The 125,443-nt window shown below is 43.2% G+C and overlaps 4 protein-coding genes across 5 annotated transcripts in view; 2 read left to right on the forward strand and 2 right to left on the reverse strand.

Moving 5' to 3' along the window:
* The first annotated feature begins 65,583 nt into the window (after window positions 1–65,583).
* Window positions 65,584–99,979, forward strand: LOC124034437 (G1/S-specific cyclin-D2-like). Its single transcript, XM_046347654.1, has 5 exons — window positions 65,584–65,988; window positions 67,341–67,556; window positions 71,398–71,557; window positions 84,782–84,930; window positions 95,346–99,979. Exons 1-5 carry the CDS (start codon window positions 65,794–65,796, stop codon window positions 95,520–95,522), a joined length of 897 nt encoding a protein of 298 aa, XP_046203610.1. The 5' UTR covers window positions 65,584–65,793; the 3' UTR covers window positions 95,523–99,979.
* Window positions 99,980–104,354: 4,375 nt separating this feature from the next.
* Window positions 104,355–107,573, forward strand: tigara (TP53 induced glycolysis regulatory phosphatase a). 2 transcript variants are annotated; one of them, XM_046306906.1, is made up of 6 exons: window positions 104,355–104,773; window positions 105,160–105,197; window positions 105,571–105,692; window positions 105,860–105,937; window positions 106,114–106,224; window positions 106,795–107,573. In XM_046306906.1, the coding sequence occupies exons 3-6, from the start codon at window positions 105,606–105,608 to the stop codon at window positions 107,161–107,163; spliced, it is 645 nt and encodes a 214-aa protein (XP_046162862.1). In that variant the 5' UTR covers window positions 104,355–104,773; window positions 105,160–105,197; window positions 105,571–105,605; the 3' UTR covers window positions 107,164–107,573. The 2 variants fall into 2 exon arrangements, with proteins under 2 accessions (XP_046162862.1, XP_046162778.1); XM_046306822.1 differs by having other exon boundaries at window positions 104,355–104,484.
* Window positions 107,574–112,645: 5,072 nt separating this feature from the next.
* Window positions 112,646–119,762, reverse strand: LOC124000544 (fibroblast growth factor 23-like). The gene is made up of 3 exons (XM_046307039.1): window positions 119,425–119,762; window positions 114,975–115,078; window positions 112,646–114,813 (listed from the first exon to the last, which is right to left on the reverse strand). The coding sequence occupies exons 1-3, from the start codon at window positions 119,630–119,632 to the stop codon at window positions 114,436–114,438; spliced, it is 690 nt and encodes a 229-aa protein (XP_046162995.1). The 5' UTR covers window positions 119,633–119,762; the 3' UTR covers window positions 112,646–114,435.
* Window positions 119,763–123,063: 3,301 nt separating this feature from the next.
* Window positions 123,064–125,443, reverse strand: part of LOC124034441 (fibroblast growth factor 6-like) — a 7,156-nt gene continuing 4,776 nt past the window's right edge. The window contains exon 3 of the mRNA XM_046347668.1: window positions 123,064–124,098. Within this exon, the coding sequence (XP_046203624.1) occupies window positions 123,922–124,098 (177 nt within the window). The 3' untranslated portion in view covers window positions 123,064–123,921. The remainder of the gene's footprint in view (window positions 124,099–125,443) is intronic.

Below are 125,443 nucleotides of genomic sequence, written 5' to 3' on the forward strand. Positions count from 1 at the left end.
ACCCAACAATTCAATAATCAATAGCAATGTAATACTAGAAAAAAACTCACAAGAAATATGAAGAACACAATAAGTAAGTAAGCACACTATACACAAGAAATATACCAGATATGGATGTGCAGGGATACTGGAGTGATGGATGTAGATATGTAATAGGAAGTAAGGGGAGTAGGCAACAGGATATAAGATAAACAGAGTAGTAGTAGCTTGTATGTGAGTGGGTGTGCGGGTTTGTAGAGTCAGTATAAATGTATGTGCATATTATGTGTGAGTGAACAAATGATGGAGTGTGTGTTGGAGTGACAGTGTGTGTGAGTGTGTAGGGCCCTATGAGTGTGTAGAGCCCTATGAGTGTGTAGGGCCCTATGAGTGTGCAGGGCCCTATGAGTGTGTAGGGCCCTATGAGTGTGTAGGGCCCTATGAGTGTGTAGGGCCCTATGAGTGTGCAGGGCCCTATGAGTGTGCAGGGCCCTATGAGTGTGTAGGGCCCTATGAGTGTGTAGGGCCCTATGAGTGTGTAGGGCCCTATGAGTGTGTAGAGCCCTATGAGTGTGCAGGGCCCTATGAGTGTGCAGGGCCCTATGAGTGTGCAGGGCCCTATGAGTGTGCAGGGCCCTATGAGTGTGCAGGGCCATATGAGTGTGTAGGGCCCTATGAGTGTGCAGGGCCCTATGAGTGTGCAGGGCCCTATGAGTGTGCAGGGCCCTATGAGTGTGTAGGGCCCTATGAGTGTGCAGGGCCCTATGAGCGTGTAGAGCCCTATGAGCGTGTAGGGCCCTATGAGTGTGTAGGGCCCTATGAGTGTGTAGGGCCCTATGAGTGTGCAGGGCCCTATGAGTGTGCAGGGCCCTATGAGTGTGTAGGGCCCTATGAGTGTGTAGGGCCCTATGAGTGTGCAGGGCCCTATGAGTGTGCAGGGCCCTATGAGTGTGTAGTGCCCTATGAGTGTGTAGGGCCCTATGAGTGTGTAGGGCCCTATGAGTGTGCAGGGCCCTATGAGTGTGCAGGGCCCTATGAGTGTGTAGGGCCCTATGAGTGTGTAGGGCCCTATGAGTGTGTAGGGCCCTATGAGTGTGCAGGGCCCTATGAGTGTGCAGGGCCCTATGAGTGTGTAGGGCCCTATGAGTGTGTAGGGCCCTATGAGTGTGCAGGGCCCTATGAGTGTGCAGGGCCCTATGAGTGTGTAGGGCCCTATGAGTGTGTAGGGCCCTATGAGTGTGCAGGGCCCTATGAGTGTGCAGGGCCCTATGAGTGTGTAGGGCCCTATGAGTGTGCAGGGCCCTATGAGTGTGCAGGGCCCTATGAGTGTGTAGGGCCCTATGAGTGTGTAGGGCCCTATGAGTGTGTAGGGCCCTATGAGTGTGTAGGGCCCTATGAGTGTGTAGAGCCCTATGAGTGTGCAGGGCCCTATGAGTGTGCAGGGCCCTATGAGTGTGCAAATCTTGAAATTAACGGTAAATAAAGATACAAGGTCAACTCAGTCCGTGTATCTATTTTGTGAACTATTTATCAGTCGTATTGCTTGGGGATCCTTTTGGTGTCAGACTTGATGCACTGGTACCTCTTGCCGTGCAGAGAAAATAGTCTATAGTTTGGGTGGTTGAGTTCTTTTCACACTACCTGATAGAGAGGTCCTGGATGGCAGGGAGCTCGGCCCCATTGATGTACTGGGCTGTCCGCACAACCCTCTGTAGCACCATACAATCAAGGGTGGTGCTATTGCCATACCAAGCAGTTATGCAGCCAGTCAATATGCTCTCAATGGTACAGCTGTAGAACCTTTTCAGGATTTGAGGGCCCATTGCCAAACTTTTTCAACCTCTTGTTACTGACCTCCTGTAGGCTGACTCATCATCGCCGGTGATCAGGCCTACCACCGTCGTGTCATCAGCGTACTTGATAATGGTGTTGGAGTCGTGCGTGGCCACACAGTCGTGGATGAACAGGGAGTACAGGAGGGGACTAAGCACACATTGTTAAGGGTCAGCATGGTGAAGGTGTTGTTGCCTACCCTCACCACCTGGGGTTGGCTGTCAGGAAGTCCAGGATCCAGTTGCAGAGGGAGGTGTTTAGAACCAGAGTCCTAAGCTTGGTGACGAGCTTGGAAGGGATAATGGTGTTGAATGCTGAGCTGTACTCAATGAACAGCATTTTCAATTACAGTTGAAGTAGGAAGTTTACATACACCAAATACATTTAAACTCAGTTTTTCCCAATTCCTGACATTTAATCCGAGTAACAATTCCATGTTTTAGGTCAGTTAGAATCACCACTTTATTTTAAGACTGTGAAACGTCAGAATAATATTAGAGAGTGATTTATTTCAGCTTTTATTTCTTTCATCACATTCCCAGTGGGTCGGAAGTTTACATATACTAATTGAGTGTTTGGTAGCATTGCCTTTAAATTGTTTAACCTGGGTCAAACGTTTTGGGTAGCCTTCCACAAGCTTCCCACAATAAGTTGGGGGAATTTTGGCCCATTCCTCCTGACAGAGCTGGTGTAACTGAGTCAGGTTTGTAGGCCTCCTTGCTCGCACACACTTTTTCAGTTTTGCCCACACATTTTTTATAGGATTGAGGTCAGGGCTTTGAGATGGCCACTTCAATACCTTAACTTTGTTGTCCTTAAGCCATTTTGCCACAACTTTGGAAGTATGCTTGGGGTCATTGTCCATTTGGAAGACCCATTTGCGGCCAAGCTTTAACTTCCTGACTGATGTCTTGAGATGTTGCTTCAATATTTCCACATAATTTTCCTACCTCTTGATGCCATTTATTTTGTGAAGTGCACCAGTCCCTCCTGCAGCAAAGACCCCAACAACATGATGCTGCCACCCACGTGCTTCACGGTTGGGATGGTGTTCTTTGGCTTGCAAGCCTCTCCCTTTTTCCTAATAATAACGATGGTCATTATGGCCAAACAGTTCTATATTTGTTTCATCAGACCAGAGGACATTTCCCCAAAAGTACGATCTTTGTCCCCATGTGCAGTTGCAAACCGTAGTCGGGCTTTTTTATGGCAGTTTTGGAGCAGTGGCTTCTTCCTTGCTGAGCGGCCTTTCAGGTTATGTCGATATAGGACTCGTTTTACTGTGGATATAGATACTTTTCTACCTGTTATCTCCAGCATCTTCACAGGGTCCTTTTCTGTTGTTCTGGGATTGATTTGGACTTTTCGCACCAAAGTACGTTCATCTCTAGGAGACAGAACGCGTCTCCTTCCTGAGCGGTATGACGGGCTGAGTAGTCCCATGGTGTTTATACTTACGTACTATTGTTTGTACAGATGAACGTGGTTCATCTGTACAAACATCTGTACAGGCGTTTGGAAATTGCTCCCAAGGATGAACCAGACTTGTGAAGGTCTGCAATTTTTTGTAGACCTTTAATACAGTGAATTATAAGTGAAATAATCTGTCTGTAAACCATTGTTGGAAAAATGACTTGTGTCATGCACAAAGTAGATGTCCTAACCGACTTGGCAAAACTATAGTTTGTTAAGACAATTGCGGAGTGGTTGAAAAATTAGTTTTAATGACTCCAACCTAAGTGTATGTAAACTTCTGACTTCAACTGTAGTTATTATTCCTCTTATCTAGGTGGGTGAGGGCAATGGGGAGAGCAATTGAGGTTGCGTTGTCTATGGATCTGTTAGGGTGGTATGCAAATTGAAGTAGTTCTATGGTGGATGGGATGGTGGAGTTAATGTGTGCTAAAACCAGCCTCTCAAAGCACTTCATGATTACAGAAGTCAGTGCTACAGGGCGGTTGTCATTGTGGCATGATGCCTTAGAGTTCTTAGGAACAGGAATGATTGTGGCTGTCTTAAACATCTGGGGATTACAGACTGGGACAACGGGAGGTTTAAAATTACCGTGAATATGCCTGCCAGCTGTTCTGCACATGCTCTGAGAACGCATCCTGGAATACCGTCGGGGGCCGCGGCCTTGCCGGTGTTGACCTGATTAAAGATCCTTCTCACGTCGGCCTCGGAGAGCGAGATCACCCAGTCCTCTGGGTCGGTGACGGCCATCACACCCAGCTCAATGTAGTTGTTATCAAAGAGTCCATAAAATGCATTGAGTTCATCTGATAGACGGTATTGTTGGGCAGATCATGGTTGGGTCTTCCTTTTGCTCATTTGATGAAACTGCCGCGGTCATAGTGAGTCTTCTTGTACTTATTCCTGTATTCGGCCTTAGCATTAGGGTTGTCTACGATAGCTCTGTGTGCGGTAGCCCTGCTCTTTAGTTTAGCGCCAACTTCTGTGTTAATCCAGGGCTTTTGTTTGGGGAAGCAGCGAACCCTCACTGTGGCTATAATGCCGCTGATGCATTTTCTAATGAAGCCGGTAACGGAGGTGGTTAGCTCATCGGATGTTATCGGTGGAGTCTCAAAACATATTCCAATCAGCGCTAGCAAAGCAGTCTTGTAGCATACCCTCTGATTCTGGTGACCATTTCTCACCCGAGTGAATCGTGGGTACTTCTTGTTTTAGCTTCTGCTTGTAAACAGGAAGCAGGAGTATGGAGTCATGATCTGATTTGCTGAATGGTGGAAGAGGGAGGGCCTTGCCCTTGTATGCTTGCTTGTGGGTAGACTATCGCCCCTAATGGCGTTGGAGATGTGTTGATGGAAGTTGGGCATCAAGTGTCTTAGTGACGACAAATTAAAATTGCCGGCAACCAGAAAGGCAACCTCTGGGTGCAGGGTTTCCCGCTTGTTTATAGCCTTGTACAGTTCGTTAAGTGCCAGCTTGTTATTTTTATTGTCCTGAGGTGGAATGTATACAGCAGTCACGATAACAGCTGAAAACTCCCTCGGGAGGTAGAAGCAGTAGCAGACTGCCCACCGGGAGCACCAGGAGAATTCCCAGTGGGCTGGTCAACCTGTGGGCTGGTGGGCCGCCTGCCTTATACATTTTTTACTACTAAAAAAGTTGGCAGAAGGTTGAGTGACACGGGACAAACCCCCTCTTTCTACCCAGGCAAGCACCATGGTCTTGTAGCGGATGCGAGCTTCAACTGGCTTCCAGTTGAAGCTCGCATCCACTACAAGACCATGGTGCTTGCCTACGGAGCTGTGAGGGGAACGGCACCTCAGTACCTCCAGGCTCTGATCAGGCCCTACACCCAAACAAGGGCACTGCGTTCATCCACCTCTGGCCTGCTCGCCTCCCTACCACTGAGGAAGTACAGTTCCCGCTCAGCCCAGTCAAAACTGTTCGCAGCTCTGGCCCCCCAATGGTGGAACAAACTCCCTCACGACGCCAGGACAGCGGAGTCAATCACCACCTTCCGGAGACACCTGAAACCCCACCTCTTTAAGGAATACCTAGGATAGGATAAAGTAGTCCTTCTCACCCCCCTTAAAAGATTTAGATGCACTATTGTAAAGTGGCTGCTCCACTGGATGTCATAAGGTGAACGCACCAATTTGTAAGTCGCTCTGGATAAGAGCGTCTGCTAAATGACTTAAATGTAAATGTAAATGTTGGTCTATTCCAAACGAACGTCTATTCAACCCTTCGCCCCACCCCCTTTGTCTCACTCGCACACACATTGACACTGACAGCTCGAAAACTAGCTACAATAGAAAATAGAAAAGCAGAGTAAAAAATTGTAAGAGTGGGGCTGAAAAGTTAAGAGACAAAATAGTCAAAAGTCTTTCCCTCAAATGCAAGTAAATGTAAAAAACTAAATTACTTATTCGGTAGTAGTAGTACCAGTGCCACCGACGCTAACATTGAAGTGCTAAACCAGTGGAATTGAGCATTGATGTTGATGACAGGCCCAGTCCAGTCCAGTTTCAGTAGAAGTGAGGATCTATGGGGTTGATGACAGGCCCAGTCCAGTCCAGTTTCAGTAGAAGCGAGGATCTTTGGGGTTGATGACAGGCCCAGTCCAGTTTCAGTAGAAGTGAGGATCTTTGGGGTTGATGACAGGCCCAGTCCAGTTTCAGTAGAAGTGAGGATCTTTGGGGTTGATGACAGGCCCAGTCCAGTTTCAGTTGAAGTGAGGATCTTTGGGGTTGATGACAGGCCCAGTCCAGTTTCAGTAGAAGTGAGGATCTTTGGGGTTGATGACAAACCCAGTCCAGTTTCAGTAGAAGAGAGAACAACTTTTGGTTATTTCAAGAGACCGAAGTCAGATGACCTAAAAAATAAAAATAAATTAAAAGAGGGCTTCTACCCTATGCAGAAATAACAAAAAAAACTGTGGTACAGGGGGGTTTCTGTTTTAAAGACGGCACCAATCGGAAATGGCTGTCATACAATAAAGAAAGCCTTGTGTAATACTGTTCAATTTGTATGGTATTTGCAAAGCCTACTGACAGCAGTACTTTTATGAGTGGAATGACGGATTGGAAACATGTTCACCAAAGGGGAGAAGAGCATGAGAAGAGCAACATGCACAGAAGTAGTGCTGAGGCATACCTTTTAAGGTCCTCAAGTGTCTGCCCACACAGAGCAGGTACGCAGGAGAAGGCAGGTGTTTGCCCACACAGAGCAGGTACGCAGGAGAAGGCAGGTGTCTGCCCACACAGAGCAGGTATGCAGGAGAAGGCAGGTGTCTGCCCACACAGAGCAGGTACGCAGTAGAAGGCAGGTGTCTGCCCACACAGAGCAGGTACGCAGGGGAAGGCAGGTGCTGGAACGTGTCATAGAGTGAAAGTCATTGACAAGAGGGGGCTCAGTTACAGGGGGATGCAGTCTGAGGATGGGTATACATTAGAGGACACCAGTATCCATCACGGTCATTTCTTGGAGATAATAATATTGTGGCAAAGGTTCTCTAATCACACTCCTCTCAAAAAATTATGTCAACACCGTCATTCACACAATTCAGAGCATTATCCAAGAGACCATGTCAAATGAAATTGAGCAAGCTGGAATGTTCTCTGTCTAGATTGACACAACTCAGGACATTACTTCTCAAGACCAGTGCTCTGTCATTGTGAGACATGTGACAGACGTACAAGAGAGGCTTGTGACTGTGAAGTGTGAGGCATCCACTGGACAGTACTTTGTCCAGTTGTTGACAGATGTCGTGGATCAACTAAAATTAGACATGAGCAAGTGCATTGGCAATGCTACGGATGGATCCAATATGCAGGGCAAATATAAGGGCTTCTCTACTCTGTTATCCTCAAAGTCTCCCAATCAAGTACATGTATGGTGCTATGCACATGTCCTTAATCTGGTTTGTCTGACAACAACTGAAGTTGTCTTAGAAAGTGGGTCACTGTTTGCTCTCCTTAACAACATTGCTGTGTTACTCCGTGAATCCTACCAAAGGATGAATGTGGGAGAAGAAGAGCCAGGACATTTCCAATTGGAGAAACACACTGGTGGGCTAAGGATAGTGCTTTGAAGAAGGTATTTGGATCCTTTGGAAAACCAGACCAGGATCTCTATGTTGAAGTGCTCCTCACACAAGAGGATTTACAGAGGCTCTTCTCTGTTATGAGACGATACTGACAGTTCAAATATTTCTTCGGATATTTGAGAACCCGTCACCCCTGTCCAAATACCTGCAGACAAGTGGGATGGACATCCTGTCTGCCCATCGAATGGTTGTGGCTACACAGGAAACACTTAATGGCATGTCAAGAGACTGACACCATTAAGGCAACTACAGAAACATTTGTTTAGTTTGCAAATAAGAAGATCAAAGAACAGGATGACACAGAGCTGGAGGAGGTGGAAGCCACTCTGCCACAGAAAAGGGCAAGAAAGAAGAAAATCATGTTTGGAAAGACTGCTCAAGATGAAGCTTTGAAAGAGGCAGAGAGTAGAGTGCCTATAAAGTTCAAGTCTACAATCAAATTATGTATACATTCACAGATAGAAATCGCCTGTGGATACTGTCTCATGGCACTCTATATGCTGACCTTGCCCTTCTGGACCCTAGAAACTTCTCCCAAATAACATCCAAGGGTCTTCCAGAGACAGCCCTTCAAGAGCTCAGTAAATGTTTGCTTTGATTTGATAGCGGAGCAACTGTTGACAATTTGCAGTGTGAGCTGAAGAGCCTCGCTGTACAGTGGAAAAGACTGAAAAGTTCAGGATTGGAGGAATACATGACCAGAACAGTGAAGGATGGCTCTGATAGAGATAAAGATGAGGTGGAAATTAAGAATAAATGCTGATCATCCTACAGAGAATGTCCACTGTGTTGTTATCAGATGCTGAGACAGTACAACCTGCTGACTGATGCATACCATATCCTTGGCCTTAGATACAAGTTCCTACTCACCCTCTCAGTTACCCAGGTACCGTAGCTTGTGAGCCAAGTTTCTCTACTTTAAAGTATATCAAGAGCAGACTCAGGAGCACTCTCTCACAGAACACCTAGAGGCCTTGCTGATGCTGATGGCCACCGAGAAGGACATCCTAATGGCCCTGGATACTGACATGGTTACCGAGGAGGACATCCTAATGGCCCTGGATACTGACATGGTTACCGAGGAGGACATCCTAATGGCCCTGGATACTGACATGGTTACCGAGGAGGACATCTTAATGGCCCCGGATACTGACATGGTTACCGAGAAGGACATCCTAATGGCCCTGGATACTGACATGGTTACCGAGGAGGACATCCTAATGGCCCTGGATACTGACATGGTTACCGAGGAGGACATCATAATTCCCCTGGATACTGACGGTTACCGAGGAGGACATCATAATGGCCCTGGATACTGACATGGTTACCGAGAAGGACATCATAATGGCCCTGGATACTGACGGTTACCGAGGAGGACATCCTAATGGCCCTGGATACTGACATGGTTACCGAGAAGGACATCATAATGGCCCTGGATACTGACATGGTGATTGATAGAGTTGTTGAGAAAATTGCTCCTCCAATAAGGTAGTTGCGACCTATTTGATATAATATGCTTACTTACCATTATTTTACTCCTACATTTATAATGTCTCTTTTTCCTGTCTGTAATATTTCTGTCCAGTACTTTGACAGATTGAAGCCATCCAGCTGACCCTGATCAGCAGTTAGACAGTTCTATGTCTCAGTGAGTATTGTGGATATTATAGCAACTCTTTTTCACTCCAGGCTTCATGTGATGTGAGGTAGTTCAATCATGACAAATTCAGTGTGTGTTGTGTAAAAGTAATATAACAATGTGCAGCGTTTGTGTGTTCTGCAGCCTTTTTAAAGTAGTACTGCAATAGTGATCAATGGTTGTGATGCAGCTAATCAAATCAAATTTTATTTGTCACATACACATGGTTAGCAGATGTTAATGCGAGTGTAGCGAAAGTGGCATAGTTAAAGTGGCTAGTGATATATGTATTACATAAGGATGCAGTAGATGATATAGAGTACAGTATATACGTATACATATGAGATGAATAATGTAGGGTATGTAAACATTATATGAGGTAGCATTGTTTAAAGTGGCTAGTGATATATTTTACATAATTTCCCATCAATTCCCATTATTAAAGTGGCTGGAGTTGAGTCAGTGTGTTGGCAGCAGCCACTCAATGTTAGTGGTGGCTGTTTAACAGTCTGATGGCCTTGAGATAGAAGCTGTTTTTCAGTCTTTCGGTCCCAACTTTGATGCACCTGTACTGACCTCGCCTTCTGGATGATAGCGGGGTGAACAGGCAGTGGCTCGGGTGGTTGTTGTCCTTGATGATCTTTATGGCCTTCCTGTAACATCAGGTGCTGTAGGTGTCCTGGACGGCAGGTAGTTTGCCCCCGGTGATGCGTTGTGCAGACCTCACTACCCTCTGGAGAGCCTTACGGTTGTGAACGGAGCAGTTGCCGTACCAGGCGGTGATACAGCCCGCCGGGATGCTCTCGATTGTGCATCTGTAGAAGTCTGTGAGTGCTTTTGGTGACAAGCCTAATTTCTTCAGCCTCCTGAGGTTGAAGAGGCGCTGCTGCGCCTTCTTCACGATGCTGTCTGTGTGAGTGGACCAATTCAGTTTGTCTGTGATGTGTATGCCGAGGAACTTAAAACTTACTACCCTCTCCACTACTGTTCCATCGATGTGGATAGGGGGGTGTTCCCTCTGCTGTTTCCTGAAGTCCACAATCATCTCCTTAGTTTTGTTGACGTTGAGTGTGAGGTTATTTTCCTGACACCAGACTCTGAGGGCCCTCACCTCCTCCCTGTAGGCCGTCTCGTCGTTGTTGGTAATCAAGCCTACCACTGTTGTGTCGTCCGCAAACTTGATGATTGAGTTGGAGGCGTGCATGGCCACGCAGTCGTGGGTGAACAGGGAGTACAGGAGAGGGTTCAGAACGCACCCTTGTGGGGCCCCAGTGTTGAGGATCAGCGGGGTGGAGATGTTGTTGCCTACCCTCACCACCTGGGGGCGGCCCGTCAGGAAGTCCAGTACCCAGTTGCACAGGGCGGGGTCGAGACCCAGGGTCTCGAGCTTGATGGCGAGCTTGGATAGTACTATGGTGTTGAATGCCGAGCTGTAGTCGATAAACAGCATTCTCACATAGGTATTCCTCTTGTCCAGATGGGTTAGGGCAGTGTGCAGTGTGGTTGAGATTGCATCGTCTGTGGACCTATTTGGGCGGTAAGCAAATTGGAGTGGGTCTAGGGTGTCAGGTAGGGTGGTGGTGATATGGTCCTTGACTAGTCTCTCAAAGCACTTCACTTGGGAACAGGAACAATGGTGGCCCTCTTGAAGCATGTGGGAACAGCAGACTGGTATAGGGATTGATTGAATATGTCCATAAATACACCGGCCAGCTGGTCTGCGCATGCTCTGAGGGCGCGGCTGGGGATGCCGTCTGGGCCTGCAGCCTTTGCGAGGGTTAACACGTTTAAATGTTTTACTCACCTCGGCTGCAGTGAAGGAGAGTCCGCATGTTTTCGTTGCAGGCCGTGTCAGTGGCACTGTATTGTCCTCAAAGCGGGCAAAAAAGTTATTTAGTCTGCCTAGGAGCAAGACATCCTGGTCCGTGACTGGGCTGGTTTTCTTCTTGTAGTCCATGATTGACTGTAGACCCTGCCACATACCTCTTGTGTCTGAGCCGTTGAATTGAGATTCTACTTTGTCTCTATACTGACGCTTAGCTTGTTTGATTGCCTTGCGGAGGGAATAGCTGCACTGTTTGTATTCGGTCATGTTACCAGTCACCTTGCCCTGATTAAAAGCAGTGGTTTGCGCTTTCAGTTTCACACGAATGCTGCCATCAATCCACGGTTTCTGGTTAGGGAATGTTTTAATCATTGCTATGGGAACGACATCTTCAACGCACGTTCTAATAAACTCGCACACCGAATCAGCGTATTCGTCAATGTTGTTATCTGACGCAATACGAAACATATCCCAGTCCATGTGATGGAAGCAGTCTTGGAGTGTGGAATCATCTTGGTTGGACCAGCGTTGGACAGACCTCAGTTTGGGAGCTTCTTGTTTTAGTTTCTGTCTGTAGGCAGGGATCAGCAAAATGGAGTCGTGGTCAGCTTTTCCGAAAGGAGGGTGGGCAGGGCCTTATACGCGTCGCGGAAGTTAGAATAACAATGATCCAAGGTTTTTCCAGCCCTGGTTACGCAATCGATATGCTGATACAATTTAGGGAGTCTTGTTTTCAGATTAGCCTTGTTAAAATCCCCAGCTACAATGAATGCAGCCTCAGGATGTATGGATTCCAGTTTGCAAAGAGTCAAATAAAGTTCGTTCAGAGCCATCGATGTGTCTGCTTGGGGGGGAATATATACGGCTGTGATTATAATCGAAGAGAATTATCTTGGTAGATAATGCGGTCGACATTTGATTGTGAGGAATTCTAAATCAGGTGAACAGAAGGATTTGAGTTCCTGTATGTTTCTGTGATCACACCACGTCTCATTAGCCATAAGGCATACGCCCCCGCCCCTCTTCTTACCAGAAAGATGATTGTTTCTGTCGGCGCGATGCGTGGAGAAACCCGCTGGCTGCACCGCCTCCGATAGCGTCTCTCCAGTGAGCCATGTTTCCATGAAGCAAAGAACGTTACAGTCTCTGATGTCCCTCTGGAATGCTACCCTTGCTCGTTTTTCATCATTCTTGTTGTCAAGAGACTGGACATTGGCGAGAAGAATGCTAGGGAGTGGTGCACGATGTGCCCGTCTCCGGAGTCTGACCAGAAGACCACCTCGTTTCCCTTTTTTACGGAGTCGTTTTTTTGGGTCGCTGGCTGGGATCCATTCCGTTGTCCTGGTTGAAAGGCAGAACACAGGATCCGCTTCGCGAAAATCATATTCTTGGTCGTACTGATGGTGAGTTGATGCTGATCTTATCAGTTAGTAGTTCTTCTTGACTGTATGTAATGAAACCTAAGATGACCTGGGGTACTAATGTAAGAAATAACATGTAAGAAAACAAAAAATTAGCATTGTTTCCTAGGAATGCGAAGCGAGGCGGCCATCTCTGTCGTCACCGGAAGTACACTAGCTGGTTGTATTAGGGGCTGGCCGTGTGTGTGTGTGTGTGCATTAGCAGGGAGGCTGTTGTGGAGTTTACAGGCCGGTTCTAGTGGCCCGGTCTGGATCAAAGTTCATGGCCGTTTTTTACTCCCAGTCTGTCCCTGGGTAGAAGGGTTGGCATTTGAACATCAGGTATTCCTAGACAGGTGAACAGTGGGTCAACACTTTCACCGTGCTTGAATTATCACACAAGTTGTCAAACCCCTCCCTCCTTCCCTTGATTTCCTCAACATCGATCTCGATTAGAACTGCATTCCACTTCTGTTCCAGAGACTTAACTTAATTTTTTGTTTCCTTATTCAATTCTCACAAAGTGTGATAAAGGAATACTATTTGGATCAATATTATTCACCTGATCCAAATCGGTGCTTTCAGCCTTAAAGAGATTGAACGGGATCTTAAGCACTTGCAAATTAGTAACATATTGTACAAATTGGAATGCATAGCATCTCGAAAAAGATGACGCTGTACACAATTGTGCACAATTTTCGGTGATTGGCAATTTTCAGGGAAATTTTATTTTGGCTTGTGAGTGCTACTTTTAAAACTACTGGCTGAAATGATACAACACTTTTATAATGCATCTTTAAATTGAAATGGCTTATTCTAAAAAATAGGCAATGGAATGCAACTTCAGAATGTATAAAATTTGATTTGCGACATCAAGATTGTTTCTGTGATCTAATGATATCATGAAATAGTAGTTAGTTATGATCTATAGATTATAAGGAAGCCTTGACACACCAAAACATTCTGCAATATCATGCTACTTTGCGTTCTCCCTGGAATCTGTCCTTAGTGTTCCGTCCATATGAATCAACAATGGCGTATTGGTCTCAAGGTGGGATTTGTTGAAAGAGAGAGAAAGCTTTGGTGCCCCCATATGGAACAGTGCAGGGGGCCCCTCTTCTCAGTGATGTAACCTTGAGACCCCCACAGGTTAAACACCCATCATCCACACACACGTAGACACATGCATGCACAAACACACAAACTGTCTTTCTCTTGCAAATGATGTCTGTCCCACTTGTACTGACTGCTGACGTGTGGTGGATCTGACCGCCCTGCTTGCTGCACGGCTGCATGCCACTGTGGATGTCCACAGCCTTTGTTGCTTGGCGCACCACTGTCCGACTGAGAATGAGTTCCTCTACTATTTAGGGAAGAGGATGTGATCTCATTCATTAAAAATTCAACCTATGTTGCTTGCTGCTCATGACTTAATTCAGGCTTCTCTTTTGTGCAGAGAACCCTCCTCTCTCTTCTCCCACTTCCTTACTCCCTGTCTCTCTCCAACTCTCTCTTCCTCCCTCGCTGCCTCTTTTTCTTGTTCCTGTCTGCAGTGGCCCCTTGCTGGTATTGAAGAGAGTAAGCTGCAGGGGCCCCTTGCTGGTATTGAAGAGAGTAAGCTGCAGTTATTATGTGACCTTCACTCTCCCAGCTATGTACTGTAACAATGTAACAGGCTAGTAGGGGCTCAAGTGTCTCTGACTAATGACCCTAATAATTGCATTGGACAGCATGCAGTTCATCATTCATTAAACTTGGTAAACCAAGTTGTTTACAGTCACGCAAACTTACTAAACCAACTAATTTCTTGGATCGATTATCTTTTATTGTTTTTAATTGGTTGTTTCTTATACAAGATGTGGAGTCCTCATATGCAAAGAACATAAATTGTGCATTGTGTGATTAGTACTTTTTGCATTGAACATTTTGCTAATGCTTTTTATTCAGTATTAGCGTAGTAATGCTATGCTACAAGGCTAGGGTGCATTAGCTACCTAGCTAAACAATTAACCATAATCCCAACTCTAATGCCATGTTCAAAACAACTGAGAACTAGGAAATCTCTGACTTCCGAGCTTTCAAAAGAACTGGGAACTCGGAAAAAAAAGAACAATGAGCTCCGACTGGGAGAAATCGATTTCAACGGTCATCCAACTCGGAATTCCAACTCGGGAACTCTGGCCTCTTTCTAGAGCGCCGACTTTCCGACCTGAAGATCACTGACGTCATGATTTGACCTCGTATTTTTCAGAGTTCCCAGTCGTTTTGAATGGGGGCAATTCTACCATGCATGAATCTGCAGGAAGCAATAGCTAACCAACTAGGTTTAATGTTTGCTAGCTAGTTAACATTAGGCTATAACTAGCAATGCAAATTGCTTTCTGAGATACAAATAATATTACTACCAAGATCATACACGCAATGTTAGCTAGTTAGCTATTTGTACACTTTAACTTGCAATGAAAATGACTTTTGGACAAAATTAGAAACATATAATATCTCTCTCTCTTATTTACATAAGAGTCTACCTTAGATGAACATAGATTAACTCTTCTCCCTCTGTCATGGAGGCCTTAGTTTTTAATTTTACCCCCTTTTTCTCCCCAATTTCGTGATATCCAATTGGTAGTTAAGATCTTGTCTCATCGCTGCAAATCCCTAACGGGCTCAGGAGAGGCGAGGGACCTTTTGATTAAAAATACATGATTAAAAACCTAGAAATTCCTCTCCTGCAAAGTAGTGACGTGCGACATATGCCTCGTTTCACAAATGGGACTGGTCTGATCTCTAGTACAGAAGACTGCTGACAGAACAAGTGCCCAACACTCAGTAGTCTTTGTTTCATGGTTAACTGTTATTTTCTACAGACTTAACCAACGTGCTGTGTCTGTCTGACTCTCTTCTATCTGCCTCCAGTGACCCCACACTCTGGTCTGTCCAGTGATGACCAGCCATGCCAACCCTTCATACACTGCCTCACTTGTCACCAATTGTCAGGGCAGCTGTCTGCGAGTGGCAAATGATTGTGGCACATCATAACTCAAGACCACAAAGAGAGGGATAGCACTGCTGGGATGAGGTACGCCAGCTTGTGTTTCCTGGCTTAGGGGCAAAGAGGCTCTGTCAGTCAGCTTGGGTCACAGATATATGGTGTAGCAGATGCACCAGACAGAGACATCTGGGGCCCAACACCTCCAGTGGCGGGGACCGACTCCAACTTCCAGCTCTCCCCCCAGACCAGCCGTGCATTCCCCCCACCTCACCCCCTAGTGGGGGTGTAGTAGTCTGCTGCCTGGAGGATCCCCCTGTGGGTGAGAGTTTACAAGACAGGGAAGAAGGGTGCAGGTTACCATTAAAGAATGGAGGAGGAAACTGATCAGGAGGATGTTGTAAAGATAAAGAAACCAAAAGATGAAAGGGAACGGGAGGATTGGATGTGGGGTTAATTCAGGGTTGTATATGTACAGTATACTGTCTATGGAGTTAGTAATAGTGAATGATATGGGAATCACTGTCTCAGGACTGGTAAAATATGACAACTATGTTATTGTTTGCATATATCAAAGTGTAGATTGATTCAAAGATTTTACTGAGTTACAGTTCATATAAGGTAATCAGTCAACTGAAATAAATTCATGAGGCCCTAATCTATGGATTTCACGACTGTGAACACTGATATGAATCTGTTGGTCACAGATACATTAATAACCAGTCAGTATCTGGTGTGACCACCATTTGCCTCGTGCAATGCGACACATCTCACTCACATAGAGTTGATCAGGCTGTTGTGGCCTGTGGAATGTGGCCTATGGAATGATACATTCTCTAAAATGACGTTGCAGGTGGCTTAGGGTAGAGAAATGAACATTAAATTATCTGCCAACAACTCTGGTAGATATTCCTGCAGTCAGCATGCCAATTGCATAATCCATCAAAACTTGAGACATCTGTGTCATTGTGTTTTGTGACAAAACTGCACATTTTAGAGTTGCCTTTTATTGCCCACAGCACAAGGTGCACCTGTGTAGTGATTATGCTGTTTAATAATCTTCTTGATATGCCACACATGCCAGGTGGATGGATTATCTTGGCAAAGGAGAACTGCTTTAGCCTGTCTGTCTATGGGTAACAGGGTTGCTGTGTTATGCATTACATTTAAGTCATTTAGCAGACGCTCTTATCCAGAGCGACTTACAAATTGTAAATGTAAATGTTAAATGTTACATTGTAAATGTAAATGTAAATGTTATGCTTGACCCGCTTAGTTTTACACCACAAAACACCTGAAAATGGCCAAAAAGTATAGAACCAGCTCACCTGATTTAACACTATGATTTGATTATTAGATGTTCAATGTTTCTTTTGAAATACATAATTAAAAAAGAATAGTTTCACCATATTAAAAAGAGAGTTCAGTTCTCATAACAGGGTTAACCTTAAAATGAGGGACAGACGTTTTATGTGATTAGATTAATCAACAATCGCATGAAATAAATAATCATCTTCAGACTTGACTTTGTCAAAGCAACAAAATAACTTTACAATGATCGTGAAAACTTGGAGACATTTTGGGGAAGAGTGGGGTCAAATATTCCTAGAGTGCACAGAGGGATATGTCAAAATCCTGAATTTTGGCACTTTAGCAAGCAAGTCTTTATTCATATAAACAAATCAGATTTATTGAATTTTTCATGCGGTCTGTATTAAAGGGCACTTCACTTAATACAGTCTTTTAAAATTCAATATTGGTGCACAATTTCTACGTAAAATATCAAAGGGATGCAAAAGGTAGTCATTTGGTGGAATGCCCATTCTACCTATTAGCTCTCTGTTTTGGGTTATTCTCTAAAACATGCATGCTGCACCCAGAGAGCTGACTATCTTATTCTTTCATCTTTGCTTAAATTGTATGTGAAAACATTACCTGCATGCTGCATTAAGTGTAAGTACCCACCGTAAAGGTGACTGTATATACAGTTGAAGTCGGAAGTTTACATACACTAAGTTGACTGTGCCTTTAAAAGTTCTTATGCATCAAATCCCGTTAGTGGGATCGATTTGACAACATCCGGTGAAATGGCAGAGCACCAAATTAAAAAATATATATATTAGAAATATTTAGGTTTCATACATTCACAAGTGCAATACACCAAATTAAAGTTTAACTTCTTGTTAATCTAGCCACCGTGTCAGATTTCAAAAAGGATTTATGGTGAAAGCAAACCATGTGATTATCTGAGGACAGCACCCCATCAAACATGACAATCATATTTCAACCCGCCAGGCGCGACACAAAACTCCGTAATAATGATATAATTCATGCCTTACCTTTGAAGAGCTTCTTCTGTTGGCACTCCAATATGTCCCATAAACATCACAAATTGTCCTTTTGTTCGAATAATTCTGTCCCCAAAATGTACATATATTTGGCGCGTTTGATTCAGAAAAAAACAGTTCCATCTCACCCAGCATGACTACAAAATATCTAATAAGTTACCTGTAAACTTTATCCAAACATGTCAAACAACTTTCCTAATCCAACGTTAAGTATTTTCAAACGAAAATAACCGATACATTTTAACACAGGATAAAATTAAAGTGGAGCGAGCTTCAGGTCCCGCACCCCAAACAAAAGAGCACACTTGGCTATACACCCAGAAAAGAAATGGCTACTTCTTCATTTCTCAAAAGAAAAACATCAACCAATTTCTAAAGACTGTTGACATCTAGTGGAAGCTATAGGAACTGTAAGCATATTTCTATTAACACGGGCTTGCCATAGGAATCCAATGGAAAACAGATTGACCTAAAAAAAAAATCCCTGGATGGATTGTGCTCGGGGTTTCACCTGCCAAATCAGTTCTGTTATACTTACAGACATTATTCAAACAGTTTTAGAAACTTCAGGGTGTTTTCTATACTAATAATATGCATATCCTAGCTTCTGGGCCTGAGTAGCAGGCAGTTTACTTTGGGCACGCTTTTCATCCGGACATGAAAATACCTCCCCCTATCCCAGAGAGGTTAAACAGCTTGGATAAGTCCAGAAAATTATGTCCTGGCTTTAGAAGCTTTGGATAGGCTAATTGACATAATGTGAGTAAATTGGAGGTGTACCTGTGGATGTATTTCAAGGCCTACCTTCAAACTCAGTGCCTGTTTGCTTGACATAATGGGATAATCAAAAAAATCAGCCAAGACCTCAGAAGAAAAATAGTAGACCTCCACAAGTCTGGTTCCTCCTTGGGAGCAATTTCCAAATTCCTGAAGGTTCCACGTTCATCTGTACAAACAATAGTACGCAAGTATAAATACCATGGAACCACGCAGCCGGCATACTGCTCAGGAAAGTGACACATTCTGTCTCCTAGAGATGAACATACTTTGGTGCGAAAAGTGCAAATCAATCCCAGAACAACAGCAAAGGACCTTGTGAAGACTAAGCGAAGGATCCAGGGACTAAACACCTCCCTCTGCAACAGGATCCTGGACTTCCTGATGGGCCACCCCCAGGTGGTGAGGGTAGGTAGCAACACATCTGCCACGCTGATCCACAACACTGGAGCCCCTCAGGGGTGCGAGCTCAGTCCCTTCCTGTACTCCCTGTTTACCCACGACTGCATGGCCAGGCACGACTCCAACACCATCATCAAGTTTGCAGACGACACAACACTGGTAGGCCTGATCACCGACAACGACGAGACAGCCTATAGGGAGGAGGCCAGAGACCTGGCTGGGTGGTGTCAGAATAACAACCTATCCCTCAACGTAACCAAGACTAAGGAGATGATTGTGGACTACAGGAAAAGGAGGACCGAGCACGCCCCCATTCTCATCGACAGGACTGTAGTGGAGCAGGTTGAGAGCTTCAAGTTCCTTGGTGTCCACATCACCAACAAACTAACATGGTCCAAACACACCAAGACAGTCATGAATAAAGCCTATTCCCCCTCAGGAAACTAAAAAGATTTGGCATGGGTCCTCAGATCCTCAGAAGGTTCTACAGCTGCAACATCGAGGGCATCCTGACTGGTTGCATCAATGCCTGGTACGGCAATTGCTCGGCCTCCGACCGCAAGGCACTAGAACGGGTAGTGCGTACTGCCCAGTACATCACTGGGGCAAAGCTGCTTGCCATCCAGGACCTCTACACCAGGCGGTGTTAGAGGAAGGCCCTAAAAATTGTCAAAGACCCGAGGGAGCCACCCCAGTCATAGACTGTTCTCTCTACTACCGCATGGCAAGCGGTACCAGAGTGCCAAGTCTAGGACAAAAAGGCTTCTCCTGAACAGGTAATAAAATGGCTACCCGGACTATTTGAATTCTGTGCCACCCCTTCCCCAACCCCTCTTTTACGCTGGTGCTATTCTGAGTTTATCATATATGCATAGTTAACCATATCTACATGTACATACTACCTCAATCAGCCCGACAAACCGCTGCCTGTATATAGCCTCGCTACTGTTATAGCCTCGCTACTGTATATAGCCTCGCTACTGTTATAGCCTCGCTACTGTATATAGCCTCGCTACTGTTGTTTTTCACTGTCTTTTTTACTGTTGTTTTTATTTCTTTACTTCCCTATTCTTCACCGAATACCTTTTTTGCACTGTTGGTTAGAGCCTGCTGTTCCCACATGCTTCAAGAGGGCCACCATTGTTCCTGTTCCCAAGAAAGCTAAGGTAACTGAGCTAAACGACTACCGCCCCGTAGCACTCACTTCCGTCATCATGAAGTGCTTTGAGAGACTAGTCAAGGACCATATCACCTCCACCCTACCTGACACCCTAGACCCACTCCAATTTGCTTACCGCCCAAATAGGTCCACAGACGATGCAATCTCAACCACACTGCACACTGCCCTAACCCACCTGGACAAGAGGAATACCTATGTGAGAATGCTGTTCATCGACTACAGCTCGGCATTCAACACCATAGTACCCTCCAAGCTCGTCATCAAGCTCGAGACCCTGGGTCTCGACCCCGCCCTGTGCAACTGGGTACTGGACTTCCTGACGGGCCGCCCCCAGGTGGTGAGGGTAGGCAACAACATCTCCTCCCCGCTGATCCTCAACACGGGGCCCCACAAGGGTGCGTTCTGAGCCCTCTCCTGTACTCCCTGTTCACCCACGACTGCGTGGCCACGCACGCCTCCAACTCAATCATCAAGTTTGCGGACGACACAACAGTGGTAGGCTTGATTACCAACAACGACGAGACGGCCTACAGGGAGGAGGTGAGGGCCCTTGGAGTGTGGTGTCAGGTAAATAACCTCACACTCAACGTCAACAAAACTAAGGAGATGATTGTGGACTTCAGGAAACAGCAGAGGGAACACCCCTATCCACATCGATGGAACAGTAGTGGAGAGGGTAGCTAGTTTTAAGTTCCTCGGCATACACATCACAGACAAACTGAATTGGTCCACTCACACTGACAGCGTCGTGAAGAAGGCGCAGCAGCGCCTATTCAACCTCAGGAGGCTGAAGAAATTCGGCTTGTCACCAAAAGCACTCACAAACTTCTACAGATGCACAATCCAGAGCATCCTGGCGGGCTGTATCACCGCCTGGTACGGCAACTGCTCCGCCCTCAACCGTAAGGCTCTCCAGAGGGTAGTGAGGACTGCACAACGCATCACCGGGGGCAAACTACCTGCCCTCCAGGACACCTACACCACCCGTTGTTACAGGAAGGCCATAAAGATCATCAAGGACATCAACCACCCGAACCACTGCCTGTTCACCCCGCTATCATCCAGAAGGCGAGGTCAGTACAGGTGCATCAAAGCTGGGACCGAGAGACTGAAAAACAGCTTCTATCTCAAGGCCATCAGACTGTTAAATAGCCACCACTAACATTGAGTGGCTGCTGCCAACACACTGTCATTGACACTGACCCAACTCCAGCCATTTTAATAATGGGAATTGATGGGAAATGATGTAAATATATCACTAGCCACTTTAAACAATGCTACCTTATATAATGTTACTTACCCTACATTATTCATCTCATATACATATGTATATACTGTACTCTACAACATCGACTGCATCCTTATGTAACACATGTATCACTAGCCACTTTAACTATGCCACTTTGTTTACTTTGTCTACATACTCATCTCATATGTATATACTGTACTCGATACCATCTACTGTATGCTGCTCTGTACCATCACTCATTCATATATCCTTATGTACATGTTCCTTATCCCCTTACACTGTGTATAAGACAGTAGTTTTGGAATTGTTAGTTAGATTACTTGTTGGTTATCACTGCATTGTCGGAACTAGAAGCACAAGCATTTCGCTACACTCGCATTAACATCTGCTAACCATGTGTATGTGACAAATAAAATTTGATTTGATTTGATTTGATTTGATTTAGTAAGCATTTCACTGTAAAGTTCACACCTGTTGTATTCGGCGCACGTGACAAATAAACTTTGATTTGATTTGGAGCATACCTGTCACCATTGTTACGTGCACCTGCGCATCATCAGACTCACCTAGACTCCATCACTTCCCTGATTACCTTCAAATCAAATCAAATGTATTTATATAGCCCTTCGTACATCACCTGATATCTCAAAGTGCTGTACAGAAACCCAGCCTAAAACCCCAAACAGCAAGCAATGCAGGTGTAGAAGCACGGTGGCTAGGAAAAACTCCCTAGAAAGGCCAAAACCTAGGAAGAAACCTAGAGAGGAACCAGGCTATGTGGGGTGGCCAGTCCTCTTCTGGCTGTGCCGGGTGGAGATTATAACAGAACATGGCCAAGATGTTCAAATGTTCATAAATTACCAGCATGGTCCAATAATAATAAGGCAGAACAGTTGAAACTGGAGCAGCAGCACAGTCAGGTGGACTGGGGACAGCAAGGAGTCATCATGTCAGGTAGTCCTGGGGCACGGTCCTAGGGCTCAGGTCCTCCGAGAGAGAGACAGAAAGAGAGAATTAGAGAGAGCATATGTGGGGTGGCCAGTCCTCTTCTGGCTGTGCCGGGTGGAGATTATAACAGAACATGGCCAAGATGTTCAAATGTTCATAAATGACCAGCATGGTCGAATAATAGTAAGGCAGAACAGTTGAAACTGGAGCAGCAGCATGGCCAGGTGGACTGGGGACAGCAAGGAGTCATCATGTCAGGTAGTCCTGGGGCATGGTCCTAGGGCTCAGGTCCTCAGAGAGAGAGAAATAAAGAAGGAGAGAATTAGAGAACGCACACTTAGATTCACACAGGACACCGAATAGGACAGGAGAAGTACTCCAGATATAACAAACTGACCCTATCCCCCCCACACAAACTACTGCAGCATAAATACTGGAGGCTGAGACAGGAGGGGTCAGGAGACACTGTGGCCCCATCCGAGGACACCCCCGGACAGGGCCAAACAGGAAGGATATAACCCCACCCACTTTGCCAAAGCACAGCCCCCACACCACTAGAGGGATATCTTCAACCACCAATTTACCATCCTGAGACAAGGCTGAGTATAGCCCACAAAGATCTCCGCCACGGCACAACCCAAGGGGGGGGGGGTCAACCCAGACAGGATGACCACAACAGTGAATCAACCCACTCAGGTGACGCACCATCTCCAGGGACGGCATGAGAGAGCCCCAGTAAGCCAGTGACTCAGCCCCTGTGATAGGGTTAGAGGCAGAGAATCCCAGTGGAAAGAGGGATTATATGTCACTCCTTTTGGTTCCTTCCCCAGGCGTCATTGTTTATGTTCCTGTGTCAGTTCTGTACATTGTTCATGTTTCTTATTTTTGTATTATGTTTATTTATTAAAACACTCACTCCCTGAACTGGCTTCCCGACTCTCAGCGCACATCGTTACACTGGTAGAGTGCCCTCAATGGCATTTCATTGGATATTCATCGTCCTATGAAGGAATGTGTCTCCCAATCAGTTTTATCTAGTATTTTGTCTTCGGGTCATCCAGTCCCCCACTTCCAAAACAAAGCCTACATATGACTTGAATCCCATGTTGCTGAAATAAGGGTCTGAGCTGAACATTATGGGCTGATAACAGGCTCCAGACTGTGACTCTCTTTCCCCCCAACCCCTTCTCAGCCCTACATTCTGATTGGTTGAGAGCAGTTCCAGCACTTTCATGCTGGAACTGCCGATATCGTTACCTTGTATCCAGACAGCGGATGTCGTTACCTTGTATCCAGACAGCGGATGTCGTTACCTTGTATCCAGACAGCGGATATCGTTACCTTGTATCCAGACCGCAGATATCGTTACCTTGTATCCAGACAGCGGATATCGTTACCTTGTATCCAGACCGCAGATATCGTTACCTTGTATCCAGACAGCGGATATCGTTACCTTGTATCCAGACCGCAGATATCGTTACCTTGTATCCAGACAGCGGATGTCGTTACCTTGTATCCAGACAGCGGATGTCGTTACCTTGTATCCAGACTCCTGTGCTCCCTCCCCCTTTTCCCATTTCATCAATTGATTTTGGGTTGTTAGGAGCTGGCGGTGTGCGGCTCGATTGTGTCCATATGAGTATGGTGCTGAGAGGTCATCTGAAACAATTAAACAATTTTCAGTAAGCTTATTATCTGGCCAAACAACCGAAAATACCCAATTTCCTACTCTGCTGTTCATAAAAGTGAGAAATGGTGAAAATCTGGAAAAACTTTTTTATAATTGTTAGCTATTGACATGTTGAACACAAGACCTTAGCTCGGTCTCTCCGTCTTTCTGCCTCTCTCATTTTCTTTCCAAAGTAAAGAATGCAGGGAGGAAAAGTAGTGTGTGGGATAGCTTTAGGCCATATTCCACCAAGTTCACTTTCTTCTCCTTGATGTGGCCCTGAATGCGAATTCAATACACAAATATTTGCCAGGTAGTTTGTCTCTCTTTAGGATTCACTCTACCTGAACTGAGATGCCACTTAGAGCCACACTTAGACAGCCCACTGGACAAGGTTCCCTTTCATCCCATTCTGGGACCCAGACCTGCACTTCCCCGGCAGTTAGGGTTGTCTGGAAACTTGGCTTGACGGACATACTGCCTCTGAGTGACTGTGAAAGGCTACATCCGGTTAGCCTGACTAACCGGTGTCTGTATATAGCCTTGCTACTCTTATTTTCAAATGTCTTTTTACTGTTGTTCTATTTCTTTACTTACCTACAAACACACACATATACACATACTTTTTTTTTCTCCGCACTATTGGTTAGAGCCTGTAAGTAAGCATTTCACTGTAAAGTCTACACCTGTTGAATTCGGTGCACGTGACAAATAAACTTTGATTTGATTTGATCCCAAACGGCATCTTACTCCGTTTCCGTTTATAGTGCACTACTTTTGAGCAGGGTCCACAAGGCTCTGTTCAAAAGTAGTGCACTATATAGGGAATGGGGTGCCTTTTTGGATGCATCCTAAGTATTCTCTTGCTGGGGAAATGCCTGCATGATAGATGCAGGGGCTGGAACAACAGCTGAGCTGAGACAGGACTTGGCACAGTGTCCAGGACTGTTTCAGTTTTCGCATATCTGGGCTCTTTGTTATTTTTTTACAATATTATCCAAACTCCTCCACTCAGCATTTAAAATAGCAAGTTTTCCCTGGTCCTTTTTCTTTTCCCTTTTTTGTATTTATTTCCACTCCTGTCTTTCTGGCAGGGCAGACTGCAAGATCATAACTGTAACTCAATCTCCTCTGGTGGGGAGGGCGGGTAGCCACGGGGGCTATTGCAGACCATGCGTGGGCGAGTGGGTGGGCGGGGGGTGGCGTCTGGAAGGCAGAAAAAGGGGTGTTCAAAGTACACCTCTCAGCCAATGAGCTTCTCTGTTCACCTAAAAACAATGAGACTCCCTTTCAGAGGATTTCCTTTGTTTATCTACTTGAGTATACATTTCTCTTCTTGTGTTTTGAAAGTGAAGGTGAGTAGGGTGGCAGGTAGCCTAGCGGTTGGAGCGTTGGAGGAGTAACCGGAAGGTCAGGTCACTGGTTCAAATACCTGAGTCGACAATGTGAAAAATCTGTCCATGTGCCCTTGAGCAAGCCACGTAACCCTAATTTGTTCCAGGGGCACTGTACTACTATGGCTGACCTTGTAAACAACACATTTCACTGCACCTATGTGACAATAAAACATGTATTTTTTTTATTAGAGACAACTGCTGCATCCTTCATGGAACAGTTGTCCCTTGTTACATCACTCTGGAAATATGAAAATAGCTGGACAATTGACTGAACTCAGACCACGCACACAAAAACAACTATACATACCAGAAAACAACACATTATTTGACTGCACTCCACACCAGAATATATTTTTACTGAAACGCTCGCTTCACTTAAATTAGCTGATCTAAAATGGCCACCTATTCTTCTCTTAAAAGGGACCTAAACCCCATCTCCCCAGACCGTCTTTCATCCTGCTTTCTGACCCTCCCATATGTGCCGCAAATCTCTCCCTTGTGTCTCTGAAATGTCAGTGTGGAGGAGCGAGCATGTACTTGTCCGCTATGGATTTCCCATGGAATGCACATTTTCGGTTTAGCCTGTGTTGCGTGTTGTGATAGGCAGTGATTATGGAGTATTTATTTGTTCTACTGGGTGTGGGAACAGAGCCTATTGGTACACTACCATTGTGACTGAGGCTGCTTTCTGGTTCAGCTCAGCAGGGGTGATTCTCGGCTGGGGGAAGTAGTGCCTCACACTGTTCTCACTAGACTTGAAAATTACATCTCCAATTAACAAATATAGGAACTAGATCAAGCTTAAGGTGTATTGTAATTAATAAGAGGAAACAATGCATAAAAAGGGAAAACCTATTTGGCACACAAGAGGGAACATCCCTAACAAACCGGACACAGACAGAACCACCTTGTTTGTATAGATGGGTTGTGCGCCAATAGGATACTTGGAGGAGATGAAATAGGATACAGTAATAAAAGAAAATAATGAATACAAATTTCAGTTAAGTTCGCCTATCGGATAGGATTAATGCATAGAAATAGAATCAATGGAATTGACAGATCATTATATTTATATGCATTTAACCTCTTGCGACAAGCAATCCCGTATCCGGGATCCTATTTATAGCCTCAAGCTCATTACCATAACGCAACGTTAACTATTCATGAAAATCGCAAATTAAATAAAATAAATATATTTGCTCTCAAGCTTAGCCTTTTGTTAACAACACTGTCATCTCAGATTTTCAAAATATGCTTTTGAACCATAGCTAAACAAGCATTTGTGTAAGAGTATTGATAGCTAGCATAGCATTAAGCCTAGCATTCAGCATGCAACATTTTCACAAAAACAAGAAAAGCATTCAAATAAAATAATTTACCTTTGAAGAACTTCAGATGTTTTCAATAAGGAGACTCTCAGTTAGATAGCAAATGTTCAGTTTTTCCCAAAATATTATTTGTGTAGGACAAATCACTCCGTTTTGTTCATCACGTTTGGGTAAGAAAAAAACCCGAAAATTAAGTCATTACAACGCAAACTTTTTTCAAAATTAACTCCATAATATCGACAGAAACATGGCCAACGTCGTTTAGAATCAATCCTCAAGGTGTTTTTCACATATCTATCGATGATAAATCATTCGTGGCAGTTGACTTTCTCCTCTGAAGAAAATGGAACCGCGCATGGAGCTGGAGATTACGCAATAATTTTGACGGAGGACACCGGGCGGACACCTGGTAAATGTAGTCTCTTATGGTCAATCTTCCAATGATATGCCTACAAATACGTCACAATGCTGCAGACACCTTGGGGAAACGACAGAAAGTGCAGAACACAGTGCATTCAAAATCTGGACCATTTCCTGTATGAAATTTCATCTTGGTTTCGCCTGTAGCATTAGTTCTGGGGCACTCACAGATAATATCTTTGCAGTTTTGGAAACGTCAAAGTTTTTTCTTTCCAAAGCTGTCAATTACATGCATAGTTGAGCATCTTTTCGTGACAAAATATCTTGTTTAAAACGGGAATGTTTTTTATCCAAAAATTAAAAGAGCGCCCCCTATCTCGAAGAAGTTAATCCTATCCGATAGGCGAAATCTAGATAGATTACTTTTGTAAAACTGGGACCAGTTAATCACAACCCCAATACTTGAATGAATATATTAGAATTGTGTGTGAACGCTTTAATACAAATCAACAACATGCATATTAATACATAGCAACATGCATATTTTGTATGTGTGTTTTGCAGCCAGAGAGAGAGGTCCAGCAAGAGTGTCCAAGGTTTTAAAAATCCTATCATCCTTTGGAATGAATGGTGGACGTTTGGTGGTGGAGGGGGAGAGAAGAAGAGAGGGAGAGGGAGGGAGCCTCATCTGCAAGACAATATCCCCGACGTGAGCCATTCCCAGACACAGGAAATGCTTGGCCTCACACCCTGAGAAACGTCCACAGCAGCCCATTTGTGTTCAAGGTGTAATTGGGAGTAATTATGAACTAGCAGAAAGGAGGGCCTGTACATGCCTTACTTTCCCCTGCCTTCCTGGCTTCATGCTCCCCTCACCTTGCCTGCCTGGCTGGTGGCTCCCTGGAGCCAAGATATTTACAGAAAATATACTGCCTCTAAACATGAAGCAGGGGAAACTTAGTTTTTAACCCTTAGGTTGATATGGCTTCTGAAAATATTGGCTAACATTAAATCTGAAAATTTTGTTTGTTTGTTTAGTATCGTAAAGGTTGGTATGTTTGTTGGTGTGTTGTCTTGACTGCTTACTTGATGTACTTGTTTGGAGTTCCCCACGGCACTCCTATGCCACAAATGCTTAGCCGTGCTATAGTAAACCCATGGTCGGCTGTTTACGTGAACCCCATGGCAGCAAGCTGGCTAATTAATTTCACTAATCGATTACGTACATGTAACCACATTATCTGTGAGATGCTTTTGATTGGACATGTGAAAGGAGTTTAAGAAAATACTGTTTGACCCAGAGTGGATGCTCCTTCAGTCACCTCTTGCCCTGACCTGAGTCTTCAATCCCTCCTTTGTGCTGGTCCACGGTGGACCAGAGAAGCTCTGATTCACTGAAGACAACCTCAGGTGGCATGACAGAGTGAGCACCAAAATTCATTACCTTCCACTATATCATCTCCTGGAAATGTGCTATTCCTGTATGGAGAACAAAGACATAAAACACGGCTTGACATGAATTGACCAACCAGCTGCTTCCTTTCACCACCCTGTGCTAGGAATGCACTTTTTCCTCTGGATAGTTCATTCTCACAACCCGCATTGTATGGCTGCTTAGGGAAAGTCAAGGCTGTTAGCCATTAATGTGAAGTGGGATAGTGGGGGATGGAGGAGGGAGGTGGGAGGTAAGTTGGGTGTGGAGAAAGGGGAGAGGAGAACCGGGAGAGGGAGAGGAGAAGGGGGTGGAATAAGGGGAGATGGGATCTTGAAGCAGTGAGAGAAGGGAAAGGGGAGAGAGAGTGGATCTTGACGAGGTGGCAGGAAGGAGGAGAAGAGATAGGCGTGAGGAGGAGGGAGGGAATCTTGAAGAGGGGAGAGGGAAATGGCAACAGAAGAGGGGTAGTGATCAATCAGGAGATCTAGGGTTCTGACCTCTGACCTGCTGGGAGAGAGCAGGATGCCACCATGGTGAACCTGTGAGGGCCTAGGCATTTAAGATCCTGGGACACAGCCTTTCTCCATGATGAATGGGATGCTAGCATGTACACAAATTGCCCTGTAAAAATGACACAGGCACAGCATATAACCAAGCAGCACAGAGTGAGCCTGCTAAGAACAGAGAGAGAGTGGGAGAGGGGGGCAGAGAGAGCAAGAGATACAGCAGGGGATTAGGGAGGGAAAAGGGATGGGTGGAGGGAGGGAGGAAGGAAGGAAGGGAGAGATGGATTTACAACCTAGAGAGAGCGATGCTGGTGTTTTCTCCCCACTCTGCTGACCCCGGAGCCCCTGTGAGGGCAGGATTCCAGAGGCCCCTCAGCAGCAGGCAGCTCAGCCCCAACAGACAGACAGACAGACAGACAAGCACCCAGAAGGGCCTTTTAGTCATCCCCCCCCCTCCTCTCCTTCTGTCTCTCTGAGCTCAGAGCAGCTCCAAGCCCTGGGGACTGTTTACACGTAGGACTCTTTGCTCTTTACATAGGCTAAAAATAGATGTTTAGTTCACAGGCTGATTCATCCAGAATGCCAGCATCCCTTTTTATAGCCATGGCATGACACAGTATGGTAGATCTCTCCTCTTTGCTTTTTTCCCTTCCCCCCAAAACAACCCGTCACTCTGTCTTTGAGGAAACATATGTATTAGATTAGTCTGGTGGACGGCACGGGTCACACTCCTGTCAGTACTTGAAATACGATTATACATGAGTTAACATGATTACAGTGGCCCCTGTGATTGAAAGGTGAATGCAGGTCTGTGATGTGGCCCTGCTCCCTTGTTCCGCTGCTGGAATTCCACAGGTAAAGGATCATTAATGGAAGCCTCTTCAGTAGATGGAGACAGGCGGTGGACTGGGCGGCCATGACGGGGCAGGAGCAGGGCAGGAGGATCTAGGTGGAGCCAGAGCACCCACCTCACCTCTTCCTCAGTGTTATAATGGGACGCTGCAAAGAACCAGTTAGGGGAGAGTGGGGTATGTTGAACCATTTTTTACATAAACCATCATTCCGTCAAGGGAAATATAGTATTCTTTCTAACAAAGATATCTACATATATTTCAGGATGTTGTGTATCCCTGGAAATAATCAAAATTCAATTCATGTAAACATTACAGTTTTGAAAACACAAAACCTGTCCAAAGAAAAGTGGTCTCTTGGCACAATTTACGGTATGGTATGGTATGGTATATATTAAGCAGCCTACAAATATCTGTACAGAATGAAATATTACCACTACCTTTGTAATACCATGTCGATCTTTATTTCCCCAAAACAATTCAGCACAATCACAATCACGTTTAGCTTTTTAATCATTTTAAGCAACTTTTAACAAAGGCTTAACGCCTAACAAACACTTTGTAGTTTTTAAAACACTTTTAACATAGGCCAGACACTGTAGTTACCTCATATCCCAGAGATAATGCCTTGCATTATGCCTGGGAAGAAAACACTTCAATTTGTTCAACTTGCCATTGGCTAAACTACCCCTAGGCAAACATTTGTACTACACTGCTCAAAAAAAGGGAACACTAAAATAACACATCCTAGATCTGAATGAATTAAATATTCTTATTAAATACTTTTTTCTTTACATAGTTGAATGTGCTGACAACAAAATCACACAACAATTATCAATGGAAATCAAATTTATCAACCCATGGAGGTCTGGATTTGGAGTCACACTCAAAATTAAAGTGGAAAACCACACTACAGGCTGATCCAACTTTGATGTAATGTCCTTAAAACAAGTCAAAATTAGGTTCAGTAGTGTGTGTGGCCTCCACGTGCCTGTATGACCTCCCTACAACGCCTGGGCATGCTCCTGATGAGGTGGCGGATGGTCTCCTGAGGGATCTCCTCCCAGACCTGGACTAAAGCATCCGCCAACTCCTGGACAGACTGTGGTGCAGCGTGGCGTTGGTGGATGGAGCGAGACATGATGTCCCAGATGTGCTCAATTGGATTCAGTTCTGGGGAACGGGCGGGCCAGTCCATAGCATCAATGCCTTCCTCTTGCAGGAACTGCTGACACACTCCAGCCACATGAGGTCTAGCATTGTCTTGCATTAGGAGGAACCCAGGGCCAACCACACCAGCATATGGTCTCACAAGGGGTCTGAGGATCTCATCTCGGTACCTAATGGCAGTCAGGCTACCTCTGGCGAGCACATGGAGGGCTGTGCGGCCCCCCGAATAAATGCCACCCCACATGACTGACCCACCGCCAAACCGGTCAAGCTGGAGGATGTTGCAGGCAGCAGAACATTCTCCACAGCGTCTCCAGACTGTCACGTCTGTCACGTGCTCAGTGTGAACCTGCTTTCATCTGTGAAGAGCACAGGGCACCAGTGGCGAATTTGCCAATCTTGGTGTTCTCTACATGGTGTTGGGCTGTAAGCACAAACCCTACCTGTGTACGTCGGGCCCTCATACCACCCTCATGGAGTCTGTTTCTGACCATTTGAGCAGACACATGCACATTTGTGGTCTGCTGGAGGTCATTTTGCAGGGCTCTGGCAGTGCTCCTCCTGCTCTAGCGGTCCTGCTGCTGGGTTGTTGCCCTCCGACGGCCTCCTCCACGTCTCCTGATGTACTGGCCTATCTCCTGGTAGCTTCTCCATGCTCTGGACACTACGCTGACAGACACAGCAAACTTCTTGCCACAGCTCGCATTGATGTGCTATCCTGGATGAGCTGCACTGCCTGAGCCACTTGTGTGGGTTGTAGACTCCGTCTCATGCTACCACTAGAGTGAAAGCACCACCAGCATTCAAAAGTGACCAAAACATCAGCCAGGAAGCATAGGAACTGAGAAGTGGTCTGTGGTTATCACCTGCAGAACCACTCCTTTATTGGGGGTGTCTTGCTAATTGCCTATAATTTCCACCTGTTGTCTATTCCATTTGCACAACAGCATGTGAAATTTATTGTCAATCAGTGTTGCTTCCTAAGTGGACAGTTTGATTTCACAGAAGTGTGATTGACTTGGAGTTACATTGTGTTCCCTTTATTTTTTGAGCAGTGTATATTATCCCACAAAGCTACAAGGACTTTTATGATAGGTTTATTGAGATTACAACTGATGTATAGAACAATCTTTAAATTATCTACTTTAGTTTAGAAGCAAGCATCATGAAACTTCTAACACAATATATTCGTTTTTTGAACCTAACTTGCTTACCACTTTTTTTCATGTGGTTTCTTCCTTCAAATACAAGAGGTAGACCTTATAGTGAAATGCTTACTTACAAGCCCTTAACCAACAATGCTTTAAGAAGTTTTAAGAAAAATAAGTGTTAAGTAAAAAATGGAAAATAAAACGAACAAATAATTAAACGGCAGCCGTAAAATAACAATAGCGAGGCTATATACAGGGGGTACCGGTACAGAGTCAATGTGCGGGGACACCGGTTAGTTGAGGTAATTGAGGTAATATGTGCTGTTAAGAAGCCTTTTGTCCTAGACTTGGCGCTCCGGTACCGCTCGCCGTGCGGTGGCAGAGAGAACAGTCTATGACTAGGGTGGCCGGAGTCTTTGACAATGTTTAGGGATGGCAGGAAAATTGGCCCCAGTGATGTACTGGGCCGTATGCACTACCCTCTGTAGTGCCTTGCGGTCGGAGGCCGAGCAGTTGCCATACCAGGCAGTGATGCAACCAGTCAGGATGCTCTCGATGGTGCAGCTGTAGACCTTTTTGAGGATCTCAGTACCCATGCAAAATCTTTTCAGCCTCCTGAGGGGGAATAGATTTTGTCGTACCCTCTTCACAACTGTCTTGGTGTGTTTGGACCATGTTTGTTGGTGATGTGGACACCACGGAACTTGAAGCTCTCATCCTGCTCCACTACAGCCCTGTCGATGAGAATGCGGGCGTGCTCGGTCCTCCTTTTTCTGTAGTCCACAATCATCTCCTTTGTCTTTATCACCATGAAATGATGACCTCTTCCTGAATATTTAGAACAAATTATACATGTTGTGTATGGTTTCCTAGAAACAAGAGTGTCTCAACTTTGCCTTTTGGCTCATCTTACCCATTCTCCTCTATCATCCTGCCTGTCCCTGTCCCTCAACCTCAAGACACAGGCATTTGATCGAATAATAACAAATATAGTTGTCAGTGGGCCAATCAAACTAATTATGTCCGTTGTTGGTAAATTATAAATGCCAGTTAGTGTTTTCCCAAGGTGAGGGGAGAAATTGTGAAGCATCCAGATAGTGATTGAAATGGTTCCAAGTCAATCAACACAGACCCAATGTCACCAGTGTCACTTCTCAACAGAGCCATGCAGGGGATCAGATCATCCCCCATTTACAAATCTGATTCAGTAAACTGGCATCTTTACCATTCTCCCTTATAGTGAAAATTCTCGTGACACATATCAGTTCTCCCGGGAAAACAACTGTATGTTTTTGTAGATGATCACAATCATTGATAGATTGTGTTGCATTTAAAACCTCTCCGACATTGGATCCGGTTCTGATGCCTGTTCTTGTGTGAGATACCGATACTGCACCGTGATGAACTCTGTCCCTGTAGTGTTGCATGGCTGGTCTGCTAAGCATGCTGTGCTGAACTGTCAGCCTGGTTGCTGAGTGTCTGCTCATAGAGAGGACTGCATGAACTCAGCATGATCAGCATGGCATAGAACTGAGCTATGTTGGACTCATTGTGAAAGGCAGCCTGGGAGCTGGGCTGAATGCCTTTTTGTCATGGCTGAGACAGTTGTCTGGTGAAGCTACAGTATGGCAGGTGTGAGGAGACCCTATCCACCTCTGCCTACACCGCCTCCATGTTCTGTAGTATCTTGATGAAGCAATGCAAAGAGAATGTTCCCAGGAAAAAAAGAGGTAGAGAAAACAGTACTGCATCCCTGTGAATGTAGGTATCCTTTGATAAATATCTACTGACACTTGGCAGGGGACCAAAGACAATACATCCCTCTGGGCCACAGAAACTTATTCAGGCCCGGTAGGTGATAATGGGACATGGAAGTGTGTGTGTGTGTGTGTGTGTGTGTGTGTGTGTGTGTGTGTGTGTGTGTGTGTGTGTGTGTGTGTGTGTGTGTGTGTGTGTGTGTGTGTGTGTGTGTGTGTGTGTGTGTGTGTGTGTGTGTGTGTGTGTGTGTGTGTGTGTGTGTGTGTGTGTGTGTGTGTGTGTGTGTGTGTGTGTGTGTGTGTGTGTGGCCTCGGTCTGTGATCAATGTTTGATGTTTTTATAGGGTGCAGCAAGAACTGTAGAGATGCATTTCATGTGCGCGGCATTGCACTTCAAGGCATTTGTTCATCTGCAGTTTTGCATTTAACTTTTTCTTTGGTGAAGGGAATTGTCTTATTAATAAAAAAAATATACTGAATAGAACCCTATTCTCATACATAAGATAAAAGGGTATTGTACATTGAATCATTGAAGACTTTGTGTTTGCAGAGTGACAAAACAAACCAAAAGCACACACATACATACACAGCAGTTTGTTTTGTGAAGGTTAAAGATTTTCTTATCAAAATGGCATCTCAGAAGGCAGTAGGTGGCAGAGAGGAAATGCAGGCAGCAGGGAGGATTGTTTGACTCTCTGCTCTGCTCTGCTCCGGCCTACAGATTACATCCGCTATTGTTGCAGTTAGCCCCTTGCTGTTGTGACTGAAGTACAGGCAGCAATCACCCCACCTGAATGCTCTCTTCATCGTTCACACAACAGCATTCCAACCATAACGACCTGTCCTTCCCTGGAAATGAACCCACGTCACAGGCCTGGCTGAGGACACGCAAATCGATTCACTCACTTTGTGGAAGAGCTCTTTACTTTATTTGTAGATGCAGTATTCAGACCCCTTTCCCTTTTCCACATTTTGGTACGTTATGGCCTTATTCTAAAATGGAATAAATAAAACAATTTCCTCAGCAAAAGACACACAATACTCCATAATGACAAAGGGAAAACAGGTTTTTAGAATTTTTTGCAAACTTATTATAAACAAAAAACTGAAATACCTTATTTATATACATATTCAGACCATTTGCTATGAGACACGAAATTGAGCTCAGGTGCATCCTGTTTCCATTGATCATCCTTGAGATGTTTCTACAACTTGATAGGAGTCCACCTGTGGGGAATTAAATTGATTGGACATGATTTGGAAAGGCACACTTCTGTCTACATGTATTTATTTATATATACACCACAATTCAAACATTTGGGATCACTTAGAAATGTCCTTGTTTTCCATGAAAACATACATGAAATGAGTTACAAAATGAATAGGAAATATAGCCAAGACGTTGAAAAGGTTATAAATCATGTTTTTTTATTGAAATAATAATTGTGTCCTTCAAACTTTGCTTTCGTCAAAGAATCCTCCATTTGCAGAAATTACAGCCTTTACAGACCTTTCGCATTCAAGAGATTTCACCCCATGCTTCCTGAAACACCTCCCACAAGTTTGATTGGTTTGATGGGCACTTCTACGTACCATACGGTCAAGCTGCTCCCACAACAGCTCAATAGAGTTGAGATCCAGTGACTGTGCTGGCCACTCCATTATAGACAGAATACAAGCTGACCGCTTCTTCCCTAAATAGTTCTTGCATAGTTTGGAGCTGTGGTTTGGGTCATTGTACTGTTGTAAGAGGAAATTGGCTCCAATTAAGTGCCGTCCACAGGGTATGGCATGGCATTGCAAAATGAAGTGATAGCCTTCCTTCTTCAATATCCGTTTTACACTGTACACATCTCTCACTTTACCACCACCAAAGCACACCCAGACCATCACGTTGCCTCCACCATGCTTGACAGATGGAGTCAAAAACTCCTCCAGCATCATTTTTTTTCTGCGTCTCATGAATGTCCTTCTTTGTGATCTGAACACCTGAAACTTAGATTTGTCTGTCCATAACACTTTTTTCCAATCTTCCTCTGTCCAGTGTCTGTGTTATTTTGCCCATCTTAATCTTTACTTTTTATTGGCCAGTCTGAGATATGTATTTTTCTATGCAACTCTGCTTAGAAGGTCAGCATCCCGGAGTCGCCTCTTCACTGTTGATGCTGAGACTGGTGTTTTGCGGGTACTATTTAATTAAGCTGCCAGTTGAGGACTTGTGAGGCGTCTGTTTTTCAAACTAGACACTTTAATGTACTTGTCCACTTGCTCAGTTGTGCACTGGGTCTCCCACTCTTTCTATTCTGGTTATAGCCAGGTTGCGCTGTTCTGTGAAGGGAGTAGTTGTTATGCTGGTGAATGAGGACCCAAAAGCGACTTGGCGAAAACAGAGTCTTTATTCCAGTAAAGGAAATAGGCAATACTCCTGGACAATCAGAGCAGAAAACAAAACATAAAAAACTAATTCCACTCGTAGTGACGAGGACAGACTGGAGACTCGACCATTAACTGTAGGTTGCCTCGGGAAGGCACCGACCGTAGCAGACTCAGACACCTGCTCACACGCAGCATCTGAGGGAAACAAGACACGACAGGGCGAGACAAAGACACAGCACGGCGAACAATATACAAGGATCCGACAGGACAGAAACGGAAAACAAGGGGAGAAATAGGGACTCTAATCAGAGGGCAAGATACGGAACAGGTGTGAAAAGACTAGATGATTGAGTAGGGGAATAGGAACAGCTGGGAGCAGGAACGGAACGATAGAGAGAAGAGAGAGAGGGAGGGAGAGAAAAAAGGGAACGAACCTAATAAGACCAGCAGGGGAAAACGAACAGAAGGGAAAGCAAAATGACAAGACAATATAAGACAAAACATGACAGTACCCCCCCCACTCACCGAGCGCCTCCTGGCGCACTCGAGGAGGAATCCTGGCGGCAACGGAGGAAATCATCAATCAGCGAACGGTCCAGCACGACCCGAGACGGAACCCAACTCCTCTCCTCAGGACCGTAACCCTCCCAATCCACTAAGTATTGGTGACCCCGTCCCCGAGAACGCATGTCCATGATCCTACGTACCTTGTAAATAGGTGCGCTCTCGACAAGGACGGGGGGGGGGGACGAACGGGGGTGCGAAGAAAGGGCTTGACACAGGAGACATGGAAGACAGGATGGACGCGACGAAGATGTCGCGGAAGAAGCAGTCGCACAGCGACAGGATTGACGACCTGGGAGACACGGAACGGACCAATGAACCGCGGAGTCAACTTACGAGAAGCTGTCGTAAGGGGAAGGTTACGAGTGGAAAGCCACACTCTCTGGCCGCAACAATACCTAGGACTCTCAATCCTACGTTTATTGGCGGCTCTCACAGTCTGTGCCCTGTAACGGCAAAGTGCAGACCTCACCCTCCTCCAGGTGCGCTCACAACGTTGGACAAACGCTTGAGCGGAGGGAACGCTGGACTCGGCAAGCTGGGATGAGAACAGAGGAGGCTGGTAACCCAGACTACTCTGAAACGGAGATAACCCGGTAGCAGACGAAGGAAGCGAGTTGTGAGCGTATTCTGCCCAGGGGAGCTGTTCTGCCCAAGACGCAGGGTTTCTAAAAGAAAGGCTGCGTAGTATGCGACCAATCGTCTGATTGGCCCTTTCTGCTTGACCGTTAGACTGGGGATGAAACCCGGAAGAGAGACTGACGGACGCACCAATCAAACGACAGAACTCCCTCCAAAACTGTGACGTGAATTGCGGGCCTCTGTCTGAAACGGCGTCTAACGGGAGGCCATGAATTCTGAACACATTCTCGATGATGATTTGTGCCGTCTCCTTAGCGGAAGGAAGTTTAGCGAGGGGAATGAAATGTGCCGCCTTAGAGAACCTATCGACAACCGTAAGAATCACAGTCTTCCCCGCAGACAAAGGCAGACCGGTAATGAAGTCTAGGGCGATGTGAGACCATGGTCGAGAAGGAATGGGAAGCGGTCTGAGACGACCGGCAGGAGGAGAGTTACCTGACTTAGTCTGCGCGCAGTCCGAACAAGCAGCCACGAAACGGCGCGTGTCACGCTCCTGAGTAGGCCACCAAAAGCGCTGGCGAATAGAAGCAAGAGTACCTCGAACGCCAGGATGACCAGCTAACTTGGCAGAGTGAGCCCACTGAAGAACAGCCAGACGAGTAGAAACAGGAACGAAAAGAAGGTTACTAGGACAAGCGCGCGGCGACGCAGTGTGCGTGAGTGCTTGCTTAACCTGTCTTTCAATTCCCCAGACTGTCAACCCAACAACACGCCCATAAGGAAGAATCCCCTTGGGATCAGTAGAAGCCACAGAAGAACTAAACAGACGGGATAAGGCATCAGGCTTGGTGTTCTTACTACCCGGACGGTAAGAAATCACAAACTCGAAACGAGCGAAAAACAACGCCCAACGAGCTTGACGTGCATTAAGTCGTTTGGCAGAACGGATGTACTCAAGGTTCTTATGGTCTGTCCAAACGACAAAAGGAACGGTCGCCCCCTCCAACCACTGTCGCCATTCGCCTAGGGCTAAGCGGATGGCGAGCAGTTCGCGGTTACCCACATCATAGTTGCGTTCCGATGGCGACAGGCGATGAGAAAAATAAGCGCAAGGATGAACCTTATCGTCAGACTGGAAGCGCTGGGATAGAATGGCTCCCACGCCTACCTCTGAAGCGTCAACCTCGACAATGAATTGTTTAGTGACGTCAGGAGTAACGAGGATAGGAGCGGACGTAAAACGTTTCTTGAGAAGATCAAAAGCTCCCTGTGCGGAACCGGACCACTTAAAACACGTCTTGACAGAAGTAAGAGCTGTGAGAGGGGCAGCAACTTGACCGAAATTACGAATGAAACGCCGATAGAAATTAGCGAAACCTAGAAAGCGCTGCAACTCAACACGTGACCTTGGAACGGGCCAATCACTGACAGCTTGGACCTTAGCGGGATCCATCTGAATGCATTCAGCGGAAATAACAGAACCGAGAAAAGTGACGGAGGAGACATGAAAAGAGCACTTCTCAGCCTTCACGTAGAGACAATTCTCTAAAAGGCACTGGAGTACACGTCGAACGTGCTGAACATGAATCTCGAGTGACGGTGAAAAAATCAGGATATCGTCAAGGTAGACAAAAACAAAGATGTTCAGCATGTCTCTCAGAACATCATTAACTAATGCCTGAAAAACAGCTGGCGCATTAGCGAGACCAAACGGCAGAACCCGGTACTCAAAATGCCCTAACGGAGTGTTAAACGCCGTTTTCCACTCGTCCCCCTCTCTGATGCGCACGAGATGGTAAGCGTTACGAAGGTCCAACTTAGTAAAGAACCTGGCTCCCTGCAGAATCTCGAAGGCTGATGACATAAGGGGAAGCGGATAACGATTCTTAACCGTTATGTCATTCAGCCCTCGATAATCCACGCAGGGGCGCAGAGTACCGTCCTTCTTCTTAACAAAAAAAAACCCCGCCCCGGCAGGGGAGGAAGAAGGCACTACGGTGCCGGCGTCAAGAGACACAGACAAATAATCCTCGAGAGCCTTACATTCGGGAGCCGACAGAGAGTATAGTCTACCCCGAGGAGGAGTGGTCCCCGGAAGGAGATCAATACTACAATCATACGACCGGTGAGGAGGAAGGGAGTTGGCTCTGGACCGACTGAAGACCGTGCGCAGATCATGATATTCCTCCGGCACTCCTGTCAAATCGCCAGGTTCCTCCTGAGAAGAGGGGACAGAAGAAACGGGAGGGATAGCAGACATTAAACACTTCACATGACAAGAAACATTCCAGGATAGGATAGAATTACTAGACCAATTAATAGAAGGATTATGACATACTAGCCAGGGATGACCCAAAACAACAGGTGTAAAAGGTGAACGAAAAATCAAAAAGGAAATAGTCTCACTGTGGTTACCAGATACTGTGAGGGTTAAAGGTAGTGTCTCATATCTGATACTGGGGAGATGACTACCATCTAAGGCGAACATGGGCGTAGGCTTCCCTAACTGTCTGAGAGGAATGTCATGTTTCCGAGCCCATGCTTCGTCCATAAAACAACCCTCAGCCCCAGAGTCTATCAAGGCACTGCAAGTAGCACCCGAACCGGTCCAGCGTAGATGGACCGACATAGTAGTACAGGATCTTGATGGAGAGACCTGAGTAGTAGCGCTCACCAGTAGCCCTCCGCTTACTGATGAGCTCTGGCTTTTACTGGACATGAATTGACAAAATGTCCAGCAAGTCCGCAATAGAGGCACAGGCGGTTGGTGATCCTCCGTTCCCTCTCCTTAGTCGAGATGCGAATACCTCCCAGCTGCATGGGCTCAGTCTCTGAGCCAGAGGAGGGAGATGGTTGCGATGCGGAGAGGGGAAACACCGTTAACGCGAGCTCTCTTCCACGAGCTTGGTGACGAAGATCTACCCGTCGTTCTATGCGGATAGCGAGTGCAATCAAAGAGTCCACACTGGAAGGAACCTCCCGGGAGAGAATCTCATCTTTAACCTCTGCGTGGAGTCCCTCCAGAAAACGAGCGAGCAGCGCCGGCTCGTTCCAGTCACTAGAGGCAGCAAGAGTGCGAAACTCTATAGAGTAATCCGTTATGGATCGATCACCTTGACATAGGGAAGCCAGGGCCCTAGAAGCCTCCCTACCAAAAACTGAACGATCAAAAACCCGAATCATCTCCTCTTTAAAGTTCAGGTAATTGTTAGAACAATCAGCCCTTGCCTCCCAGATAGCTGTGCCCCACTCTCGAGCCCGGCCAGTAAGGAGTGATATGACGTAAGCAACCCGAGCTCTCTCTCTAGAGTATGTGTTGGGTTGAGAGAGAACACAATATCACACTGGGTGAGAAAGGAGCGGCACTCCGTGGGCTGCCCGGAGTAACAAGGTGGGTTATTAACCCTAGGTTCCGGAGGCTCGGCAGACCAGGAAGTAGCAGGTGGCACGAGACGAAGACTCTGGAACTGTCCAGAGAGGTCGGAAACCTGAGTGGCCAGGTTCTCAACGGCATGACGAGCAGCAGACAATTCCTGCTCGTGTCTGCCGAGCATGGCTCCTTGGATCTCGACGGCAGTGTTACGAGAATCTGTAGTCGCTGGGTCCATTCTTGGTCGGATCCTTCTGTTATGCTGGTGAATGAGGACCCAAAAGCGACTTGGCGAAAACAGAGTCTTTATTCCAGTAAAGGAAATAGGCAATACTCCTGGACAATCAGAGCAGAAAACAAAACATAAAAAACTAATTCCACTCGTAGTGACGAGGACAGACTGGAGACTCGACCATTAACTCTAGATTGCCTCGGGAAGGCACCGACCGTAGCAGACTCAGACACCTGCTCACACGCAGCATCTGAGGGAAACAAGACACGACAGGGCGAGACAAAGACACAGCACGGCGAACAATATACAAGGATCCGACAGGACAGAAACGGAAAACAAGGGGAGAAATAGGGACTCTAATCAGAGGGCAAGATACGGAACAGGTGTGAAAAGACTAGATGATTGAGTAGGGGAATAGGAACAGCTGGGAGCAGGAACGGAACGATAGAGTGGTCCTGTGTAGCTCAGTTGGTAGAGCATGGCGCTTGTAACGCCAGGGTAGTGGGTTCGATCCCCGGGACCACCCATACGTAGAATGTATGCACACATGACTGTAAGTCGCTTTGGATAAAAGCGTCTGCTAAATGGCATATATTATTATTATATTAAGAGAGAGGGAGGGAGAGAGAAAAAAGGGAACGAACCTAATAAGACCAGCAGGGGGAAAACGAACAGAAGGGAAAGCAAAATGACAAGACAATATAAGACAAAACATGACAGTAGTACACAGCGTTGTACGAGATCCTCAGTTTCTTGCAATTTCTCGCATGGAATAGCCTTAATTTCTCAGAACAAGAATAGACTGACGAGTTTCAGAAGAAGGAGTTCTTTGGTTCTGGCCATTTTGAGCCTGTAATCGAACCCACAACTGCTGATGCTCCAGATACTCAACTAGTCTAAAGAAGGCCAGTTTTATTGCTTCTTTAATCAGTTTAATCAGAACAACAGTTTTCAGCTGTGCTAACATAATTGCAAAAGGGTTTTCGAATGATCAATTAGCCTTAAAAAATTATCTCCAATCCAAAATTAAATCTAGTCAGCTTCCTATTTCGCAACAAGCCTCCTTCACTCATCCTGCTAAACATACCCTCGTAAAACTGACCATCCTCCGATCCTTGACTTCGGCGATGTCATTTACAAAATAGCCTCCAACACTCTGCTCAGCAAATTGGATGTAGACTATCACAGTGCCATCTGTTTTGTCACCAAAGCCCCATGTACTACCCACCACTGCGACCTGTATGCTCTTGTTGGCTGGCCATTGCTTCATAGTTGTCGCCAAACCCACTGGCTCTACGTCATCTATAAGTCTTTGCTAGGTAAAGCCCCGCCTTATTACGGCTCACTGGTCACCATAACAACACCCACCTGTAGCACGTGCTCCAGCAGGTATATCTCACTGGTCATCCCCAAAGACAACTCCTCCTTTGGACGCCTTTCCTTCCAGTTCTCTGCTGCCAATGACTGGAATGAATTGCAAAAATCACTGATGCTGGAGTCGTATATCTCCCTAACTAACTTTCAGCATCAGCTGTCAGAGCAGCTTATCGATCACTGCACTTGTACACAGCCCATCTGTAAATAGCCCACCCAACTACCTCATCCCATATTGTTATTTAGTTTTGCTCTTTTGCACCCCAGTATCTCTACTTGCACATCATCAACTGCACATCTATCACTCCAGTGTTAATGCTAAATTGAAATGATTTCACCACTATGGCCTATTTATTGCCTTACCTCCCTAATCGTACTACATTTGCACACACTGTATATATATTTTTCCATTGTGTTATTGACTGTACGTTTGTTTATCCCATGTGTAACTCTGTGTTGTTGTTTTTGTCGCACTGCTTTGCTTTATCTTGGTCAGGTCGCAGTTGTAATTGAGAACTTGTTCTCAACTGGCCTACCTGGTTAAATAAAATTGAAGAAAAAAAAGAAATGAAATAGCTAACACAACGTGCCATTGAAACACAGGAGTGATGGTTGCTGATATTGGGCCTATGTACGCCTATGTAGATTTTCAATCAAAAATCTGCCATTTCCAGTTACAATAGTCATTTACAAGAAGTGTATTCTCATTCAAGGTTTATTCTTTATTTTTACTATTTTTTACATTGTATATTTTACATTGTAGGTCAAAATTCACCCAACTTATTGTGGGAACCTTGTGGCTACCCGAAACGTTTGACACAAGTTAACCAATTTAAAGGCAATGCTACCAAATACTAATTGAGTGTATGTAAACTTCTGACCCACTGGGAATGTGATGAAAGAAATAAAAGCTGAAATAAATAATTCTCTACTATTATTCTGACATTTCACATTTTTAAAATAAAGTTGTGATCCTAACTGACCTAAGACAGGGAATTTTTACTGGGATTAAATGTCAGGAATTGTGAAAAACTGAGTTTAAATGTATTTGGCTAAGGTATATGTCATGTTTGTCATTTATTATCTTGTCTTGTCCCTGTGCTTCCCATTCTATTCGTTTCCCTCTGCTGGTCTTATTTGGTTCTTTCCCTCCTTCTAGCCCTCTCTCTCCCCCTCCCTCTCTCACTCTCTCGCTCTCTCTTCTCTCTATCGTTCCGTTCCTGCTCCCAGCTGTTCCTATTCCCCTAATCATCATTTAGTCTTCCCACACCTGTTCCCGATCCTTTCCCCTGATTAGAGTCCCTATTTATTCCTTTGTGTTCCGTTCCTGTGCCGTCAGTTCCTTGCATTGTATTCACCATGCTGTGATTGCGTTTCGCCCTGTCCTGTCGTGTTTTTTGCCGTGATTGTGTATTACCCTGTCCTGTCGTGTTTTGTGCCTTCATCAGACGCTGCGTGTGAGCAGGTGTCTCAGTCGACTACGGCCTGCGCCTACCAAGCGACCTGCAGTCTGTGGCCGCTTCTCCAGTTGTTTTCCCCTCTACAATCTAGAGGATTTCTGTTATTCCGTTTTGAACATTAATAAACTCTGTTTCTGTTAAGTCGCGTTTGGGTCCTCGTTCACCTGCATGACAGAAGGAACTGACCAAGGAATGGACCCAGCGACTTCAGACGCTGTTTACACTGCCGTCAAGATCCAAGGAGCCATGCTCGGCAGACACGAGCAGGAATTGTCTGCTGCTCGCCATGCCGTGGAGAACCTGGCCGCTCAGGTTTCCGACCTCTCTGGACAGTTCCAGAGTCACGTCTCGTGCCACCTGTTACTTCCTGGCCTGCCGAGCCTCCAGAACCCAGGGTTAATAACCCACCTTGCTACTCCGGGCAGCCCACTGAGTGCCGCTCCTTTCTCACGCAGTGTGAGATTGTGTTCTCTCTCCAACCCCACACATACTCTAGAGAGAGAGCTCGGGTTGCTTACGTCATTTCACTCCTTACTGGCCGGGCTCGAGAATGGGGCACAGCTATCTGGGAGGCAAGGGCTGATTGCTCTAACAGATTCCAGAACTTTAAAGAGGAGATGATTCGGGTTTTTGACCGTTCAGTTTTTGGTGGGGAGGCTTCTAGGGCCCTGGCTTCCTTATGCCAAGGTGAACGGTCCATAACGGATTATTCCATTGAGTTTCGCACTCTTGCTGCCTCTAGTGAGTGGAACGAGCCGGCGCTGCTCGCTCGTTTTCTGGAGGGACTCCACGCAGTGGTTAAGGATGAGATTCTCTCCCGGGAGGTTCCTTCAGATGTGGACTCTTTGATTGCTCTCGCCATCCGCATAGAACGACGGGTAGATCTTCGTCACCGGGCTCGTGGAAGAGAGCTCGCATCAACGGTGTTTCCCTGCTCCGCATCGCAACCATCTCCCTCCTCTGGCTTTGAGACTGAGCCCATGCAGCTGGGAGGGATTCGCATCTCGACTAAGGAGAGGGAACGGAGGATCACCAACCGCCTGTGCCTCTATTGCGGAGTTGCTGGACATTTTGTTAATTCATGTCCAGTAAGAGGCCAGAGCCCATCAGTAAGCGGAGGGCTACTGGTGAGCGCTACTACTCAGGTCCCTTCATCTAGATCTTGTACTACTATGTCGGTCCATCTACGCTGGACCGGTTCGGGTGCTACATGCAGTGCCTTGATTGACTCTGGGGCTGAGGGTTGTTTCATGGACGAAGCATGGGTTCGGAAACATAACATTCCTTTCAGACCGTTAGACAAGCCTACGCCCATGTTTGCCTTAGATGGTAGTCATCTTCCCAGCATCAAATTTGAGACACTACCTTTAACTCTCACAGTATCTGGTAACCACAGTGAGACTATTTCTTTTTGATTTTCCGTTCACCGTTTACACCTGTTGTTTTGGGTCATCCCTGGCTAGTATGTCATAATCCTTCTATTAATTGGTCTAGTAATTCTATCCTATCCTGGAACGTTTCTTGTCATGTGAAGTGTTTAATGTCTGCCATCCCTCCCGTTTCTTCTCTCCCTACTTCTCAGGAGGAACCTGGCGATTTGACAGGAGTGCCGGAGGAATATCATGATCTGCGCACGGTCTTCAGTCGGTCCCGAGCCAACTCCCTTCCTCCTCACCGGTCGTATGATTGTAGTATTGATCTCCTTCCAGGGACCACGCCTCCTCGAGGTAGACTATACTCTCTGTCGGCTCCCGAACGTAAGGCTCTCGAGGATTATTTGTCTGTGTCTCTTGACGCCGGTACCATAGTGCCTTCTTCTTCTCCGGCCGGGGCGGGGTTCTTTTTGTTAAGAAGAAGGACGGTACTCTGCGCCCTGCGTGGATTATCGAGGGCTGAATGACATAACGGTTAAGAATCGTTATCCGCTTCCCCTTATGTCATCAGCCTTCGAGATTCTGCAGGGAGCCAGGTGCTTTACTAAGTTGGACCTTCGTAACGCTTACCATCTCGTGCGCATCAGAGAGGGGGACGAGTGGAAAACGGCGTTTAACACTCCGTTAGGGCATTTTGAGTACCGGGTTCTGCCGTTCGGTCTCGCCAATGCGCCAGCTGTTTTTCAGGCATTAGTTAATGATGTTCTGAGAGACATGCTGAACATTTTTGTTTTTGTCTATCTTGACGATATCCTGATTTTTTCTCCGTCACTCGAGATTCATGTTCAGCACGTTCGACGTGTTCTACAGCGCCTTTTAGAGAATTGTCTCTACGTAAAGGCTGAGAAGTGCTCTTTTCATGTCTCCTCCGTTACTTTTCTCGGTTCCGTTATTTCCGCTGAAGGCATTCAGATGGATTCCGCTAAGGTCCAAGCTGTCAGTGATTGGCCCGTTCCAAGGTCACGTGTCGAGTTGCAGCGCTTTTTAGGTTTCGCTAATTTCTATCGGCGTTTCATTCGTAATTTCGGTCAAGTTGCTGCCCCTCTCACAGCTCTTACTTCTGTCAAGACGTGTTTTAAGTGGTCCGGTTCCGCCCAGGGAGCTTTTGATCTTCTAAAAGAACGTTTTACGTCCGCTCCTATCCTCGTTACTCCTGACGTCACTAGACAATTCATTGTCGAGGTTGACGCTTCAGAGGTAGGCGTGGGAGCCATTCTGTCCCAGCGCTTCCAGTCTGACGATAAGGTTCATCCGTGCGCTTATTTTTCTCATCGCCTGTCGCCATCTGAGCGCAACTATGATGTGGGTAACCGTGAACTGCTCGCCATCCGCTTAGCCCTAGGCGAATGGCGACAGTGGTTGGAGGGGGCGACCGTTCCTTTTGTCGTTTGGACAGACCATAAGAACCTTGAGTACATCCGTTCTGCCAAACGACTTAATGCCCGTCAAGCTCGTTGGGCGTTGTTTTTCGCTCGTTTCGAGTTTGTGATTTCTTACCGTCCGGGTAGCAAGAACACCAAGCCTGATGCCTTATCCCGTCTGTTTAGTTCTTCTGTGGCTTCTACTGATCCCGAGGGGATTCTTCCTTATGGGCGTGTTGTCGGGTTGACAGTCTGGGGAATTGAAAGACAGGTTAAGCAAGCACTCACGCACACTGCGTCGCCGCGCGCTTGTCCTAGTAACCTCCTTTTCGTTCCTGTTTCCACTCGTCTGGCTGTTCTTCAGTGGGCTCACTCTGCCAAGTTAGCTGGTCATCCCGGTGTTCGAGGCACTCTTGCGTCTATTCGCCAGCGCTTTTGGTGGCCGACTCAGGAGCGTGACACGCGCCGTTTCGTGGCTGCGTGTTCAGACTGCGCGCAGAAGAAGTCTGGTAATTTTTTTCTGCTTCTGCTCCTGGTCTTGCTGGGTCTCAGTCTGTTCCCTGCCATCGCATCTCTCCTGTTATTGTCCCTGCCCTTGCTGTGTCTCAGTCTGTCCCTAGTTCTCATTTTTTTTTTTAGAGTAGTACCCTAGTTTCCCTTTTTATCGTTTTTCGTACGGTCCTGAGGAGAGGAGTTGGGTTCTTTCTCGGGACGTGCTGGACCGTTTGATCTATGATTTCCTCCGTTGCCGCCAGTGTTCCTCCTCGAGAGCGCCAGGAGGCGCTCGGTGAGTGGGGGGTACTGTCATGTTTGTCATTTATTATCTTGTCTTGTCCCTGTGCTTCCCATTCTATTCGTTTCCCTCTGCTGGTCTTATTTGGTTCTTTCCCTCCTTCTAGCCCTCTCTCTCCCCCTCCCTCTCTCACTCTCTCGCTCTCTCTTCTCTCTATCGTTCCGTTCCTGCTCCCAGCTGTTCCTATTCCCCTAATCATCATTTAGTCTTCCCACACCTGTTCCCGATCCTTTCCCTGATTAGAGTCCCTATTTATTCCTTTGTGTTCCGTTCCTGTGCCGTCAGTTCCTTGCATTGTATTCACCATGCTGTGATTGCGTTTCGCCCTGTCCTGTCGTGTTTTTTGCCGTGATTGTGTATTACCCTGTCCTGTCGTGTTTTGTGCCTTCATCAGACGCTGCGTGTGAGCAGGTGTCTCAGTCGACTACGGCCTGCGCCTACCCGAAGCGACCTGCAGTCTGTGGCCGCTTCTCCAGTTGTTTTCCCCTCTACAATCTAGAGGATTTCTGTTATTCCGTTTTGAACATTAATAAACTCTGTTTCTGTTAAGTCGCGTTTGGGTCCTCGTTCACCTGCATGACAGTATATGTACGTACGTACATATATTCTTTACTTTTTACCCCTTTTTCTCCCCAATTGGTAGTTACAGTCTTATCCCATTGATGCAAATCCCATACGGACTTGGGAAAAGTGAAGGTCAAGAGCCATGCGTCCTCACTTAACCCAGAAACCAGCCACACCAATGTGTTGGAGAAAACACAGTACAACTGATGACCGAAGTCAGCGTGCATGCGCCCGGCCAGCCACAAGGGGTTACTAGAGTGTGATAGGACAAGGATATCCCGGCCGGCCAAACCCTCCCCTAACCCAGACAATGCTGGACCAATTGTGCGCCGCCTCATGGGTCTTCACGGATCAAACCCGGGTCTGTAGTGACGCTTCTAGCACTGTGATGCAGTGCCTTAGACAGCTGCGCCACTTGGGAGGCCCAAGGTCCTACAGTTTAAATTATCCGTAGAGCTACAATTTACCGTAGAGCTACAAGACAGGATTGTCAAGGCACAAATCTGAGGAAGGGTACCAAAACATTTCTGTAGCATTGAAGGTCCCCAAGTACACAGTGGCCTCCATCATTCTTAAATGGAAGAAGTTTGGAACCACCAAGACTCTTCCTAGAGCTGTCCGTCCGGCCAAATTCAGCAATCGGGGGAGAAGGGTCTTGGTCAGGAAGGGGACCAAGAACCCGATGTCACTCTGACAGAACTCGAGAGTTCCTCTTTGGAGATGGGAGAACCTTCCAGAAGGACAATCATCTCTGCAGCACTCCACCAATCAGGCCTTTATGGTGGAATGGCCAGATGGAAGACACTCCTCAGTAAAAGGCCAAAAGGCACTTAAAGACTCACAGACTGGTCTGATGAAACCAAGATTTAACTCTTTGGCCTGAATGCCAAGCATCACGTCTGGAGGAAACATGGCACCATCCCTATGTTGAAGCATGGTGTTGGCAGCATCATGCTGTGGTGATGTTTTTCAGCGTCAGGAACTGGGAGACTAGTCAGGAACGAGAGAAAGATGAACAAAGCAAGGTACAGAGAGATCATTGATGAAAACCTGCTCCAAAGAGCTGAAGACCTCAGACTGGGGCGAAGGTTCACCTTCCAACTGAACAACGACCCTATGCACACACCCAAGACAATGCAGGAGTGGCTTTGGGACAAGTCTCTGAATGTCCTTGAGTGGCCCAGCCAGAGCCAGAATCTGAACCCAATCTAACATCTCTGGAGAGACCTGAAAATAGCTATGCAGCAATGCTCCCCATCCAACCTGATAGAGCTTGAGAGGATCTGCAGAGAAGAATTTTAGAAACTCCCCAAATACAGGTGTGCTAAGCTTGTAGCATCATACCACAAAAGACTCAAGGCTGTAATCGCTGCCAGAGGTGCATCTACAAAGTACCTCGTAAAGGGTCTGAATACTTATGTAATATTATATTTCTGTTTTTTATTTTTAATAAATTAGCAAAATTGTCTTAACCAATTTTTGCTTTGTCGTTATGGGGTATTGTGTGTAGATTGATGAGGAAAAAAACGATTTAATCAATTTTAAAATAAGGCTGTAACCTAATCAAATCTGGAAAAAGTCAAGGGGTCTGAATACTTTCCGAATGCACTGTAGTAGATAGATACCCCTTTCGCCTACTTAAATAAAAGTTAAATAAAAATGTTTTAAAAATGAGAATTGGATGTAGACCTATAATATACAACTTTATTGTGGGATATAGGTCTGTAGGGGCAGTAGGTAGCCTAGTGGTTAGAGCATTGGGGCAGTAACCAAAAGTTTGCTGGATCGAATCCCCAAGTTGACAAGGTAAAAATGTGTTGTTCTGCCCCTGAACAAGGCAGTTAACCCACTGTTCCCGATAGGCTGTCATTGTAAATAAGAATTTGTTCTTAACTGACTTGCCTAGTTAAATAAAGGTTAAGAAAAAAATTATAATATGGGATATACATATAGACTTCTGGCTGTTGCAGGATATTACTCGAGAGGCCTCTTTCTTTTTCTCTTTCTCTCTTTTTTCCCTCTATCTCTCTCAACTTCTCTCTCTCAGCTGTTCTTTTCTCGGCCAAGCTGACTGAGTTAGTGCCTGTGCTGTTACGGATTCGTTGTGCTGGTATGCGGCAGGAATCTTTGGATCAAGGTAATTTCACACTGTTCAGCATTTTCCCACGCTGTTAACCTTCCCTTTACCTTTGTGCCACTTGGAGAACGAGATAGGGAGCAACACATGTTGCCATTAAACACACACAGCAGCTCGGCAGCCCACAGAGCTGACTTCACCAGCAGGTCAAAAGAACAACTTGATAGATATTGTTTAGAAATTACCATCTGACACTCCAGTTTTCCAAAAGGATTTGATTATTGCAGGCTGATGCAAGTGTGGGATGGTGCAGTGAATTGATGGGTGGTGCTGTAATTATGATGAAGGGAGTTTGATTTGTCATTGCAGAGGTCCAGAGTTTTGGGAGGGAGGCCAGGCTATGGGCCTCACGTTTGTCCTGATCAGATACAATGAAGATAAGAAGGTGTGTTCTTATTATACTGAAGAAACGCAACATGCAACAAACGCAACATGCAAAAATGTCAAAGATTTTACTGAGTTACAGTTCATATAAGGAAATCAGTCAATTCATTAGGACCTAATCTATGGATTTCATATGACTAGGAATAGAGATATCCATCTTTTAGTCACAGATACTTATAAAAAAACAGGTAGGGGTGTGGATTAGAAAAACAGTCCGTATCTGGTGTGACCACTGTTTGCCTCACGCAAGCTCGACACATATACTTCACATGGAGTTGATCAGGCTGTTTATTGTTTCCTGTGGAATGTTGTCCCACTCATTTTCAATGGCTGTGCAAAGTTGCTGGATATTGGCGGGAATTAGAACATATAAATATGGCACGTCTTGATTGATGCCTGCCTCAGTGGACGAATCCATTGCGAAGGGCACAGGGGTGGCACATAAGTATCATCAGTAGTACATTTACCATTAATTGATTCCCATAATTTCTAATCTACAATGTTTGTTTGGTTACCGTAATTTCTATTAATGCATTCAATATATTATTATTACTGTCTTTTACAGTTCTCATTGTCGGAGTAGACATGATGTTTGCAGTGCACAACATAGGCTACACTTGTGAGAAACAAGTTTTGGTTTATTTTACTCCATTTACAAATTGTCCATTTATGAATAGCTTTTTCTTTGGGGCGCTCCTGTCAATGTTGAGTAAAGGCAGGTACCTGATTACGCATAGAAGTAGGCCTAGGCTACCTGGCCTGTGCGCAAATGTAAGCTAATAAATGTACCATTTGGGGATCTGATAGTATTTCAGATTGTCTTAACTCACCACCACTAATGAGCTGTGGAGCTTCTCAAATAAAAAAATTATTCAACTCAAACAGCAAGTAAAGTCTGTTTTTACATCCATTGAGAATGACAATAGTTCCTCAATGTAACCTATTTGAAAAATCTTTCCAGCTCTCTCCCTTTCAATAACCACTCAGTGTGAAAGGGAAAAAAAGGAAATGCTCTGATCTGGTGGAAACATCATAAAATACGCCTACTGTACCTGATTACTTCTTATCCCTTGCGCAAATAGTCTACAGCTGTCTGTGTCTGTCCAGAACTCTCTGGCACATGAAACTCTGAGGGTCCAGAATATTTTATTAGCTCAAGCTTTGGGCTGGATGAGGTTGATAGTTGTTCAAATGTTTCAAGTTCCTTGCAGACAATCTATGCGTAGCCAATGTCATTTTTGTTATCAGTGTATATTCTACCTCCAGGCTGCAATGTTTTTATTTGTTGGCTTAATGTAGGCTAGTTTTACATAGTTGGCAAGGGCAATAGAACTTACTTTTAGATTTGTATCATTTTCATTTAGATTTAGATAGAATAACAAAAATGATCATGACAATACTTTGAGATACGAAGACTTTATTGTAAAATAAATGAAACTGTTCCAGGAAAATGTGCATATGTAAATCAAAACTGGCACGCAGATCGGTAGAAATAGTCAAATAAAATTGGCACTCCAAATGGAAAAGGTTGCCGACCCCTGGAGTGGCAACTTCGGGAACGTAATGGCAGAATCTGCGAAGGCCAGCAGGAGCGGTAGAAGGTTCAGGAACAGGTTTTTTTCTTCTGGTTAGGCTATCTTGATCTCTGTCTCTCTTGAGTCATTTGTGTGTCTTATTAATTTAATCACAGTGTGTTTAAAACATCAGACAAGCTCAGTAGCCTACATATACAGTAATAGCTTTTATTGAAACACATTGGGTGTGTCTATATATGGAAAAACAATATTTGACCAGTCGATTGGTCGAAAGAACAGAAGATGCTGTTTAATCTGCTTCTTGATGTGCCCACACCTGTCAGGTGGATGGATTATCTTGGTAAAGGACAAATGCTCACTAATAGGAATGCAAACACATTTGGGCCCAAAATTTGAGAGAAATAATAATTTTGTTCCAATAGAACATTTCTGGGATCTTTTATTTCAGCTCATGAAACATGGGACCAACACTTTACATGTTGCATTTTATATTTTTGGTTCAGTGTACAGTACCAGTCAATGCTGAGCACTTGTTGGCTGCTTTTCCTTCACTCTGTGGTCCAACTGATCCCAATCCATCTCAATTGGGTTGAGGTCAGGTGATTGTGGAGCCCAGGTCATCTGATGGAGCACTCCATCACTCTCCTTCTTGGTCAAATAAACATTACACAGCCTGGAGGTGTGTTGGGTCATTGTCCTGTTTGAAAACAAATGCTGGTCCCACTAAGCGCAAACAAGATGGGATGGCGTGTTGCTGCGGAATGCTGTGGTAGCCATGCTGGTTAAGTGTGCCTTGGATTCTAAATAAATCACAGACAGTGTCACCAGCAAAGCACCATCACACCTCCTCTTCCATGCTTCACAGTGGGAACTACACATGCAGAGATCATCCGTTCACCTACTCTGCATCTCACAAAGACATGACGGTTGGAACCAAAAACTCCAATTTGGACTCATCAGACCAAAGGACAGATTTCCACCGGTCTAACGTCCATTGCTCATGTTTCTTGGCCCAAGCAAGTCTCTTCTTCTTATTGGTGTCCTTTAGTAGTGGTTTCTGTGCAACAATTTAACCGTGAAGCCTTGATTCAGGCAGTCTCCTCGACAGTTGATGTTGAGATGTGTCTGTTGCTTGAACTCTGTGAAGCATTTATTTGGGCTGCAATTTCTGAGTCTGTTAACTGTCGTGTCTTTGGCATCATTAAAACTGAAGACTGTTCGTTTATAAAATCAATTCTCTTTAATTATTATTACGTGATTATTCTAATCATGTAAATATAATTAACCAGGAGGTCAGGGCACCAAGGAAAATATTCAGATTACAAAGTTATAATTTTCCTAATATAACTTTCAGATGTTTTAATATCTGATCAATTCGTCTTCTAATTATTGAATTATTCTTTACCTCATGTTAGTCACATTCCAAACGTCGTAAAGTGTTGGTTATCTGCACGAACCCAGTCTTCACTAAGAATCATCCATAAATCAATTGTCTCAATAATTTATTTATTAACTAACTAAATAATCACAGAAATGCACAAACAAACAAAGTAGATATGGTTACATGGAAATGATAGGGGGATGTGCCCTGGTGTGCTATACCGATATCGCGGCTTGGTAGACAAAGGGGCTGAGAAGGGTGCAAAAGATAAAAGACACTACAAAGTTGATAATTATAACCATGGAAATGCTAACCCTTTGCAAATGAACGCTCACTCATTCGGGAATAATTGCAATCATTACGCTCAGTGTGTCATTGTGATCTCTGTTGGAAGATCATCCGCACCTCTCTCTGCGTCACTGGTCTTTCGTTAGAATGGCTACTTCAGAGTAACATTCAGAAATGTTGTTATAGAATAGGTGTTGTCAACCTTCTCATTCAATGGTATAGAATTCCTAGCTGCAAACTAGTAATTAGTATCAAAGATTTGCTTTTATTCTGTCGGATCGATAGTCTCAGAGTTTAACCACGTGGTATGGTTAAAAGATTCAGCAATCTACTCAAACCGTAGCTCCCTCTGTGAAGAGGTACTGGTCTGGTCTCAAACCTTTGCCCTCTCATGGTAATCGAGGTAAGCTGGTCTGAAGGGAAATCCTTCAGGTGGGGGTTATATTCGTATCAGCAGAAGAGGGCTGTCCCATGATGCCAGGTCAATGCCTGTGTTCTTGGGGCAGGCCTATGACCTATTTAAACTCCAAAGGGAATTGGAGTTTCCTTCATTAAACAGTTTATAATCACATTACATCATTTCACAAATTGTTTCATCTTTACTCATTCATTTTATAGAACAATTAGATGCAAGCCTCACAACTGAGACTCTTGTATAAACAGAGTTATGGTAATGTGGCTGTATTGTCTCTCATGAGTTTCACAAACATTAACCTCTTGGATTTAGGGGACGCTATTTTAATTTTGGGATGAAAAACGTTCCCGTTTTAAACAAGATATTTTGTCACAAACAGATGCTCGACTATGCATATAATTGACAGCTTTGGAAAGAAGACACTCTGACATTTCCAAAACGGCAAAGATATTGTCTATGAGTGCCACAGAACTGATGTTACAGGCCAGGAAGTGCCGCATTTTTTAAAACCGCCTCATGCCAATGACTCCTTATATGGCTGTGAATGAGCTACGAATGAGCTTACGTTATCCACGTTTTCCCCAAGGTGTCTACAGCATTGTGACGTCTTTTTAGGCATTTCCATTGAAGAATGGCTGTAAGGGACCATATATAGCATGTGGTCACATGGTGTCTCCCGCAAAAAATCTTGCGTAAAATACTGAGGTAGCCATTTTTCTATTCGCTTCTTATGATATATTATATATGATATATGAGGACTTCAGATTTGGCGTACTGTGAGACGCCTAAGACAGCACTACAGTGAGACAGGATGGACAGCTGATGGTCCTCGCAGTGGCAGACCACGCATAACAACACCTGCAAAGGATCGATACATCCGAACATCACACCTGTGGGACAGGTACAGGATGGCAACAACAACTGCCGAGTTACACCAGGAACACACAATCACTTCATCAGTGCTCAGACTGTCCGCAATAGGCTGAGAGATGCTGGACTTGTAGGCCTGTTGTAAAGCAGGACCTCACCAGACATCACCGGCAACAACATCGCCTATGGGCACAAACCCACCGTCGCTGGACCAGACAGGACTGGCAAAAACTGCTCTTCACTGACGAGTCGCGGTTTTGTCTCACCAGGGGTGATGGTCGGATTCGCGTTTATTGTCAAAGGAATGAGCGTTATTCCGAGGCCTTTACTCTGGAGCGGGATCGATTTGGAGGTGGAGGGTCTGTCATGGTCTGGGACGGTGTGTCACAGCATCATCGGACTCAGCTTGTTGTCATTGCAATCTCAATGTTGTGCATTACAAGGAAGACATCCTCCTCCCTCATGTGGTACCCTTCCTGCTTATCCTGACATGACCCTCAAGCGTGACAATGCCACCAGCCATACTGCTCGTTCTGTGCGTGATTTCCTGCAAGACAAGAATGTCAGTGTTCTACCATCGCCAGCGAAGAGCCCAGATCTCAAACCCATTGAGCACGTCTGGTACCTGTTGGATCGGAGGTTGAGGGCTAGGGCCATTCCCCCCAGAAATGTCCGGAAATGTGCAGGTGCCTTGGTGGAAGATTGGTGTAATCTGATGCTGTCGATGAGGAGGAGATGCACTGCAGTACTTATTGCAGCTGGTGGCCACACCAGATACTGACTGTTACTTTTGATTTTGACCCCCCTTTGTTCAGGGACACATTATTCAATTTCTGTTAGTCACGTGTCTGTGGAACTTGTTCAGTTTATGTCTCAGTTGTTGAATCTTGTTATGTTCATACAAATATTTACACAAGTTAAGTTTGCTAAAAATAAATGCAGTTGACAGTGACAGGATGTTTCTTTTTCTGCTGAGTTTAGTTGCAAAGTGGCTAAAAATAATTAAGTAGTTAAAAAGTTAAAAAGTAGCCAATTAAGTAAAATGCTGAAGTTGTCTGTTATGAGATTCGAACTCACAACCTTTGAGTTGTTAGACGTGTGTGTGTGTGTGTGTGTGTGTGTGTGTGTGTGTGTGTGTGTGTGTGTGTGTGTGTGTGTGTGTGTGTGTGTGTGTGTGTGTGTGTGTGTGTGTGTGTGTGTGTGTGTGTGTGTGTGTGTGTGTGTGTGTGTGTGTGTGTGTGTGTGTGTGTGTGTGTGTGTGTGTGTGTGTGTGTGTGTGTCAACTCGACATCTGTGTCAGTTTGTGTTCAACCAGCAACATGTGTTTTATGGATGGGTATGGATGGATGTTTTACGGATGGGTATGAATGGAATATTAGAGTGGTATAATTGTTTAAGTAATCTAGTTTATCTTTACTATACCCAGATCCTGATCTCATGTAACATCTGTTTGTGCTGGAGACCTTTGGGCCCTGACCTAACCACACACACTGCAGGGAATATGGGGCCCTTACCCACTGTGCATGTGCGCGTGCAAAATGCAGGTGTTTGCAATGACACAACAATGAGCACATCAAGCCTTGAAACCCTGTCCATTTTTCTGGGTTTCATAGTCAGTAGAAGAGCATCTTAAATACAGCTGCAGGCAGAAAGGTCTCTGTTTGACAAACATAATGTCAATAGGCAACATTTTCTTTGTCCCCAACAGGGAGAGGTGCATGAATCATACATTAAACATGATTTGTATGAATGCCTCACTCAGAGGCAGCGTTTCTTTCTCTGGGTGATTTGCAGCAGGTGTCAAAATTGGGTGTCACTCAACTTAAACTGTTTTCTGTATGATCAGGATTACAGTTGACGTGTAGACAAATATCAATCCATGTATTTGTTCCTTTGGATGATTCTGAAGCATTCCCGTCAATGAATGCCAAAGTACTTTATTGTTTAATATACAGTTCCAAGTATAAAATAATATAATAACAAAAAAAATCTGAGCATATAATATGTAATATTTTTGTATTAGTATTTTAATTATTTGATTTAATCTTAGTCAAGGGTGACAATCATTTTGGACATGACTGTATGTCTTGATCTTCAGAGACAAAATGTCATTGAACATCCCAGGGGATAGGTTGACTTCCATCTGTCTCTCTATCTGTCTCAAACTGTCATCTGTCTGAGAGAACATATTGAGGATAAATTAAAGTCTGAAGTTTGAAGCCCATACAATGTTTCAATGAAGGGAACACATCCTTTGGGAACTCAGAGCCATCAGAGTCATCAGTTCATTATGGCACACAACATCAAATGTTTTTAAGGTCCAGGTGGTCTCTCCCTGTTTGGGTCAGTTTTCTTCTGTTTGGTGCCTTATGAACACTGCCCACTGGACTGTCTTGCAGTACAATAAAAGGTTGTGATGGATGCACATTTGGTCTGGACATGTGGGTGGAAGTCTTCAGGGTGTCTTTGCTCCCTCTGGATCAACGTTTCATATGACCAGGAATCAGGAGTGTCTTTTGTGCATAATTACACCATGAGGACACAACCTGCCCCCAGAGAGTCCTTGCAAGGCCCCTTGGACCAACAATGCCTTTGTTTTTACTTGTCGGTTGCAAAGGAAAGGAGGGGGAAAAATCTTAGGCTCTGGTATGATATTGGTAAGCAGTTGTTGCATGAGTGACAAACCTAAGGGCTACCGATAAGAACATTGGAAAATCCTAGAGAAGCAGTGGGGTGAAGACACAACAGCAGCTGACCTGCTCCGCTCAAAAATGTGCAGTTGTGTTATCCGACAAATGTGAGAAGAAAGGAAACCCTATATTAAGTATCCTCCGGGTGGGCAAGGGAATAGTTCCTATCCTTGGCAAGCTGTGCCCCAGATCTTCCCTCTCCTCTCGTTTCCTCTCCTCTGATGAGTTCATGAAAGATTGTTGGTGGAGTTCAAAAGTCATGGTCAAGCATGTGAGAGAGGAGGGAAGAGTAAATAAAGGTAAATGAATAGCAGACTGGCTCTTCTCTGTTGGCAGAGGGAGGGTTTGTCTCGTTGGTGCTCTACAGACATCCTTATTGTATATCCCATGCAGGTAGAACAACATCAACTATGTCCTCTCTGTGGAGAGACCCATACATCTCTCAATGTGCTATTAGCAAACCCTTTGATAGATTGCTTTTAGTTATAAATGCTTCAACTTGTATTTTTGTTTTACTTTTCAAGAGCTATTTCTTGGATTGATTCTACTGATTTGCTTCAAAAACATATGGGAAGAAATGTGGCTGAAGTTGGTGTTTTTAAGATGTGTTGCATGACAACCAGAATACAGCTACGTGTTATTAATTTATCTTTGTCTGTGTCTAGATCACATATGTTCCCAAGGTTTTTGTGGCATGCACCTGCAAATACTGTAATATCAGTCATATGATACAAGACTATTGCAACTTTGTAACTGATTGTAACCACCCTCACATAGCATATGAGAATGTTTGAAGCATGTACCTCTTGTCGGCATCATCAATTCAACTCTCTAACAGGGAGGGTATTCACCTTGCTCCCTCAGACGCCCACCCCTCGCCCCCCGAAATGTTGGGAGATGACAATTAAACATAGATATTTTGCTCTCTCCCTTGTTTTTGGACTTAATGAGATAAAAACAGGTTTACAGAAATTGCAAGAGGACATCTTTGCATACAGAATGTCTGAGGGAGTTTGGCTGTGAGTCCACAGCCCTGGTCATTGGTGCCAAATTTGCATTGTAACATCAGTAATAGAATGGTGAGAATAAAGAATAAAAACATCCCACAGGTGCATGAGCTTCCAGGGATAACCCTTGTGAATTTAGTAAGTTTATTTCTAAAACATACCAGAGAATGGAAAGGGGTTTAGAATGTAGCCTGTAGCATTCAATTATTCTTAATTTCTTCTTAATTTCTTTATTTTTACCTTTTGGATTATGTGCATATTGTTGTGTATTGCTCGGTATTTTTACTGCATTGTTGGAGCTAGAAACACAAGCACTTCGCTGCACCTGCGATAACATCTGCAAATCTGTGTATTCGAGCAATAAACCTTGATTAGATTATTTTTAATCAACCCATTACACATAGTTACTTTAACTAAATAGTCAAATGAGCTGGCTCTCTAGATATCCCTCCTATTATCTTTCCATGTGTGTGGTTTACAATAGCTTTTACTGGATAGCTTTTTACTATCCATTGCTCTCTGTACACTCTTAGAAAAAAGGGTTCCGAAGGGTTTTTCGACTGTCCTTATAGGAGAACGCTTTTTGGTTCCATGTAGAACCCTCTGTCAAAAGATTTCTTCATGGAACCCGATAGTGTTTTACCTGGAACCAAAAAGGGTTCCTCACAGGGTTTTCCTATGGGGACAGCTGTAGGAGAACACTTTTTTTCTAAGAGTGTAGACCAAACTCAGGTCTCTTTTGCTGTGATATTATTCACTTCACCTTTGAGAAATGTGTTCGAAACATATTATAATCGAATCAAATGAATCTGTTTGGCTGAATCAAACATGGATGTATGTGTTCCTAATCTAACGTGTTGTGTTTCAAGCAGACAATTTGGATTGTGTGAAATACGCAGTGTTGGGTGGTTATGCAGACTAAACTATGGCTAACTGGCTTTCTGGTTCTGTCTATTGTCCAGATAGCCTACAGACTGTACTGTGTCTGCACTCTTTGATTAGGAGGGATACAGGACACTATTATGACACCGTTGTATTTGCACTTCTTTGTTGATATCAGCTAAAACATTACTGTTATGTAAATAAGTCTAACCAATGGAGCATTACAAACAGCCTGGTATTGTGATATGGATGGACAAGTTAATTCTGTTTTGTTATTGTTTTACTCAGACATCTGCAGTTGTTCAACCACAACAAAATAACAGAAATGCTGTTATAGGCTATGAGCATGTGTGAAATAAGCAAATTATAAACATGCATAAGATGTTTTGAACGGAAACATTTAGTGTATATTATTGATAGCATATATGGTAGCAACTGATCTCTCATGACTGCCTAGTGTGCAGTCTTACTACATGGTTGTTACTACATGGAGTAGTAACGTAATATCTTTTGATGCTTGTGTGTGACAAGCTAAGGAGACTTGTGAGTTACAACAGATGTCCAAGCTCAGGGTAATGCAGGAAATAGAGTTTGCATTGCTTTGTAAGTGTCAACCACATAACTTGCCTGACAAGGTTCTGCTTTATACTCCATAGAATATATTTTTTGATGACAATGTCAGGGGAGTTCTTAATGTTAAAACGTCTTAATTGACTCTTTGAATTACCGTAAGAGTGAATGGTGAGTTTGTTACACCAGTACATTACTTTGCAGTGTTTGGAGTCAGCCAATGAGGCAGTTAGTGAATGGTGAGTTTGTTACACCAGTACATTACTTTGCAGTGTTTGGAGTCAGCCAATGAGGCAGTTAGTGAATGGTGAGTTTGTTACACCAGTACATTACTTTGCAGTGTTTGGAGTCAGCCAATGAGGCAGTTACTGAATGGTGAGTTTGTTACACCAGTACATTACTTTGCAGTGTTTGGAGTCAGCCAATGAGGCAGTTAGTGAATGGTGAGTTTGTTACACCAGTACATTACTTTGCAGTGTTTGGAGTCAGCCAATGAGGCAGTTAGTGAATGGTGAGTTTGTTACACCAGTACATTACTTTGCAGTGTTTGGAGTCAGCCAATGAGGCAGTTAGTGAATGGTGAGTTTGTTACACCAGTACATTACTTTGCAGTGTTTGGAGTCAGCCAATGAGGCAGTTAGTGAATGGTGAGTTTGTTACACCAGTACATTACTTTGCAGTGTTTGGAGTCAGCCAATGAGGCAGTTAGTGAATGGTGAGTTTGTTACACCAGTACATTACTTTGCAGTGTTTGGAGTCAGCCAATGAGGCAGTTAGTGAATGGTGAGTTTGTTACACAAGTACATTACTTTGCAGTGTTTGGAGTCAGCCAATGAGGCAGTTAGTGAATGGTGAGTTTGTTACACCAGTACATTACTTTGCAGTGTTTGGAGTCAGCCAATGAGGCAGTTAGTGAATGGTGAGTTTGTTACACCAGTACATTACTTTGCAGTGTTTGGAGTCAGCCAATGAGGCAGTTAGTGAATGGTGAGTTTGTTACACCAGTACATTACTTTGCAGTGTTTGGAGTCAGCCAATGAGGCAGTTACTGAATGGTGAGTTTGTTACACCAGTACATTACTTTGCAGTGTTTGGAGTCAGCCAATGAGGCAGTTAGTGAATGGTGAGTTTGTTACACCAGTACATTACTTTGCAGTGTTTGGAGTCAGCCAATGAGGCAGTTAGTGAATGGTGAACACATGTAAACACAGAGTGGGGTGGAGTCACTAGTTGGACCTCCTATCAATTGTCATTAACACTGTATGCACATGTTTTTTGTCATACAAAACTTCTGATCCTGTCATGGTTGATTTATTCTAATGTTTTATTACGTCAAGAATATGTTGTATTTATTTGGTCATTTTTAAGGAATATTTCCTCCGCTTTTCACAGTTATCACATCTAACACAACACTCTTTGGGTTTCAATTGCTGCTTTTCAAATGTTCACCCCCAGGCGAAAAGTATGGAAAAAGAGAACAAACGCTATTTCTATAAATAACATTAGTGTATATATATTAATTTAGGAAATGAAATAGTGAACTTTATTAATGTTGTTATGGTATAAATAATTGAATGGTTTAATTTGATTATATTTAATCAACCCATTCTTTAAACACTATTAACAAGGTTATTGTTAACAGTCATTTAAAAATAATTTCAAATATAAACCTTAATAAAAGGACAAATATAATATATATTGGTGCATACAGTCTGAAATTATATTAAGTCATTCAAACCAAGAACCTACAGAGTGGATTTGCCTCTTTCTACCTTTTGCCCTCTAATATGGTCTGTGAGACATCTAGTTACTTGTTCGATGTATTAGATGTTTCATGTGTAAGTGAATAACAAACTGTGTTTTTGTGTTTTCATCCAGGCCTTTGTTAATTATCTGGTTAGAAAGATGTTATTCTTTCATTGCAGAACTGCCCTAATACCAGCTTGCAGCTGTGGCACTCGGCTGCAGGTGTGTTAGAATGATCTATAGGAAGCAACATTCCATGTGTTTTCAAAGCATACTTCTATCACCTGCCATAGTTGGGTTTATCTAGAAATCAGCCAACATTCAAACAACCTAATTTAGTAACATTATGGAAATGGCATATTTTCAGAATTCCTTTTTGAACCTGTTTGATAATTATTTTGTAATAGTTTCAAATACAGTTCCATGTAGCAGCCCAATGAACACATTATGGTTGTTTAATTTGATGTATAATGTATATGTAAACATGCTCAAAGGGAGGATAAACAATATTTCTCAGAAATATACTATGAACAGTTGTTGGGAAATTATCAACATTTATGAATTTGAAAGTACCAGCTATGTTTGTTGGTATAGACATTCTAGATGGTTTTCAGTTCAAATATGTACATTTTCAGATTTTAGAATGTTAAAAGGTTTATTTTTCTTTATATTGTTTATAGCCTATTGCTGTCATTTGTAGAACATCGAAACGTTAAACTCATAGTTCCTTCCAAAATCCCCATCTCTGTTAATTTGACACATTTTGAAAACATCATAATTCGTGTTTTGATGTCAGCAACCTACTTGTGCCTTAAGTATGCTGCCTAGCTTTACCCCCCCCACACTTGCATTATCTTCCCGTTATTTCAAAACCTTATGTAGCCTCATACCACTTTGAGTAAACTTTGAGACAAACCATTGCAGTCACGAGTCAGATATGAGGTGAGATAACTTTTCAAACTTCCCTAACAAATCAAAATAAAGTTTGAAACAAATGTTGCAATATTCTTTAGTTTGTGTCCCATTGGATATCATGTTAATTGCGTGCATCTGGGAAATAATGTAGCGCCTCTGCTGCGTTTGACTCTCCTCAGAGCCTGCGGTGACGTCATTATTCCGCGAAAATACAGCATGGTTCTTTCAGGCTACAGTGCTGAGCCGCTACTGTAGTCTTAGAATGATTGTCGAATGGTATGTGTTTGCTGATTAGATTTTTGCATTTGTTCGATGACATTGTAAACTTTAACCTTAGCATCATAAGAAATCTACCATAACTTGGGGATTGGGGATCTTAATGTTCAAAGTGTTGTGTTGTGTTCCCAAGAGAGTTTAAACATTTGATAATATCTGCAGCAAAACGATTGTCTTTGTTGGTGGTAAGAACACAAATGGGCTTATTGGGCTGTCTTTATTTTTCACTTTGTTTAACATGCTGTCCAAGAAATGGGCATAAAAAAGTCATTTCTGATGGCAGTGACAGGTGCATGAGCAAGTCACGAGATGCAGAGGCAATCAGAACACGAACAGCCTAAAATAAGTCCCCATTTTGAAAGCCGAAATATGATACATAGGTTGAAATATGAATTAATGGATATTATAACAAATGCACATTGACACCCGAGGAGGTGGTGGAGAAGCATGGCCATCAAGGCGCTTCACAAGCGCATCTGTCTGGCAAAGTAGAAACTTCAATTGGACATGATTGTGCGCATGTTGGCTCAATGTAGTCTACTACTGCATCGTTTTATGCATTCTATGTGTGAGCCTTTAAGATCAGTCATTATGGCACAGATGGGTTTGCACTATTGTAGAATGTTGATTGCTTCTGTTTCTCTGAGGGAAATTATTTATCCGAAAATAATTCATTGAAATGCGTCAGGGACACGATAAATATCTGGGGGAACTCCCCCAATACACTGCCACAAAACGAGCAACTTTCTGGATGTGTAGGCTAGAAGTCTATACTATTGTTCGTTGAAAAACATGCCTTATTGTCTTTGATGTAGTCGTTCTTGTCGTCCAAAACATTCCGACAGAAGGGGGGGGGGGTAACTCAGTGCCTCATTCATGTAGTTGTAATATTTGTGGTTGTCATAACAACATAATAGGTTATCATGGAACCAATTAAGAAGCAGTTATAGACTCAGCCTAGGCTATATTTCTCAAATTTTTGCGTATAATAAACAAATTATAGCAATGTTGATCTTTATTGTAGTAGCTTAGTCTGCTTGTCGAACTTCTTACTTTTAAAAGTCTAACTGTTTTTTAGTTAAAACTTTAAAACGTGTGTGATGTGGAGGTTTCATCCATTTGGAATGTGTTGCTTTGCCATGTCTTAATTGCTTGTTGTTGGATGCAATTTTACGATTTCTATCTATGCTAGGGGGGAAATAACATCAGCTAATCGTGTGAATTGATAAATAGTTAGTTATTGTAGGAGTTGGACCGCCCTGGTTCTCCGAATATAGCCTATGCAATAGAATTCTGCCCAGTAACAATCGGCAAGTCTCGGTCACGCGCAGAAGACCTATTGGCTATATGCAAATTGTGACATGGGGAGGAAACTATCTTCAGACAAAAAATGCTTTAAAGAGACATTTCCCACTTCTCTCACAAGTACAAGAACAAAGGTGTTGCCATTCAGAACGATAGAGACGCCCACTCGAATGGAATTTAACAACTTTGAGCGCAGCGGAAGACTGCCCCCTCTGCCTATGAAAGACAATCCATGCAGGATAGTCTAGTTGACTCATCTTTGGGGGTAGAATATCATTAGAGACTAAGTTTTTTTGGCAAACTATCAGTTCTGCTTTAAGCTCCTCCAACATTACACTGTAGCATATTTAAGAGACCTTTATCAAGGCATAATACCTAGAATTAAGTATTGGACATGGGTCCTATGTGTATCGTTCTGCATATGAGTGTAATGATCACAACCTCAACCACATGGATTATATTTATATATGAATACATGCAGTTGTCCAATACAGAGCATAGGCTGTCATCGTGGTGTTATCTATAAGAGAAGTTTGTCGCAACAGCTTTTTTATGCTGCATTGCATTTCCTAGAAAGCTATCTCATTCAACCACAAGCGAGCTGTTGCTATATAAAAGATAGTTATGGTAGACCTTTGTTGTGTGTGTGTGTGTGTGTGTGTGTGTGTGTGTGTGTGTGTGTGTGTGTGTGTGTGTGTGTGTGTGTGTGTGTGTGTGTGTGTGTGTGTGTGTGTGTGTGTGTGTGTGTGTGTGTGTGTGTGTGTGTGTGTGTGTGTGTGTGTGTGTGTGTGTGTGTGTGTGTCGGGGAGAGCGAGCGCGAGAGGGAGCGCGGGGCGATTAGAAGTTAATAAAGTGCATTCGAAAAAACAACAGAGCAAGCAAATCAACAAGGATACGTTGTTTTGTTGATAAACTGAAATACATAAATAAAATTAGCCTAATGCATGTTTATGAAGTTGTCAACTTGGGTACATTGCTATTCCTGCATTCATAGCCTAGCCCTAGGCTACATCCCCTCTGAAGGCAGAAAAACTGTACCCCTGACGAGTTTGAACTCTAACACTTGCTAAATGGATAAATTGTTCCAGTTATATAGCCTATATTATCCGAGTACATTTTCCCAATTTGTTCCTGTGACGCATGGCTGGGGTTTTAATTGTGGTAATATTGTCATGATAAAATAAAATAAATATGAAGTATGAAGTTGTCATCTAAAAGTGGAGAGAAAAGAGGAACAAATGTTTGAGTAACTGCTCAACATAGTGTGGTCTGCGCTGCTGCTCGCGTCACTTTGGTCGGAAAAGGCAGGCTTAAAATGTAACGCCAGAAGAAAGTAGAAGCGAACTGAGGGGGAGAGGAAAAAGTTCGCAAGGAGAGGCAGGACTACTCTTGGGAGCCCTGCAGTCTCACTTTTATGTCTCCAAAATACTTTCCTTCCAGTTTCTTTGCATCTAGCAATATTGTTTAGTATTATCACAAGAATAATCCGGCTTTGTAAAAACTGAAACGACCATGGAGCTGCTTTGCCTCGAAATGGACACCATTTTAAGAGCTCGTCCTGATCCGAATATTCTGTGTGATGATAGGGTATTACAAAGCCTGTTGACCATTGAAGAACGATTTATTCCCCAATGTTCTTATTTCAAGTGCGTTCAGAAAGATATTCAGCCATTTATGCGGAGGATGGTTGCTACTTGGATGCTGGAGGTTTGTACCGAAATACTCTGTAGGCTCACGACTCATATCAAAACACACTCAAATCGGACCTATCGCTCTGTCATTTTGTCCAGTTTTCATGGTGTGAGAAAGAGGAGGGTTGCACATCACATTGCCGAATATACAATCCTGATAGCCTATAATTCGTTTATTTTATTAATATGGTTTGATTTTTTGAACCAAGTCACTGACGATTACGTCTCAGATACATTGACAGGTGGTTACAGTGGTGTAGTCTTTCACCAGATAAAGCTTTTCTTTGCATAGTTCGGATCTAGGAAAGGTGCACGGGATTATTTGTTATATATTTTAAAATTGCCTAAATATGTCCATGCACACGTATGCAGTTCAATGCTAGCCCTATTCTAGCCTATATTCTAACGCCATGTTGTTTTTTCAGGAACTGTTGCAGTTTTTCTGACGATTTTACAGATCATAAACGTTATACCTGTTGTTGATACGTGGCAGAAATGAAAGAACAGTGTCTAAACTACATAGTCATCATTGAAAGTAATGCGAAATATTGATCAAACATTTTCTATTTATTTTTTAAATATTGGATCGCGGAAGGGGTGCGGGCCTTTCTGTCCCTCTGGTCTCCTCATTGAAATCCATCACCCAGGAATTAAGTTCGATTTTTTACAATTTGTTTGACATAATATGTTGGGAATTGTCTGAATAGAAACCTGACCGCCAGAGCTTTATTTTCATGGAAGAGTTATTTTACATACATTCATGAAATATTTTATATTAATTTTTGAAAATATATTTCGACCTTGCGGTGACGCACTCGAGAACAGCCACATGCTACTTCGTTTTACATTTGACAATTATTTCGCATTTATCTTCAAATGACATGTTTATCAATTGTCGGGTCTGATGTGAAAGACATTGGTGTTCATTATGATGTGAAAATTATAGGTGTAGACAATTTATTTATATTTTTAAATATTTTAGGAAAATATGACGAAGGAAAAAAAAGAGGTTCCGTACTGTGCTGCATGGGTGTTTTTTGGCTGGGGTAATTGTGACTTGAATTCATTTCTTACTGAAGGAATGTGATTCTATTGACAGCCTGTGCCTGAGAGCTTTTTCAAACATTAAAATAATCTTATTTAGAATTTATTGATGATGTCGCAACAACTCTGGGTGGGGCTCAATTATTGGCCAGGTCCCAAAGGGTTTCGACGAATTTATGTGCATATCTGGCTGTTACATTATTTCCTTAATTTCGTTATCATTTTTATGTTTCACATGTATTGAACACATTATAGGTCATTGAAATAACTGGAATTTGATGATGCCAATTTCTGCACATTGTCACATGTCACCTCTCTCTCTAGGTTTGTGAAGAACAGAAGTGTGAGGAAGAGGTTTTTCCCTTGGCAATGAACTACTTAGACAGATTTTTAGCTGTGGTTCCAACCAGAAAGTGTGATCTGCAACTTCTTGGAGCAGTTTGCATGTTCCTTGCATCCAAATTGAAAGAAACTCGTCCATTAACTGCAGACAAACTCTGCATCTACACTGATAACTCCATCAGACCACAGGAGCTGCTGGTAAGCAACAGTTGGTTTCTGCCAGCAAAATTACGAGTTACATTTCAGATTGTTATTGTTGGCTTTGTCAAATATGAAACTCATGGCTATTTGTCAATGTTTATGTTATGGGCCAAAAGCCACCTACATATATATGTTTTATATTTATTCATATTATATATGCTACTGTCCATTTTCTCTAAGGATAAACTATTATGGAATATAATTCACTGAAATCATCAGCCAACCTAGATTAAATTTTTGGCCCCATCACTCTAGGAATGACCCAGAGTGCTTTGTCCCCCAAGAGTTATACTGTACTACAGGTAACAGCCAAAATAAAGGAAACACCCACATTAAATGTGTTAATAGGGCGTTGAGCCACCACAAGCTGCCAGCACAGCTTCAATGCGCCTTGGCATAGATTCTACAAGTGTCTGGAACTCTATTGGAGGGATGAAACACAATTCCTCCACAAAAATTATATAATTTGGTGATTTGTTGATTGTGGTGGAAAATGCTGTCTCAGGTGCCGCTCCAGAATCTCCCATAAGTGTCCAATTGTGTTGAGATCTGGTGACTGAGACACACACACACCCTTTAATCCCCCTATGGTCTTTTGAGACCCCTCTTTCAAGGTCACTGAGAACTCTTCTAGCCATGCTAGTCAAAATTATGGCATGATGGGGTGTTAATTGCTTAATTAACTCAGGAACCATACCTGTGTGGAAGCACCTGCTTTCACTATACTTTCTTTGTATTTTTAATTTACTCAAGTGTTTCCTTTATTTTGGCAGTTACCTGTATATTGGACTGTACAGTAGGTTTTTGTACAGTGGTCTCCATCACCATCTAGTGGCACATATTTGTAGTAGAACGAGGTCAGCCGTTGAACTGAAGCCAAGGTTTAGATCCGTGGAGTGATTGATCTTTAGAGACTTCAGTCTACAGAGAGGAAGTCTCCCATATTGATGGTCCTGGCAAACAAAATGTTGTCTTTGACCTCCAGTTTGCTCCACTCAAGGTTTGACATAGATGTCCTCAAAGAATGGACACTCACAGGTTTTTGTAGATCCTGCTTCAAAAAGTACTTTTTCCAATGTGTTAGAAAACAATGCTTATTACTTGCATACAGTACATTACAATTTTGCATTGGATTAGTTCACTAATTGGATGTCTTGGTTGTAGGCGCTCACAACGAGGTTTCACTTGACCTGGTGTGGGTACATCCTGCTTGTCTTGGTTAGGGTTTTTGCTGCAGTCATTGGTACCCCAAAGTTAGAGCCTTTGGCAATCTCATAGGGTCATGGTGGACCCAAGTGGTGGTGAACATTTAAATAGTCAGTTTCTCACATCAAATGTATTTCCTCTGCGACCCAACATAAACATTCTTTAGTAAACAATAGTCAATCCCACCCATGTTGTGAAAGAGGCCGCATATTATTCAGCTGAGAGCTTGGGGGTTGCCTGGGCCTGACCCACCTCCTCAGTTGATTGCTGATCCCAATGCTGTGGTACTAAATATGTATGTGTTGGAGAGGCCAGCCATTCCCTGTGATGACAGGTCCTGCATCAGTGGTCTTAGGGGCTGAGTCTGTCCCTCCTATCTCTAATTGGTTGTTATTGTATTACTTGCTGACAGAAGCATGATCAACATCAGGTGAAGATTCATATTTAGCTGGGAACTGGACTGGGCTGAGCTGTATCCACCCATACATGCTGTTTAGGCATGGGTCAGAGGAGTACCATGTTTCTGAGATGGTTTCATGAGGGTTGCCTGGTCGTGTTCACAAATAGCTTCTCTTTAAGGCAATCATTTGGCTGACAGATACAGGAAACAGGAGATCAGCTGCTCGGCCCATGTGATCGTTTTTTTGTCCCCATCTTTGGTAACAATTTCTTGTAAAATAAACCACAATGTCACCCAGAAGGTGGGACCGGAGGCACCAGCAGAAGGAAGTGGGTGCCTGCATGGAGGGTGTGTTGCAAGGTTTCTCTCTCTCTCTTTCTCTCTCTTTCTCTCTCTTTCTCTCTCTTTCTCTCTCTTTCTCTCTCTCTCTCTCTCTCTCTCTCTCTCTCTCTCTCTCTCTCTCTCTCTCTCTCTCTCTCTCCTGTCAGCTCGTGTCTGTTTTCTACCACAGTAGAAAGCAGACCTCTAATGATAGAGGGGAAACACTGCAGAGTGTGGACAAGAGTCAGGGCCATCTATCTATACGATTCCTCATTGATTCCTTGAATTCTAACCGCAGCATCACATTTGTCAACGGCCTATTTCTCAGCGGTATCTGTGGCATTCTTAAGGAGTGACTCACTGAACCTTAGCAGTATATTTTTTTTTACTGTTTTTGTAAGTTGATAGGGAAACACAACACCCTGTGAAACTGAAGTGGGGATATCATAGGGATGTATCATAGTGTGTGGTCAGAGAGAGAGAGATGCAGTTCACCTGTTTTAAAGGCAGCTAATGGCTGCCATATTGGACCTGCGTTGTCTTATGACTAAGAACCATGTGACTCTCTGTAGGGGAAATCACTAGCATCCCAGGTCCTAGGCACAAGGACAGTCGCAATCCACAATTCTCCTCCCAAATTAGTCACCAGCTCCTTCCGTTACTCATCCTTTCTTCTCTAAGAAACGAGGACAACCGTATAACTCAAACACAACCTCCCACCCCCCAAGAAAAATAAAACCATGTGATTTAAGATAGGCCTAAATGTCATTGGCTATTGCTGATAGACATTGGGATTGTGCAGTTGAGGATACTGCTCACGATTGAACAAGTTCAACTTGAATAGTTTTAGGGAAACTGTCATTTTGTTTATAGTTTTGCTAGGTGGGGATATTTTTTATTAGCCTCTCCTTTTATGCTGTTCACATCAAACATTAGGTATACACTTGTTTTGTCTGTGTGCCAGGTGAGCTGTAAAATCGTTGTAAAGTAGATCTGTTTAACATTATCGATCGAATTTCAGAGAAGGTGTCAATTTGAATTTAGCTAGGTGCTCAAAGTAGCAAAACAGGTCCTAACTGTGGTAACTTAATAGCTTCCAACAGGTTATGACAAAGGTTAAATTATGCTATCCTGTGCTAACCTATTTCCGGTGCATTTTGTCTTGCATTTGTACTTGTATAATCGATACTGTGTATAAGACCATGGTACTTCTTGCTGCCTACGGAGCAGCAAGAGAAATTGCCCCTGTCTACCCGAGTACTCAGTTCTGCCAACTCTTGTCTCCTGGCTCTACCACCCCTGCCAAAGGGCAGCTTCTCTGTCCTGGCACCCTGATGATGGAACCAGCTTCTCCCTGAAGATAGGCAGGGACTCTGCAGTCCTATCTCCCAAAAACATCTGAAACCCTGCCCTCTATTTTAGATAATCACACAGCCCCCCCCCCCCCACCCCATAAATAAATAAGCATTTTGTGAACTAACACACGCACTTGACTAATTTTCCTCTTACTAGCTGACTTTGCTGACCGCCACTTTATTGAGGAAAAAAGTACTTGCTGTGATATGTGGTTGTCTCACATAGTTATCTTAAGATAAATACACTAACTGTAAGTTGCTGTGGATAAAGAGCATGTGCTAAATTATTAAATGTAAATGTATTATAATTATTTAAAAAAAATCTAAATAGATTGTTGACCAAATGATCAACCATATAGGAACCTATTCATTGCCTCTGTTGGCTTGAGCATGTTAGTGAGAGTTAGTTTTAGAGTCCCTATCTCCCCCCTCCTCCCCCATCCAACCTGGCTCAGTCTCAGCTAGGCTGGTGCCATGTATATACAGTATGTTTAGCCTTGTTGCCGCTCTCATCCTAAAACAGTCTCTCTCGCTCCTCTCTCTCTTTCTGTTTCAGGAGTGGGAGCTGGTGGTGTTGGGGAAGTTGAAGTGGAACCTGGCGGCTGTCACACCAAACGACTTCATCGAACACATCGTGAGGAAGCTGCCGTTGCCCGAGGACAAGCTGGCGCTGATACGTAAACATGTGCAGACCTTCATCGCCCTCTGTGCCACAGGTATGTTGCATCCTTTATTGATACTAAAGTCTCACTGGTGGATATTTATGTCATCAAAAGATGAGCCAATGTGGGTTGCCATCTGATATCACTTTTGGCTCCCATGCCGGATTTAGTAAGTCAAAACGATAATGGATGTGCTGCCAAGTCAATTAGGTGCTGATGTCTTGCGTCAACATAGTTGCAAAATATCCTTGTCTCCCCTTCTTTCGACACAAAATCAAAATATCCTTTCTGAGCAACAATGACTGGCGGAGACCCCATTCAGGTAGCTTTGTGGGCCTCAATGTGAAAATATGTGGGGCTTAGAAAAGCATGTGTCATGGAAGGACGTCTCTCTGTGAGAGTTTCATGTCCACGTCCATCATGTTTCCCCCAGCTGTGGCGGCTGGTACGGTCATGTTCTGGAGGCATATCAGTGGCTATCAGAGAATAGAGTGACACTTCAAAGGACAGCAGCCTGGTTTAAAGGACGTTCCTGTGTTCCTGTGTGCTCTGGGACCAAGGGAGGACCAGATGGCGGTGGGACTGGGCATTGTCCCCTCCGCTCTCCAGGGTGGATTGTTTCCTCAAGATCAAACAAAAAAATCAAGTTGTGAGAGGAGATTCTCTAAATATGATCTGAAAATCTGGAGGAGGGTGAGAGCAAAGAAAGAAAGAAAGAAAGAGATGAGGAGGAGTATATTGTTCCTGCAGTCCCGCATAGTGAGGCCTGTCATGTTTTCATATCTGTCCGTTTCCCTCTCTTACGCCTCCCTACTGCTTGAGGGCATGATGACTTTCCCATGTTCAGGGTGTGTTTGTGGGGCAGATTCTCCCAGCACACAGCCCAGCAGTATGGGGGGTAATGGGATCCAGAGCTGCAGCAAGGCCCCCCCTCCCTCCCTGGCTCCTCTGGACTCCACCCCAGGGTCCCACCTCTGGCCCCACAAGAATGCCCCCTACACTCCCTTATGGGTGAGATCCATGTGGTGGTAGAGGAGTGTGTGTGTGTATGGATGGATGGAAGGGAGTTACGGTGACAGGTCTCTAAACATTGCCACTTTTGATGTAGAATCCCTTTTCTGATTGTGCAATTGATATTGTATGTTGTGAAAGACAGAGCACATTGATGGTCTCCATGGGAACTGGCCCCATTGTTCTCCATTTGTCTCTCTGTGCCTCTCTTTTTCTTTCTCTCTTTTTTGCTCTCTCTTCATGCTCTCCTTTATGTTCTGTGCCATTGGAGAGATGAATGTAAGGGAACGACTGTGTCAGTGATCAGACCTACTCCGAAAGCAACATTGCACAATGCTCCCAGTGCACTTGGTCCACAATTGCTTCAGTGAGGCAGTGGATATACATTTATGAGTCTTGTGGAGGGAGATGTCTTCCTGATGTCTTGTAGAAGGATGCCTTCTTGCAGATAACTAGGATTAGCAGCAGGCTATTTTGTCTTCATACTCCTCAGATTTCAGAATCATATGTAGGCAAAGAGCATGTTGAACAATTTGGTGCATCTGAAGATCTCTGGGAATTCAAAACCCATTTTGTGCAATGTTCCCAGCCATAAATCAACTTAACTATCTTGTGAGATTCCTCCCTGAGAATCTCCCTCCAGACATGCTTAGAAGGTGAAGCTGGAGGAGGAAGTTTCTAGGGCTTTGCTATTTGCAAGACAGTTGACAACAGATCTCCTGGGGTCTCAGTATTTCATGCATAGAAGTGATTCAACTCACCCCCACCTCCACAACCTCTTCTTGGAAAATGTGCATAAACCAACCCTTCTGTATTTGATTGAGTGAGAGAGAGGAGAGGTGGAGAGAAAAAAAGGCTCTAATTTTTAATGGTTCCTCTCTTTTGATGGAAAAGTTCTGTTCGAGGCACTCTGTGGGGATTTGGTCAGGTGGCTGTGGGCCGGGAGGCGCAGGCTGGTTTAGTATTAATTAATAATGAGGGAGGGTCCATTCAGCACTATGCAAATGGTCTAGGGCTCGGCTACAGGCTGGGAGAAAGGAGACAAAGAGCCGGCTCTACATTTCATATGCAGAGGCATGTAAGGGTCAGCACAGCGGGGGCACTCCATAGGAATCACCAACGTCTCCCCAGGGAAGCCTACAGGATAATGGTGGAGAAACAAGCCCATTAAGGGAGATTATGGCCTCCTTCTTCCAGAGACACCAAGCACTTCTTGTCCACTTGTTTCCCCCTGGTCTCCTGTCCCGTTCTTTCAATAGAGGTAAAGGAGGGGTTGGGGATAGTGGTGCGCGGGTCAGCTGTTGGTTCACCCGCACCAGCCCGCAATTCCTAATAACCAATCCGCAACTGCCCCACTTGTGATAAAGTGAAAGGCCCCCACCTGACCCAAACCTACAAAAATGAAAACATTTTTGGGCTACAGTCAGACTGTGGAACGATTTTTTTGAGTGAGGGTGCAGGATTTTTTGTTGTCTGATTTAGATATGTTTCTGCTTATAATTTCCAAAATTTTGGTAGACTATTTCTTAGTCCCCTTGTCTATAATTAGATACATGCAGCTTCTCTTCTGTCATTATACACTGAGTGTACAAAGATCAGGTGAAAGCTATGATCCCTTATTGATGTCACTTGTTAAATCCACATCAATCTGTGTAGATGAAGGGGAGGAGACAGGTTAAACAATTATTTTAAAGTCTTGAGACAATTGAGACATGGATTGTGTGTGTGCCATTCAGAGGGTGAATGGGCAAGACAAAATATTTAAGTAGCTTTGAACGTGGTATGGTAGTAGGTGCCAGGTGCACCGGTTTGCGTCAAGAACTGCAATGCTGCTGGGTTTTTCATGCTCAACAGTTTCTTGTGTGTATCAAGAATGGTCCACCACCCAAAGGACATCCAGCCAACTTGACACAACTGTGGGAAGCATTGGAGTCAATATGGGCCAGCATCCCTGTGGAACACATTCAAAATCTTGTGGAGTCCATATCCCAACGAATTAGGAAGGTGTTCCTAATGTTTGGTATACTCAGTGTATGTTACCCTAAGAAGACTAAATAAACCCTTGCTCACCAGAATGTCATACATCGATAGAATGAATGCTTCAATCTAGTTGACATCGGTAAACTTTTCTGTCATCTTCTTTCAGGGAGCAAAGATGTTTAGCAGCCAGGGAGAAAATGCAATTCAAAAACAAAACAAGACTGGAACGATCAATTTGACCATTAAAAAAATATATGTATTTCACCTTTATTTAACCAGGTAGGCAAGTTGAGAACAAGTTCTCATTTACAATTGCGACCTGGCCAAGACAAAGCAAAGCAGTTCGACACATACAACGACAGAGTTACACATGGAGTAAAACAAACATACAGTCAATAATACAGTATAAACAAGTCTATATATGATGTGAGCAAATGAGGTGAGATAAAGGCAAAAAAAGGCCATGGTGGCAAAGTAAATACAATATAGCAAGTAAAACACTGGAATGGTAGATTTGCAGTGGAAGAATGTGCAAAGTAGAAATAAAAAATAATGGGGTGCAAAGGAGCAAAATAAATAAATAAAATAAATACAGTAGGGAAAGAGGTAGTTGTTTGGGCTATGTACAGGTGCAGTAATCTGTGAGCTGCTCTGACAGCTGGTGCTTAAAGCTAGTGACGAAGATAAGTCTTTCCAGTCTCAGAGATTTTTGTAGTTCGTTCCAGTCATTGGCAGCAGAGAACTGGAAGGAGAGGCGGCCAAAGAAAGAATTGGTTTTCGGGGTGACCAGAGAGATATACCTGCTGGAGCGCGTGCTACAGGTGGGTGATGCTATGGTGACCAGCGAGCTGAGATAAGGGGGGACTTTACCTAGCCTTTACCTTTAAGGAAATATAAAGCTGTGAAAACAACCCAACATGTTTCTGGTAAGTTTTCAGTTCGGCTTGGATGCATATTTTGTGTGGTTGAAATACTATCAGTTTTATGATGCTGATAAAGATAGTACCTCTGTGGCATTCAAATTCTCAAGAGACTGAAAGAAAAATCATATTTCTCCACACCAGTTCCCAGGTCAAAATCTTGCCCACATTTTGTGTATTTTGGAGTTAATATTAAGGCTATGTGAGAAGTTATAGACCTACAGTCAGTGTCCAGATTTCATTCACCATTTAACCCATCTGAACAGTAGGTTACAGATCCCTTGACATGTCATAGGCCTATTTGAGGTCCTGGTTTTGTGACTGTCAAATTTGCAAAGCTCCTCACAATCATCACACATAGCATAGCAGGCTCTGCTATCATCCTCTTTTACCACTTCACCAAATGGGAAAGCCCAAACATTTATTTTCAACCCTCCTTTCACAGCTTTTCCGACATTGTTATTTTTGCCTCTGTGGATTGATGGGAACTTTATCTGCCCGTTCCCAAAACCATTGGGCGATTGGCGTGCAGGCTCTTCGGCGCTAAATCTTAAGCTTATGCACTAATGCCAGACAGCCTAAAATAATTAAAGAAAACCTCAATGTAGCCTATAGATATAAATTGCACAAGAATGACATTTATGGCTTTTTTAAGGTATTGTTTTCTCTGTATTCAACCCGCCCTTCACCCACTTGCCCTTCATCCACATGGATATAACCGTGGGGACTGCGGGTTATGAGTCAACCCGCGCATCACTAGTTAGGGAACGAAGCAGATAGGCCTGAACCTGTCTAATAATCAGCTCCATCTGACTACTTTACTAGAGGTGGGAATCAGAATCCACTGGGACTGCATGGCGTAGGTCTTTAATTCTATACCGTGTTTGTTGACAGAGAAAGCTTCTGATTTGATTAGTCAGAGCTTCCAACAAATGATTCCTCCTCCTCCTCTTCCAACTAATGAACCTCCTCTCTCCGTCCGCTCCAACTCCATTGATGTCTGATTAATCTGCAGCATCCATCCATGAGGCTAGAGGAAGCTTCCTCACAGTGTGCACACAGGAATGTGATACACGGTGTGTCATAGAATGGTATGTCCTGAACTAGCCTCACCTCACTGTGGTTATCAACACCACATCAGAAAACCTGGGGGCGGCCAGACTTTCACTGAAAAATACTCCAGGCTGATCCGGGAGGGCCATGTAGAACAGGGCACTAGCAGAGCGCTGTAGGCTTTGCCCTGAATGACGGGTGGCCACTGCATGTGGTAAACAACATAACGGGCTAGCATGACATGTCACAGTACTTACACTTAGATGCACGCACTAAACACAGGTCAAATACATATGCTTTTAAGAAACAGTTCATTCTCTTCTGACCACTGTCTCACTCTGACGGCAGGAGCCGGGTTTAGTGAGGTACACAGGGCTTCGGCAAACTGTGATTGGCTGATACAAGTGGGGGGGGGGCTTGTAGCTACCACTAATAAGAAAACAAGGGGTGTTGGATAAGTACAACAAACTCCTTGTTCAGGGGTGCTGAAACTGCAGACTAAGGTAGGGTTTCCACCACTTCCCAATTCACCAGACGAAGTTCCACCCCATTCCTTTTCAATGGGAGCACGTGGAGCAATGTGCAGAGGATTGTGGGAAGGTGAGCGGAGCTATAGAAAAGGTTCAGCTCTGCTCTACTTTATGCAAATTGCATGCGGCCACCACTGCCGTTAACCAATCATGTGAGGAAAATCTTCCTTTCATGAAACACTGTTGCGTCTGTCATTAGTTCCGGGCAAGTACAACCAAAAAAAGGTGTAGGAAAGCCAATCATCGCTGTCTGTTTTTCCAATTCTATATGATTTTACTTTGCTCGAATACAGAGACAAAATAAGGTCAATGGCATGGAGGATTGTAGTGAATTGTTCGTGTTAATGGTAGGTGAAGAGAGATTTGCCCAACGATGTGTGCTTGTGCTGCTAGCTAGCTAGCTATGAACATTAAGCAACCCAAACCTCAAAACTGTGATCAAAGCCACCATTTTGTAAATGTGTTGAGTAAATTGTATTGTGAAATGTGCCTACCAAAGGTTAGAACTCACCAGTAGCACACATTATAACATTGTAAATGATACACTAAGCATGAATGTCCCATGTAATATGCTACCAATTGGATTAACATTCTGATTCTCATATAGTATAGTTTATGGCTCTTTAATTATACTGGTGTCATGACAATGATGATTATAGCTCACTTCCTGTAAAATACATAGGCCTAAATGCACATGAATGGGTACTTTGGGAAAAGGAAATTGTGGCTTTGACTTGCCAACATTGTTGTGCAAATCTCTCTTTACCCACCATCAACACCAACATCTCTGCGATCCTCCTCCATCCCATTGACATTCTGATTTTGTCTCTGTATTTCAAAATCATTCTCAGCAAATACACAAGGTAGAATTACAACACTCGACATTAGTTTACTTTTTTAGTTTAAGTAGCCTACAAACTGCCAGCTCTGTATTTTCATTTACAGTACCTAAAATGGAAGGGTTGGATTTTGCACTAAACAATTTCATGTCAGAATGTGGTAGAAAATCTGTCTTATGGTTAGCCTCATGTACATTATCTACTGGTACCATTTTAAATTAGAGGGCTCACAACTGGACAAGAATGTAATGTTCATTTGAGAAAGCAACATAGAAACACAAATTAGAGACGGATCCCCTTCATACCTTTTTATTGCAGAATTGTGATCTGTGATGAATGAACATTGACACTAGTTCATCTTGAATAATGTTTTAAACAACTTTAAACACTTCACTTCCATGAATCAACATTGAGTGAATCAAAATATAATTTCAAAATGTACAAAAATCTAACTTTTGTAAATGTTAGATATCTTAGTAAGTAGGCTATTATGACACAAGCATACTTTCAAGTGAACCAAAATGTTTATACCAGAGTTGGCAACCTTGCTCTACTCCCTGATCAACTGGGTGAGCAGGCTTCTATTTCAGCCCAGCAATAATACACATTATCAATTCATTAGGTTTGATTAGTTTAATCAGGTGTGTTAGTGCCGGGCTGTAACAGAAGTCTGCACACCCAGCATACAGTGTACCTGCAGAAGAAGGATTGGCCTGCTACAGTTGTAATATGTTTGTAGCCTATAATTTGTGTGTGACTTTTAACTGTATTGTTGTATACAACATTTGTTAATATAAGTACACATTCAGCCCATGACATACAAGGATGTGCCAGCAGTCTCTTGGGACATTCACTGGGACCTCATCTGCAGACAGGCTTTCACAGCTCTCCTTATCTGAGGACAGACATCACAAAGAAACAGGCATAATTGTATTACAATTAGATAGCCCTGACTATTATCTCTTTCTGTTTTCATAGTTTTCCTGTCTAGGGATTAAAACTAGAGATATTTGCATAAACTAGAGATATTTGCTGGGGCGGCAGGGTAGCCTAGTAGTTAGAGCGTTGGACTAGTAACCGGAAGGTTGCAAGTTCAAACCCCCCGAGCTGACAAGGTACAAATCTGTTGTTCTGCCCCTGAACAGGCAGTTAACCCACTGTTCCTAGGCCGTCATCGAAAATAAGAATTTGTTCTTAACTGACGAAGTTAACTAGCTGTAGTATGTAAAGTTGGTTAGCTAGCTAGCTAACAATCAGTTCATTAGCCTACACACTGTGGCCTCATGTAGCTAGCTAATATTTTTTTTTTTTCAAAATGTATTTAATTATTTACTTGAATAGATTCACGCCTACACCCACGCCCACGAAGCTGCCAATCTTTTGGAGTTGTAGTGATGTCAAGCGGAGGCACCACTTCTGATCGAAACGTACCGTAAGGGCTGGCCTTTTTTAACATCCACCATAAAGCCAAACAATGAATGTGTGGACGTTGCAGTTGTCTTAACAGGAAGTGATTTTCTAAGGGCACAGATTAACCACTGAAAATAACATCTGAGGTTTGGAAGTAAAGTAAATGTTAGTGGCTGGTGGGTTTTGAGTTTGACATGAATGATGTTCTCATAACACAAGAAGTCTCCCTGAGCACAGCTGGAGTTTCTAGGTAAAGATGCGTCGGTCGGCTATTCCTCAGCTGTTTATACAATTTTATCGGTCAAATACTGTCTGGAAACGAAACTCAACTACAGAAAGTCATGGATGAGGGATTCTAACTGGGCTCCAAACGAAAGCTGCCAATTCATGTTCTTCCAGTTCAGAGGGGTCTGCTTCCTCCCACGCCAGGCCTGAGTGCTGTTGCTCAAGTCTCTGGGTCTCGGTGGTGCAACACTGAAGCAAGTTGTTACAGGATCCAACCGTTAAGGAGGATTCCTGTTTTTGCTTCTGGCAAATCAATGTGCCTTTGAGGCGGGGCCGTGGTGACCCAAACCATTTCTTCTAAAAAATTGAAGTAGATGTGTTCTTATGGAATAAGCAAAGTTAAGAAACCTGCCAAGATAAGAATGTCAGATGATTCTTTCCTAGAAAATTAACTCTCACTTTCTATGCAACAGTAGTAAGACATACTGCAATAAAAGTCAGGAGGTTCACAGTTGTTTGTAGTGCCTCTCCTCTCTGACCGAGAGCGGTTTAGCCAGACTGTAAGCTACGTCTGTAAATGTTGTTTTTTGACTACCTGGTCCACTCCATTAGTGGTGAGAAACAGCATAATGCCAGTCTCAAAATGATGTTTGTCTATGACCTTAATCAATCAACAGGGCCCAGGTCCTCAAAATGGAACCCAGTGAAAAACACACAAACTTTGCATCTGTATAGAACAGTCTATTGATTTATTGCACAAGAAAAAAACTCAAGTTTCCAGCTTTTATAAATTTACAAGTTAAATGTGTATACAGTGTATCTCACCCACCCATGAGTTGGCCCTGGTGAGCATGGCAGGCAGGCTGGGTGAGCAGAGTGGAGTGGAGGCCTGGGGATGGATGTTCTGGAGGGGATGGGGGGGCATTGAAGAGGGTGAGAGGCCTGCAGGCAGGGCCAGTCAGCCGCACCTCACAGTGAGCTTTCAATTGCAGACGTCCCCACTCGGCTACATACACATTTTTATCCTCAGCATGAATATCAATTAGGCTAGCCTGAAATACAGCCATTCTTCCCCCCCCCCATACACAGCACTCACCACTGGCCCACCAGCCCCAGAGTGGCAGCCTCCGTCGATGACCCTTGTTCTGCAACAGACCTGTCTTGTCCTCCGGGGCCAAAATTCAGCTTACTGCTCCACTTAGGCTTGTGTGTGTGTGTGTGTGTGTGTGTGTGTGTGTGTGTGTGTGTGTGTGTGTGTGTGTGTGTGTGTGTGTGTGTGTGTGTGTGTGTGTGTACACATATATGTCTTTGTCCCTTTTTCACTATAAAAAGCTGTGCTGGTAAAGTGCTGATGTGGTGCTCAGGGCTCTGTGCCCTCTTTCCTGTTTTGTGGAGGTTGTCATTAATAAATCAGCCCGTGGCAGTCGACCAGCAGCTAACACAGGGGTGTATAATAAGTTCATTTATTTGTCAACACTGAGCCACAAGATGAGAAAGCTTCTGGCTCTGCATGTTAAAAAGGCAGCGAGGGGCTGCTCCAGCAGCTCTCAAAGGACCTACCTCTTTGATTTGGAGAGAGAAAAAGAGAAACTCCCCTTCAGAGCCATTGCACACACAGTTTGCTTTTGCTGTTGAATATGGCAATATGTTAATGCATCGGCTGTTTCTCTATGGCTCTGTCCACTCCTCAAGCCCAAAGGTGGCCCAGCTACAGAGGAATAGCTGTGGATGGAGGTGTGAGGACGTGGGAGGGAGACCGACTATTTTCTTCTTCCAAAAACTCAGAAGGGTCTGGACACAGACTAGAGAGCGATGTGCAGCAGAGCAATGCCTCCCACCCACAACTCTCCCCCTTGTCGCTTCTCGCCCCCTTGTCCCTACTCTCCCCAGAACCACAGTCCCCCCTCTACTGCTCTTTGTACAGTTGTCGGATTGAATTGGTATCAGCGGAGAGGGTCTGTTGCCGGGTCTCTCAATTGGGTGAAATGAGGTGATGACTTCAGACAATGGAGCCACACTCTCCTGCTTATCCTCTCTCAGCTACTGGCTGCACCCAATTAATATGCACACAAAAAATTGGCGCAAATACAAATCACTGGCTGCAACAAAGAGCTGGGCATCTGTGCCATTCAGAGGAGCTTGTTTCTAAAAAAAATATATATAAATGAAAAAATATGGTAAAAGATTAGTGAGAGAGACAGTGAGTGGAGCAATAGGGGGAAGGTATTGAAAATGTGGAAAAGGGGGGCAGAGAGCAGACAGACAAATTAAAGGAGTAGAACAGTTGTTTAAGCAATTCAGGGACTTCTGAGAAGTGTAACTTGGTAAAAGAAACAACGGTTGATTTCACCTCATTTTTACATTCTGCCATAAAGAGCACACATTCGTCATAAAAAAACATGTTTTCCCATCTCAGAATATTACTATAGTAAGTGGCTGTTAAAGTAACAGGGTTGGCTGCAACAGGGTTGACGATTTAATCTTAAATCAGCCATTAATCCCCTTGTTACATGGGGAATGAAAGCTTCTTGTGCAACAGGGAGTGAAAATTGAACACAAGCTTCACAGGAAAATGTTAACTGTTAAAACATTTCTAGTCTATATATGGGTAACAGTGTTATGCTTTACCACAAAACGAGAATTCAGTTCACATAACTGGGTTGACCTTAAAATGAGGGACAGACGTATATTAATCACTAATCATATGAAATAAATAATAATCTTCAGAAATAACTTTGTCAAAGCAACAAAATAACTAGGGCTTTACAATGATGGTGGAAACTTGGAGACATTCTGGGGTAAAGTGGGTTGAAATCTTCCTAGAAGGCACAGAGAGAGCACAGAGAGTGCACAGAGAGGTGCACAGAGGGGTGCACATAGGAGTGCACAGAGAGTGCACAGAGAGCCATGTCAAAATGCACAATTGTTGGACTTTAGAAAGTCTTTATTCATATAAAACATCTGATTTATTGAATTCTCCATGTGGTCTATATTAAAATGGAAATAGCATCTAACAACTTGGAAAAAGTAATTCATATCAGTCAAAAATATCAAACTCCCAGTTTATGCTACAAAACCAACTTTATAAGAGGTTTTAAAATCGGTTGACTCAACATTCCATGACGTTCATTAAGGCATTGTTGTCAGAATAGATAGATGCTGTTCAATGCATGATTCATATAATTCAACAATACATTTGTTTCAGTTTCAATTACACAATATTTTTTACAAAAACGGACGAATGTAACGAAGACTAGGAATGTCAATAATAATAATAATAATACATTCAAACTAGCAAGGTCAATGATCACAAGTCAGTCATAACGTTGCTAGTAGGCTAGCGTATTTATTTAGGGGGCAAGCTAAAAGTACAAAGCCTAACGTTGTGATGATATGTCATTGGAAGAGTAGGTGAGTAACTTACTTTTTTTGGTGGCTACACAGTTAGAGACGCAAGTGTCATTTGGTTAGCTAGCAAGAAAGGTTCAGCAGCTATGCTGAACTTGAACGACTGTTATCCAGTTAGCTATCTACTCTGATTTCAGAGCACTCTCGTCTGAGTGTGCCAGAGCACAAAATCACTTAATGAACATGCAACACCTGCTGAATAGGACCGGTCTCAGTAAACCAAGGCAAAAAAGTAATAGTTAGTCACAAACACTCTAGATAACATGCAAACAGCCCAACCAGCTCTGTAAGGGCAATGAAGTTACTATTCCCTATCATTTATCAGTGCAATTTTGATGGCCAACTAGCTGAAAAAGTTTGAGAGGGTTTATCTAATGTTCCATTAGATGTTAGATCATCTTGCTCTGGCTAGTATTAGTTGTTGATCTTGTTGTTGATGTGCATAACTGAGGGAGAGAGCGCTTACCTTTTCATGGTTGTTTGTACACTCTTGTAAAAATAAAATAAAATAAAAGTGTTCTTCGGCTCTCCCCATTGGACACCCTTTTAAAGAACCCTTTTCCGTTCCATGTAAAAACCCTTTCCACAGAGGGTTCTACCTGGAACCAAAAAAGGTTCTCCTACGGGGACAGCCAAAGAACCCTTTTGGATCCCTTTTTTCTAAGAGTGTATTTTTGATTGGCTATAGCACAGCGATCTGCGTAGACTCCGGTCCAGGACGAGACAGATGTTTTTATTAGGTTTTATTTACTGCAGTGTCTATTAATTGTCCAAACACATGGTTACTTTCCCACTCTATTGCTATAGTATTTTCACAAATGCCTTAACTATACGTAATTGCAAAACATTCTAAGAATTGATGAAAATGACAATATCTAAGTGGTCACTTGTCAGAAAATATTTTCAAAAAGTGTTATAGTCTTCCAGGAGGTGTATATGAACAGATTGTAATCATCTTTCATGTTGCTAAAATGCTGTCAGTTCCACTTTAAAGGAATCTTTGTTTAATATAACAGGCTTTTAAAATGAAATATTGGTGCACCATTTCTACTTAAAATATCAAAGGGATGCAAAAGGCACTCTTTTCGTGTAACAACCCTGAAGGAGTCTTAACCTAGGAGTTTTAAAAATCTTTTCCTCTCTGCCAGTGGCCTTCCTGGTGGCCAGTGGCCTGTTCACAAGCTATCTTATTTGCATTATGAATGACAGTGAGGGGAGCTAACAAGGTTATTGGTCTTTGAGACGCACGCCTGCGACCACACGTGGAAAAGGACCTACAGCAGTGAGCATTGGCAGAGGGACTGTGGCTCTTTATTCCACCCTTTCCAAGCGCTATGGGGCTTTTTTCAGACAGCACACGGTTTACTCAGGAGCTGGAAGAAAAGGGGCCGGACCGGGAGGTTGACTGGGACAGGGGGGTAGAGGGGCAGCGGGGTGGAAGGGTTTGCCTTTCAGCTCCTTTACAAGCCAAGTGAACCCTCATTACCCAGGGTCCTGGTCATTAGTGGGAGCCAGTGCTAAAGGCGATTATTTATGACCACCAGATTAGCCTATCAGATTGTCTCTAGGGGGAACGTGTCTGTATGTACCCCTATTGTGTCAATTGTGAACATAAGAAAACTATTCACATCTCACTCACTCACTAAATGTAGAGGCCTTTGCTGTAATATATATATATATATATATATATATATATATATATATATATATATATATATATATATATATATATATATATATATATATATATATGCTCATGAAAATGTACATGTTTTATAGCTTTATTGCTGGGTACCTTTTTAATATCAGTTTGACTGATCAGACAGACAAGCGTGTCCTCCATTACAGCCATGTAGTCTTAGAAAGTCATATGACTTCAGCATGTTTTTTGTCCTCCCACAGACTTCAATTTCGCAATGTACCCCCCATCGATGATCGCCACGGGCAGTGTTGGAGCGGCTATCTGTGGGCTTCAGCTGGACTCGGGTGACCAGTCTCAGTGGGGGGACAGTCTTACAGACCTGCTGGCCAAAATCACAAACACAGAAGTGGTGAGTGACCTGTCTTTCTGGTCAATTCTGATTTGAGAGAGAGAACTCCTTCAAATGTTTTTTTTTGGTTATTTTCTCAGCCTAATCAGTATGAGTAAGAGCAGAGGTTACATTTACATCATTTTTACATTTAAGTCATTTAGCAGACGCTCTTATCCAGAGCGACTTACAAATTGGTGCATTCACCTTATGACATCCAGTGGAACAGCCACTTTACAATAGTGCATCTACATATTTTAAGGGGGGGGTGAGAAGGATTACTTTATCCTATCCTAGGTATTCCTTAAAGAGGTGGGGTTTCAGGTGTCTCCGGAAGGTGGTGATTGACTCCGCTGTCCTGGCGTCGTGAGGGAGTTTGTTCCACCATTGGGGAGCCAGAGCAGCGAACAGTTTTGACTGGGCTGAGCGGGAACTGTACTTCCTCAGTGGTAGGGAGGCGAGCAGGCCAGAGGTGGATGAACGCATTGCCCTTATTTGGGTGTAGGGCCTGATCAGAGCCTGGAGGTACTGAGGTGCCGTTCCCCTCACAGCTCCGTAGGCAAGCACCATGGTCTTGTAGCGGATGCGAGCTTCAACTGGAAGCCAGTGGAGAGAGCGGAGGAGCGGGGTGACGTGAGAGAACTTGGGAAGGTTGAACACTAGACGGGCTGCGGCGTTCTGGATGAGTTGTAGCGGTTTAATGGCACAGGCAGGGAGCCCAGCCAACAGCGAGTTGCAGTAATCCAGACGGGAGATGACAAGTGCCTGGATTAGGACCTGCGCCGCTTCCTGTGTGAGGCAGGGTCGTACTCTGCGGATGTTGTAGAGCATGAACCTACAGGAACGGGCCACCGCCTTGATGTTAGTTGAGAACGACAGGGTGTTGTCCAGGATCACGCCAAGGTTCTTAGCGCTCTGGGAGGAGGACACAATGGAGTTGTCAACCGTGATGGCGAGATCATGGAACGGGCAGTCCTTCCCGGGAGGAAGAGCAGCTCCGTCTTGCCGAAGTTCAGCTTGAGGTGGTGATCCGTCATCCACACTGATATGTCTGCCAGACATGCAGAGATGCGATTCGCCACCTGGTCATCAGAAGGGGAAAGGAGAAGATTAATTGTGTGTCGTCTGCATAGCACTGATAGGAGAGACCATGTGAGGTTATGACAGAGCCAAGTGACTTGGTGTATAGCGAGAATAGGAGAGGGCCTAGAACAGAGCCCTGGGGGACACCAGTGGTGAGAGCGCATGGTGAGGAGACAGATTCTCGCCACGCCACCTGATAGGAGCGACCTGTCAGGTAGGACGCAATCCAAGCGTGGGCCACGCCGGAGATGCCCAACTCGGAGAGGGTCGAGAGGAGGATCTGATGGTTCACAGTATCGAAGGCAGCCGATAGGTCTAGAAGGATGAGAGCAGAGGAGAGAGAGTTAGCTTTAGCGGTGCGGAGCGCCTCCGTGATACAGAGAAGAGCAGTCTCAGTTGAATGACTAGTCTTGAAACCTGACTGATTTGGATCAAGAAGGTCATTCTGAGAGAGATGGCGGGAGAGCTGACCAAGGACGGCACGTTCAAGAGTTTTGGAGAGAAAAGAAAGAAGGGATACTGGTCTGTAGTTGTTGACATCGGAGGGATCGAGTGTAGGTTTTTTCAGAAGGGGTGCAACTCTCGCTCTCTTGAAGACGGAAGGGACGTAGCCAGCGGTCAGGGATAAGTTGATGAGCGAGGTGAGGTAAGGGAGAAGGTCTCCGGAAATGGTCTGGAGAAGAGAGGAGGGGATAGGGTCAAGCGGGCAGGTTGTTGGGCGGCCGGCCGTCACAAGACGCGAGATTTCATCTGGAGAGAGGGGAGAAAGAGGTCAGAGCACAGGGTAGGGCAGTGTGAGCAGAACCAGCGGTGTCGTTTGACTTAGCAAACGAGGATCGGATGTCGTCGACCTTCTTTTCAAAATGGTTGACGAAGTCATCTGCAGAGAGGGAGGGGGGGGGGGGATTCAGGAGGGAGGAGAAGGTGGCAAAGAGCTTCCTAGGGTTAGAGGCAGATGCTTGGAATTTAGAGTGGTAGAAAGTGGCTTTAGCAGCAGAGACAGAGGAGGAAAATGTAGAGAGGAGGGAGTGAAAGGATGCCAGGTCCGCAGGGAGGCGAGTTTTGGTTGATGTCTACACAGAATCTTTCTCAGAAGCATTATTAATTTAGGTATATCTGAGTACCTACACTTGCAGTAAAGTTCATTTAAAAATATTTGAGTCAAGGCCTGTATGTGAGCCAGTCAGCCTATCTGGAAAAACCAGCCCATACAGAAATACCTCAACCACTGATTATGATTGATAGACAGCATTTGACTGGGTCTGTCAATCTAAATGTAGCTCAATGTCTCTTTTCCAACCCTTCCATAGTTCCCTACTGCCATGTGGCAGTATATTCCACCTAACATTTGCGTGGAGCTGCTATGCAAAGGTAGTGAAATATCATCCTGTGATTTCCCCCTTCAACCCAGGTTAGTTTCCCACAGCCCAGTCAGCATCCCAGGGCCTTGCAGGTCCCCGACATAAAATATCTGTTAATCCAGGCAGAATGTGGTGCTCAAATGCAAACTGAGGAAGCAGAGCCAGGCCAGGCGGCCCTTCTGTGTGGTTCTGGGGGTAGAGCAGTGCAGTGGCGGGGTGGAGGTGGAGGGGTGCTCAGCTCAGTCCAAACACAGGCAGGTAGGCTGGGCCACAGCTGGCTCCCACACCTGGCTTTCATCAGGAGGGGAGCAGGGGTGGGGTAGGTGAAGGAGCGCGGGTGTACAGGGGTGTGGTAATAGTGCTGTCATTTAAAATTCCCTGGTGGCGGTCGCTAACCTCCATTCTGTTGGTAGCTTCCTAATATTCCTTGGTCATGTGCATTCCTCCTCATTTGAGGCAGGACTGTGTGACCTGAGGGCTTCCTGGCCTGACCAGAGTCCTTTGACCTGTAAGTTCAGTCTATCCTGTTGTGGCTGGCGGGGAGAGGAGACCTGGGGGCATGAGGGTGGGGGGCTGAGGCTGCCTGAGCTGCATTGGCCTCTGTTCTGGCTCTCTCCTGCTAAACTTACTGCCAGACAGAGCAAGAGACAGACTCCGAGCTTCACAAAGCCTGTCCCGCTGTGGGTGAGGATAGGAGAGGAGGAGGAGAGGTGGGAGAAAGCTGTTGAAGTGTGAAAAGGGACACCAGGGGAGCATAGCCAGTATCCCGCCTCACTTTTGTGATGGTTACCCCCTCTCGCTCTCATGCCCCATAATGCATCTCTGCTGGAGAGGCTCCCTCCCCTGTGTGTGGTGTGTGACGTCGTGCTCCATAGCCGATAAACAACAAATGGCTGGCCTGAGCAGCACAGGCCCTCTGCTACAGTAAACTTGCCTGCCAGAGCAGAATTTTTGTGAAGAGGATGCTTGATGATTACTTCCCACCGGGCGAAAACTGGTTGAATCGGTGTTGTTTCCATGTCATTTCAACAACAGAAAAATCTGTGTTGACATTGAATCAACATGGAAAACTGATTGGATTTGCTAAAAGTCGTCAACAACAAGGGAATTTTGTCATTTTTTCCCACAAAACTTTTAATCTAAATCCAAATAAATGTTTTGTTGATTTCACATTGTATTCACGTTAGTTGATAACTCAACCAAATGTAAATCAAAACTAGATGTTGAAATGACGTCTGTGCCCAGTGGGTTAGCACTGCTCTGTCTATTTTCTTGCTATAAAAGCAAAAGAGGAATTGGTGTGTCATTTCACACTTGCCCTTCCTGGAAAAGGAAGGGTAAGTGTGAAAGGCTGTCATTGTAAATAAGAATTTGTTCTTAACTGACTTGTCTAGTTAAATATAGGTTTAATGAAATTGTAATAATGAATTACAAAAATTCCAAGCTCAGCCACTTAATGTCAATCCCACACCTAATGGCTACAACCACCTCAATTATATCAGTTTGAACACAGTCGTCAATTTGGTATGAAACTGAGTGAGAGTATACACACATTTGGTTTGTTGCTCCGGCTGGGGAGTTGACACGGAGCTGGGATGGAGATGGCCAGGCAAAATATGAAGTAAAGTAAACTCTTGCCAGCCCGGCTGCTGATGCCAACACCAACCCCTGGCATCCCGCTGGCATATTTGGTATCCAGAGTGTGTGGTTTTCAGAGAGGACATGTGATAGGGCCAAGTCACCGTCTCACGCCGCCCCGGGGAATGTGTATATAGCCTTAGATACACCTGGTGTGGCACAGAGAGTGGTCAGTCAGGTACAGCAGCCCGGTCAGTGAGCCTTCAGGCCAAGCCATGATGGGAGAGGCTGGCGCTGAGGAAGAATTAAAACTTTGTTACTAGGAGGTTTCGATTGGTTGTGATTCCTGTAAGACCAAAGGGATTCTCTGTTGCTGGGCTACTGTTGGTTGTTTGCTGCTTCTGTTTTGATTCTCAACATCCAAGAAGCCAAAAGCATTGCCAGCGAAAGGTAGGACGATAGAAAGTGGATTGACCTAAAAAGTAATGTAGCTCCTCAAATGTGAAACCTTCCATTGAAGCTAAATGTGCAGAAGGTCCTTCGCTGTTATAACACAGAGCAGGCTGAAACAGGAAGAGAGGAAGGGGCTAGAAGACTGTTTCCACGTTTTTGTCTGCTTTGCTTGGCGAGCTTACACTCTCACTCTCTCCCGTTCATCTTTACTCTCGGAGTAGCTCACAGGACACCAGATACACACGCCCCTGTCCTCCACACCCCCTTCATTCCTCCCCTGACCCTCTCTCCCTTTTCTCCCCTTCCTGCATCCCTCCACTCATCATCCACCCCTCCTTACTCACATTGAGATCTTCTTTTAGCCAAAGTTGTTTCTAATTTCATCTGGAAGTTTAGTCTATTGAGCAATGATGTGTGTAATAATCTGGGTGTAACACAGAAATATAGCCCAAGGGAATGGTATAGCTCCTTGTGATGCTCAAACATGACATTGCTCAAAGCAGAGAGACAGAGACACATCACATTTGAGCTCACATTGAACTTGTGTACATGGGGTCATGGGTTGCTCTGACCACCTCCAGGGTATGGCATGATCCCCCTCCTAAACACAGACGCACATGAACACGCGCACACTTGCAGACACACACACTCACACACACGCGCACACACACTGACAGACCATGCTGTCTGCACAGAGTAGCACTGCCGTGTGGTACAGTAGTTAATGAAAATTCCATGGTTTTGTCTGTCTGCTCAACTTCCTTCTTGAGGCTCTATGATGTAATAATGGATGCAGTGTTTGTCTTGTGGTTACTCCTCATACTGTTGATTGAATTGTCAAAATAATTGTAATACATTTTTATTTATTTGGGTAGAGTTTTTAAGATGTAAGAGTGGGGGAATGGGGACTCAGGATTGGATACAAAATTCCCAAACTTCATTCCCAGTGTATTCCAAGTGCTGCCTTCTGTAGTATCTAAGTACCAAAAACCCTATCTGAAAACCATATTGGTGTTTTCAATAGTCATATTGAAGCCATTAAAGGTTCTCAAATTAAGCCTGTGGGCCTTGGCATGGGATCCAAACTGAAGTTATAAAGAGCAGCGTACAGGGGAATGTCTTTTAAGATGTTACGGCCTGCATTCTTGCGGTAAGACACTGGCAGTTCCTTTACATGTTTTGTGCTTTAGTTAATCTCAGAGGAGTAGATTTTTGGAGCACATGGCACATGTTGGTGGGAAGTTGGGGAGCAGCTTGGAAATTGGGACGCTGGGCGACGGTCGTGTTTCCTCCACGTCAGCGCAGCCAGTTAGCGACCATGGGAGACGCCCTCCCTGAGGCTCCTCCACATGTTAGTGCTCTTCCAGCCCTATTCCGAGGCCCCCTAACCCTCACACAGCCTTCTCACATCTGTCCACATCCAGGGCCACTAAAGGTAGAATACAGAATAAATATTGAGTTATTTAATATGAAGTGAGTCCATTTATCAGATACATTTGGCTCATCCTCGATTGAGCCCAAATACAGAATTTGAATGATTGAATTAGTAATTAATTCATTCATTTACAGAGTAATTCGCTAGGATCATATATCTAGCCTAAGTAGTGCATTTCTTATTTAGTATTCATTTCAAGGCTTTTCCTGGAGATTTTTATATTGTGACCTTTGACACGGTGACCTTTCATAACTCTGCTCAGTTCAACTCCTAAGGAGCAATTCCCATGTGATAGGCCTCTGTTCTCATTTCACCAATGCAGCAGGCAACACTTGCCCAGAAGCCATTACACAGGTTCAAACCATGGCCCATCAGGTTTAAATTAGCTGTAAATGTCTAAGGAATGTTCCCCTCCTCACAAGACTAAAGCTTCTGGCTTGGGGGCTCTCTTTCTTATTTCCCACAGCCGCCCGGCTGTTCCAACAGAGCTACGGGTGAATTACTGTTGTATACCACCAGAAGGCTGCACTGTCATACACTGCAAGCCATAAGCATAGTTATTACAGGGCACTAATATTTAGCCTAGTGGTTAGAGCGTTGGACTAGTAACCGAAAGGTTGCAAGTTTGAATCCCCGAGCTGACAAGGTACAAATCTGTCATTCTGCCCCTGAACAGGCAGTTAACCCACTGTTCCTAGGCCGTCATTGAAAATAATAATTTGTTATTGACTGACTTGCCTAGTAAAATAAAGGTAAAATAAAAAATGTTCATTAAAATAGTCAGATCAGAACTCTTCCTCTCTAATACTTCCAACCTGAGAGCTGAATCTTGGGGCCACAGCAGGCTGAACTACAGGATATTTCCTCTGTCCCACACCCTTTGAGGCAGATTCCTAAATCCCAATCCTGTAAAAACAAATCAGTCAGTCCTCCTCTCTTCCTTTCCTTTCGTCTCCTCATGTCCCCTACATCATCTCCCCATTTTGGAGGATACAAGGTCTGAGACGGGGAGGCTTAGGGGTGTTGAGAGGTTGCTTTCTCAGGAAGATTCTCAGGTACTTCCAGCTCTCTTTGATGCTGAAACCCGATCGACCCGCTCTCAGGTGGATTCCCTACAGGCAGAGACTGGCTCGTTAAAAAAGCACCACCTTTGTGTTCCCACAGGACGTGGATGTAATTAACATAGCTTAGCTTCAGTACTAGGGCCTATACCTGTGTTTTCACTGTTGTCAAGGCTACTGGTGAGGTGTGTGAATGTTCAGTGCTGGGCCCTAGTGCTGAGGTAATGCTTGGCCTGGTCCTAATCACCGCTCAGCCGTAGCTCTCTGTCTGTGGGGGTGGCAGTCAGGGTAGCGGTCATCCAAATTCTGCATGGGCGCTGTTCCCATAGAAAAGCACAGTACAGTCAGGAAACTGCAGGTCTGTGTCAGAGCCAATGATTTACAGTGCCTTGCGAAAGTATTCGGCCCCCTTGAACATTGCGACCTTTTGCCACATTTCAGGCTTCAAACAAAGATATAAAACTGTATTTTTTTGTGAAGAATCAACAACAAGTGGGACACAATCATGAAGTGGAACGACATTTATTGGATATTTCAAACTTTTTTAACAAATCAAAAACTGAAAAATTGGGCGTGCAAAATTATTCAGCCCCTTTACTTTCACTGCAGCAAACTCTTTCCAGAAGTTCAGTGAGGATCTCTGAATGATCCAATGTTGACCTAAATGACTAATGATGATAAATACAATCCACCTGTGTGTAATCAAGTCTCCGTATAAATGCACCTGCACTGTGATAGTCTCAGAGGTCCGTTAAAAGCGCAGAGAGCATCATGAAGAACAAGGAACACACCAGGCAGGTCCGAGATACTGTTGTGAAGAAGTTTAAAGCCGGATTTGGATACAAATAGATTTCCCAAGCTTTAAACATCCCAAGGAGCTCTGTGCAAGCGATAATATTGAAATGGAAGGAGTATCAGACCACTGCAAATCTACCAAGACCTGGCCGTCCCTCTAAACTTTCAGCTCATACAAGGAGAAGACTGATCAGAGATGCAGCCAAGAGGCCCATGATCACTCTGGATGAACTGCAGAGATCTACAGCTGAGGTGGGAGACTCTGTACATAGGACAACAATCAGTCGTATATTGCACAAATCTGGCCTTTATGGAAGAGTGGCAAGAAGAAAGCCATTTCTTAAAGATATCCATAAAAAGTGTTGTTTAAAGTTTGCCACAAGCCACCTGCGAGACACACCAAACATTTGGAAGAAGGTGCTCTGGTCAGATGAAACCAAAATTGAACTTTTTGGCAACAATGCAAAACGTTATGTTTGGCGTAAAAGCAACACAGCTCCTCACCCTGAACACCTCATCCCCACTATCAAACATGGTGGTGGCAGCATCATGGTTTGGGCCTGCTTTTCTTCAGCAGGGACAGGGAAGATGGTTAAAATTGATAAACATAAAGCAAAATCTACAATGGAATGGTTCAAAAATAAACATATCCAGGTGTTAGAATGGCCAGGTCAAAGTCCAGACCTGAATCCAATCGAGAATCTGTGGAAAGAACTGAAAACTGCTGTTCACAAATGCTCTCCATCCAACCTCACTGAGCTCGAGCTGTTTTGCAAGGAGGAATGGGAAAAAATGTCAGTCTCTCGATGTGCAAAACTGATAGAGGCATACCCCAAGCGACTTACAGCTGTAATCGCAGCAAAAGGTGGTGCTACAAAGTATTAACTTAAGGGGGCTGAATAATTTTGCGTGCCCAATTTTTCAGTTTTTGATTTGTTAAAAAAGTTTGAAATATCCAATAAATGTCGTTCCACTTCATGATTGTGTCCCACTAGTTGTTGATTCTTCACAAAATACAGTTTTATATCTTTATGTTTGAAGCCTGAAATGTGGCAAAAGGTCGCAAAGTTCAAGGGGGCCAAATACTTTCGCAAGGCACTGTATATATACACTAGATGACTGACAGGGGCGCTGTGTTGAAGCCACGTGACTTCATCCTGGCACTCCCCCATCGTTGTAAAATAATATTTTGGAAGCTATAGAAATGAATTTGTTAAATGTCTACAGTTGTTTTTGCCACATTTATTATATTAAAGACACCTTAATACATACTTTTAAATTAAATTATGTAAGCTATATATAAAAATTGAAAAAATATAACTAAAAAGTATACTTTTTTGAAAGTTCTAATGTTACTGTCCCCAATATAAAAAAAATAATACTTAAATAGATATTTTTTTTTTTTTTTTTTTTAAAGTTGAATTAAAATACTGTAAAATACCATTCATTCCTATAGAGGACTGCTTTTTCTGAGTAGTGCCAATATGGCCGACCGGTGGCTTCACAGCCTCTCATTGGCCATTACATAGCATCATAAATCCAGGGTTTATATACATCAGGGGTAGGCAACTATAGATTCGGAGCTGATGGTTGGGGGGGGGGGGACACAAGTAAGTTATCCGTAGTTGGCTAGCTACCAAGCAAGGGATAAGAATGTTGCCAGCCAGTATGGCAATGGAACATTTAGAAAGAACGACTGGGTCGCATCCATATATAGAGAACAAAAAGACTGAATGACTGGGTCTCGTCTCTGGCAACTGAAACGATAGAACGATCAGCCGGCTTGGGTAGAAACCCTAGATTTGTGTTGGGACTACACTTGTGGAAAGTATTAATAAATTCATCAAAATATTTTTTTGAATGAAAATATTTCAATCGTTATTTGAATATGTTGGTAACCTGTTGTACAAAAATGATAATGCCCTCGAAGCCGGTGTTTGGAGGATATATCGGCACGGTTTCCCAACACACGTGCCAAAATATCTTCCAAACACTGGCTTCGAGGGCATTATCATTTAATTGTACACTGCAAATTGACCACAGCTAAGCCCGAAAAGAGATTGTATTTTTTAAATAATAATTTTATACCTTGATTACACTGAGACGTTCACATATCTCAGATTTCCTCAATTAAACATTTTTTTTTGCTTAATTCCTGGTGATTTTACAGTATTTTCTAACCAAAAAATAAATGCATATATGGGGGACCAAAAAAACTGGGCTGGGGTTATGGATTATGGAAAGGATATGTAACCTTATCAAATATCAGGCAGGTAAGTGGCTGTGACACAATATATCAATCCAGTAATCTAGGAAATATTCCATTGTTTGCTTTGGCTGTAACTTGGAATGTATTAAATGTATACTGATATCTCAGTCACCCCCCGCCCCCTCCTCTGTTGATAACTTCTTACTACTATGATATGTGGTTGTCTTACCTCGCTATTTTAAGATGAGTGCTCTAACTGTAAATTGCTCTGGATAAAAGCGTCTGCTAAATTACTCAAATGTAAATGTAAAAAAAATGTAATATTTAGGTATGTGTATATGTAAATACACACGTGTCATTTTCTCTGAGTCTGACTTTATTTACATGTTTATTTCCATCTCCTTGTGTACTGTGCACTCTTCCTATATTTATGGACATGTCTGTTTGGTTGTGTGTTGCAGGACTGTCTGAAGGAGTGTCAGGAGCAGATTGAGAGGGTCTTGGTGAGCAGCCTACGCGAGGGGCGACAGCAACAACAGCAGCATCAGCAGCAGGTCCAGCATGGCCCCAGCAGTAAGACCATGGACGAGCTGGATCAGTCAAGCACCCCAACAGACGTTCGCGACATCAACTTGTGAGCCTGCAAGAAGCAGTAGCGCATCAGAAATAAGCAACAAATCAACATAAAAAAACAACAAAAAACAAACTACCCCTTGAAAAAAGGGCTTTTGTAGAGTTTTTGTAGAGATTTTTTATTTTATAACACAAAAACATGCGCCCATTTATTTTACGAAATCAAAGCTATTTTTAGATATAAAATAGATATCCTTTAAAAGCTCTGACTTGATACACGAAAGCTCAATGGTGCCTCAGATATACAGAAGGGAAGCCAATCATATTTTGAGTTCTGTTTTTGATTGTTTAATCATAATAAAGTTATATTGAATAAGAAACCAATAGCTAAATAAGGCTTTTTAAAAAGTAGTGGTGAGTCCATTCAAGGCTTGCATATATGGGATCACATTTGGGGCAAGGTTTTTCTGTTTTGTTTTGTATTTTTTGTTTTGGTAAATGTTGGTCTGCCTGAGATAGGAGCCCCATATGGGCTACACTGACCGTGAATGGCAGGGCTCAATATGACATGGTTTGGCTGTGTGTTGGTGATAAGGAGAGCACTTTGCATGAATTGCAGAGTATTGTGCTAAGAAAGAGACAAGAAGGGTCCCAAATCCAGGGAACAGCCAAGTATATAATAGTGAATTACATTATTATTATTATTAAGAAACATGTTCGTGAATGAAGAGTAATAGACGTCAATAAGCTCTTTTTGTCAGGCTGCTTGTTCGTATGGGTGTGGGCATGCATCTCTGTGTGTGAGTGGGTTGGTGTGATTGCCGTGTGTGTGTGTGTGTGTGTGTGTGTGTGTGTGTGTGTGTGTGTGTGTGTGTGTGTGTGTGTGTGTGTGTGTGTGTGTGTGTGTGTGTGTGTGTGTGTGTGTGTGTGTGTGTGTGTGTGTGTGTGTGTGTGTGTGTGTGTGTGTGTGTGTGTGTGTGTGTGTGTGTGTGTTGGAGCGTTATGGCTTGGCACTTGAGTGGGAAGACTAGACTGGTAATAAACTATGGAACAGGCAGGAGACAGGGATTATTTGCAGGGCATCTATGTTATATCACTGCCGTCAGTTAATATGTGTTGTCGGCCAACAAAAATCTGGGGATCTGAGTCCACTTAGTGGGTGGAGGAACGGTGAAAGGGATGGAGAGAGGGGTGGCTATGCTCCTTCGTTTTGTCTAGAAGAGTCAGCCGTGGACCCTCTGTTTAGAAGTTTCATTTTGAGGTGTTTGATTTTCACTGCCAACATACCAATCAAATATTGCCAGATAGCGTTTGTATTTTCATGTTATTGTTTTGTTCTTTTGGAGTTATGGAAGGAGCTTCAGGCTGCTTAGTGTCGGTAAGGAGTGTGTGCCTCTCTAAGTGGTGCCCTAGTATCTCAGATGAGAGGAGAGGAGGGATCCCTGTGGTGGATGGAAGGGGTTGGGGGTGAACAGGTGTAGAAAGGGTTTGTTGCGCTGCAGAAGCAAGCTGCTGTGTAGAGGGAGGAAATGTAGGTGAGTTGCTGTAAGATACAGCAGAGGAGCCTAATGGCCTCAAATGATATCTATCAGATTTCTGCGTTTTGGGCAGATCGAGGCCACAGATGACGAATTAGGATGAATACCAGACTTTACGCTGCCAGCTCATTATTTGAGAATTAACTTTATTGGTTCATTAGAGGACAGAGAAATGTATTGGAGCAGGGGACGATTTGTGATCATTGCATCTGTAGTCCCTCATAGTTGTTTCAACACGCCTATGATTTCAACAGCAAAGCACTTAGAAAACATGCTCCCCAAGGGACAAATTAAATGGTTACAGTGTGGGAGTCTATGGATGTTTTCTGTTTTCTTGTGATCTTTTTCTTTGATTTAATTTGTAGGGCTGGTTTCCCCACATTGAGGCCTAACACCTTACGATATGAGGACATTCCGATCTAAAAACATTCCGAAAAGTGCAAGATGAAAGGGCCATCTGACCATTTCATGTGTTTTAGCAAATAATTAATGCCAATTTCAAAGATTCTAGAGACCTTTATTGATTTCAGTTTTATAATTTTGTTTTAGAAGTTATCACATTATGAAATATTTGTTATACTTGAATTTTCTATTTGATCTGCTTCACAGCAACAAAAAAAGTCAAATGGGTGATGAACTATAAAGAAAATGTCACCATAACATCAGATTTTTGCACATGTTCTGAGGGCAATTGAGGTTTTCTTTCAAACAAATTAAACTGGTCTATATTCAAGGCTACCTTATTGATAGTTTTGCTCGTAGAACCTGGCCTATTGTCTATGGGGAAACCCCTGTGTAGCTGTCTCTGTGTGAACCCCTCTTCTTCCAAGTGATTGCTGCTTCAGTCACTTCATTGGCATGGGGTTCAATCAGTTACCCAAACGTCAGAATTCAACAAATTCACTTCCAAGACTGACAACAGGGTACATCGCCAACACAAGGTAGCTTTCCTTTGACTCACACAAAATTCTCAATGCTACATTTAAAGGGGGCTTTGGTGTGTGTGCGCATGTGTGTGCTTGAGTGTTTGTTTGTGTGTACGTGAGTATGTGTGTGGTAGGTAGGTATGAGGGGAAGTTGAGGATTCAGTGTTTTAGCAGGCTAATGTTTTCAAGAAACAAATCTTATAAACCAGGCCATCTTCAACCTCTCAACAAAACTAGCCCCTGTTCATCATTGCCAAGAATGTCAGCCTTTTTTTGTTTTTTGCAAGCTCTATTCTGAGCAAAGATTATGATTTGTTTAGTTTTTGGACTGTTAGGTTTGAATTTGTAAATCCACCTCAAAGTTGTGTTTGTTTTATTTTATGGGGTGTCCAGACCTAATGGAGTTTGTGGAGTGTTTGTAAGGGGTTAGATACTGTATTCCAAAGTGAAGAGAGATGGAGGTGGTGTGAAGACATCATAAAGTGTCAATATTTGTATTGAGTTATTATTATTGTCTTTTTGCGCTGCTAAAAGCTATGATTTTGTTTCATTCTTATATATAAAAAAAATAACATGACTTAGTTGTGATGTCACTTGAGTGTGCTGCTATTTTATAAACATTTGTATTATAATATAATGATTTTACCGCTTAAGAGATACATTCAGAATACTGAAGTAGATGGTAATAGAAGAACATGAAATAAGTATTCGACTGGAAATGTTCTTTGTACAGGTTGCTTAGATAGCATGTTTTCTTTTCAATTTCATCTATTTTGCTCTCCTTTCTCTGTCACATTCTGCAAATGCGGTATCTCTATACCTCAGGTTTACTGGACAAAAAAAAATCATATCTCAATACCTCACAACTCTACAGTTTTTAGGGAGCCTGGGAAGGGTAACAGTACAGTAGGAAGCACAGTAGTTTGTCTGTTGTGAAATGTACTGACCGTGTTGGGTGGCACACATGCAAGGCTCCCACCTGGACTTAAACCCTAGTGGATGGGACACAACAACCAGTCACCACTTCCTCGGTCAGTTTAAAGTGATACCATGTTCATTGTGGTGCTAAATGTGACATTCATGTGACATTCATTGCAAAGACAAATGTGAAAATGTCTTGAGTATATGGCTTGTACCAATTACATTGAATGTCAATAGATTTCTGTTCCTAAACTTAATTTGATGAGCTTAGTTGATCTGGTATGTGCCAGGTTCTATTGTCTGGAAAACTTATACAAAATGGCTAAACCAATCAATCAAACACCTCACCACATACTGTATCTGACATGAGGAAGTGTGTTTCAACAGCGTGGATTTGTCTTTAGTTGTCCCCATCCACTATAAATTACATCATGTACCTCAGAAATGTCTGTTGCACAACCGCTGTTCAATAAACTTCTGCTTTAAAGAGTGTGACACCATATCAGTCCAATGTTATTCTCACTTCTGTTTTCTTTTTGTATGTCATTATGGTTAGTGGAGCAGATTGTGAGATGTGATTGTGAACAGACAGTGAGGTGAACATTAGAGGTTGCTGTAGTCATGAAACCAAGAGGACTGGGGAGATGTTAGTGGAGTGGAGCTGAGATTGTGTGGCAGGCCGCAGTCTTGTTTTAAAAACAAAAGCTAAGATGACGGACATCATGTTTACCCCCTGCTTGAACCAAAATCTCCCATTAAGAACGTAGATGGCTTAAATCAATTGGATGGTAGACAAACAAATGAGGTGATTGTGGTTATTTATATTGCTTCCCCTGTATGACATCCTTTTAAACACACTCTAATCAGTCCAGTTTCAGGCAAGTGGGGGATTGGTGTCTGAGTTTGTCCTCTTACTCTGGGACCCTAAGGCACTCTTATACAGCTTGTGAGGCTGTTTTTTTGGGGGGGGCTGGATCATGTAGGCCTAGTAAGTGAATAAGTTGGTTTCAAAGTTCTGTATTGACAACTTCTGTTCATGATTAATCAGCTCTATATTGGTCTGTTTGAAAGGATCAGTTAAAGTGTTGTTAAGGATCAAGGCACGCTGTATGATCAATAAACTCACCATGAATGAAATCCATTGTCCCTGCTCTTTTTATGATTTTGACAAATTGCTTTATCTTACTAATAAAATCTTCTCTGACTCACTCTTTAGGGACCTTTTTATTGCAAACTGTTAAAGGCCCAGTACAGTCAAAAACGTGATTATATCTCCACACTGAAGTTGGAATAATACTGCGAAATTGTGAAAAGTTATGATAATGCCATTTTTTTTGTGTAAGAGCTGTTTGAAAAGACCACCTGAAATTTCAGCATGTTTTAGTGGGATGGCCTGCCTGGCGACATCACCAGGCAATATAAGTTAATAGACCAATAAAAGAGTTTCGAACCTCTCTGCCAATAATAGATGGTTTTCAGGTTAATTATCCCTCCTATTAGGCTTGTCCAATTAGGTCACGTAGACTACTCCCAGACAGTCTTAACTAAATTCTTGATTGAGAAATTGCTTTTCTGTTTCTTTTTGACTATTTATATGAACAAAAACAACAGTAATATACTTAATTGTTACCCATAAATGATTTAATATTTAAATACCAAGGTCTGCATTGGGCCTTTAAAGCAAAACATTTTTTAAGCAGATATAAACATGGTTCACAGGATGAGTTGGATAACAAAGCAGGCACTCTATCATATCGGAACTCTCTCTTAAAACCTCTTTCCGCTCAGATCCTTTTAGCGGGATCATTTTTGTCAAAATCTGGTGAATTACAGAGCGCTAAATTCAAATTAAATTACTAAAAATATTTCATTTTCATGAAATCACAAGTGCAATACACCAAAACACAGTTTAACTTGTTAATCCAGCAGGCGTGTCAGATTTCAAAAAGGCTTCCGGGAGCGTAATTACAGCCTCAAGCTCATTACCATAACGCAACGTTAACTATTCATGAAAATCGCAAATGAAATGAAAGAAATATATTCACTCACAAGCTTAGCCTTTTGTTAACACTGTCATCTCAGATTTTCAAAATATGCTTTTCAACTGTGCTATCTAACCTCCAAACGAGCTTCAATGCCATACAACACTCCTTCCGTGGCCTCCAACTGCTCTTAAACGCTAGTAAAACCAAATGCATGCTTTTCAACCGTTCGCTGCCTGCACCCGCACGCCTGACCAGCATCACCACCCTGGATGGTTCCAACCTTGAATATGTGGACATCTATAAGTACCTAGGTGTCTGGCTAGACTGTAAACTCTTCTTCCAGACTCATATCAAACATCTCTAATCGAAAATCAAATCAAGAGTCGGCTTTCTATTCCGCAACAAAGCCTCCTTCACTCACGCCGCCAAACTTACCCTGGTAAAACTGACTATCCTACCGATCCTCGACTTCGGCGATGTCATCTACAAAATTGCTTCCAACACTCTACTCAGCAAACTGGATGCAGTTTATCACAGTGCCATGCATTTTGTCACTAAAGCACCTTATACCACCCACCACTGCGACTTGTACGCTCTAGTCGGCTGGCCCTCGCTACATATTCGTCGCCAGACCCACTGGCTCCAGGTCATCTACAAGTCCATGCTAGGTAAAGCTCCGCCTTATCTCAGTTCACTGGTCACGATGGCAACACCCACCCGTAGCACGCGCTCCAGCAGGTGTATCTCACTGATCATCCCTAAAGCCAACACCTCATTTGGCCGCCTTTCCTTCCAGTTCTCTGCTGCCTGTGACTGGAACGAATTGCAAAAATCGCTGAAGTTGGAGACTTTTATCTCCCTCACCAACCTCAAACATCTGCTATCTGAGCAGCTAACCGATCGCTGCAGCTGTACATAATCTATCGGCAAATAGCCCACCCATTTTTACCTACCTCATCCCCACACTGTTTTTATTTATTTACTTTTCTGCTCTTTTGCACACCAATATCTCTACCTGTACATGACCATCTGATCATTTATCACTCCAGTGTTAATCTGCAAAATTGTAATTATTCGCCTACCTTATGCCTTTTGCACACAATGTATATAGACTGCCCCTTTTATTCTTCCTATTGTGTTATTGACTTGTTAATTGTTTACTCCATGTGTAAATCTGTGTAATCTGCTCACACTGCTATGCTTTATCTTGGCAAGGTCACAGTTGCAAATGAGAACTTGTTCTCAACTAGCCTACCTGGTTAAATAAAGGTGAAATAAAAAATAAAATAAATAAAAAAACATAGCTACACAAACATTTGTGTAAGAGTATTGATAGCTAGCATTAGCATAGCATTAAGCCTAGCATTCAGCAGGCAACATTTTCACAAAAACAAGAAAAGCATTCAAATAAAATCATTTACCTTTGAAGAACTTCGGATGTTTTCAATGAGGAGACTCTCAGTTAGATAGCAAATGTTCAGTTTTTCCAAAAAGATTACTTGTGTAGGAGAAATCGCTCCGTTTTGTTCATCACGTTTCGCTAAGAAAAAAATCAGAAAATGCAGTCTCTACAACGCCGAACTTTTTACCATAATATCGACAGAAACATGGCAAACGTTGTTTAGAATCAATCCTCAAGGTGTTTTTCACATATCTATTCGATGATAAATCATTCGTGGCGGCTGTGTAAATACACGCAGCTGGAGATTACGCAATAATTGCAACGGACCCATACACAGCCATATAAGGAGACATTGGAACACAGCACATTCAAAATCTGGGGCACTTCCTGTATGAAATTTAATCTTGGTTTCGCCTGTAGCATTAGTTCTGTGGCACTCACAGACAATATCTTTGCCGTTTTGGAAACGTCAGAGTGTTTTCTTTACCAAAGCTGTCAATTATATGCATAGTCGAGCATCTTTTCGTGACATCTGATATCTTGTTTAAAATGGGAACGTTTTTTTATTCATAAATTAAAAGAGCACCCCCTATATCCAAGAAGTTAATCGCTTACCTTTGATCTTCGTATGTTTGCACTCACGAGACTCCGAGTTACACAATAAATGTTTGTTTTGTTCGATAAAGATACTCTCTATATCCAAAAACCTCCATTTGGTTGGCGCGTTTTGTTCAGTAATCCACAGGCTCGTGCGGTTACGACGGGCAGACAAAAATTCCAAATAGTATCCGTAAGGTTCGTAGAACCATGTCAAACTTTTTCTATAATCAATCCTCAGGTTGTTTTTACAATAAATAATCGATAATATTTCAACCGGACTGTAGCCTTTTCAATAGAAGAGAGAAAGAAAAGGTCTCGCTCCAGAGCGTGCGCGCATGCACAAATCTGAGGACATCTGGCTATCCACTGACGCGATGGGATCATTCTCGCTAATTTTTCAGAATAAAAGCCTGAAACTATGTCTAAAGACTGTTCACACCTTGTGGAAGCCATAGGGAAATGAATATGGTTGATATCCCTTTAAATGGAGGATAAGCTTGCAATGGAAAAGAGTAGTTTCAGAAAAACAACACTTCCTGGATGGATTTTCCTCAGGTTTTTGCCTGCAATATCAGTTCTGTTATACTCATGGACAATATTTTTACAGTTTTGGAAACTTTAGAGTGTTTTCTATCCTAATCTTCCAATTATATGCATATTCTCGCTTCTGGGCCTGAGCAGTTTACTTTGGGCACGTTTTTCATCCAAACATTAAAATACTGCCCACTAGCCTATGAGTGAATCTGATGTATGGTTCATAAGTAGAAGATGATTTTGAGCATTAGCGTTACATATGCAAAGAATAAGTTATCAATAGTTCCCTTGTTTTAAAAAATTATGATTTTTTTTTAAATCAGTGTGGTTCATCTTAGGTACGTCCATGATAGCAATGACAAGATGATAGGCCACTGTGAAGTGGATTTAGAAAGGATTTAAATGGACACGTAAAATCAGATATCCTGATTTATCAATAACTCAGCCATCTCTTAATCAATCCCGGTTTGCGTAGCTTGGATTTATGGTTCATGAGAAGCAGTTTTCCAAAATGTCCAAAATTGAGGAAAATGTATCCTGACGGACCTTTTGGGTCGTTGAGGCAAATTTGTTCAGCATGAGGAAAGACACCTACACACAAAGTTTCAAATCTCGAGGTAAACGGGGCTGCAGATATGACTGTTTCTAGTGAGACCACTTATAGCAGCGACACCTATAGGCCAATCGGTGCCGTTGATCTTGACCAAGTTTCTCATGGCTTCTGGTTTCTGTGTGCCAAATTAGAAGAAAAAAAGTTACCAATCTATGCTTGAGGGATTTGACTATGGGAAAATATGTTTTTTAAAGAATAACAATAGGTTTCACAGCTTCGCTGAAACGCTAATAATGTATAGGCAATTTGTTTTACTGCATTTTACATTAAATACAACATATAAAATGCTATCTTACCATTTTAATGTCATTCCTGTACTAGAAGGGACATGGCCAATCATATTGCAGAGCGTCTTTACGTCATTACCGTATACACAGACGTGCTCGTGCTGTGTTTTGCAGGTGACAGGAAGAAAGTTCATATTGAAGAATTGCGATTTAAGGATAATCAACTACCTCAAATTTAAAAGGATAACAATGCTTACCTTTGGCATAACGATAGTTCGACAGTAAGTGGGCATTATTCAGAAGATACTAGCGGTCGATTCATTACTATTCAGTGTATGTGTGTTTCCATTTGCAATGCAACTGTAGACTGTAGCCCGATACTGTTGATACATACAGTGAATGGTTATTGACAAGGTGTACGTCAAAAACGGATAAATGCTTATCAAAGTACAATTTAGAATTTGAATGGCTTGCATGCTATCAGTGCATGGCCACCGCACAGACGCATTACGCTGAGCTGGTGTCGCATTACTCCATTCTCCAGCGGCTGGAGTGAACGTCAAGAAAAAGGTCAGACTGAGTGCGAATGTTCAGCCTTGCTTCTCATGAAATGTCAAGGAGTTACAGCAGTCCTGTTCAAGTCGATCACTGCTTCAATAGTAATACAGTTTTATTAAAGAGAAATACCCTACTACTAACTAAACCATCCATTTAGGTCTATTTCTCATTAGATGGGGCTGTCTATGTTATTATTGTCTTATTACATGCTTATAGATAGTTCTATATTGAATTGTATTCTGTTATTGTCTTATTACATGCTTATAGATAGAATACAATTCAATACCAAACTATCTATAAGCATGTAATAAGACAATAATAACATAGAATACAATTCAATACCGAACTATGTTATTATTGTCTTATTACATGCTTATACATTGTTTTTTTCCCCCCAGTGGTGAAACAGAATGGAATAAAAAAGGCCTCCTACAAGGTATGATTTACTGTAAAAGCACATCTGTGTGTTTGTTTTGATACTGTTTTGGATACATTAAAGCAGTGGTTTCCAACCTTCTTCGGTTACTGTACCACCAACTGAATTTTGCTCTCCCCGGAGTACCCCTGAAATACCCCCCCTCGTACATTCACCAGTAAGCCTATGGTCTCATGAGCCTTCTCAAGTAACACCTGTGGTCCTAGTACCCCTGGTTGGGAACCACTGCATTAGAATGACTCTTGGATGAAATGCACAAAGTTATAGCTTTGGAACAGATCATCCCAATAGATTTCCTAGATTTCATGTTTCAATGGCATATCACTGTGGCCTAAAGTATCACGCCAATCCTGGGCATTTCCCAATCCCCCAGGCCAGGCGATAGACTCGTCTCTATCAGACATAGGGATGCAGCAGGCAGAGGCTGCAGGAAAATATCTCAAGGACGTCAAGTTCACCAACGTGTTTGTCAGTGACATGGCCCGTGCCCGCCAGGTGAGTGGTGATGATGATCACAGACCCCTTAGCATCTTTTAGAATATAATTGGACCCCATTATTATGTGTTGGGATGGCCCGCGGATTAGATTTGATTGTGTAGGTAGAAGTTTATGAAAAAAATCTCTCCTGTATGTGAATGGTTGTTTTGTCTGTTTTGTTACAGACTTGCGAAGCAATTGTAAAACACAACAGTAGTTGCTCTGGCCTAGAAATTGTCACCGATCCATCACTTAAAGAGAGGGTGAGTACCCTTTCTCTGGGCTAAAGGTTGTCAATATCTTATTTCCATAGATGCAGTTTTCATTCTGTGTGTGTTTGTTTGCGCGTGAGAGTGTGTGTGTTATACATGACCTTGTTCTATGACCTTGTGTGTTTTTGTACTCAAGGCCATACAGTAAAGAGCCTGTTATTTTTCAGAGTTTTGGGAGTGCCGAGGGGGGCTTGGTGGTGGACATGAAGAACATGGCTACAGCGGCTGGTCAATCGTGGCTGGACTTCACTCCTCCAGGGGGAGAGACTATAGAACAGGTGATTCACTCTGGGGGATCCTGAGGGCATTGCTCTCTCTATCTCGCGCTCTCTGACATACTACTGATGGGAGACCAGATGCAATACATTTTAGCAACACTAGATGGCACCTTTGGCATGCTTTACACAGGGTAATCCATCCTTGACTCTGAAGATGTCCAATACATGTTTTGCATAACAGGTCCCTTCATCAAATGAATTTGATTGAGGTTTGTCTGCTTGATGCTTTTGAAGTGGGGATCAAAGTACATAGGCCTTTGGTGCCACACAATGACCGCTACTTCAGTTGGAGAAACTAATTTAAAGTGTGGGGGAATGTTCCATTGAGACCAAGAACGTACATTGACTTGCCAATTAGGACTCAGCTTGCAGGTCACACGTTCAGTGTCAGTGTGTTCCAACAGCTAGTTTATGTGACAGAATGGCCCCCGGGCCCAGTAACACTAGCCACACAGGACAAGCTGTTGGCCCCTCATCAGGATGGTGTCAACCAGTCTGTTGTGTGGGTGGAGGAAGGGAAGGGGAAGGATGAGTATGTGTTGTGAATAAGAGTGCTTTGTTCTGTATTAGATGAAGATGCGGATCAAAGAGTTTCTGGAGCACCTGTTCCAGCGCATGGTGGCTGACCACTGCAGACCAGGACAGAGGGAGACAGGGATGCCAGAGGGGGCTCTTGCAGGCAAGCCAGATGATGGGACCAGAGATGTTCCTGCCCATGCCCTGGTGGTCAGCCATGGGGCTCTAATACGTGTGGCCATGCGCTACCTTGTGGATGAGCTAAAGTGTCCTTTACCCCAGGGGTTGGACATGTCCCATGTGATCGCTCTCTGTCCCAACACGGGCATATGTCGGTTTATCTTCACTGTGACAAAAGGGGATGCGGGCGTCACCCTCTCAGCCATCCGCTGTGTCTTTATCAACAGGTGCGAGCACATCTAAGAGAAGGGGTAGAGTGGAGGGGGTTGAAGGAAATAATCTCCTGGTTCACACTATAGGGCCGACTAGAACCGTATTGTGCTGTTTAGGATATTTTCTTTTCACATTGTCCTTTCTAGCATGGTTCCAGCAACTATGGTAGATAGACAAAGTGGTACTGGGCTGGCCTGACTCGCCTTGGCCTCTTGAGTGTGAATCGGGCTGACTAAGATATACACAGACTCCATATAGGAATCTGGTTGAGTTATTTAAAAGGCATACACTACCGGTCTAAAGTTTCATAACACTTACACATTCAAGAGTTTTTCTTTCTTTTTTTGTATTTAAAAAAAACTATTTTCTACATTGTAGAATAATAGTGAAGACATCAAAACTATGAAATAACACATGGAATCATGTAGTAACCAAAAAAGTGTTAAACATTTTCTATTTGAGATTCTTCAAATAGCCACCCTTTGCCTTGATGACAGCTTTGCACACGTTTGGCATTCTCTCAACCATCTTCATGAGGTAGTCACCTGGAATGCATTTCAGTTAACAGATGTGCCTTCTTCAAAGTTAATTAGTGGAATTTCTTTCCTTCTTAATGCGTTTGACCCTATTAGTTGTGTTGTGACAAGGTAGGGGTGGTATACAGAAGATAGCCCTATTTAGTAAAAGACCAAGTCCATATTATGGCAAGAACAGCTCAAATAAGCAAAGAGAAATGACAGTCCATCATTACTTTAAGACATGAAGGTCAGTCAATACGGAAAATTTCACGAACTTTGAACGTTTCTTCAAGTGCAGTCGCAAAAACCATCAAGCGCTATGATGAAACTGGGTCTCATGAGGACCATAACTGGAATGGAAGACCCAGAGATACCTATGCTGCAGAGGATAAGTTCATTAGAGTTACCAGCCTCAGAAAATGCAGCCCAAATAAATGCTTCAAAGAGTTCAAGTAACAGACACATCTCAACATCAACTGTTCAGAGGAGACTGTGTGAATCAGGCCTTCATGGTCGAATTGCCGCAAAGGTACCACAACTAAAGGACACCAATAATAAGAAGAGACTTGCTTGGGCCAAGAAACACGAGTAATGGACATTATACCCGTGGAAATTTGTCCAAATGGGAGATTTTTGGCTCCGCCATGTCTTTGTGAAACCCGGCGTGGGTGAACGGATGATCTCCAAATGTGTATATCCCACCGTAAAGCATGGAGGAGGAGGTGTTATGGTGTAGGGGTGCTTTGCTGGTGACATTGTCTGTGATTAATTTAGCCAAGAAGGAGAGTGATGGAGTGCTGCATCAGATGACCTGGTCTCCACAATCTCCCAATCTCAACCAAATTGAGATGGTTTGGGATGAGTCGGACCACAGAGTGAAGGAAAAGCAGCCAACAAGGGCTCAGCATATGTGGGAACTCCTTCAAGACTGGCGGGAAAAGCATTCCAGGGGAAGCTGGTTGAGATAATGCCAAGATTGTGCAAAGCTATCATCATCAAGGCAAAGGGTGGCTATTTGAAGAATCTCAAATATAAAATATCTTTTGATTTGTTTAAAACCTTTTTTGGTTACTACATGATTCCATATGTGTTATTTCATAGTGCTTTTGTCTTCACTATTATTATACAATGTAGAAAATAGCAAAAATAAAGAAAAGCCCTTGAATGAGTAGGTGTTCTAAAATTTTGGACCGGTAGTGTATATGTATTTGTCTGATAGTATTTTAATGTACATTATGCAACACAATGAACATTGAGAAAATAAACAATCATATTTTGAAGCTCTCCTATTCCCTCGCATCACTGCGCCGTGCATAACCAGCTGACTTGTTAAAAACCTACAGCACTGTCTTTGAAATTCAAATTTCATATTCATTGACACCATCTAAATGTTCTCTATGTTACCGGTAGTTTGATTTGGTGAGTGAAATGTGGACGTTTGGCTTATGTAGAATAAATGTTCAAATAAAAAAAATGCTGATAAATAAAGAACACTCTTTAAGAAACATTTTAAAAACAGACTTGTTTATCCAGGCACAATGCCATTTCTTATTACTTAAACTTTTGGCTGGTTTAATGTATTCCTTTATACATCTTATAACATCACATCTCCTTCTTGCAACTACTCATATCATGTTCTATCTGTTGTTGTCTTGAAAAACAGAACTTCATGCTCATGAAAGGCTATTTGTGATTGACCAGTTTTACCTCTTGGAATCCAACCACAATGTTAATGAATGAATGCTGGGTAACACTTTATATTAAGTTGTCTAAACCTATGTAGTAATACTGTAATTATACCAGTAATACATAGTGGTCAGGAGAGTAGGATAATTGCATTTTAATTGCATAGTAATTGAGTTTTTGCCTTTACAAAAGAGGGAGATGGACCGTTCTTCCTTCCACTGGCGTAATAACGAAAACCACTCAACCCCATTACTATGCTATTAAAAAACAACAATGTTGTGACTGTAGTAATTACAGCATTACTACTAATGTAAAGTGTTACCTAGAGCTGCATTGAAAGCAGCACGAACAAGGTGTGATTATGAACCTAGTGTGAAACAATTCTTTCAAATTCTATGTACATTAGTAATATGTCAGAATTAGTCATATTTAGATCTGTTTCCGTTTACACTAAACAAAAATATAAATGTAAAGTTTTGGTACCATGTTTCATGAACTGAAATAAAACATCCCAGAAATGTTCCATATGCACAAAAAGCATATTTATGTCAAATTTGTTTCCATCCCTGTTAGTGAGCATTTCTCCTTTGCCATGATAATCCATCCACCGAACAGGTGTGGCATATCAAGAAGCTAATTAAATTCCACGATCATTACACAGGTGCACCTTGTGGTGGGGACAATAAAAGGCCACTCTAAAATGTGCAGTTTTGTCACAGATGTCTCAAGCTGAGGGAGCGTGCAATTTGGCATGCTGACTGCAGGAATATCCACCAAAGCTGTTGCCAGATAATTTAATGTTAATTTCTCTACCATAAGCTGCCTCCAACGTTATTTTAGAGAATTTGGCAGTCCATCCAATAGGTTTCACAACCGCAGACCACGTGTAACCATGCCAGCCCAGGTCCTCCACATCTGGTTTCATCTGCGGGAACTTCTGAGATCAGCCACCCGGACTGCTGATGAAACTGGGTTTGCACAACTAAAGAATTTCAGAAACCATCTCAGGGAAGCTCATCTGCTTGCGCGTCATCCTCACCAGGGTCTTGACCTGAAGTTAGGTCTCGTAACCGACATCAGTGTACAAGTTCTCACCTTCGATGGCCACTGGCACGCTGGAGAAGTGTGCTCTTCATGGATGAATCCCGGTTCAACTGTACCAGGCAGACGGCAGACCGCGTGTATGGCGTCGTGTGGGCGAGTGGTTTGCTGATGTCAACGTTGTGAACAGAGTGCCCCATGGTGGCGGTGGGGTTATGGTATGGGCAGGAATAAGCTACTGAAAGCAAACACAATTACATTTTATCGATGGCAATTTGAATGCACAGACGAGATCGAGGCCCATTGTCGTGCCATTCATCCGCTGCCAGCACCTCATGTTTCAGCACAAGCATTTCGCTACACCTGCAATATCATCTGCTAAACATGTGTATGTGACAAATAAAATGTGATTTAATTATGCAGCAACTTCACACAACCATTGAAGAGGATGAGAAAACATTCTACAGGCCACAACAGCCTGATCAACTCTATGTGAAGGAGTTGTCACGCTACATGAGGCAAATGGTGGTCACACCAGATACTGACTGGTTTTCTGATCCACACCACCACCTTTTTAAAGGTATCTGTGACCAGATGCACATTTGTATTCACAGTCATGTGAAATCCATAGATTAGGGCCTAATTTATTTATTTCAATTGACCGATTTACTTTTTGAACCATAACTCGGTAAAATCTTTGAAAATGTTGCATGTTGTTTATATTTTTGTTCAGTGTATATATTTTATGATAAGACAATAAGCATCCATACAAAATATTACACATTATAAATAACAATATGTGAAAACATTTGAATAAATACATATTATATTGTGATGGCTCATTGCTTTTTCCTAATGGTGTCCAGCACCAGCTAACATTTGGTATGGTTTCAAATGACAGCAAAACACAACCTTGATATACACTACATGACCAAAGGTATGTGGACACCTGCTCGTCAAACATCTCATTCCAAAATCATGGGCATTAATATAAAGTTGGTCCCCCCTTTGCTGCTATAAACAGCCTCCACTCTTTTGGGAAGGCTTTCCACTAGATGTTGGATCATTGCTGTGGGAACTTGTTTCCATTCAGCCACAAGAGCATTAGTGAGGTCGGGCACTGATGTGGGGCAATTAGGCCTGGCTCGCAGTCGGCGTTCCAATTCAGCCCAAAGGTGTTTGATAGGGTTGAGGTCGGGGCACTGTGCAGGCCAGTCAAGTTTTTCTATACTGATCTCGACAAATCATTTCTGTATGGACCTCGCCTTGTATACAGGGGCATTGTCATGCTGAAAACAGGAAAGGGCCTTCCCTACACTGTTACCACAAAGTTGGAAGCACAGAATTGTCTAGAATGTCATTGTATGGGCTCCCGAGTGACGCAGCGGTCTACGGCACTGCATCTCAATGCTAGAGGCGACACTACAGACCCTGTTTCGATTCTAGGCTGTAACACAACCGGCTGTGATTAGGAGCCCCATAGGACGGCTCACATTCTGCCCAGCGTCGTTAGGGTTTGGCCGGAGTAGGCCGTCATTGTAAATAAAAATTTGTTCTTAACGAACTTGCCTAGTTAAATAAAGGATAAATAAATAAAAATACAAAATGCTGTAGTGTTAAGTTTTCCCTTCACTGGAACGAAGGGACCTAGCCCGAACCATGAAAAACCATCCCAGACCATTATTCCTCCTACACCAAACATTACAGTTGGCACTATGCATTGGGGCAAGTAGCATTCTCCTGGCATCTGCCAAAGCCAGATTAGTTTGTCGGACTGCCAGATGGTGAAGTGTGATTCATCACTCCAGAGAATGCGTTTCCACTGCTCCAGAGTCCAATGACGGCGAGCTTTACACCACTCCAGCCGACACTTGGCATGGTAAACTTAGGCTTGCATGCAGCTGCTCAGCCATAGAAACCCATTTCATGAATCTCCCGATGAACAGTTATTGTGCTGACGTTGCTTCCAGAGGCAGTTTGTAACTCGGTAGTGAGTGTTGTAACCGAGGACATGCAATTTTTATTCGCTACGCATTTCAGCGGTCCTGTTCTGTGAGCTTGTGGGGCCTACCACTTCGCGGCTCAGCCATTGTTGCTCCTAGACGTTTCCACTTCACAATAACAGCACTTACAGTTGACCGGGGAAGCTCCAGCAGGGCAGAAATGTGATGAACTGACTTGTTAGGAAGGTGGCATCCTATGACAGTGCCATGTTGAAAGTCACTGAGCTCTTCAGTAATGCCATTCTACTGCAAATGTTTGTCTATGGAGATTGCATGGCTGTGTGCTCGATTTTATACACATGCCAGCAACGGGTGTGGCTGAAATAGCCGAACCCACTAATTTGAAGGGGTGTCCACTTACTTTTTTATATATAGTGTATTTACCATATTTAAACATTGTGAACATCCACCACAACCTATAGATTGACAACATATAGTAATACCATAACACATCCATTGAAAAATGGTCTTCAATTAATAGAAGTTACAATGCATTAATGCAATGTATCAATTAATATTTACTTGTCAATTACAATAATTCATACAGAAATGTTGGTCCATTTTGACATACATAGCAAAATCTCATGCAAACAAATTATTGCAACATCAGGCTCAATGCCAAACCAGTTTAAAATGGTACTTTTTAAAGGGAGTTAAAAAGGACAACATGACACTGGTTCCACCCAGGCGTTACCCAAAAAGGACAAATTATGTTTAATGTTGCCAAACAGGCCCCTCATCAACTGCTACTCAAACGTCTCTCTGTATGAATTGATATACGATTCTAAGTAATGTAGAAAAGGAAATGGGTAGCCTGCCTCAACTTTTTATTCGCTGTTATAAAAACAAGAAGTGCCCATTTCATAATGAGCCTGCATATTTTCAGGATGATTTGATTGGTTTTCTCTGTGTCAAGGATGAAAGTCCAAACTGTTTGAAAGTGTTTTGCAATGTAAATATTTAAAAAGTGCAGGGGCGGACTGGCCATCAGGCATTTCGTGAAAAATTCCAGATGGGCCGGGTTGATTGTGCAAAATGTGCAAAATGATCATCATCATCATCAGGCTAAGAATGGGGCCCACAAGGGGGAGAAAAAAATTGGTCGCTGTCTGGGCCTTGAGGAAAGAAATGGGCCGGTGTGTTACAAATGCCAGGGCCGATTTCTGGTCCCAGTGAAAAAGTGCATCACACCCTTGCATAACCAAAGGGTTGGCTTCTCACTGCACTATACACATGGTCTCATCTACCCATTCTCATCCACTCATTAATGACCTTAAGAAGCACTACCTCAGCATATAAGCATGTAAGACTGTTTCTCATGATGCTCACTGATCAGCTTTCTAATTTCACCTCCTTGTTTCAATCTAACGTGCTCCTTCTCAAGTTGTATTGTGACCCCTACATCCAGACTACGATTGCAAAACCACAAACTCATGAGGATTGAGGCACTGGTGCTTCTACACCTGCATTGCTTGCGGTTTGGGGTTTTAGGCTGGGTTTCTGTACAGCACTTTGAGATATCAGCTGATGTACGAAGGGCTATATAAATAAATTTGATTTGATTTGAATTTGATTTGACTGGTGCATGGCATTACTGTATATCCCTTAATGTTATCTAGCAAAAAGTTTAAACATTTTCCAGACAAGCTTCAAATTCAAAGCTCATTTCTCTGGCCGTACGAGTCAAGCCATTGGCCAATGCTTCACTCTTTATCTGCATTTTCCATTTTTTAAATATATTTTTAAGCTATTTTCTGACTTTATTGAACAGTTAGCGCAGGACTAGGCAACCTTGGTTCTGGAGTGACGCAAGGACTTGTTTTTGATATAACCAACTTGGAAGACCAGGTATGTTGAATTAAGTCAATTAGCTCATTTGGTCTGGTGTGATGCCAAGTTGGGGCAAAATCCTGCAAGCACTCCAGGAACAAGGTTGCTTACCCCTAAGATAAAGAGAGAGGATGATAGTAGGGAAGATAGTAGGGAAAGAGAGAAGGCAGTAGGTTGGATTCAAACCTATGACAACACCGTAGACTTGTGCCGGAGGCATCTGCTTAGACCGCTAGACCACCCTGGGCCACTTTGTCTGCCTTTTGCACAGCCATTTTGGTAGGACTGCCTGGGCTATTGGAATGCAACACCCGCAAAGGGTCGTCACAAGAAGTGATGGTCTCCTTGGAAATGGCTCCAGCTCGTTCTTGGTCCTGTTGCATAGCCAGGTCCTGATCCTGCATGGAGTCTGCATTTGGGTTCTCCTGTTGGCTCCTCTTCCTTCTGTAAACCATGCGTCTCTTTAACAAGTCATACCCTTTCACAGGGATCTCAGCCCCATCCAGTAGGAGCAACAGTCCATTGCTGGATGAATAGAACACGTCAACATGGTTCTCCATCCGCCTGTGCTGGAAAAGGCACTCTTTCCTGCTGAACATCATCTGGTAGGGAGTGACAACAGAAACACAACTTGAATGTCACTTGAATAGGTTAAGTGATTCTACGGAAATTAATTACACAATGAATGTGAAGTGATTTGGGAGAGCAGATTTGACTGTTCCCAGAGTGGCCATCCATGGATGACTTGCCATGCAATACCTACAGAACTGAACCACTTATCCTCGACGTCGACACATAAGAAACGTTTACTTTTCAAGTCCAATATTGACACAAAGTCACTTGTTTCTGTTCTTATTGGGAGGACAACTATGGAAAAATAAAAAAAACATGTCACAATTTCATACTGTACATAGAGACAGACAATGGATTCCTTTTGGTAAATGATTAAACAATCCTAAATAAGGCACTTTGTTGAATTAGTTAATTTTGACATTATCTGTACAGTTGCTTTAGTTTGAGTGTGAAAACTTGAATGAAATCTGTATGTGAAATTAACTATAAAATAAAGCATACCCAGCTAGCACATAACGTTCTGAGAACCATATGTTTCTTAGAGCTTGGTGAGAGCGTGGCTGTCCTATGGTTATTTTGCATACATTTACATTTACATTTAAGTCATTTAGCAGACGCTCTTATCCAGAGCGACTTACAACATTCCCACAACTTTCTGAGAATGGTGCAGGATCGTAAGGCCGGGATGATACCAGTATCATATTTATTTTTCCATGGCAAAAATGAAAACGCAGAGCAACACTCTTTAAAAACCTGCTGTATGTAAAATACTGTGTGCTATGGCTTCAAAATATTAAAATAAATGTGCCTCTGGATGACAACAATGTTTTTTTCCAACATTAGGGCAGTTTTCCTAAATAAGTTAAAGCCGCTTCGTGTTTTGTTTCCTTGACGCGATAGTAATGAGGGTCACAATACTGGTATCAACCCCTACAGGATAGTTGCTTCCCTTTGGAACATTCTCAACACACACACACACACTTGGAATATACTCTAACAGTTCAGAAACAACATTCTTCTGTGGGGACTTCAGAACTTAAGGATAAAGTTTCCTACAGGTTTCCTAATGGTTCTATTTAAAATCATGTTCTCAAATTGTTCCAAGAAGGTCAAGAAAACTTTCCATAAAAACCGCAAGCAAACTTTAGTAACGTTCAGAGAGACCATTCTAAGATTGTTATTGAAAAACATACATTCCGTTCTCAGCATCAACTCAACTCTCCATCCTCTATCTTAAGTGTGTTGGCCATGCCCACTAAATTGGCAACACCTGATCTTAATGAGTGCTTGTTTCCTTTGAAATAGGGTCTGTTTGAATAGACTAAAAATAACAGAAAGAAAACACGACATTCTAGCTCCATCCTGGTGGCATAGTGGACTAATTCCATGGATATTGAACAGAAGATTATAGCTTAGAATCTCACAGCTGCCTTGTCACAACAAAAACAATGTATGTGTTTGCATGATTAATGCTTAAGGAAAGGAATTTCCATTGTCCTATCTTGTGCTTTTTTTTAAACCCCAAATAAGCTAGCAGTGTTATGGTCTTATTGAAACATTAAGAAAACTCCTAATAACCTATAATTTCCGTTCTCAGAGCGTTAATAAAACCTCCCAGGAAAAGGTTTAAGGAACAAGAGTAAAACATTCTCAGAACCTTCCTGCAACTTAAAAATAAACGTTCCCAGAACAGTCCATTTTTACTTCTGCTCTCAGAATCTTAAAAAAGTGTTTTACCGGTCAGAAAACATATGGCTTCGTTCCTGTGAAACAAACAGAGCTGCCCGAAAACATGTGGCGAGACAGCATTTGCCTTTTCAATCTGGTGGGGCAACACTTTCACAGCAGCAGCACCGAACAAGTTTACCATATTCTTTTGTTCACGCCATAGAAAAAAAGTAGAAAATGTTTTGCAATGGAAAAGAAAGCAGGCGTTTCTTATTGGACAAGTTGACATAGTACCACCCCTAATTAAAGCCTGTTTTCCTTGGTTTTGTCAAGTGTCCCTGAGATTTCACTGAGATTTCACGTGGTAACCCCCACACTCTCGGCAACAGGTGGGTTCAGTCACAGTGGTCTCCTAGCTACAGCGTCTCATCAACCATGTCTCCCGACAACTACATTTGATTACACCAGCACTTGATTTCTTTCTTCGCTCCTCTCCTGGGCTTTCACTAGATAATACTGTCAAAGTCAAAATTGTCTATATCATAAAAATGTATGAAAACAAAAATGTGCTTCTTGGTCTTCATTTAAGGTTAGGCACAAGGTTAGCAGTGTGGTTAGGTTTAAAATCTGATTTAAGATGAGACATTTTTGAAATAGGCGGGGTTTATAACTTTCCGGCTGTGTTAACTTATGACTGTCCCTCTCCTGCCTGCCTCATGAACGAACACAAATGTTAATGGAAATCAAGGTATGTGTTAATAAAAGCAGTTTAGTCATCCTCCAAAACTAGCTAGAATGATCCAATCTATAGCGAGCTAACAAAAACTAGTAGCTTTAGTAGCCTAGCAAGATATCTGCCCTTAAGCAAGGAAGTTAACCCCCAACAACAACTGCTCCCCGGGTGGTGGAGAAGGTGGAAAGTTTTAAGTTCCTTGGCGTACACATCACAGACAAACTGAAATGGTCCACTCACACAGACAGTGTGGTGAAGAAGGCGCAACAGCGCCTCTTCAACCTCAGGATGCTTAAGAAATTTGGCTTGTCACCCAAAACCCTGAAACTTTTACAGATGCAAAATCAAGAACATCCTGTCGGGCTGTATCACAGCCTGGTACAGCAACTGCACCGCCTTCAACCGCAAGGCTCTCCCGAGGGTGGTGCGGTCTGCACACCTCATCTCCGGGGGCAAACTACCTGCCCTCCATGACACCTACACCACCCGATGTCACAGGAAGACCAAACAGATAATCAAGGACATAAACCACCCGGGCCACTGCCTGTTCACACCACTACTATCCAGAAGGCGAGGTCAGTAAAAAGCTGGGACCGAGAGACTGAAAAACAGCTTCTATCTCAAGGCCATCAGACTGCTAAACAGCAATCACTAACTCAGAGAGGCTGCTGCCTACACTGAGACCCAATCACTTGCCACTTTAATAAATTGATCACTAGTCAATTTATACAATGCACTCTAAATAATGCCACTTTAATCATGTTTACATATCTTACATTACCGATATCACATGTATATACTGTATTTTATACCATCTATTGCACCTTGCCTATGACGCTCGGCCATCGCTCATCCATATACTTATATGTACATATTCTCAATCACCACTTTAGATGTGTGTGTATTAGGTCGTTGTTGGGGAATTGTTAGATAACTAGTGAGATATTACTGGACTGTAGGAACTAGAAGCACAAGCATTTCGCTACACTGCATTAACATCTGTAGGTGACAAATAACATTTGATTTGACATGGACTTCGATTAAGGCAGGCTTCCCGCCCCTCTCTGATTCAGGGGGGGTTAGGTTAAATGCAGAAGACACATTTCGGTGGAATGCATTCAGCTAGCTAAATGTGTATGGCACAGTCCCATAGTCAAAGCACAGATGAATTGGGAAGATACGTCATCTATAATAATAATATTTTGACATAACCTACGAATAGGACCCATAGTTTTACCTGACTTGGGCCCAGTCTCCCAAACGCATTTAAAGGCTACGTTCATCATTAGAACCGTCATAGGAGCATCCTTAGATCTCTGAGCCGTTTCCTAAAACCAACGTTACTAAAGTTGCTCTTGAAAAACACTCGTTATTTAATGACCGCCTCAGACTACTCGAACAGCTAAGTACGTTGTGAATGCCTTTTTGCCTTTCTGCGTCTCTTTATACACAAGATCTCAGTTAAACATAAAATCAAGATGTTTGTCTTTATGTGATTAACTTTAGAATGAATGTGACAGTGACTACAAATACAAAGCTGCCCATTTCTTTGCAAAACAAGTGAAGGACATAAAGACACTTTAAATGAAAACCCAGATGGCTGTATTAAAAGTAATGAAGTATAGGCTACATAGACCTATGTATTTGAATAATATTGAAATCCATTTTATGTTAATTAAATGTAGTTTTATTTAACTATTTGTACACTACTTTCTGTAATGTTGGCCTGCATATATTTAATGGTGTAACGTCTGCCAAATCTGGATGTAGTGCATTGTTATAGGGTAAGCATTAGAATAAGCCGCCTCAATATTTGTAGTCATATGTGATATCTCTAGGAGCTGTTATGTCATCAGTATTGTGGAAAACTCAAATATTGAGCTAAGATTGGAAAGGGAGATCCGAGAGCAGAAAGTTCGTTCTTCTGATCCTATCAGTATCAACACATTTAGCGAACATGCTCTCTGCGTGGTGTTTTGGGAAACGCATGCAGTAGGAAATATGCATTGTTGAAACCTAGACTTACTAATGTTTTATCACTATCGGGAAACCGGGCCCAAGTCATGAGATCAGGAAAAACTCCAGGCCCCTGAAAAGACACGCAATACTTTTGTCACACCACTTTAGAACCGGTGGTGCTACATCTGAACCAAAAATGTACATTCCCACAACTTCCAAGGAACCAAATGTGCTAGCTGGGTAGTATGAAAATAGTTAATTAAATAAAAATACACTTTACCGAGAGAGTTTGTGAAGATGGCTTTCTTTACATGTCCATTCAAATTCACCTTCCATAAATAATGTCGTGTATCGACAGACTGGGAGCGCGCGAGGACTCCTTTGATTGTCCTGTGCGGCGGCGACAGGTCTAGGTGTACAGGGAAACAATTGACCGGAATGGATTGTTGTAAAGCGGCCAGCCAGATCACGACGAGAGCCGGTTGCATGTTGGGGAAATGTGCCGGTTCACACGGTAATCCTGAGGTGCTCAAGGTGCAGTGTTAAACACAATTGACGGGAACAGAGGCCACAGATTCAATTTGAAGACTGACAGCTCCGTAACTGGCCCAACCCTGTCGAGACTTTTTTGGCTGACCGGATGTGAAATTGAGTTTCATGAAAAGTTTGAGGTTAAATAACACGGCTAACAATACATTATGCTCGCTCTAACCTATACAAAAAACAGGTGTCAAGCTCTATAGAATATTGTATGTGCGGGAAATTATGTATGTATTATATAATCGTGTAGCCTACATTTCCAGGGAATTTCACCACCGCCCCTCACTTTAAAGGTTAAAGGTAACTGGCCCATATGCCATTCCTGCTCTCTGATAATCGCCTTCACGGTGGTTTGGGTGAACCATATTCTTCCCAAAACGAGGCCATATTTATTTTTTTGCCAGAAGGGGGAGCCCCAGCTTCACATATATCAAAGGAATTTGAGTGTGTTGAGAATTGCAGTATAGTCCTTGAAATAGTTACATTTATTTATCAACTGCCACAAATACACATGTAAACCGCTGGCATATTTTGTCTTGAATACTGTATTACCTACCTACTTCTCAATATAAAATACTCAGGGTGGCCTTGACCAAATCAACACATAGGAGGTTAAATCATACTAAGTCCAGTTCACAATTGATATACACCACAGGCATAAAATAACAACAACAATAACAACCCATATAAAACATGTTGTATTATTCATTCAGGAATACAGTTGACTGCTGTGCACAGCACATACGTACAAAAATAAAAGGAAAACCATTTTTAGTATATTAGCATTCTTACTCGTCATCATATTTTTTAAGAAACAAATGATTGGAGAAGTCTGTTATTTCAAACTAATTTACAATCATTTCAATACATCGGAACTAAGGCAGAAGGTGAGGTATATGTTAAAAAAGAGGAGGGGGATTCAGAAGGAAGCACACTCCCCTCAGTGCAGGAATAGAAAACTGAGAGAACTCAAACTTAGGCTGCCGATACACAGGGACACACACTGAATCGCTACCACCACTCCCTTATCCACAACCACCCATAGCACCTTTTCACAAGTTGGAGAGCCTGCAACGCTCTGTATTGTAAGTTACTGTAGGCTTGAACACCATTTGAGTATCTAACACTCTTTAAGCAGCTTTAATACATTTGGTACAAAGACCTATGGTCAGGACTAACAGGTGGACACTGAACTAGGTGCCAGTCATGACATGAGAAGCCATTGTGACAGAGGCACAATTCTCACACTTCCAAATATCTATTTCAGTTCACGTATTTGCATATTGTCATGATAGTGTCCTGTTGCCCATATGGAAAAAAAGAATGATAAGGATGTTGTTATCAAAACAAGTATTATTCACCTTCATGAACATTCACATTTCATGTCTTATTATGATGACATTGTGGGGAGAAGAAAGGATGGAAGATAGATGTTGCACCATCCAAATTCAATAAACCATGAATCGTGCTGTTATCATCCCAGACGAACACATGCAAGACAGTGGAAAAGCTTGTTTTCATTCATTCCTCAATTACTGATCATCATCCTGAATAGGTAGGTGGTGGTGAAGACATTTTTTCAGTTCCATTGTGACAATGAAAGTGGGCTTGATCTGGTGCTAGCTGTAGAGTTGATTCTACTTGGCAGACTGAGCAACACTTCTAACTTGCAGTAGCTATATCTCCTGGGAGCACGATTGTTCAAGCAACAGCACTACTAGTTATCCATATAAAATCGTGTTTTGTCTCATAACGGTTCAAATCCAAAACAGCCTTTGTGTTACATATTTTCATTGTCTGCCATCCTCCTTGATTGAAATAGCGCCTAGCTAGCACATCAATACAATTTCAGCTTGGTGAATTGATGTGATTGGAACTTTGCTTTCTCTTTGGCTGTGGCAAATATGGAGTATGATGACTGTTGACAATGAAATGAAACACTAGCCACTTTAATGATGTCTCTGTATCTTGCATTACTCATCTCATATGTGTAAACTGTACTCTATACTATTTTACGGTATCTTAGTCACTTTGTTTGTAAATATGTTTGTAAATGTTTGTAAATATGTATATACTGTACTCTATACTATGCCACTGTATCTTAGTCCAATGCCTCACTGACATATATGTATATATATTCTTAATCCATTCCTTATTTAGATTTACATGTATTTTGGGTATATGTTGTGAAACTGTCAAATATTACTTGTTAGATATTACTGCACTGTCGGAGCTAGAAGCACAAGCATTTCGCTACACCCACAATAACATCTGCTAAACACGTATGTGACCAATACAATTTGATTTGATTTGACACAGATGCTTCCTGTGTTCCATCACAACCAGACACTGCGTCAAGCCTCAGCCTGTCTCTTCTTACTACTGTAAGTACTTGTGTGTGGGTAAGTACCATCTCACATCCCTTTTACAGTGGGCTACCAATGCTGTGTTGGAAGTAGAATTTAACAGGCGTGAAGTTAAAGTTTGGTAAAAGAGGTCAAAGATGACCTTTCCTGTGTATTTTACTCAGACACACCAAACATACTTATAGCATTGTAATAGCCAAAGGTAAATCTTTAAATCAGATTATGCCACTCCATTCCCAATAAATCCATGCTCATTGGCGACCAGTCAAAGAGAGATACAGAATCAAACCACTTACAACTAAAAATCACCTTATGTCATTCATGCAAGGTTTTCAATGAGCTACACACCATTCATAAATAAATAAAGGAATAACGGAGCGAACGTAGGGCAAAGAGGCGTCAAAGGGGCAAAGTGATACTGGTGAACCTGAACACCATGTGCTTAGACACAGTGAAAGATGTCTATGACTCTGACCTTGTATTAAAATGGCTTCGGGTGGGAGAGGAAGGATACTTCTGGAATCTCAAGACTGTTGTTGAACAAAGGGTTTTACAGTGTCAACTGGCCAAGGGGGGTCAGGTACATATGAGAAACAGGTAGTATATGAGTACAATCCTTATTATTATCTAAATATCAGATATTAGACATAATAGCCAGATTGTGATACCTGAAATGTTGTTAGCACATCTTAATTGCGTGAAATAATGATCCTTCTCAAAAAATGTAATAGGAATATTTACATATTTTTCGAATTAATGTAGCAGACCCTCATTTACAGAGTGAACGTGAAAACAAGCACTATTTATGCAGATCAACATTTACTGCAGAAATGGAGATACTGTAAAGTGCTAACATTTTTTTTCAAACCGGCAGATAAGTTAAGGTTTCAACCCTCATCAGTTTAAAAAACTAATCAAACTGTTTGATCGATCGATACAGCAGTCTCCCAGTTAGTCCAGACCAGACACACACACATTTCAATCTGGTCTAAACATCCAGCCATTTCACACTCAGCCTCATAAAAAACAGGATTGTCAAAGTTCTCCTAGCATGGTGGGTCTCCAGTTCTAGCTTCCCACATCAATGGCTGTGAGCTCCTGAGGGGTCCGTCCTGTCCAACACAGTCTCAATTACTTAACTGATCTAAATTTGGAAAGAAAATAAACTGAAGATACTTTTGGCCCTCTAGGAATTGGGCTAAAGCCCCCCGGAGTCACTGAGGGAGTGATGACTTGCGTGTCATCCCTATTTCTGACTGAGGGGAGCGTTTCTCACATGCAAGGGAAGAAGCCACAAGTAGGAATCAAAGGCAACCACCCCCTCATCACAAAGCAAGGAAACAAATATTTGGTGAGTGCTCTAGTTGCCCTTACTAGACAATGATATAATGTTGACACAGATTAAGGAAAATGTTTAGTTCTTGATGGATAATGACAAAAGTTCAAAGTAAACAGGCATTCTTCTCAGTAGAAATATCATGCACACATTATTTCATTCGGGAAATGGCGCTTTGAGGTAATAAAAAAGTATCCATTTCACTTCTAGATGCTGAGATGAGCTGTCATCTACTGACAGGGCAAGGTCTCCACCATTTATGTATGGCAAGCACCCATTCAAAGTGAAGGGGACAGATGAAGCTTCTCCACCCCTTATACAATACTGATAAAATAATAAGCAGCAATTAATGGCATATCCGTAAGTTCTAATACAAAGTAAGCTACCGAAATATACATATAAAGACTGAATAAATATTATCATATAGTGGTATTTCTTTCTTTTTCAATCCATTTGTATTGGTGTATACAGTATAATGTTACCTGGACAACAATCCACATGTGCAAATAAGTGAGTTATTGCCTGCCAGTTTTGCTCATATTCGGGGGAGGAAGTGTGTCACAGTCATGGCAGTGGTGGCCTTTTTGCCTCTCTTCAGACGGCCATGTTTGCTGAGAGCAATGTAGGAGCCTCTGTAAACGGAAGACTCATAGGCGTTGTAGTTGTTTGGAAGCATGCTCTCTCTGAACTTGCACTCATCATGGAAGACTGTCTGAAAATAACAAAGGAGAAAAGGTCAAAGAAAATGCATGGCCAAGTTAAGTTTCAGTTACCAGTTTTATACAGTTGTACAAGTTGCACTGAAAAATACATGCCATGCATACATCTCATCCTCACCCAGAATTAGTTCACATGTATAGTAGGGGAGCCATGCACTAACATATTGTAGCAAATTTGGGGTTGATGGAAGAACCTGTAAACCTTTGTCTCTGAAGACTAGCACATATCTTGCTCCATCCAAAAGTCATAATAAACTAAATTGTTTATCATGTATGTTCTTGAGGGGATATCTAACCAAAATTGCAGCATGTTCTCTTTTTTATTGAAAACTACAATAAAAATTGAAATTGACTGATATAATCCTGAAATATCAGAATCAGACAACAAAAAATGCACTGTGCATGTTGCTGTTTTGGAGGGAGCATGCTATCAGGGACCTTACCTACCACTCCCATAGTTTGTGCTGATGAAGACAATACTAAGCTGCAGCTAACTGAACAAAAACAAATGTTGGTTTACAAACTCCTATAGAATACAGGTCTATAGACATATTTATGTGTAGTAATAAATAAATGTGAACTAGCCTTTTAAAACATAAATGAATGTGTATCACACACAGGTAGCACTGCTGTACAACTGATTTCTCACCCATATGGGGTAATTAATTAGCCTATTAACCAATGAATTATTAGTGCAATAATTAAAGAAAATATCTAGTACTTTTGTATACTTTTTAGCCAGTAGTTCTGAATGTATCACTCACGAACCAAAAGTGGTCCCTGAAAATTGCGTACTACGTCACACATGTGCACCATGTAATTGTGCTCTCTCTCTACTGTATCCACTGGGCTGTGCAACCTCATTGGATAACGCTGGGCAGTCCTCTTGCTAGCTGTCAATCAAATGCTTGAGGGGCTGAAGCTCATTGGTTAAAACTCGAATTGCTGGGGGGCTGGCCTACATTGCATGAAATGTAGGGAAAATGGAACAACACAGCTTCAAGAAAACAGTTACTTTCAAACTAGGGATTTCGTGGCTAATTGAGGTAAGGCAGTAATTCTGATCATAGATTATGCATGCATGAACTACACATTGACACATCCAGCCCAAAGCGAGAGGTTGAAAAAATACTTTATTAGTTACCAAAATACCAGAGTATGTCTTAAATGTAAACGTGTTGTTAATTGCATGCACTATGTAACTGTATCCTTTTGGTGATGCTCATTGATGCGCAATTGGAAAGCTGTATGGACCTTCTTTTGCTCACCTTGCAAGTTGTTCATTGTGAATCGTATTTGTCTATCCTGATAAACATTTCACAAATAATCTTTTTCAGA

The sequence above is a fragment of the Oncorhynchus gorbuscha genome, linkage group LG01, assembly GCF_021184085.1.
Source record: "Oncorhynchus gorbuscha isolate QuinsamMale2020 ecotype Even-year linkage group LG01, OgorEven_v1.0, whole genome shotgun sequence".
Taxonomy (NCBI): Eukaryota; Metazoa; Chordata; class Actinopteri; order Salmoniformes; family Salmonidae; genus Oncorhynchus; species Oncorhynchus gorbuscha.

What these genes read in the sequence shown, in the direction of transcription:
- LOC124000544 (XM_046307039.1), bottom strand. Translation starts at nt 119,632, where the DNA reads ATGCAACCGGCTCTCGTCGTGATCTGGCTGGCCGCTTTACAACAATCC. An exon ending in CATCTTCACAAACTCTCTCG is followed by an intron (nt 115,079 to 119,424) that starts GTAAAGTGTATT and finishes ATTTTTCCATAG; the next exon opens with TTGTCCTCCCAATAAGAACA. An exon ending in AGGATAAGTGGTTCAGTTCT is followed by an intron (nt 114,814 to 114,974) that starts GTAGGTATTGCA and finishes ACTCCCTACCAG; the next exon opens with ATGATGTTCAGCAGGAAAGA.
- LOC124034437 (XM_046347654.1), top strand. Translation starts at nt 65,794, where the DNA reads ATGGAGCTGCTTTGCCTCGAAATGGACACCATTTTAAGAGCTCGTCCT. An exon ending in TCAGACCACAGGAGCTGCTG is followed by an intron (nt 67,557 to 71,397) that starts GTAAGCAACAGT and finishes TTTCTGTTTCAG; the next exon opens with GAGTGGGAGCTGGTGGTGTT. An exon ending in CATCGCCCTCTGTGCCACAG is followed by an intron (nt 71,558 to 84,781) that starts GTATGTTGCATC and finishes GTCCTCCCACAG; the next exon opens with ACTTCAATTTCGCAATGTAC.
- tigara (XM_046306822.1), top strand. Translation starts at nt 104,453, where the DNA reads ATGCTTACCTTTGGCATAACGATAGTTCGACA. An exon ending in TAAAAAAGGCCTCCTACAAG is followed by an intron (nt 105,198 to 105,570) that starts GTATGATTTACT and finishes CCAATCCCCCAG; the next exon opens with GCCAGGCGATAGACTCGTCT. An exon ending in ATCCATCACTTAAAGAGAGG is followed by an intron (nt 105,938 to 106,113) that starts GTGAGTACCCTT and finishes GTTATTTTTCAG; the next exon opens with AGTTTTGGGAGTGCCGAGGG.